At 44.9% G+C, this 144,179-nt stretch overlaps 5 protein-coding genes across 8 annotated transcripts; 3 read left to right on the top strand and 2 right to left on the bottom strand.

The window, feature by feature from the left end:
• The first annotated feature begins 42,045 nt into the window (after positions 1 to 42,045).
• slc35f4 (solute carrier family 35 member F4) lies at positions 42,046 to 66,993 on the top strand. 2 transcript variants are annotated; one of them, XM_024430165.1, is made up of 7 exons: positions 42,046 to 42,398; positions 63,843 to 64,143; positions 64,654 to 64,873; positions 65,004 to 65,129; positions 65,242 to 65,434; positions 65,509 to 65,598; positions 66,215 to 66,993. In XM_024430165.1, exons 1-7 carry the CDS (start codon positions 42,176 to 42,178, stop codon positions 66,448 to 66,450), a joined length of 1,389 nt encoding a protein of 462 aa, XP_024285933.1. In that variant the 5' UTR covers positions 42,046 to 42,175; the 3' UTR covers positions 66,451 to 66,993. The 2 variants fall into 2 exon arrangements, with proteins under 2 accessions (XP_024285933.1, XP_024285934.1); XM_024430166.2 differs by lacking the exon at positions 42,046 to 42,398 and adding an exon at positions 58,569 to 59,319.
• Positions 66,994 to 67,081: 88 nt separating this feature from the next.
• On the top strand, positions 67,082 to 72,654 carry LOC112256719. Of its 2 annotated transcripts, XM_024430169.2 has the most exons (5): positions 67,082 to 69,122; positions 69,356 to 69,418; positions 69,557 to 69,640; positions 71,458 to 71,575; positions 71,797 to 72,654. In XM_024430169.2, exons 2-5 carry the CDS (start codon positions 69,410 to 69,412, stop codon positions 72,285 to 72,287), a joined length of 702 nt encoding a protein of 233 aa, XP_024285937.1. In that variant the 5' UTR covers positions 67,082 to 69,122; positions 69,356 to 69,409; the 3' UTR covers positions 72,288 to 72,654. The 2 variants fall into 2 exon arrangements, with proteins under 2 accessions (XP_024285937.1, XP_024285936.1); XM_024430168.2 differs by having other exon boundaries at positions 67,082 to 69,418.
• Positions 72,655 to 72,873: 219 nt separating this feature from the next.
• naa30 (N-alpha-acetyltransferase 30, NatC catalytic subunit) lies at positions 72,874 to 77,150 on the bottom strand. Its single transcript, XM_024430170.2, has 4 exons — positions 76,365 to 77,150; positions 75,833 to 75,953; positions 75,321 to 75,376; positions 72,874 to 74,046 (listed from the first exon to the last, which is right to left on the bottom strand). Exons 1-4 carry the CDS (start codon positions 76,716 to 76,718, stop codon positions 73,909 to 73,911), a joined length of 669 nt encoding a protein of 222 aa, XP_024285938.1. The 5' UTR covers positions 76,719 to 77,150; the 3' UTR covers positions 72,874 to 73,908.
• A 1,593-nt stretch (positions 77,151 to 78,743) lies between these two features.
• Positions 78,744 to 82,114, bottom strand: ap5m1 (adaptor related protein complex 5 subunit mu 1). The gene is made up of 8 exons (XM_024430173.2): positions 81,781 to 82,114; positions 80,986 to 81,646; positions 80,641 to 80,868; positions 80,400 to 80,539; positions 80,122 to 80,207; positions 79,883 to 79,995; positions 79,706 to 79,802; positions 78,744 to 79,607 (listed from the first exon to the last, which is right to left on the bottom strand). Exons 1-8 carry the CDS (start codon positions 81,846 to 81,848, stop codon positions 79,525 to 79,527), a joined length of 1,476 nt encoding a protein of 491 aa, XP_024285941.1. The 5' UTR covers positions 81,849 to 82,114; the 3' UTR covers positions 78,744 to 79,524.
• Positions 82,115 to 82,238: 124 nt separating this feature from the next.
• exoc5 (exocyst complex component 5) lies at positions 82,239 to 101,039 on the top strand. 2 transcript variants are annotated; one of them, XM_024430172.2, is made up of 18 exons: positions 82,239 to 82,618; positions 85,072 to 85,166; positions 87,044 to 87,191; positions 87,421 to 87,615; positions 88,989 to 89,053; positions 89,328 to 89,356; positions 89,458 to 89,567; positions 89,793 to 89,837; positions 89,965 to 90,105; positions 90,198 to 90,280; positions 90,769 to 90,978; positions 91,623 to 91,770; positions 95,010 to 95,118; positions 95,275 to 95,395; positions 98,153 to 98,239; positions 98,350 to 98,458; positions 98,627 to 98,842; positions 98,999 to 101,039. In XM_024430172.2, exons 1-18 carry the CDS (start codon positions 82,592 to 82,594, stop codon positions 99,185 to 99,187), a joined length of 2,127 nt encoding a protein of 708 aa, XP_024285940.1. In that variant the 5' UTR covers positions 82,239 to 82,591; the 3' UTR covers positions 99,188 to 101,039. The 2 variants fall into 2 exon arrangements, with proteins under 2 accessions (XP_024285940.1, XP_024285939.1); XM_024430171.2 differs by lacking the exon at positions 82,239 to 82,618 and adding an exon at positions 83,082 to 83,297.
• Positions 101,040 to 144,179: the final 43,140 nt, after the last annotated feature.

The following is a 144,179-nucleotide window of genomic DNA, read 5'->3' as shown; positions in this document are numbered from 1 at the left end:
TGACACTCCCTGCAGAGAGAGAGAGCGACAGGGCAACACTTGGGGCATGAGTGTGTGTTTTGGGGGCAGTCAGAGTTTTGTTGGGGGGGGGTGGTATTCTGGGGACCACAAGGGGAGTGGGCGGCATTGAATGGATGCAGGCTACAGCCCCCCACATCCCGCTGCCTCTGACTCTTCCGCGAGGAGTGTGTGAAAGAGTGAAAATAAGCCGTGCTAATCAGGGGAAAATAAACAGAGCAGCACCCCTGAGCATCGTGGTAACAGGAGAGGGCTGTGGCCAAGTCAGGCAGAGTCAATGTGTCACACATGTTGAACACTACATGTGGCCACCTACCATACCACACAATCAGCCCATTTATTAATCAATTCACTGACCTGGATTGTATCCAGGGATGCGTAGAGGAAGAGAATGCAAATAACTGCACAATTCACAGTGCAAAGACATGATAGAAGACCAATTCAATAATTAATGGTGTGAAATCTCTAAATCAAGCCACAAAACTGGTTTAGGAGTTGGAGTTAGGGTGTGAATAGCATAATAAGGCTTAAGTATGTCTGGCAGTGTTAAATTCAGGCAGCAGACAAAGCAATAAAGAGTATGCATCATGTTGCCACGGTGCCTGCTGTCACCAATATCTAACTCACAATAAGAGCTCACAATCAGCCAAGACCTCTACACATTATTCCTTTGTGTCATTGTCTCGCCCATACAGTATCTATCCCAGGGAGTGTGTCACTACAGTTCTGGCGAGGGTTCCGTTCATCCTGGCGGAGGGGGTCACAGTGGAACTGGGCCAACAAGGCCAGAGGGAGCTCGCTTACGATGTCAGAGCCTCCGAGGAGCCAGGCTGCTATATCTGAGGGACTCCAGCCAAATCTCCAGGATCAGGGGAATTTTCCCATCGAGATGAGAAACAGATGTGTGTGTGTCTCTCTCTCCCTCTCTCTCCTCACAGCCGGACCTACTCTATCCTCCTCTTCCATCCCCCCTCCATCCCCCTCTGTCCCCCTTCGTCCCTCCAGGCCCCAGGAGGGACATGGGAGGAACATGAGCACCATGGGAAGGATGGTTGTCCCCAGACCCCGGCACATGACGGAGGAGTCTTTCTGTGGGAGGCATGGACCTTAAGGTAGCTGTGAGCGCATGGAGCCGGGCCAAAAGCTTCCTACTTTCTCATGGAAAACGCAAACAAGGCTGTTATATTAAACGTCATGTTTTGCAGATTCCCACTTAAGATGAATAAATTCTGTCTGGTTCTAGGTAGACAGGGTTTCCAAAAATGCATCCCTGACTTCATTATTCAGTTTCCAGTATTGATCTAGCACGTGAACTCTGACCTCTGGGGTAGTGAGGATGTATGGAGATCAGAGGGCCAGTGGCTTGGCCGCTGCTGTACCAATCCCCTCACCCCCCTGACTGCCCATCCCCAGGGCCTGTACCACCCCCTACCACCCACTTCTAAAGTCTGTGGCCCATTCCTGCACCTGCAGCCCCCCATGGGTCGCGCCCCCTGCTCCCCTAGAGTTCATCCCCTAGGCTACAGCCTCTGTGTGACTCAGCAGTGACGTGCATGGCCTGGCTCACAGCGTAAACAGACAGAGAGAGGGGCTGCTGTGGAGCCGTCATATGTGCAGCGGTCACAGGGTGTTGGACCAGGGTTTGTAAACAGAGCTGGAGGAGGAACAGCATCTCCCTGTGGAGTACAGACTCTCAGACAGACAGAGAGACCGAAGTGATGGAGGGAAAACATAGGGATGAGATGCTCTATAAATCCTATAATCATAGCTGCTTAATCTCCAAATTACCCTCATGAAAATACTGCTTACAGATAACATGGGATTGTTTAAACAATAAGTATGGTTCATGTTGTGTACTGTACATGTCCTGAGAATATATAAAAAAGGAGTATCCATTTTTCAATGAATGATTCGTACCTATCATTACCACAACTCAATGTTATAGGGAACTGTTAGTTCTCATACAAGGCACAATAGAAGAGGTCAGAGGGTATTCTAGGGCATCTCAGTTAGTTTATATGGCCAGAGGTCTAACTGACGTATCAGGAAACAGATGTAACATCTGGCCCACATCTGCAACACAACCAAACTTTGGAACAACGAGAATGTACTGCAATCTGGAACAGGTGCTTTATGGTTGACTCCTAATGAAATACATGGACATAACTGCACTGTTTAAAACACCAGGAGAATCATATTCATTTCGATTCCAGACGCAAATATCTATTTCCAGACGCAAATATCAAATAATTTCATATTGACAAACATTCTTGAGCAGATTATTTGACAAATGAAAGTTCATAAATGCATCTGTTATACAAAAGGGCATAACTTAATCCACTGTTGATGTGAAATAACCACAATATTGATAGTGGGAATTAAACCAAATACAGTCAATACTCCAAGTAATATTGGCCAACTTTCTCCACTCCACTGGCTCCTCTTCTCAGAGCACCAGCTCCAAACAGAATGGGGTGGAGGGGGATAAACTCCAAGTCACGGTTGAGGGTTACTGAGGATTCCCATCTAAAGCCTTGCAGTGTGTTAATAAGGCTGTGCTGACACTGAGTCGCTCTGTGTTTAGGCAGAGTTGAATGGTCAGGATTAAGGAAGAGGCTGGTGGTGTTACAGTGCCCCCCTCCTCCTCCTCCTCCGATCTGCACTCATACTGGTGCCGATAAGATGAGGGTTTGAAAGCAAGAGCCCTGTTAGGCCAGCCTGCAGGAAGTGCTCAAATGGCTTTCATGTCAACGTAAAGTGCCAAGTCTAAATGGCACAATCAGTTACATAGTAGAGCTGTGATTAAATAGGGGCCTGACAGACACTTTACCACGCCCACTTACTCCAAGCCCCTGGCCCGTATGGATTATGGTCCTTTTAGCCAAGCCCACTGGCCAAACACTTACAAACAAGTTGCCGTGGATTTTTCATGGATCCTTTAATCAAATCAAAATCAAATCAAATTTTATTTGTCACATACACATGGTTAGCCTAGATTACACTGGATCAGTTCCGATGCAAACACTAATAACAAACAAAAAAAACTTGTCTTATACACAGTGTAAGGGGATTTTTACAGTGAATGATGATGGTACAGAGCAGCATAGGCAAGATACAGTAGATGATATCTGTGCTTAGGATCAGGTTTGTGGAGCTAATAGGGAACAGGTGAACTTGTGAGTACAAACGTCATCACACTGAAGCAAGGTAATTAGCAATCAAACCAACCAAGGAAGAACAAGACGCAAAGCAAGGATAACCATTTAATTTACTGGAATATCAGAAAAAAACCATATATCACGATTAGTTGACCCTGCTCCTTGCTGGCAGAGAGTGAATTTAAGTCATCTGAAACCTACACCTAAGGACTAATGACCACCTCCCAAAATCAGAGTTAACTGTGCCGACATCAAAACACGCTCTGACCATGTCAGATACTAATAGACAGTGTACATCTTTACCAAAGCTTCCCATGGTAACAATCTCCATCTCCCCACAAGTGATTGCTGGGTAAAGTAGTTCAGTGTAGTTCAGTGTAGTGTAGTAGCCTCCACACCAGGAGCATGCAGCAGCTGGAGATTGTCAGAGCCAGGCTGCGGCGTCCTTGAGGACCATGTTAACGGGGCCTTAATCACCTTTACAGATGGGTCATAGAGGGACTTCCTCTGGGTTAGCTCCACTCTCCAGCCTGTGGCCTCAGCACAAATGGTGGCACAGCACAGCTCTGAGAGAATCTACTACTGTACAGTATATATGGAGTTTCAATGTATTAGTACTGTAAAAAAAGCTTTAAATGTATGCGGGGTAGCAGGATGATGTTTACTATTCGTGCCATTCTTACCGGGGATCTTATCTTGCACATGTGTGTGATAGATAATGTCAATCACCGTTTGATCAGGCCCTTAGAGTTGACGATGGTGTTGTTGTTCTCTTACAGATAAAGACATTGCCCAAGATGATGATATCCAGATAAATGTCCAGCTGTGTTGAGTTACCGACAGAAATATGAAAAAAGGGGAAATGTAGTGTTTTCTTCATGTTTTTGGACCATACAGAGACATCAGTTGGGATCAGAGAGGCACTTCTTTCATATAGCTCCTTGTACCTGATACTGTATCCATATCTCCAGCCAACAAAAGAGGGACATTTTACACAGGACTCATCCATCATTGTGACATATTTTGGAACAAGAAAATTGCCACTTTGATCTAATGTTTGGCTGGCCAACACTCTGGGGTCTTTCTGGTCCCAGCCTCACTCCTCTACACCTGGAACCCTGGTCTACTGGTGCCTCACTCCTCTACACCTGGAACCCTGGTCTACTGGTGCCTCACTCCTCTACACCTGGAACCCTGGTCTACTGGTGCCTCACTCCTCTACACCTGGAATCCTGATCTACTGGTGCCTCACTCCTCTACACCTGGAATCCTGGTCTACTGGTGCCTCACTCCTATACACCTGGAACCCTGGTCTACTTGTGCCTCACTCCTCTACACCTGGAATCCTGGTCTACTGGTGCCTCACTCCTCCACACCTGGAACCCTAGTCTACTGGTGCCTCACTCCTCTACACCTGGAATCCTGGTATTCTGGTGCCTCACTCCTCTACACCTGCAACCCTAGTCTACTGGTGCCTCACTCCTCTACACCTGGAATCCTGGTCTACTGGTGCCTCACTCCTTTACACCTGGAACCCTAGTCTACTGGTGCCTCACTCCTCTGCACCTGGCTGTAAAGGAACCCTCGTCTACTGGTGCCTCACTCCTCTACACCTGGAACCCTATTCTACTGGTGCCTCACTCCTCTACACCTGGAACCCTAGTTTACTGGTGCCTCACTCCTCTACACCTGGCTGTAAAGGAACCCTAGTCTACTGGTGCCTCACTCCTCTACACTTGGCTGCAAAGGAACCCTAGTCTACTGGTGCCTCACTCCTCTACACCTGGCTGTAAAGGAACCCTAGTCTACTGGTGCCTCACTCCTCTACACCTGGCTGTAAAGGAACCCTAGTCTACTGGTGCCTCACTCGTCTACAGCTGGCTGTAAAGGAACCCTAGTCTACTGGTGCCTCACTCCTCTACACCTAGCTGTAAAGGAACCCTAGTCTACTGGTGCCTCACTCATCTACAGCTGGCTGTAAAGGAACCCTAGTCTACTGGTGCCTCTCTCCTCTACACCTGGCTGTAAAGGACTCTAGTCTACTGGTACCTGTACCGTCAGGACAGCTCCAGAAGGAGAGATTAATCATAGAGAGAATGAATGGGTGATTAATGGGAAACAGTGACAGCATGGTCATAACACACTGACATACATGTGGGATGGCCCTGGAGAGGACTAAATGGGCCATTATTTGAAATTCAACTCCAGGGACACCAACTAAGGGGTTCCCTCTTCATGTGGAGGGACGGCGGGATGAGGAAGTGAAGTTGTCCCACATCTTCTCCTTTGGTAGTGCAGTACAGTAAGAAAAAGTAGTTTGTCCATCCCTCTTCCTCCTTCTCCATATACATGTACGTCTATTATTTACAATGACGACCTGTCAAACACATCAATAAACAACAATGCCGATATGATTAATGCATCCAATGGCTTCAACACAGTGGCAGCGGCATTCATATACAGTGTACAGTACTGTATTCCCAAAGTGAGACTTAGGCTCTGGGCCCTCTCTGTTGTGACTATGTCCACTTCCACCCCAGAGATAACCCAATGGGTTTATGACGCTGTAACGGCTGAGGAGGAAGGGACCCCCTGTCCCGCTCCTCACCTCTCTTCTGCATGCCACATTCTAATAGATAAGCCGTAACAAATTACTTCTGGGAAGTGCATTTGCACACTCACGTGACACATTCTCGGGCACTCACCCATTTTGCATCCCCTAGGTGCCTTCTGGGATGCCTCTTATCAATGTGGGAGAAGGCACAGGAGGAAATGCCTCCTTAACTGGAGGATCTGCACACTGCTGTTTGTGTTCTGGGTTTAGTCCTCCCTCTGTCCACAGTGACAGAGGATGATGGGGGGTAGATGATGTCTCGTAACTATTAGGCAGCGTGCTTGGTGGCACTCTACTCCACTCCAGGATCTGCATAGTGGGGTCCATTATCTCCAATTGAAGGATCAGATTACAGCGCTCTGGGCTCTAGGAGAGGGGGAGAGGAGAGGTGTACTAGGGTACATAACAGGGAAGCAACAGGATCCTGCTAAGCACGCGATCATGGGATCGACAGGCTCTTTTACTCGGGGCAGGAAACACATATCTGCAGATGTTCAACATCTGGGACACATCACTAACTATACCATGGGAACTAAATCAAATACACTACACTGTCCGTCTATATGCATCACTCTAATCTTTGTTCACTTTTTCATATACTTTAGTCATGGAGATGAATAATTTCATGAAGTGGACTAGTACATTAAACAGATGCAAATAAATATAGATCTATGTACTGTACTGCTGATTTCATTTTTGTTTACCCACATGGTACAGTAATTGTTTTATTGATTTAATGATTCATTCATTATTAATTCATTATTAATGTATTCACCAGGTAGTGTTGATTTTCAAGAGTTTTGATTGAAAAAGGCTCTATTGCGTTTTGGTCGAGTAATATGCACATTTGAGCAATGCTTTAAAAAAAGAGAAGGTTTGGTGCAATGTAAAGCAGAGTTCATCTGAATCTGTCTTAGTGGACATGAGATGAAAGCTGGGGAAAGTGGAGCAGAGGACGAGATGAGAACACTACATAACCACCCAAATGCAGAGAGATAGTAACTGGCACACTGCACTCATTGTCCTGTCCAATGCTGATGGTATCAAAAACAATATACATACCAGCCAAAGGGAAGTCCCCTGAGGAAAGAGTGAAAAAGTTCAAATAAAGCTGGACATTCCCATGGACAGGCTGGAGAGAGACGAGAGGATTTTATGCAATGCTGTGTTTTTTTCCTGGCAGTTCTTGTCTCTAGCCATCACTCACAGCAACAAGCCTTCTCCATGAATGCAAGTACGTTTGAAGAGATTCCTGGCATCTATAAACTCGGTCAATACTTCCTTTATGAACGGAGTCAATTCATTTCTGTCACAGCATTGCAACAACAATCAATACCACTCGGTGAAAAGTTGTGCCAGGTTATCTTAAAGAGATGACATCCTATAAGGAGAGCTTGTCAGTAAAGGTAAACTTTATTGGATGACAATGACTTGTAAAATGGAGTTTAACTGACCCTGTCTCACTTGTTCAACTTACACCACTTTCATTCTTCACATGAATCAAAAGACTTTTCATGGCCGATAAACATCTGAGATTTTGTTCTCCCTCTCGGCTAAATGGTTAGAACTTGCTATCAATTCTGCTGAACTGGAGCAGGGGTTCTCATGGAGTCTGACTGGGTTCTAGGACACTGTTCGTGCACATCGGAGACAATCTGTTTTGGCTTCCAATGTTAAAGTCTACTTGCCCTGTCTGTGGCCAGTTAACGAATACTTGTTTCCCTGGCTCTGCAACACAATTGGACCTATTCTATAAATTTCATTTAGATTTTTGTCATTTAGCAGACATTCTTATCCAAAGCAACTTACAGTATGAGTGCATACATTTCTGTACTGATTTACTACTTGATTTTTATTTACAGTGCGTTCGGAAAATATTCAGACCCCTTCAACATTTGGTTATGTTACAGCATTATTCTAAAATTGATTAAATGAATGTTTTTCTTCATCAATGTACACACCAATACCCCATAACGACAAAGCGAAAACAGGTTTATGGAAATGTTTGCTAATTTATTAAAAATAAAAAACAGAAATACCTTATTTACATAAGTATTCAGACCCTTTGCTATGAAACTCGAAATTGAGCTCAGGTGCATCCTGTTTCCATTGATCATCCTTGAGTCCACCTATGGTAAATTCAATTGAATGGACATGATCTGGAAAGGCACACACCTGTCTATATAAAGTCTAACAGTTGACAGTGCATGTCAGAGCAAAAACCAAGCCATAATGTCTGTCACGACTTCCGCCGAAGTCGGCTCCTCTACTTGTTCGGGCGGCGTTCGGTGATCGACGTCACCGGCTTTCTAGCCATTGCCGCTCCATTTTTCATATTTCCATTTGTTTTGTTTTGTTCCATTCACACATGGTTTTCATTCCCTAATCACACTGCATGTATTTTGTCCTCTGTTCCCCTCTATGTCTTTGTGTGAAATTGTTTTATTGTTATGTGGGTATTGTCACGCGCCAGACTTTTGTTCATGTTCCGTGTTTTGGGCTTATGTGCTTTTACTTGGACCGGAATAAAAAGTGCACCTGTTAACTACACTCTGCTCTCCTGCACCTGACTTCGCCTCCAGTACACACCCGTAACAAGGTCGAAGGAATTGTCAGTAGAGCTCCGAAACAGGATTGTGTCTAGACACAGATCTGGGGAAGGGTACCAAAACATTTCTGCAGCATTGAAGATCCTCAAGAACACAGTGGCCTCCATCATTCATAAATGAAAAAAGTTTGGAACCACTAAGACTCTTCCTAGAGCTGGCCGCCCGGCCAAACTGAGCAATCGAGGGAGAAGGGCCTTGGTCAGTTAAGTGACCAAGAACCTGATGGTCACTCTGAAAGAATTCCAGAGTTCCTCTGTGGAGATGGGAGAAACTTCCAGAAGGACAACCATCTCTGCAGCACTCCACCAGTAAGGCCTTTATGGTAGGGTGGCCAGACGGAAGCCACTCCTCAGTAAAAGTCACATGACATCCCGCTTGGAGTTTGCAAGGCCATGAGAAACAAGGTTCTTTGGTCTGATGAAACCAAGATTTGAACTCTTTGGCCTGAATGCCAAGCGTCAAACCTGGCACCATCCCTACGGGGAAGTATGGTGGTGGCAGCATCATGCTGTGGGAATGTTTTTTAGCGGCAAGGACTGGGAGACTAGTCAGGATCGATGGAACGATGAACAGAGCAAAGTACAGAGAGATCCTTGATAAAAACCTGCTCCAGAGTGCCCACCTTCCAACATGACAACAACCCTAAGCACACAACCAAGACAATGTAAGAGTTGCTTTGGGACAAGTCTCAGAATGTCCTTGAGTGGCCCAGCCAAGGCCTGGACTTGAACCCGATTGAACATCTCTGGAAAGACCTGAAAGTAACTGTGCTGTGATGCTCCCCATCTAACCTGACAGAGCTTGAGAGGATCTGCAGAGGAGAATGGGAGAAACTCCCCAAATACAGGTGTGCCAAGCTTGTAGCGTCATACCCAAGAAGACTCGAGTGTCACGTTCGTCGTAAGAGTGAGACCAAGGCGCAGCGTGGTATACGTACATTGTCATTTATTGAATGAAACACTTAACAAAAACAATAAAACCAACAAACGAAACGTGACAGGCAACTAAACATAGTCAAGATCTCACAACATAAATGAGGAAATAGCTACCTAAATATGATCCCCAATCAGAGACAACGATAAACAGCTGTCTCTGATTGGGAACCACATCAGGCCAACATAGACATACAAAAAACCCTAGACATACAAAAACCCTAGACATACAAGAACTAGAGTACCCACCCTAGTCACACCCTGACCTAACCAAAATATATAGAAAAACAGAGATATCTAAGGTCAGGGCGTGACAGTACCTCCCCTCCCCCCAAGGTGTGGACTCCCGGCCGCAAACCTGAACCTATAGGGGAGGGTCTGGGTGGGCATCTACCCTCGGTGGCAGCTCCGGTCCTGGACGCAGCCCCCTCCCCCCTACGCTGATCCCTCCGCTTTTTTGGAACCGGACCGTGGATCATCGCCGGAGGCTCTGGACTGCAGCTCGTCACTAGAGGCCCCGGACTGGGGACTGTCACTGGAGACCCCGGACTGGGGACCGTCGCTGGAGACCCCGGACTGGGGACCGTCAGGCACCAGTGACTCCTGTGGCGGGCCGGGTGCAGTGCGCGCTAACCAAGGTTGCCAGGTGCACGGTGTGTCCTCTGACACATTGGTGCTTCTGGGTTGGATGGCGCTGTGTTAAGAAGCAGTACGGCTTGGTTGGGTTGTGTATCGGAGGACGCATGACTTTCAACCTTTGTCTCTCCCGAGCCTGTATGGGAGTTGTAGCAATGAGACAAGATAGTAGCTACTAAAAAACAATTGGATACCACGAAATTGGGGGGAAAATAAAAAAAACACACAAAAGAAATACATGCCATTTCTAATTTTTTCAATGCAAAGATAAAATAGATTGTAGCTGTTCTCACTAACGGCAAATAATTGCATCTTGTTATTATATTCAGCTACCTGTTTTATTGTTATGAATAGGAGTGTCATCATACAGGACATTCCCCATTTCCACAAGGCTACTAGGGTCTACTAGGCTTTAGCTTTCTTGCAATGCAATACTTCAACCACTAGAAACAGTGCGTACGTGGTCTGAAGTTTGCGGGAGGATCAGCACATTATCATGTCAAGTTCAGTTTTTATGAATGCCATCTTTTGGTTGAAAACTGACTGCATGAATACATTTTGTGTAACAATTCAGTAGTTATTTTTCATAAGGGATATGACCCTGACACTTTCCATTCAGATAACTGATGAGGTTAGGAGACGTGTAATGCTGGAAGCCACACTCTGCCAAAAGATAAAATGGCCTGTAATGAAAGACAATCACATTGAGTCCCCGAGAATAGGATGGTTTAAATGGTTAAATGTTAATTATCCCTTAAGTGAACTTAAAAATATGTTTTAAAAGACTCTCCGGATTGTAATCTTAATTTTAAATGGTTTTAAATAGAGAGACAATAGAAGGTGTTCCTAACATTATCCACTTCTCCATCACATTTCAAAAACATTTTTGAAAACGATCTTGAGATAGAAGCCATCCTTAAAGTCAAGCGTAATATAAACGTTGGGTTTATATTGGCAGCCTGCTGCAGTATGCAAACCTGTTGCTGGCAAATCTGAACTAAAATGTATGGAGTTAAATGGGAGCAAGACCCAAACTACAACCTTTTGTTCCCACTGTTGAAGCCAGTTCAAGACCAGCAGTGCATAAAGTTGATATCTGCCTGTTTGATGCTGTTTCCACCATCCTAGGATACTTCCAAGATATGCTATCCAGTCATAATTGTTTTTTAATAATCCATGTGAGCTGTGGGCAAGCGTTTAGAGTATAGAGTGCAGAATCAGCACTTACAATTTTGCCATTTCATCTTTTGATGTTTTGAATGTCATACTAAGTGTATATGATATCAGAGTTGGCAATCTCCAGACCACGACCCATTTGTATATTACTGAAATCTTCTAATGGGAGCTAAACTGAGGTCAATTAGACCTGTAGTTACGCTTAGTACAATCTATCCCCAAAGTACACAATTCATAACCTAACAGGCCATTTTTTGCCAACTGCATATTGCGTTGTACGGTCAGAACTGATATTGATCATTCAGTACAGATTAGTCTCTCCAAGTAAGGCCAAGTAACGGCCATGGTGAAGTGACCTTATCTATGCGATTGACTTGGCTAGGCCTCGGACCTGACAGATTTGAGCTTTGAGAGAGCTGGCAGTGGGTTGTGTTCTACAAACTACTCACAATTTCCGGAAAACGATTGTGAAATATTATAATCTTATAGTAACTGAGTTCCCAGTCAGTGTCATCATTAGGTCATTCTTCCACAGAATGAAGTTTGTCTTTTATAAGATGCCAATGCATAACTTTTGACAAAGTCTATTCTGGTCTGTTCTGACTGAGCTCAGAGAGTAACACTGAGTGAGAGTGTCAGTGTTCATCATGTCTCTCTGCACTGACATTGATAATATATACCATACCAGCAGCAGGCCGGACTACCGCATTTGGGGCCCCGGGACACATACCTCCAGGGGAAAACAGCTAACTTTTTTAGGAAAACAGCGAACTTCCTGCATTTCAATACATTTTGACATGGGGCAGAGAGAAAAATGTGCAGTTTTATAATGCTATTCTACACATTTTGTCATGAGGCTGAGATATTTAAAAAAAATAGTTTTGAAGGTAATTTCCTGCTCTTCTACACATTTTGCTATGAGAATGAGAGTAAATGGTGTAGTTTTACCTTCTTAAGGATCGGTGTCCGGTGAAACTGGACTGTGCAATTAAAATAAATAATCATAAATATTATGGATTTGAAACATTTATGTACATATACAGTGGGGCAAAAAAGTATTTAGTCAGCCACCAATTGTGCAAGTTCTCCCACTTAAAAAGATGAGAGAGGCCTATAATTTTCATCATAGGTACACTTCAACTATGACAGACAAAATGAGAAAAAAAAATCCAGAAAATCACATTGTAGGATTTTTTAATGAATTTATTTGCAAATTATGGTGGAAAATAAGTATTTGGTCAATAACAAAAGTTTATCTCAATACTTTGTTATATACCCTTTGTTGGCAATGACAGAGGTCAAACCTTTTCTGTAAGTCTTCACAAGGTTTTCACACACTGTTGCTGGTATTTTGGCCCATTCCTCCATGCAGATCTCCCCTAGAGCAGTGATGTTTTGGGGCTGTTGCTGGGCAACACAGACTTTCAACTTTTTAAGTGGGAGAACTTGCACAATTGGTGGCTGACTAAATTCTTTTTTGCCCCACTGTAAGTGTCTTATATCGGTTGAAAGCTTAAATTCTTGTTAATCTAACTGCACTGTCTGATTTACAGTAGCTATTACAGCGAAAACATACCATGCGTTTGATTGAGGACAGGTTTCATAAATTCACATACAGATGAAATATTCACTTACTTTTTGAAAATCTTCCCCTGATTTGTCCCCTGATTTTTTTATTTACGCCTCAGATACCCTAAAATGTAATAAACTATAATATTTCATTCAGAAAGAACTATGTTCAATAGGAAACCGATTTTAACAGGTGCATAATGTCTTCATGGCGCGCGCAAACACAAATTTCCAAGACTGTGTCCCTCTACTAAAACTGTTACTTCTTCTTTGTTTTTGAAGTTACAAGCCTGAAACCTTGAACATAGACTGCTGACACCCCGTGGAAGCCATAGGAATGGCATCCAAGGAGCTAATTTTCCATATGAAAATTCTTTCTCTTGCATTTCTAAGAGAATGTTTTCTCCCAAAACATTATTTCCGGTTGGTTTTTCTTTGGATTTTCTCCAACCATATCTATTGTGTTATATTCTCCATCTCCTGATTTTCTTTCCAATGGTACCAATTACAGTTGAAGTCGGAAGTTTACATGCACTTTAGCCAAATACATTTAAACTCAGTTTCTCACAATTCCTGACATTTAATCCTAGTAAAAATCTTAGGTCAATTAGGATCACCACTTTATTTTAATAATGTGAAACGTCAGAATAATAGAAGAGAGAATGATTTACTTCAGCTTTTATTTCTTTCATCACATTCCCAGTGGGTCAGAGGTTTACATACTCTCAATTAGTATTTGGTAGCATTGCCTTTATATTGTTTAACTTGGGTCAAATGTTTCGAGTAGCCTTCCACAAGCTTCCCACAATAAGTTGGGTGAATTTTGGCCCATTACTCTTGACAGAGCTGGTGTAACTGAGTCAGGTTTGTAGGCATCCTTGCTCGCACACGCTTTTTCAGTTCTGTCCACACATTTTCTATAGGATTGAGGTCAGGGCTCTGTGATGGCCACTCCAATACCTTGACTTTGTTGTCCTTAAGCCCCTTTGCCACAACTTTGGAAGCATGCTTGGGGTCATTGGCAATTTGGAAGACCATTTACGACCAAGCTTTAACTTCCTGACTGATGTCTTGAGATGTTGCTTGAGCGTTGGACTAGTAACCGAAAGGTTGCAAGATCGAGTCCCTGAGCTGACAAGGTAAAAATCTGTCGTTCTGCTCCTGAAAAAGGCAGTTAACCCAGTGTTCCCAGGACGTCATTGAAAATAAGAATTTGTTCATAACTGACTTGCCTAGTTAAATAAAGGTAAAATTTTAAAAAATTAAAATGCTCCTTCAATATATCCACATAATTTTCCCTCCTCTTCATGCCATCTATTTTGTGAAGTGCACCAGTCCCTCCTGCAGCAAAGCACCCCCACAACATGATGCTGCCACCCCCGTGCTTCACGGTTGGGATGCTGTTCTTCGGCTTGCAAGCCTCCCCATTTTTCTTCCAAACATAACAATGGTCATTATGGCCAAACAGTTTCATCAGACCAGAGGACATTTCTCCAAAAAGTACAGTCTTTGTCTCCATGTGCAGTTGCAAACCGTAGTCTGGCTTTTTTATGGTGGTTTTGGAGCAGTGGCTTTTTCCTTGCTGAGCGGCCTTTTAGGTTATGTCGAGATAGGACTCGTTTTACTGTGGATATAGATACGTTTGTACCTGTTTCCTCCAGCATCTTCACAAGGTCCTTTGCTGTTGTTCTGGGATTGATTTGCTCTTTTCGCACCAAAGTATGTTCATCTCTAGGAAACAGAACGCGTCTCCTTCCTGCGTGGCATTACGGCTGTGTGGTCCCATGGTGTTTATACTTGCTCACTATTGTTTGTACAGATAAACGTGGTACCTTCAGGCGTTTGGAAATTGCACCCAAGGATGAACCAGACTTGTGAAGGTCTACAATTTATTTTCTGAGGTCTTGGCTGATTTATTTTGATTTTCCCATGATGTCAAGCAAATAGGCACTGAGTTTGAAGGTAGTCCTTGAAATACATCCACAGGTACACTTCCAATTGACTCAAATGTTGTCAATTAGGAATCAGAAGCTTCTAAAGCCATGACATAATTTTCTGGAATTTTCCAAGCTGTTTAAAGGCACAGTCAACTTAGTGTATGTAAACTTCTGACCAGCTGGAATTGTGATACAGTGAATTATAAGTGAAATATTCTGTCTGTAAACAATTGCTGGAATAATTACTTGTGTCATGCACAAAGTAGATGTCCTAACCGACTTGCCAAAACTATAGTTTGTTAACAAGATATTTGTGGAGTGGTTGAAAAACGGGATTTAATGACTCCGATGTAAGTGTATGTAAACTTCCGACTTCAACTGTATATGCATATCCTGGCTTCAGGGCCTAAACTACAGGCAGTTTTCTTTGGGCATGTAATTAAGGCAGGAAGTGGAGAAAAAAGGGCAGAGCCCTAAGAAGTCCTGCACTTCTACACAGTTTGCAATTGTTTATGATGTGTTTATATGCTATCTGGGGGCCCCCTGGTGGTTGGGGATCCCAGGGTACATGCCTTGCTTGCCGGTTCAGTAAGCCAACCCTGACCAGCAGGTCATAAAATGCTATAGTATACTCAGGTGCTTTTGTAGAGGAGCCAAACATAAACATAAGGCTATAAGGCAGTATGATTGTAAGTTATCATGGCTCAGGATAAGACCCAGATGCAGACACTTCAAATAACAGACGTCTATTTATAAAACAGGGGGCAGGCAAGTGACAGGTCAAGGGCAGGCAGAGGTCGGTAGTCCAGGGCAGAGTCCGTAAGGTACAGAGCGGCAGGCAGGCTCCGGGTCGGGGGCAGGCAGAGGTCAGTAATCCAGGGCAGTGTCAAAAGGTAGAGAATGGCATGCAGGCAGGCTGAGGGTCAGTGCAGGCAGAATGATCAAAACTGTGATAACTATAAAACAGGGGCTCAAGAAAACAGGAGTATGAAAAACACGCTGGTAGGCTTGACGAGACAAGATGAACTGGCAACAGACAAACAGAGAACACAGGTATACATGCACAGGGGATGATGGGGAAGATGGGTGACATCTGGAAGGTGGTGGATACAAGCACAATGACAGGTGAAACAGATCAGGGTGTGACAGTATGTAATCATTAGGCAAGGATGGAGTGAGACATGATATTGATTTATTGTTGTTCCTGGAAATAAAGTACCAAAGATTAAATTGAACAAATAAAAAAACTTCCAAAGAAGTATAGGGAATGATATATGACCTAGATCTATGGACATCTAGGTCATACTGGCTGTCTTTAGCACACAACCACCTGCTTAGATACAGGAACTAGCTAGGTTACGCAGAGTGCACAGTTTACACAGAGAATTTCCTATCTAGACTTATGCTTCCTTTTCAATTGTTCATGGTGGAAACTGTAACATGTTTAAATGCACAGTATGAAATTGTATCATGATGTAATCAGCTGTGTGATCAGCTGTATAATAAAGCTGTGATTGACCATCCTTGCTTGGAACTGGTTTCGACAGTATTATTATGTGTGGCAAAGGGACACCATTACATTATTGATCTAAAACGGAATGATTTCACACAGGTTTCAAAGTGATTTACCCTTTCCACATACTATGCCCATTTTTAGGGACAGAGTCAAAACTGAAGTCGGAGGCCTGTGATGCCTGTCCAGATTGAATATAGTCTTAATGCTGACCACTGCATGAATTCAACAGGACCAGAGTCTTTTGCACTTCCCAACACCATGGCAACCCTGTGGAAATTGGGAGATAAGTGTTGTGCCTCTGAAACGGGTGCCATCTGGCCTGGTGTGGCGGCTGGGCTTTGCCCATTGACTCGAGTGCCTTAACACACAACCCAAGAGGGTTTGGTTAATGCTTTGTGCTCCCATGGCTCTTGAGGAAAGGTCTTTGTAGGAAAGAAGAGGCTTTTGGGAATTATTGAGAGCATACACAGACTTAAGGTAACCTCAGAACTTAATCCTACTGGAACACTTAATCCTACTGGAAAATTGCAGCTCATTCCTAACTCCATCAATCTATTTGTATTATGCAGCTCTATCTACACTGCAATTTACTATAATTATTGAACTGTCTACACAGTTCTTAAAAGAGGGGTAATGATGATTACAGAATAAGGTATTGACACAAGGCCTTGTAGCCAATTGCTGTTTTACTAGCACCAGTTTAAGGAAATACGCAATAAGGCCAATCTACTCAACATGCCCACACCATAGACACAATTGTGTCCCCTAGTGCACTTACTTTGTATTACCTCAATAAACAATTACCTCTGTCCTCATTACTGTCTTGTTCATGCCTTTATTAAATATATCTAACTTGATTGTTGAAATATTTGATAAAGTAATTGCACCTGTAAATAAAAAATACTGTAGATCTAATGGATAAATGCAAAAACCTAACCTAATGCAAGTTTGTGCTGCACAGATACTGACATCATGAATGCTGTTAGGCTACATTGGTCCGGGGCAGATAATCAGACTGACCTAATTCTCTACATCCTGAGAGTGATCATTCCCAGTGGTGTAAAGTACTTAAGTAGAAATACTTTAAAGTACTACTTAAGTCGTTTTTTGAGGGCATTTGTACTTTACTTTACTATTTTTTTTTGACAACTTTGACTTTTACTTCACCACATTTCTCAATAAAATAATGTACTTTTTGCTCCCTAAATTTTCCTTGACACCCAAAAATACTTGTTACATTTTATATGCTTAGCGGGACAGGAAAATGGTCCAATTCACACACTTTTCAAGAGAATAAGTGGTCATCCCTACTGCCTCTGATCTGGCGGACTCACTAAATACAAATGCATAAGTTGTAAATTATGTCTGAGTGTTAGAGTGTGCCCCTGGCTATGGTGCCGTCTGCTTTGCTTAATATAAGGAATTTGAAATGATTAATACTTTTACTTTCGATACTTAAGAATATTTTATCAATTACATTTAGTTTTGAAACTTAAGTACATTTAGAACCAAATACTTTCAGACTTTTACTCAAGTAGTATTTTACTCTGTGACTTTCACTTTTACTTGAGTAATGTTCTATTAAGGTATCTAAACTTTTACTCAAGTATGATAATTGGGTACTTTTTTCCACCACTGATCATTCTACTGGATTCTGTGAACTGTTTCTTTCCAGGAGGACATTCACTAGAACCACACCACCCAATAGAGAACACATCAAGATAAATCTTCACCCATATAGTGTCAGTCCAAGTTAGGGGTGTGGTCGAAACTGTGGTTTATCCATTCTTTTTCTATGCTCTGGATACAGCATAACCTGTTATATGAAATAAAGACAACTCAATTCTATCTGTAGTCAGCAAAACCACACATATGGGCACCCTATTATATTTGTCAGAATATAAGTCCTTCTAACCATTGTTGCAATAGAGATTGCCATTTTGGTGGGCATATCAATCTTGTCAGTTGTCAGGAATGAAGATTATGTTTGAATTGAGTTGACATACTGCATACAGGGAAAAAATAATTCCGAAAAAACATTATGAGCTTGACTGAAATGACTGAATTTCACATTGATGAACAGAAGAAAGTCTTCTGAAAATATATTCTGAGCTTGACTGAAATGACTGAATCTCACTTTGATATATGTTCTCCGCTACCTATCCTACTGACGAGGCAGCCGCCATGGAAAATTAAATCTCCAGAAGACCCGAGATCACAGATTCATCCAAAGATATTCATAGTTCTCCTGAGTCCCAAGCCCAACATATAGGGTGTAAACACAGACCAGGAGAGCAAATGAATGCTATTAAGAGAAACAACACATTAGCAAGAAGCATAATATCATTTGATGATCCACATAAACCACTAAGCACCATTCCCAACAGAGATGGTATGCATCCTGACGAACAGGTACTTTCATGAATAGCTGCAAATAGGGCAATTGCACAACAAACAGCGTAAACTCTCACAGTGTATCAAACAATCACTTGTTTGTGAAGGAAATGGTCTTTTCCCCATCTTCCCTCTGTAAGAACAAACTGTTGAAATTGTCCACATTGTGTTGTATACTGGTTGTCCACAGGGTGGCAGTCTAGTCATATCCCTAAAATCGATGTCAATAGGCAAGTAAAATAACCCAAAAGATCAGTGTAGGCTACTATATACTCTCTACCTTAGAAAGTTTACATACCCCTTGACTTATTCTTCATTTTGTTGTGTTATAGCGTGATTTCAAAATGGATTAAATTTGAGGGGTTTTTCTCACGCATCTACACACAATACCTAATAATGAGAATGTGAAAACATGTTTTTAGAAAATGTTACAAATGTACTGAAAATTAAATACAGAAATATCTCATTTACATAAGTATTCACACCCCTGAGTCAATACATGTTAGAATAACCTTTGGTGGTGATTACAGATGTGAGTCTTTCTGGGTATGTCTCTAAGAGATTTGCACACCTGGATTGTGCAACATTTGCCCATTTCTTAAAACAATTAAGGGCCTTCAAGGGCCTCCTGAGTGGAGCAGTGGTCTAAGGCACTGCCTCGCAGTGCTTGAGGTGTCACTACAGAACCGGGTTCGTTCCCAAGCTGTGGTAGGTGTCACAGGTGTCACAAGGAGCCCTAGCAACTCCTTGTGGCGGGCCAAGCACCTGCAGGCTGACTTCAGTATTCAGTTGAAAGGTGTTTCCTCCAACACATTGGTGTAGCTGGCTTCCAAGTTAAGAAGCGCGGTTTGACGGGTTTGACGAGGACGCATGACTTGACCTTTGCCTCTCCAGAGCCCATTGGGGAGTTGCAGCGATGAGTCAAGATCGCAATTGGATATCACGAAATTGGGGAGAAAAGGGAGTAAAATGTAATAATATTTGTACATGTTAATAAAATCAGACTTAATTTGTCACATGCGCCTAGTACAACAGGTGTAGTAGACCTTATCGTGAAATGCGCACTTATAAGCCCTTAACCAACAATGCAGTTTAAGAAAGAGTTAAGAAAATATTTACCAAATAAACTAAAGTAAAAACTAATAAAAAGTAACACAATAAAATAACAATAACGAGGCTGAATAAACGGGGTACAGGTATAGAGTCAATGTGCGGGGAACAGGTTAGTTGAGGTAATTTGTTCATGTAGGTATTGTAGGGGTAAAGTGACAATGCATAGATAATAAACAGTGAGTAGGGGGGATATAGACAGTCCGGGTGGCCTCTAGATTGGTTGTTCAGCAGTCTTATGGCTTGTCCGGGTGGCCTCTAGATTGGTTGTTCAGCAGTCTTATGGCTTGTCCGGGTGGCCTCTAGATTGGTTGTTCAGCAGTCTTATGGCTTGTCCGGGTGGCCTCTAGATTGGTTGGTCAGCAGTCTTATGGCTTGTCCGGGTGGCCTCTAGATTGGTTGTTCAGCAGTCTTATGGCTTGTCCGGGTGGCCTCTAGATTGGTTGTTCAGCAGTCTTATGGCTTGTCCGGGTGGCCTCTAGATTGGTTGTTCAGCAGTCTTATGGCTTGGGGATAGACACTGTTACAGAGCCTTTTTGTCTTTGACTTGACGCTCCTGTACCACTTGCTGTGCGGTAGCAGAGAGAACAGTCTATGACTTGGGTGACTGGAGTCTTTGACAATTTTCCTCTGACACGCCTAGTATATAAGTCCTGGATGTCAGGAAGCTTGGCCCCAGTGATGTACTGAGCCGTACACACTACCCTCTGTAGCACCTTACGGTCAGATGCTCTCAATGGTGCAGCTCTAGAACTTTTTGGGGATCCGGGGACCCATGCCAAATCTTTTCAGTCTCCTGAGGGATTAAAGGTGTTGTCGCGCCCTCTTCACGACTTTCTTGGTGTGTTTGGACGATGATAGTTTGTTGGTGATGTGGACACCAAGGAATTTGAAACTCTCGACCCACTCCACCACAGCCCCGTCAATGTTAATGGGGCCCGTTCGGCCCGCCTTTTCCTGTAGTCCACGATCAGCTCCTTTGTCTTACTCACATTGAGGGAGAGGTTGTCGTCCTGGCATCACACTGCCAGGTCTCTGACCACCTCCCTATAGGCTGTCTCATCATTGTCGGTAATCAGGTATACCACTGTTGTGTCGTCAGGCAAACTTAATGATGGTGTTGGAGTTGTGTTTGACCACGCAGTCATGGGTGAACAGGGGATTAAGGGGATTAAGCATGCACCCCTGAGGGGCCCCAGTGTTGAGGATCAGCGTGGCAGATGTGTTGTTATCGCCCCTGATCATTGCTAGACAACCATTTTCAAGTCTTGCCATAGATTTTCAAGCAGATTTAAGTCAAAACTGTCACTCTGCCACTCAGGAACATTCACTGTTTTCTTGGTAAGCAATTCCACTGTAGATTTTGCCTTGTATTTTAGGTTATTATCCTGCTGAAAGGTGAATTCATCTCCCAGTGTCTGGTAGAAAGCAGACTGAACCAGGTTTTCCTTTAGGATTTCGCCTGTGCTCAGCTCCATTCCATTTATATTTTATCCTGAAAAATTCCCCAGTCCTTAATGATTACAAGAGTACCCATAACATGATGCAGCCACCACTATGCTTGAAAATATGAAGAGTGGTACTCAGTATTGTGTTGTAATGGATTTTCCCCAAACATAACACTTTTTATTCTGGACAATAAGTTAATTGATTTGCCACATTTTTTGCAGTATTTCTTTAGTCCCTTGTTGCAAATAGGATGCATGTTTTGGAATATTTTTATTCTGTACAGGTTTCCTTCTTTTCACTTTTTATGTTAGCATTGTGGAGTAACTACAATGTTGTTGATCCATCCTCAGTTTTTCCTGTCACAACCATTAAACTGTAACTGTTTTAAAGTCACCATTAGCTTCATGGTGAATTCGCTGAGCGGTTTCCCTTCTCTCCAGCAACTGAGTTAGGAAGGATGCCTGTATCTTTGTAGTGACTGTGTGTATTGATACACCATCCAAAGTGTAATTAATAACTTCACCATGCTCTAAGGGATATTCAATGCCCTTCTTAGCGAGGCATTGGAAATCCTCCCTGATCTTTGTGGTTGAATCTGTGTTTGAAATTCACTGCTCGACTGAGGGAGCTTACAGATAATTGTATGTGTGGAGTACAGAAATGAGGTAGTTCAAAAATCATGTTAAACACTATTATTGCACATGGAGTGAGTCCAAGCAACTTATTACGTGACTTGAGAAGCACATTATTAGTCCTGAACATATTTAGGCCATAACAAAGGGGTTGAATACTTATTGACTCAAGACATGTCAGCATTTCATTTGTTATTCATTTGTATAAAAATCTGAAAACATACTTCCACGTTGACATAATGGGGTATTTTGTGTATGCTAGTGACAACAAACCCAAATGTAACACATTTTAAATTCAGGTTGTAACACAACAAAATACTTTCTGAAGGCACTATATTACTATTTCAACAATATGTGAAATATACTACAGCCTAAGACAGAGCATTTCTGTCAAATACAGGAGGCTGATGAGTGCTCAGTAATAGTTCAGCTCACTCAGATCAACAATAACAGTCAGATCTTGTTGTCGCAGGCAGCAGTAGTGTTGAGAGTGGTTCTGCTATAGAAGAAGCCACCTCAAGGTCATGAAACTCATGTTTCTCCCATGAATAACCCAGAGTCTGTCTTAGGTGTCTCTGACTGTACTGGAGTAGAGAGTAGACAGAGATCAGCCTGACTGCAACCAAACCTCAACAACAACAGGGCCGTCAAAGTTTTTATTTACTGTAACTCCACAGATGCAAATCAATCCTATCATCCCATCCATTCATACACCATAATACAGATTCCTTAGCTAATTAATGAATAATAAACAGAGGGTGATGCCATCGTTAACCAGTCATGGTCAGGTCATGTCACATGTATGGTCTGGTAAGTAATGCCTACTGGGTTGAGTTACAGAAATATCACTGTCCAATTACTCATACTAGAACCCAGAGGAGATCTTATGAATGATCCATCAAAGATCCTATCTGGCTGCCAATACCAGGCAGGATTGGTCAGTTTTTGGCCACAGAGGAAATTCTCTGGGCCAGTTCAAGCCGAGGGAACAACCTTGGGGTCGGGGAGGCATTTATCAGAGGGCATTGATTCCCTGTTAAGTTGCCCTTGGGTAGACAAGGGGAGAGAAAGCTCAACCTTGTGCCTTAAATGTCAGATTGGACAAATTGTTTGGTTATGCTTGCCCTCTCGGGAGGAGAGAGGGGCATTGTGGGTTATGTGGATGCATGCGCTGTGTCTTTTGTGGTAAGGCAAATCAATATGTGAAACAGGTCAGACTGAGATGGAGGGTGAGCATGGTGCAGCAAGCAAGAGATGGCTGACAGGATACATCAATGGAGTGCTTAACAGTTATCTGGCATGTTAGTGGATAAACACTAAGCACAAGAATCTTTGTTCGAATCAAAATCAAATCACATTTTATTGGTTGAGTTCACATATTTTGCAGATGTTATCGCAGGTGTAGTGCAATACTTACACTGTATGTTCCTAGCTCCAACGGTACAGTAATACCTAACAATACACGCAAATTCCAAAACTAATATGGGGTGAATATGGGGTGTTACAGCACAGAACATAATGATTAAACAAGTGAGAGATATAAGTTGAATTGTAACCCATGGAAATCTCTGCAGGTATTAGGTAATCCCAGTAGTGGTCCAGTATTATAGGGGCCAGTATGGCAACCCTAAAGATGAGGACTTATGGACATGGATACCCTTACAAAAAAACTTTGAAATACGCAGTTTCACATATGAAAAACAAGCGTGAAAAGATCCATATAAAACTTTGCACGTGTTCGAAATCCACCTGTGTGACTCATGAATGTGACATTTTTCATGTGATTTGTTTTACAAGTCAAAAATCCATGTAAAACTTCTGTCCGAAAACCAGGTATTTTTTATTTTTTATGTGACATTTTGTTACATCTCCTGCTCCTCCCCTCCGACGTACGATGTCGCCGGAATACTAACCACCAGTACTAGCCACATGGAATTGTCTCGTTCTTGGTTTTGTTGTTTTATTAAACGTTTCACCTGCTCCATTATTAATCAATCAATCACATTTATTTATGTAGCCCTTCTTACATCAGCTGATGTCACAAAGTGCTGTACAGAAACCCAGCGTTAAACCACAAACAGCAAGCAATGCAGGTGTAGAAGCACGGTGGCTAGGATAAACTCCCTAGAAAGGCCAGAACCTAGGAAGAAACCTAGAGAGGAACCAGGCTATGAGGGGTGGCCAGTCCTCTTCTGGCTGTGCCGGGTGGAGATTATAACAGAACATGGCCAAGATGTTCTATTGTTCATAGATGACCAGCAGGGTCAAATAATAATATTCACAGTGGTTGTCGAGGGTGCAACAGGTCAGCACCTCAGGAGTAAATGTCAGTTGGCTTTTCATAGCTGATCTGATATTACTAGCCGATATTACAGAATACCAACTCAAACCATGGAAGCAGCAGGAAAATCTTATATCTCTCAGACGGTCGACGAACAAGGGTACCTTCTACGTCAACACCATGACCAGCTGGCTCAACTGGGGATGGCCATGGAAGAGGTTCTCAGTTCTATTTTTCACACCAGTTGGGAGCCCCCACCACCGAGAGGTCTAAGGTTGCCACGGTTATTTCTCTGCTGACCGGGTGGGCATTGGAATGGGCTATGGCCATCTGGGAGAGAGGAGAGAAGGAACTAGATTCTTATGAGGGGTTCATGGCTCTGTTCAAATGCATTTTCGATCATCCCGCGGAAAGCAGAGAGGGAGGTGAACGTCTGCTTCAACTACAGCAGGGGAATCAGACAGCTGCTGAGCATGCGCTCACCTTCCGGACATTAGCAGCTTCCAGTGGATAGAATGAGCCGGCGCTTCACACGTTATTTAGAAGAGGGCTGCGCGAGGAGGTCCAGACAGAACTGGCCTGTCGGGATGACAACCTCACCCTGGATGCACTCATTGCGATGGCCATCCGTCTGGATAACCTTCTCCTGGGAGCGTTGGAATTCTCTTCGCTTCTCTCCCTCCTTTGGCGAGTACTCGGGATCAGGGCCCGAACCAATGGAGGTAGGAGTCACATGCCTTTCTGCTGCAGAATGACTCAAACGGATACAGCTGGGGCTTTGTCTGTACTATGGGCAAGGAGGGCACAAGCTCCAGCGGTGTCTGGTACTTCAGAATCTGGGATTCACTAGAGCAGACGGTCACGGGATGTTTCATCCCCTGGACCAGGAGTGAGTATTCCAGATTCAGCTCTTCCTGCTAGATTCTTTTTGGTGTTCATCACTCTGGCAGACTGTTCCTCATGTACTTTGTCTACAGCTTTAGTGGATTCTGGCACCGCAGGGAACTTTATGGATCAGACCCTTGCCTCCTCCCTCAACATTACCATCTGCTCTCCTCTCCTTTTCCGGGTTCAAGGTCTTGACTGTCGGCCATTAGGATCTGGAACCATCACACACATCACTCAACCTCACCATGGAGTCCAATCACCAGGAGAACATCCCCTTATTCATTACCAGTGCTCGGGTTCACAAAAACATCCTCGGCCTCCCATGGCTCCAGCGCCATGACCCTACCATCTCATGGTTGTGGATGAGAATCACAGACTGGTCACCTGAATGCCGGAAGACCTGCATCCCTGTCCCCTGTGGTTCCACGTCGGTTGAGAGTCCTGTGGTTGCCCTTCAGCCCAACATCCCGGAGGAATACCAGGACCTAAGGGAGGTATTCTCCAAGACCTGCGCTACCTGTCTCCCTCCTCATCGCACCGGGCACTGTGCCATCGACCTGTTTTCTGGTGCCATACCTCCATGCAGACACAAATACCCTCTGTCTGTGACTGAGACCCAGGCCATGGAGGATTACATTCAAGAGGCGCTCCAACCGGGTTTCAGCCGCACATCCACGTCTCCTGCGTCGGCTGGTTTCTTTTTTGTGGCCAAGAAGGAGGGAGGATTACACCCATGTATAGATTACCGAGGACTCAATGACATCACCACAAAGTATTGTTACCCTCTCCCATTGATGCCGTCAGCCATCGACCAGCTCTGCGGGGACCAGTTCTTCACCAAACTGGACTTGCGGAGTGCCTACAATCGCATCCACATCCACGAGGGGGGGATGAGTGGTGTTTGGTCACTACACGTACTTGGTTATGCCCTTTGGCTTAGCCAATGTCCGTCAGTGTTCCAGGCATTCGTAAACGAGGTGTTCAGGGACATGCTTGGACGTCAGGTGACTGTATACATCGATGACATCCTGATATTCTCGACCAACCTGGAGGATCACATCACCCACGTTCGAGCAGTACTGGAATGCCTCTTGGTCAGTCACCTGTTCGTCAAGGCGGAGAAGTGCCAATTCCATCAGAGGGCTGTATCCTTCTTGGATTACTAAATCAGCCCGCAGGGAGGGAAGATGGAGGACAAGAAGGTAGATGTGGTAATGTCATGGCCAGTCCCAACCACCATCAAGGGGTTACAATGGTTTTGGGGTTTGCCAACTTCTACCGCCACCTCATCAGGAACTTCAGCGCCGTCGCTGCCCCTCTCACCTCCCTACTCAAGGGTGGGCCTCGTAGGTTGGTGTGGTCTCTTTCACCTCCGCCCCCTTGCTAAAACACCCAGATCCCACGCTACTTTTTGTGGTTGAGGTAGAAGTGTCTGAGGTGGGCGTGGGGACAGTTTTATCACAAAGACAGGGAAACCCATTGAAATTGTATAATTGTGCTTTTTTCTCTAAGTCTGCGATCGGGAGCTCCAGGCGGTGAAGTTGGCATTAGAGGAGTAGAGACACTGGCTGGAGGGCGCCAAGGAACCATTTGTCATCGGAACCGACCATCGGAACCTAGAATGCATACGGACAGTGAGGAGGCTGAATCCGCGCCAAGCCAGGTGGGCACTTTTCTTCACCAGGGTTGACTTCACGCTGATCTATCGCCCAGGTTCTAAGAACATCAAGGCCGATGCCCTGTCTCGTATCCACGATTCGGGACAGGTTCCTGTCCAGAGGCCACCCATAATCCCATCCTCCCGAGTCGTAGGTCCAGTGGTTTGGGACGTAGATGTGGACATCTGTCAGGCTCTAGAGAGGGAGCCCACACCCCGGAATTGTCCTCCCGAGCGCATCTACATTCCCACAGGGATAAGGGATTGGCTGCTGACCTGGGCACACACAGCTGTCGTTGCCGGGCATCCAGGTATTTCTCGCACCATCCATTCCATCGCTGAGAAGTACTGGTGGCCCACCTTGGTGCAGGATGTTACGCGCTATGTCAACTCCTGTTCCGTATGTGCTCAAACAAAGTCCCCCCAGAATGTTCCAGCATGGAAGCTCCTGCCGCTTCCCGTGCCTCAGCGACCTTGGTCACATCTATCCATTGACTTTGTAACCGATCTCCCCCCTGTGATAGTTTCACCACCATTCTGGTGGTAGTGGATAGTTTTTGATGTTGATTACTCCCGCTTCCTTGTCTCCCTACTGCTCTCCAGGTCACTGAGGCACTCTTCCATCAGGTCTTCCAGCATTATGGCCTTCCGGAGTACATTGTCTCCGACCGTGGCCCCCAATTCACATCATGAGTATGGAGGGCCTTCTTGGATAAGTTCGGGGTCATGGTCAGCCTCACTTCCAGGTATCGGCCTCAGTCCAACGGGCAGGTGGAGAGGATGAACCAGGAGCTGGGGAGGTTCCTGAGGAGTCACTGTCAGGAATGGCAGGGTGAGTGGACACGATTCCTTCCATGGGCAGAGTACGCCCAGAACTCCCTACATCACTTCTCCACTGGGTTGACCCCCCTTCCAGTGTGTTTTGGGTTTCCAGCCGGCCCTGGCCCCGTGGACCCGGGCCAGACCGTGGCTCCTGCAGTAGATGAGTGGTTCTAGGGTGCGGAGGAGGTGTGGAGCGACGTGCACGTGAGACTCCAATGCGCCATCCATTGTCAGAAGGAACAGGCAGACCGCCACTGCAGGGAAACCCCTGTGTTCCATCCTTGGGACCGCATCTGTCTCTCTACCAGGAACCTCCCACTCTGCCTGCCCTGCAAGAAACTGAGCCCCCGGTTCATGGGGTACTGTCACAACTGCTCCTCCCCTCCGGCATACGACATCACTGGAATACTAACCACCAGTCCTGTGATTCATCATTACGCACACCTGGCACTCATCATTACGCGCACCTGTTAATCATTATGCTTCACACCTGGACTTCATTACCTTCATAATTTCCTCCCCTTTATATGTTACTCTCTTATGTTCAATCACCAGTAAGTATTATTCTTGTGTACTGGCGTGTAACCACAAGGAATTGTCTCCTTCCTGGTTTTGTTGTTTTATTAAACATTTCACCTGGTTTGCGACTCATAGCTCCATTATTACACATTTTTCATGTGATTTGTTCATATGTGTGCTCAAACATCTGAAAACCATGTGATTTTTGTTGTTGTTGTAAGGGCACTCTCAGGAGTCACGGTCATAATGCTAAATCAGGCTTACTTCCATCGTAAAAACAAGAGACCATACCACACTATAACCTTTCTATTACACAACAACACAGACACTTCAGTATGTTCACTTTGAAAAGCAGGCCAGAGGAGAGTCATCAACGGCAATGTGGAAACCATCCCTCTACGTGTCTCATCTACCATGTGATGTTTGTTATAGTTTGTTATATCTGGAGTACTTCTCCTGTCCTATTCGGTGTCCTGTGTGAATCTAAGTGTGCGTTCTCTAATTCTCTCCTTCTCTCTTTCTTTCTCTCTCTCGGAGGACCTGAGTCCTAGGACCTGAGCTCCAGGACTACCTGACATGATGACTCCTTGCTGTCCCCAGTCCACCTGGCCATGCTGCTGTTCCAGTTTCAACTGACCTGAGCCCTAGGACTATGCCCCAGGACTACCTGACATGATGACTCCTTGCTGTCCCCAGTCCACCTGGCCATGCTGCTGCTCTAGTTTCAACTTCCACCTGACTGTGCTGCTGCTCCAGTTTCAACTGTTCTGCCTTATTATTATTCGACCATGCTGGTCATTTATGAACATTTGAACATCTTGGCCATGTTCTGTTATAATCTCCACCCGGCACAGCCAGAAGAGGACTGGCCACCCCACATAGCCTGGTTCCTCTCTAGGTTTCTTCCTAGGTTTTGGCCTTTCTAGGGAGTTTTTCCTAGCCACCGTGCTTCTACACCTGCATTGCTTGCTGTTTGGGGTTTTAGGCTGGGTTTCTGTACAGCACTTTGAGATATCAGCTGATGTACGAAGGGCTATATAAATAAATTTGATTTGATTTGATTTGATTTTGATGTTAACTGTTCTCTCTCTCTAATTTCTCATTATGAACAAATGACAGAGGCTGGTACAGAGGGCTCTTTTGAGACTTCCCAAATCCCTTCACCGGTCTCTCCCTCTCTGGTGACGTCGACCTTGAATCCCCAGAGTTAGTGGTGCCTCTTCTACCATCAGGGTTCAATGGGTTTTGGTCTGAGGAATGAACTCTCTTAATGACCGATGGGGAGAGTGGCTATAGGCTGCGTGGTCAATGTTAGGGTCATACATCTAGCCAGGGAGTAGAGTGGAGTGGAGACACCCACCACTACACTGACTCCACGGTAACGTAGGCTTATCTCATAGTGCTGGTGCATTTCAGGAAGGAAACTAGAGCGTAACCATAAACTTCCAAAATGACTGTCAACAGATAATTAATAGTCGATTGTGGATAATTAATAGTTGATTGAGTGTCTAGGTCTTCATCGATTGGTATTTTTATCAGAGCTGCAGTAGTAAGGTTGGGTTGATTAAGTGGCAGAACTCCCATGGGACCTGGTCATAAACATGTGTTTTATAGAAGACACCTGATAGAATTCCATATCCATTCACCTATATTCATCTCTTCTTTCAATCAATGAGATTTGTATCTGGTAGCTGATAAAGAGAAAAGGTGGTTCTAGGAATTTCATCTCATAGGTCTCCGTTTTTAGAGTGAAGCTTTATGGTGGAGGTGGTCAGTGAAGAATGGCTTGATCATTCTATGTTTTTCTATTTTGGACACTCGCCTGCATTTTACACTCGCCTTACTCTTGCTTTCTTCAGAGACTTTTCCCCTCATAATTGTCTTAATCTCTGAGAGTTATGTAAATCAAAACTATGAAATAACAGATATGGAATCATGTAGTGTTAATCAAATCCAAATACATTTTAGATTCTTCAAAGTAGCCACCCTTTGTCTTGACAGCTTGGCACACTCTTGGCATTCTCTCAACCAGCTTCACCTGGAATGCTTTTCCAACAGTCTAGAAGGAGTTCCCACATATGCTGAGCACTTGTTGGCTGCTTTTCCTTCACTCTGCGGTCCAACTCATCCCAAACCATCTCAATTGGGTTGAGGCTGGGTTATTCTGCAGGCCAGGTCATCTGATGCAGCACTCCTTCACTCTCCTTCTTGGTCAAATAGCCCTTACACAGCCTGGAGGTGTGTTTTGGGTCATTGTCCTGTTGAAAAACAAATGATAGTCCCACTAAGTGCAAACCAGATGGGATGGTGTATCGCTGCAGAATGCTGTGGTGGCCATGCTGGTTAAGTGTGCCTTGAATTCTAAATAAATCACTGACAGTGTAATCAGAAAAGCACCATCACACCTCGTCCTCTATACTTCACAGTGGGAACCACACAATGCAGAGATCATCCTTTCACCTACTCTGCGTCTCACAAAGACACAGCAGTTGGAACCAAAATTCTCAAATTTGGACTCATCAGACCAAAGGACAGATTTCCACCGGTCTAATATCCATTGCTCCTGTTTCTTGGCCCAGGCAAGTCTCTTCTTCCTATTGGTGTCCTTTAGTAGTGGCTTATTTGCAGCAATTCGACCATGAAGGCCTGATTCACACAGTCTCCTCTGAACAGTTCATGTTGAGATGTTTCTATTACTTGAACTCTATGAAGCCTTTATTTGAGCTGCAATTTCTGAGGCTGGTAACTCTAATGAACTTATCCTCTGCAGCAGAGGTAACTCTGGGTCTTCCTTTCCTGTGGCGGTCCTCATGAGAGACCATTTCATAATAGCGCTTGATGGTTTTTGCGACTGCACTTGAAGAAACTTTCAAAATTCTTGACATTTTCCTTATTGACTGACCTTCATGTCTTAAAGTAATGATGGACTGTTGTTTCTCTTTGCTTATTTGAACTGTTCTTGCCATAATATGAACTTGATCTTTTTCAAAATAGGGCTGTCTTCTATATACCACCACTACCTTATCACAACACAACTGATTGGCTCAAACGCAATAAGAAGGAAAGAAATTCCACAAATTAACTTTTAACAAGGCACACCTGTTAACTGAAATGCATTCCAGGTGACTACCTCATGAAGCCAGTTGAGAGAATGCCAAGAGTGTGCATAGCTGTCATCAAGGCAAAGGGTGGCTACTTTGAAGAATCTCAAATATAAAATATATTTGGATTTGTTTAACACTTTTTTGGTTACTACATAATTCCATGTGTTATTTCATAGTTTTGAGTAGTAAAAATAAAGAAAAACCCTGGAATGAGTAGGTGTGCCCAAACTTTCGACTGGTACTGTATATATCTTTGTTTGTTTCCAAATGTGACTTCCTTTTTTTTCTTCCCCCGGACAGGGACAACCAGGCAGGATATAACCTCACCCACTTTAGCAAAGCACAACCCCAACACCACTAAAGGGATATCAATAGGCAACTAACTTACTACCCTGAGACAAGGCCCGAGTATAGCCCACGAATGTCTCCCCACCGCACGAGCCCAAAGACAGGAAGAATGGAAGAGCGTGAGGAAGCCAGTGACTCAGCCCCCATAATAGTGTCAGAATCAGAGAATCCCAGTGGAGATAGGGGAGCCGGCCAGGCAGAGAAAGCAAGGGTGGTTTGTCACTTCAGTGTCTTGCCATACACCTTCACACCCATACACTCAATCATAGGACCTACTGAAGAGATGAGACTTCAGTAAAGACTTAAAGAGTCTGCGACTCTGTCCATCCACGTGACAGGAGTGGCATATCAAGAAGGTCATTAAACAGCATGATCATTACACAGGTGCACCTTGTGCTGGGAACAATACTTCAATAGAAGACTTGAAATCACCGGTCACTTTAATAATAAACATTGATCTGTAACACCCGTCGGAAGAAGTGGACCAAGGTGCAGCGCGGTACGTGTTCATGATTCTTTATTTAATCTGAACACCAAACAAAAGAACAACGAATGTCACATTCTGAAGGCTACACAAAGCTAACAAAAAAACCAACATCCCACAACCTAAGGTGGTGAAACACGCTGCCTAAGTATGATTCCCAATCAGAGACAACGATAGACAGCTGTCCCTGATTGAGAACCATACCCGGCCAAAACATAGAAATACAAAAACATAGAAAACAAAACATAGAATGCCCACCCAAATCACACCCTGACCAAACCAAATAGATACGTAAAAAGGCTATCTAAGGTCAGGGCGTGACATGCTCGTCCAAATATTTATATATTCTTAATTCCATTCCTGTGTGTGTATTGTTGTGAAATTGTTAGATACTTGTTAGATATTACTGCACTGTTGGAGCTAGAAACACAAGCATTTTGCTACACCTGCAATAACACCTGCTAAACGTGTATGTGACCAATAAAATTTGATTTTGATTTGAATATAAGGCCACTTTAAAATGCACAGTTTTGTCACCCAACACAATACCACAGATGTCTCAAGTTGAGGGAGCGTGAAATTTAAATGCTGACTGTAAATATGTCTACCAGAGCTGTGGCCAGAGAATTTAATGTTAATTTCTATACCATAAGCCGCCTCCAATGTTGTTTTAGAGAATTTGGCAGTAAGTCCAAATGGCCTCACAACTGCAGACCACGTGTATGGCGTCGTGTGGGTGAGCGGTTTGCTGGTGTCAACATTATGAACAGAGTGTCCCATGGTGTCAGTGGGATTATGGTATGGGCAGGCATAAGCTATGGACATCACCTCATGTTACAGCATGATAATGCACAGCCTCATGTCACAAGGATCTGGACACAATTCCTGGAAGCTGAAAATGTCCCAGTTCTTCCATGGCCTGCATACTCACCATACATGTCCCCCATTGAGCGTGTTTGGTATGCTCTGGATTGACGTGTACGACAGCGTGTTCCAGTTCCCGCCAATATCCAGCAACGTCGCACAGCCATTGGAACAACATTCCACAGGCCACAAACAACAGCCTGATTAACTCATGCGAACATTGACAAAAAATGCATACTGACATTGTAAAGTAAATAAAACGGAGTGAAAAATAATATTTCATGCTGAAACCCTCATATTCACATTTTAGCAGAGGCTCTTATCCAGAATGAATTACAGATGCAATTAGGGTTAAGGGCCTTGCTCAAGGGCAACATTTTCACCTCGTCCACTCAGGGATTCAAACCAGCAATCTTTGTCTTACTGGCCCAACGCTTTTAAACTCCACCTATCATACACTGCAAATTTAATGTTCCAGGAATTCGTTCTTCTCCACTGTTATTGACATGGTTGTGCAGTGTTACTTGTCAGGCTACTCTGCTGCATTCATGTTACCACTCTGGAGACCTTGACCACTTCGGGAATTTTATGGAAAAGTGAACGATTGGCTCTTTTTAAGAATAGGGAAGAAAGCCAGTTTAGAGGGTACTAGAGCGCAGCCCCAAGGTTGATGTCACATGGTTTCTGTGTGGTGGCAACGTGATGGAATGAGAGAGGACAACACCTTCACCACCACAGACTTCCTCGAGTACTTGTCTCTGTAGTGGCACATCTGACTGTCTCTCGCTAAAAGCGTGTTCAAACATGTATGAAACCAAACAGGGCGGAACTTGGCATGTTAGAGTAGCCCAGCGCTGTTCATCTTCTATTTTTAAAAATGCAGTCTGTTTACTATATGTTTTATTCATATAGAGACTGGCTTAGGACTACTCACAGCAATTACATTTTCTAGAGGCAAAACCAACCTTTGAATGTCAGAGGAAGAGGAAGAAGAAATGTCATGGGCCGACCAATTCACAGCAAGACCAAGTTACAAAAAAAAGCTGACTGTACTGTATGTGTGTGCTGCAGATCAAAACAACAAAGAAAGGTCATCATCAAATGGCATCTTGATATTTCATCTGGAGTGCATTGTCCATGGAGGTGGAGGCAATATTATTCCATAGAGAGGCATTTTGTTTCAATGATGAAGCAAAGCTCATACAGCATATGACACACATGTAAGAATGGCCCTAAGTATTATATTACTGTATGTTATATTATATTAGGGCCTCAAAGAATACTCTGTACATTGGGGAATAATTCAGTGATCAGGCTCAGACTGCATGCACAGTTCATTCTGTATTGGCTTTTGATTATACATAACTCCTGAAATGCTATCTGGCGACTGCATGGCCAACATCAAAGGTGTTTGATCACACATATTATCTCCTCTCTGATTTGGCTGAGGCTGCTATAGTTTGCTTCCATCCATCTCAGTAGGTACTGACTCTATACTTTCCCGACAGTGTTCTCAGTCCTGCCCCACCTCTACCCCCTTTGATTAAAATTACAGCGATCCACTGATCAAAGACATCAAATATTTAGCAGCCTTTTAAACCTTTAAGCAGGTCAACACGGCATGCAGCCACAGCTGGCCTTGCTATATTCTAATGAGAAAACATTTTCTACAACAGACCTCTTTCTCCACCACCACGGCACGAGCCATGCAGGTTAGCTTTAGTGCACATTGAATAATTATATGGGCAAGAGGCTGGGAGCACCGCCACTGATCTCTAAGGTGACTTGGGTACTTTTGGATACTTCAGATTATCTATAATCTGTGTGTCTGTAATTATCTCTGGCCCTTTGTGTGGCCTTATCACATGTAGAATATATGAAATAATTAAACAAGATGATTTTAAAATAAAAAATAGAATGAGAAAGCTTTAAAACATTATCCTAAATAGTAACCATAAACCAATGAATACCATTGGTGATTAATACAAGACAGCAGCTAGCCTAGCTGTTAAGAGTGTTGGGCCCGTAACCAAAAGGTTGCTGGTTCAAATCCCTGAGCTGACTAGGTAAACAATCTGTTAATGTGCCCTTGAGCAAGGCACTTAACCCTAAATGCTCTGGATAAGAGCCTCTGCTAAAATGTAAATATGAGAATTTCAGCATGAAATACTCTTTTCACAGTTTTATTTAATTATGTATTTTTTTGTCAATGTTTTGGCTTCAAACTGGTGGCAGTTTGAAGTAAATAGTCAGAAGAGTTGCAGAGTTCATTGAAAGTAATGCTAATGTTTGATAAGATGCTTTTTTAAATTAATTAAGAATCAATATTAATATTTTAAAAAGTCACTCAAGTATAAATTACCAAAGTTATGAAAGATTGCCATCGATTTTCTGTTATTTACCAAAATTACTAAAGATTACAGTAACATTGGTATGTTACCGGTAGTAGTAGGGGGCTGGAAGTGCTGGGGGAGGGGGCCTGGCTGTCAAAGAACGAACATCTGCACAGTGTCACATTGCACATCACTCTCTCATTTAATGACATGTGCCACTCATCCTGACAACCCATTCATCTGTAAAGCAGCACACTGTTGTAAACCATAACAACGTACAGTATGACGAACAGCACGTCGTACCATACATAACATTTCACGCCCCTTTCCAAAACCAGGGACTTGTACCATGTATAAAAATGTCCATAGGGCAAAAACCTAGAGTGATATCTGTAAGAAAGAAACATTAACCTTTAAATGGAAGAGGTAAATAACGACTCTCCGAACTAGCCAGTTCAATCCATTAACCTGGAGGCTGACTAAGATGCCTAACGGAGCCTAAGAATGAAAGGAGGTTAAGTAGTCCCCCAGATGAGCAGGGCAAGTTCGTGCCCTCATAGGCCGTTCTTCAGCCATCCCCGCATATGGCTCTGGACCTTGGGGAGCCCACAGAGGCTGGGGCTCAGGTGGTAGAAGTGGAGGAGGTCCATCAGGTGGCGTCTCTGGTCTGTAAGTCAGTTTTGTAGGCATTTGTGTTCCTTGAAGGGCAGGGACTTTTCCGAGGCGGCTGGCGTGCTAGCGTGATCCATTGCTCAGCATGAAGGTGGCGGGCCCCAGTTGTCGACTGACCTGCAAGGGGTCCGACCAGAATTAGGCCATTTTGTTGCACCGCTGAGGTCGTCAGGCTCGGACCCAGTCTGACACTTGGATGATTGGCTTCTTCACCCTGTGTGCGTTGTCAAAACGCTGTTTCATTGCTCTTTGGTGCCTGGTCACTGCCTGCTTTTCTTGGGTGTGTCTAGTCGCTGGTTCTGCTATTCTCTGTGTTCTGAGTCTGTCCAGTGGCAGTTCCATCTCACAACCTAGCATGAGAGATGCCGGGGAGACCTGTTTTGTTGTGTGTTTTCTTGTTCTGTAGTGCATTAGCGTTTGGTTCAAAGCAGTTTGGATCGTGCACCGCTGGACCAGGTGCGCTCTGATGCTATTCTTCAGCGTTTGGTGAATCGTTCCACCCGTCTGTTAGCTTGTGGGCTGTAGTAGGCCGTGCGGATGGGTTGGATTCCCTTGTTGCTGAGATAGGAGGAGAACTCGACAGAGGTTAGCTGGGGCCCCTTGTCTGTGGTGAGGGTGAGGGGTAGGCCCCACCTTGTGAACAGGCTGTCTAGGATGTCAACGATAGCCTGTGTTGTGACAGTTCTGACAGGAGGTCATACGCCACCACCAGGAAGCTCTGATGGCGAGGGACTGCGTGCCCATGGATCTCGCCACAGATGTCCAGCTGGGTGTACTCCCGGGGGCGGGAAGGCCACGCGAGAGGCGGTGGGGTGGACGGGGTGGACGTTTTCCCACCGTTTTCCTGTTTTCCCACTGAGGAGGCATGATGCAGCACAATCCCTGACCAGGGCTTCAATGTCATGGTCGATGCTTGGCCACCACACAAGGTCTCGACATCGCTGCTTGACCTTCACTGTGCCCAAGTGACCCTCGTGCGCACGCAGGCCACTCGGGACCACAGTGCAAACCCTCGAGAGAGACAGACTTCTTCCCAGCAAGAAAGTTTGTGCTTCACCTGAAGAAAGTCACCAGCTCTTCCGACACACGTGCTGGCCATCCAGTGCGTATGTAGGTGCGCAGGGTAGACAGTGTGGGATCCTGTTCCGATGCTTGCTTCAGCTCCTCCAGTGAGACGGCTGGCTGATGGAGAGGGTAGAGCATTTGTATGAGCTCTGTTACATTGTCGTCTGGCAAAACGGTCGGAGTAGGAGCATCAAAGGAGCGTGAGAGGGGGTCTGCCACCACGTTATCCCTCCCCGGAATGAACTTCAGCGGATAGTCATACTGTCTGAGGCGGTCGGCCCATCAGTACAGTCGAAGTGGCTTGTGGCCAGTTCCTGATGCTGACAGTAGCATTGTGAGGGACTGGTGGTCAGTTCGGAGCGTGAACAGCCGGCCGTATAGATAGAGGTGCCACCTTTCACATGCCCAAACACAGGCCCGTGCTTCTCGTTCGCCCACAGAGTACCGTTATTCAGTGGGGCTCAGGGCCCTTGAGGCGAAGGCGCCGGGCCTCTCAATGTCATTCTGCAGCTGTAAGAGGACAGCTCCTATTGCTCTAGCTGAGGCGTCACAGGTGACAATGGTGGGGCAGACAGTGTCAAAGTGAGACAAAATTTGGGGCTGTGGTGAGCTGGCTCTTCAGTGAGCGGACTGTGTCTGAGCAGGCTGCCGTCCAGGCCCATGGCTCATCCTTCTTGAGGAGCTGGCACAGGGTCGCTGCGGTCTGAGAGAAGTGGGGCAGAAACTAGAGGTAGTAGGATGTCATGCCCAGGTACTAGGCCACTTGAGAGGCTGAGATTGGTTCCGGGATGCAGAGGACGGCTTCAATGTTCGACATGAGTGGGGCAACCCACAAGCTGTCCATGCAGCTATCGACGTGGGACGGCGTGTGCTGTGCTTGATCGTTGTAGTGCGCCTGCTCGGGCTGAATCTGCTGTGTGAGAATGGCTCGGGGCCAAGTGTATGCTGCAGAGCTGTCTGTTAGCACAGTAGAGCATTCCGAAGCCGCTTCAACCTGGAGTGCTATTTTAATAGCTCCATCAAGTTGTAAATGATCCAGTTCCAAAATCAGTTTCTCCCTTGTCTTTTCACATGACGTCCCCTCTATCAGCTGATCCCTGATGATCTAGTCCTGAAGTGTCCCATAGTTACAAGAGCTAGCCAAATTCCTCAGATTAGCCACATAGCTTTGAATGGACTCACCTGGGCGTTGGTGTCTTTTCCATAACCGGTAGCGTCGGAGGAGCTAGAGGCTGACTGCAGCGGTGAATGTAGGAGCAGATCCAAGCGCTCTGAAAATCTTCTGTACCAAGGCAGTGATGGAGCAGTGCTGTCCTTGGCTTGTTGGAGATTGAAGAAAATCTGTAGCTTTGAGATAAGTGTTAAAACTTTCAAGACAGTTAATCCACAGGACTGGAGGTTCGCCAGGCACAGCGAGGAATTATGCTGCCAGTGGTAAACTGAGTTCAGCCATCTTCATCACCAATGTTATATCTAGCTTCGCTGATGTGAGGCAGAGTGGTAGGCCCCGTCACACAGTGACTCACATTCTGTCATCCAGACCCAGCATTAGGAAAGCAATCATGCTGTGGGCTACAGAACATGTTAGCTGTGATAGTGTGTCTGTCTACGGGTGGAGTGACGTTATCTCTCCTGTACCTTGATACATTTGGGAGAGAATTGCACTGGATGTATATTCATGTACTTATTGGGGGGTTGAAAATAAATGTTATTTGTTCAATTAAATATACCCTACACATATATTGAGAGAGTGAGATATATGGTATTTCTGTCTAAACTGTATACACTGAGTGCACAAAACATTAGGAACACCTGAGCTGTTTTCAAATACTCATACTAACCACACTAACCCTACTATTTGTGACGTGAATTTATTATATAGTATGCTTTTTGGTCATAGTATGGATATAGTTAGTATGCCAAAAATTCCCAGATGTAGTACTAAATTCACCAAAATAGGAAGTATACATGCAGTGGACACTATTTCCGAGCTTTTAGGGACCATAACGCAATTCTTCCCGAAAATGGCCGTGGCTTCACAACGTTTTCAGATTTGAAGAAAATGGAGGAAAATATGCAGCCGAAGTCCGACGAGAGAGGATACTATTTCATTGCTTTAATTTTATGACAAATGTTAAGAAAATGTTGAACAATGTAATAAAGTAATGACTTTTCAAAGAAGTTACGTTACATGTTATGTTGGCTGACAATTTGTTAGCTACGCTATCCTTACGAACCGCATAGATTTACAACAGTATGTACGGGTATGTTAGCTAGTTACCTAACGTTAGTTGGCTACTAATACATTGAACTAGGCAGGCAGTATTATTAACTATCTGCTATCTAACTAACTACCCAACGTTTATTGACTTGATTATTCACATCATTCCTAGCTAAGTGGTATAGTCGCTGTGCGTTTGTTCATTCTAGCTATCTACTCTGAATTTACGAACGGACAATCTGACAATGTTTTGGATTTACGAACACCCAGAGCGCACTCTGGCAATCCAGATTCAATTCACGAACACACCTGAAATCGTCAAATATTTGTTATGCTAACAAGCTAGCAAGAGGTAGCATAGCAACAGCATCAACTTCCGGTAGACAGGCGAAAGTCTAGTATGCTCAACTGAAACGATACCATTTGTTTACAGTATACTAAAATGAACTAATGTATATAGTATGTAGTATATACACATTAAGTATGTAGTACACAGTATGTTAGTGTGAGTATTCCATCACAGCACTGCTCTTTCCATGACCTAGACTGATCAGGTGAACCCAGGTAAAAGCTATGATCCCTTATTGATGTCACTTGTTAAATCCACTTCAATCAGTGTAGCTGAAGGGGAGGAGACAGGTTAAAGAAGGAATTTTAAGTGTTGAGACAATTGAGACATGGATTGTGTATGTGTGCCATTCAGAGGGTGTATGGGCAAGACACAATATTTAAGTGCCTTTGAACAGAGTATGGCAGTATGTGCCAGGTGCATTGGTTTGAGTATGTCAACATCCAAAAGGCCGCTTGGTTTTTTATGCTCAACAGTTTCCCATGTGTATCAAGAATGGTCCACCACCAAAGGACATCCAGCTAACTTGACACAACTGTGGGAAGCATTGGAGTCAACATGGGCCAGCATCCCTGTGGAACACTTTCGACATCTTGTAGAGTCCATGCCCCGACGAGGGCAAAAGGGGGTGCAACTCAATAATAGGAAGATGTTCCTAATGTTTTGTACATTCAGGCTATGTCAATCTAAACTTTGATTATACAGCCGGTCTGACTGCCCTATCAAATCCAGCCTCTCTTTTAATTCCACATCTAAAACCAGAAGCTATAAATAGAAGCTTAACAGAGTAATTGGTCTATTTATAGGCATTAGCTGTCCAACTGCCTGAAAAACATGTAACTGATAATAAGCATCAACTAACACTGCTGTCATGTAACCCCCACTGATAATGTCGTAGGGCTAGAAGAGTAGGCCCTATGACACAGAGTTCAGCTTCATTGACAAGACTAGTAAGACCAGACCCACATGGGTTAGCTGTGCCTGAGAAACATTAACCACCGTCATCTTCACAGAGACAAGATGACAGGCTGAGAATGCTAAGAATACTGAGCAGGAGGATGTAGAAGTGTCAGAATGCATCTTCATCCCTACATCCTCATGTTCTCCTTATTACTCAGGGTATGTCACATAACAGATTCGGAAATGTATTTATTATGAATAAATAATATTATGAATAAACCAGTCCCCATCCAACCTTGTGAAGACTGGACTCCGGTAGCCAATAAAAGAATCACAGAAACAAAGCTTATAAAGCCTTTGAGGGAAAACACTTCTGGGCACTGGCATCTCTATGTCGTTGCAGCCATTAAGCTTTCATGTCCCTGCCAGGTAGTGGAGAGATAACTGTTCTGGAGAAAAACAACCAGAGAGAATGGAACATGAGGTGGAGATTGGTTTAGTAAGTAAGAGAGGGAGATGAAAAACTGCTGGCACCCAGGGGCATCACCACAACTCAGCGAGTGTCTGCACAACAATGCCAACAGGGGTGCAAATTCTCCACACTCTAGAAATCAATTACACACAAAGTGCCGAGGACTTGGACAAAGGCGAATCAGAAATGCATTGAAATACTGCAGCTTGTGTCCTTGAATTTGGAGCCGAATAGTAATCACTTTTTGGGCAGCATCTAAAAACTAGGGGATCCTGTCAAGATGAGCTCCCCTTCTTTCCAACGTCAGCCCTGGAACCTCTGGCACCACCTCAGCCAGCAGGAGAAAATAAATTGTTTGGCTTTACCTCACATTTAAAGTTATGTCCTCATATTTTAATTCAAAACGTTTTGGTTGCTTATAGTTATACTAGAGAGTATGACTACTAATTCTGTAAGCTACTCTATTGTAAAGTGCATGCTTTAACTATCCCTGACCTATGTTTATGTAAAATACCTTCTCCTGATGTAGGCCTAATACCCTGACAACTACCTTTGTCCTGCCACAAATCAACAACAAGATACCCCCTTTCCCTTCAATAAACTGTATTTGCAGAATCAAAAGGTAGTTGAGAGTATTAGGCCTACATTATGAGAAGGTATTTTACATGAACATAAGCCAGGGATAGTTAAAGAAAATATGAGAAAAATACCAGGAATTCAGCTAAAAATGACTTAAATTTAGGAAGTCTGTTTTCAAATACAATCTCTTTTTGGGCTGAGGCAAAATGCGGTCAATTTGCAGTATACAAATTATTATAATTAATTTTCTTCCCCCCAAATCATTTGACCATTTATACCCCAACCATAACGCCAACCTTATACCTAAACCTAACCTTAATTACAAACGAAAACATAATTTTTGTTTTCATTAATATTTACGATATAGCCCTAGTTAATTTAGACTTTGTGGCTGTGCTATCTAATGGAAATCTTGTAAAAGAGAGAGTTATCGAGATCCAAACCCACATCGACCCTTTTAGGTCCTATAGCTATGCACATGTGGAGATCTGAGCTGATTTAATTTGTAGGCTATAAGAAATATGGTTAAACTACCATGTAGGCTATTAAAGGGCACAGCATGGCGCTATTACCATATTGATTGCACCTGTCAAACACTCTCAGATTTCCAAAAGGGTTTTGGGTCCATTTGGGATCGGGCCAGAGACGAGCATACTACACATGAATTTAGAAGCGATAGTGACACGCCCCCTGGTGTACGATGTCTGTCATGCTCACCAAGTTCCAATAACCTTGCGCACAGTGTGGTGGAATGTGAAATGTGAATGTCCTTTCATAGCTGTTGATTGATGCCATTGATACTATCGTTCACATGGTGAGCGCGGAACACCCGAATTCTTTCCCTCTGACTGCCCGTTTTGACTTACGATGATCAGTACCGAAGGTGCTGAAAGTGGAGGGGACCAGCCCTGCTTTCGGCTGGAACCGTTGAACACGCACCTACCCGGCAAAGCGGGTGACAGCCACCTTCTCTTCGGGGACATGGACACCACTTCCAAAGTGACGGCCAACGGTGTGCAAGACATTGAGGATAGAATTCTGCGGATCACTGGTTATTACGGCTATTACCCGGGCTACTCCAGTCACAGAAGTAAGTCATGAAAACGACATTTATACATATTTTTTTTTTTACGGAAAAGAAAGTAGCCTACAGTAGCCAGCCTAAAAGTCAACTAAACGAACACGTAAAACGTAAAACTAAAGGGCTTTTTTCAGACAATGGCACCGATCATAGTAGACTATGTATGACCCGCATATTATAGAGGGAAAAAAGAGCTTCGCTTCCCCATATTACATTAATGTTAACCATTTATGGGGGGATGCAGGAATAGGCCAAAACATTATCTTCACTCACAAAATGAAATACAGTGATTGATGTTAATTATACTGGTTTCTACTGTTCTGTCAATCACTGAGTTGTGTTTAATGTCAGAAGTGGGCATTTGTTTTTCATTCTAAGCTGACAGCGTTAGCTATGTCGACTAAGAGGAAGTAATGTTTCTCCTCACATCCCTATTGACTTTTGGTCTGAGACACAAACAATCAACAGCAGACAGACAGACAGTCAGCCGCAATGCAATATCGTAATGTGATGCATAGCCTCAGACATATTTATTACACATTGTATAGTGACTTGATGTCTATGCAAACCATTGTGCCTGTCACCATGACTGTAGTGTTTACTTAATCATTTAACAATCTAGATGACGAGGAGTCAAAATATGTTGAGGAGTGTATTAGATGTTGGGTGCCTATTGAATTGTTTGTTGCTGGTCATGTTAATGGTTGGCACTCTATTAAAATAGTACATATTTTTCACGTAAACCCCCACCATTGTGCATGCATTGCAGGATACATTGGATATAATATACTTTGTTTTTTTGCCACCTCAGAGTACTAGAAGAAGCTGCAAGCAGTATGCCTGGGCCACCCTTAATTGGATTGATCTTGATTTGCCATAAATCTATGTTTGCTGTGGTGAACCCATGGTTTGAGATGAACCTAGATTTAATTATATGGGTTGTTCATGGGATCTCTGTCTAGGAGTTCTGTAAAGTGGCAAAATCACCATATACATCCCCTTTACCAATGACAGCAGGAAGAAATAAAACCCTTTGGCACTCCACAATACAATTACTTCCAGCAATAGATATTACGTATAGCATATAGAGAATCTATATGAGATTAAGGCCAGTATTCTTCACGTAAAATGCTACAGTGGTCAGAATTCCTATATACTGTAATTGGTCCATTCATTGTGGTATATGTGGGTGTAAATGTAAGGAAGATCTGATACTCTTGTTGAAGATGTCAGAGGAAAAATATCAATGATTCAGTGTCCCTGAGCCTGTTGCGTTTCAAACTCTGAAAAATATCCTACTGAATTTAATTTGTCGTGTCACACAAGCTCCTTTGCATTTCCTAGACGTTATATGAAAGTTCATCTACATGAATTAGTTGTGAAGTTACTCAGACCTAAAGAGCAGTATAAGTCAGTGACACACAGTATCACTCAGGGTGGATAACAAGTCTTTACCAGGATTTAGTGCATCATACAAGAGGATTTGAGATCTTATTCAGTTATACAAGGTAATCAGCTTTCCAGGTAGACGGGGAAATAACTTTCAGCATAGCTAGGGAATGTCTGAATTGATAAGCTATTTTCTCTCACACTGTTAAAGCCACTCTGGAAGATGAGCATACCATGATTTCTGTGGTATATCTGCTCAAGGATTGACATTCCATGAGTGCACCATAACCTATTGTGTTGGATACCTCACTGACTCTCTGGATTCCTCTGCTGTAGCAGTAGCTGCATCTGGGGAGGAACATGTATATCTCTCTCTTATTACATGGCTTTATTATCTTTGCTTCTTGGCATCACTTACTATAGTCTAACTAGGAAAGTAATAAACCATGTTTAAATGGACATTCCCACCTGTCTCATCTAATAAGATGGAAGAGAGCCTTCTCTAAACCAACAGTGGCATAACGAACTCTTGGTAATATAGCCAAGGATAATGAATGGATAGGATACCATCTGTGATGAAATTACAGGTGTAAGGAGCAGGTGTTTTCAGTTCGGAGGGCACCCGCAGTCACGTTCTTATTACACTTCTTATGACAAACCAGATGTGGGTCTCACAGAGAAGCTTTATTTGACATCTAGTCTCTATGATGTTGATGTCTGAGGGCTGCCTACCACTTGTTCGTAAGTATTTGTTTCAATTTTGAATTCAGAATTTAGATGTTTCTTGAAATGTTGCATATCATTTACAAAGAGGTTGATGTTGGGATGAAGCAAAAATAGCACAGATATAGAACATTCATTTAATCTTGCCAACGCCATTGGGTAATTATATTTTTGGCCTTTTTCTGTTGACATTTTGCTTTTGTTGCCATCGGCAGTGAATTAATATTATGCCTCCAAGGAGGATCATGGACTACATTTTCAGAAAGGTCGTTGGCTAAAGTTCACATGGTGGCTGTGATGACAGTGATATGACCAAAAATGTAACTGTTTTGCTGACATTAAGTGATAAGATAACTGGCTGAAGTTGGAGTGTTGCTTTGAAATGGTAAAAATGATATAGCTTGCTCTTACCCCAGCACCAGTTCTCAGATCGATTCTGGGGACTCCTCATTGGCCCTGCTCAGCCAAATTGCCCAACAGTGTCCCTTGAACAAGCATTTTTAATATTTGTTTATAATTCGTGGTGTATAGTATCATGCCTGTGAAGTGCTGAGATGGCTTGTTCAGTGATCCAGAGGAGCTGTCTGGCTGGCACTGGCATCCCACTAGGCAGACTGGCAGAGGAGAGAGGAAGTGAAATGAAAGGCCTTGGCAATGTCTCTCAGCACCGGGCTAGGCTGGCAGCTCACATTAACATTGACATTGGAATAAGAACTCTGTTTGGAAACTCCAGAGACTGGAGTGTTCTCAGAACAAATATGACAAGGTACACTATGATACTTATAGCACTAAAAGTATCCCCAGACACACAGACAACACATTCACATTTCTATTGAATCATTTAAGATGTTCCCATCCCTAAACAATGCTCCATATCAGTGCTTGTTGACATCAAAATACAGTTGAAGTCGGAAGTTTACATATACATAGGTTGGCGTCATTAAAATTCATTTTTCAACCACTCCACAAATTTCTTGTTAACAAACTATAGTTTTGGCAAGTCGGTTAGGACATCTACTTTGTGCATGACACAAGTAATTTTCCAAACAAGACAGATTATTTCACTTATAATTCACTGTATCACAATTCCAGTGGGTCAGAAGTTTACATACACTAAGTTGACTGTGTCTTTAAACAGCTTGGAAAATTCCAGAAAATGATGTCATGGCTTTAGAAGCTTCTGATAGGCTAATTGACATCATTTGAGTCAATTGGAGGTGTACCTGTGGATGTATTTCAAGGCCTACCTTCAAACTCAGTGCCTCTTTGCTTGACATAATGGGAAAATGAAAATAAATCAGCCAAGACCTCAGAAAAAATTGTAGACCTCCACAAGTCTGGTTCATCTTTGGGAGCAATTTCCAAACGCCTGAAGGTACCACGTTCATCTGTACAAACAATAGTACGCAAGTATAAACACCATGGGACCATGCAGCCGTCATACGGCTCAGGAAGAAGATGTGTTCTGTCTCGTAGAGATGAACATACTTTGGTGCGAGAAATGAAAATCAATCCCAGAACTACAGCAAAGGACATTGTGAAGATGCTGGAGGAAACAGGTACAAACGTATTTGTAACCACCATAAAAACGAGTCATATCTCGACATGACCTGAAAGGCCACTCAGCAAGGAAGAAGCCACTGCTCCAAAACCACCATAAAAAAGCCAGACTACGGTTTGCAACTGCACATGGGGACAAAGATCGTACTTTTTGGAGAAATGTCCTCTGGTCTGATGAAACAAAATTAGAACTGTTTGGCCATAATGACCATCGTTATGTTTGGAGTAAAAATAAGGAGGCTTGCAAGCCGAAGAACACCATCCCAACTGTGAAGCACAGGGGTGGCAGCATCATGTTGTGGGGGTGCTTTGCTGCAGGAGGGACTGGTGCACTTCACAAAATAGATGGCATCATGAGGGGGGAAATTATGTGGATTTATTGAAGCAACATCTCAAGACATTAGTCAGGAAGTTAAACTTGGTCGCAAATGGGTCTTCCAAATGAACATTGACCCAAGCATACTTCCAAAGTTGTGGCAAAATGGCTTAAGGACAACAAAGTCAAGGTGTTGGAGTGGCCATCACAAAGCCCTGACCTCAATCCCATAGAAATGTTGTGGGCAGAACTGAAAAAGCGTGTGCGAGCAAGGAGGCCTACAAACCTGACTCAGTTACACCAGCTCTGTCAGGGGGGATGGGCCAAAATTCATCCAACATATTGTGGGAAGCTTGTGGAAGGCTACCCGAAACATTTGACCCAAGTTAAACAATTTAAAGGCAATGATACCAAATACTAATTGAGTGTATGTAAACTTCTGACCCACTGGGAATGTAATGAAAGAAACAGAAGCTGAAATGAATAATTCTCTCTACTATTATTCGGACATTTCACATTCTTAAAATAAAGTGGTGATCCAAACTGACCTAAGACAGGGAATTTTTACTTAGAGTAAATGTCAGGAATTGTGAAAAACTGAGTTTAAATGTATTTGGCTAAGGTGTATGTAAACTTCTGACGTCAAATGTATGATAGAACAACCTGCTATGTTGAACATATTTGTATTGGCTGGTAGTCAACCTACAAGCAGCAGGTGAATTGAATTACATTTTCACTCAGACATTCTTCATGTAGGCCAATGTCTGCACTCACTTTCCCCTTGTCCCTCTCTCAGCCTGCTATTTTTAACTAATGTCTAATGGGTTGTGAGCTTTCTCTTGAACCACTAGCCCTCAGCTCTCTTGAGAATGGATAAAAAACAATGATTTATACAGTACCAGTCAAAGGTTTGACACACCTACTCATTCAAGGGTTTTTCTTTATTTTCTACATTATAGAATAATAGTGAAGACATCAAAACTATGAAATAACACAAAAAAAGTTTTAAACAAATCAAAATAAAGTTTTAAACAAATCACTACCCTCTGTAGCGCCTTGCAATCGGAGGCCGGGCAGTTGCCATATCAGGCGATGTTGCAACTAGTCAGGATGCTCTCAATGGTGAAGCTGTAGAACCTTTTGAGGATCTGAGGACCAATACCAAATCTTTTCAGTATCCTGAGGGGATATAGGCGTTGTGGTGCCCTCTTCATAATTGTCTTGGTATGTTTGGACCATGATAGTTTGTTGGTGATGTGGACACCAAGGAACTTGAAGCTCTCAACCTGCTCCACTAAGAACTTGAAGCTCTCAACCTGCTCCACTACAGCCCCCTTGATGAGAATGAGGGCATGCTCGGCCCTCATTTTCCTGTAGTCCACAATGATCTCCTTTGTCTTGATCACGTTGAGGGAGAGGTTGCTGTCCTGGCACCACACTTCCAGGTCTCCGACCTCCTCCCTATATGCTGGAAACTATGCAGTATTTTTTATTTATGTACTATTTCTTACATTGTTACCCCAGGAAATGTTAAGTCTTATTACATACATCAGGGAAGAACTATTGGATATAAGAGCAACGTGAACTTACCAACATTACGACCAGGAATACGACTTTCTCGAAGCGGATCCTCTGTTTGGACCACCACCCAGGACAATGGATCGGATCCCAGTAGGCAACCCAAAACAATGGCACCGCAGAAGGGGCAGACAGAGCGGTCTTCTGGTCAGGCTCGCTCACCGCTCCTGAGTATACCACTCGCCAATGTCCAGTCTCTTGACAACAAGGTACACGAAATTCCAGCAAGGGTTGTCTTCCAGAGAGACATCAGAGATTGTAACATTCTCTCTTTCACAGAAACATGGCTCACTCGGGACACGTTATCAGAGTCGGTACAGCCACCCGGTTTATTCACGCATCTCGCATCTACCAAGAGAATTCTCTTCGATTATTATCACATCCGTGTATACTGTATCCCCCAAGCAGACACCTTGATGCCCTGAAAGAACATCATTGGACTCTATGTAAACTGGAAACCTCATATCCTGAGGCTGCATTTATTGTAGCATGGAATTTTAACAAGGCTAATCTGAAAACAAGGCACCCTAAATTTTATCAGCATATATGGACTGCGCGACCCGGGCTGGCAAAATTCTGGATCATTGCTACTCTAAATTCCGTGACGCATACAAAGCCCTCCCTCGCCCTCCTTTCAGCAAATCTGACCACGACTCCATTTTGTTGCTCTCAGCCTATAGACAGAAACTAAAACAGGAAACACCCATGCTCAGGTCTGTTCAACACTGGTCCGACCAACCTGATTCCATGCTTCAAGATAGCTTTGATTACGTGGACTGGGATATGTTCCGGATAGCCTCAGACAACAACATTGATGTATACGCTGATTCTGTGAGCAAGTTTATTAGCAAGTGCATCGGCGATGTTGTACCCACGGTGACTATTAAAAAACCTTCCCCAACCAGAAACCGTGGATTGATGGCAGCATTCTCGCAAGACTGAAAGTACGAACCACTGCTTTTAATCATGGAAAGGCGACCGGAAACATGACCGAATACAAACAGTGTATCTATTCCGTCCGCAAGGCATTCAAACAAGCTAAGCGTCAGTATAGAGACAAAGTAGAGTCGCAATTCAACGGCTCAGACACGAGACATATGTGGCAGTCAATCACGGATTTCAAAAAGAAACCAACCCTGTCGCAGACACTGATGTCTTGCTCCCAGACAAACTAAACAACTTTTTTGCTAACTTTGAGGACAATACAGTGCCACTGACACGGCCGCTACCAAAACCTGCGGGCTCTCCTTCACCGCAGCCAACATGAGTAAAACATTTAAATGTGTTAACCCTCGCAAGGCTGCCAGCCCAGACTGCATCCCTAACCGCATCCTCAGAGCATGCGCAGACCAGCTGACTAGTGTGCTTACGGACATAATCAAATCAATCCCTATCCTAGTCTGCTGTTCCCACTTGCTTCAAGAAGGCCACCATTGTTCCTGTTCCCAAGAAAGCTAAGGTAACTGAGCTAAACGACTATCGCCCCATAGCACTCACTTCCATCATCATGAAAGTGCTTTGAGTGACAAGTCAAGGATCATATCACCTCCACCCTACCTGACACCCTAGACCCACTCCAATTTGCTTACCGCTGCAATATGTCCACAGACGACGCAATCACAATCACACTGCATACTGCCCTAACCCATCTGGACAAGAGGAGTGTTGATTACAGCTCAGCATTTAACACCATAGTACCCTCCAAACTCGCCATTAAGCTCAAGACACTGGGTCTCGAACCCACCCTGTGCAACTGGGTCCTGGACTTTCTGACGGGCCGCCCCCAGGTGGTGAGTGTAGGAAACAACATCTCCACCACGCTGATCCTCCACACTGGGACCCCACAAGGGTGCGTTCTCAGCCCTCTCCTGTACTCCCTGTTCACCCATGAGTCTCCAACTCAATCATCAAGTTTGCAGACGACACTACAGTGGTAGGCTTGCTTACCAACAATGACGAGACGGCCTACAGGGAAGAGGTGAGGGCCCTCGGAGTGTGGTTTCAGGAAATAACCTCACACTCAACGGAAACAAAACAAAGGAGATGATCGTGAACTTCAGGAAACAGCAGAGGGACCAACCCCCTATCCATATTGACAGGACAGTAGTGGAGAAGGTGGAAAGTTTTAAGTTCCTCAGCGTACACATCACGGACAAACTGAAATGGTCCACCCACACAGACAGCGTGATGAAGAAGGCGCAACAGTGCCTCTTCAACCTCAGGAAGCTGACGAAATTTGGCTTGTCACCAAAAACACTCACAAACTTTTACAGATGCACAATCGAGAGCATCCTGTGGGCTGTATCCCCGCCTGGTACGGCAACTTCTCCGCCCTCAACTGTGAGGCACTCCAGAGGGTAGTGAGGTCTGCATAACGCATCACCGGGGGCAAACTACCTGCCCTCCAGGACACCCACACCACCCGATGTCACATGATGGCCAAAAAGATCATCAAGGACAACAACCACCCGAGCCACTGCCTGTTCACCCCGCTATCACCCAGAAGGCGAGGTCAGTACAGGTGCATCACAGCTGGGGCCAAGAGACTGAAAAACAGCTTCTATCTCAAGGCCATCAGACTGTTAAACAGCCATCATTGAGTGGCTGCTGCCAATATACTGACTCAATCTCTAGCCACTTTAATAATTAAGAATTGGATGCAATAAATGTATCACTAGTCACTTTAAACAATGCCACTTTATATAATGTTTACATACCCTACATTACTCATCTCATATGGATATACTGTACTCTATACCATCTACTACATCTTGCCTATGGCGTTCGGCCATCGCTCATCCATATATTTATATATACATATTCTTGTTCATTCCTTTACACTTGTGTGTATAAGGTAATTGTTGTGAAATTGTTAGATTTACTTGTTAGATATTACTGCACGGTCGGAACTAGAAGCACAAGCATTTCGCTACACTCACATTAACATCTGCTAACCATGTGTATGTGACCAATACAATTTGATTTAATTTGTACGCCTATGTAGATATTCCATAAAAAATCTGCCATTTCCAGCTACAATAGTCATTTACATCATTAACAATGTCTACCCTGTATTTCTGATCAATCTGATTTTATTTTAATGGACAAAATATGTGCTTTTCTTTCAAAAATGACATTTCTAAGTGACCCCAAACTTTTGAACGGTAGTGTGTATATATATACAGTATGAATCAGTTTTCCTCTTGTCATGTCAGTCATTGCATTTCCTCGAGAGCATAACTTGTCAGAAATGTCCAGATCAACTAGCCCATGTCAGCTCACATTTTTTAGCTAGGTTTCTTGGCCCATTGATTTTGTTGTAATGTTTCAGCCACTCAAATATCACAGGAATACACATTTGACATGACAAAATGTATAGAATTGCATTTTCTTTATAACTACAAAATGTTCTCTGCACCCCATGACAACATGTGTAGAATTGTAGGAAATAAACTTTAAACTTGCAAAATGTTCTCTCCCCCACAAGAGGTGTGAATAGTTTGTGTCACGAACAGTACTTGTGCGCGCGGGAGCCTTAGTGAAAAGGTTTGGGAACCGCTGCACTAGATGACTGATGGGGGGGGTTGTTTTGGAGCGCCTCCATCTTGGCACTACCCCACCATTGTAAAATAAAGTTATGCATTTATTAATGCCATGTTTATTCTATTACATACTTTTAAATGATATTATGTGAGCTAAACTTAACGCTGCCTTAGGAAGTCTCTGCTAGTCGAAACACGTTGCAATTGTGCATCCTGATGTTCTATGCTAACTGCTTCTATATGTATTATTTTGTCATTAGTTCACTAAAGTTAATTGCAACATACTGGCTGCCTACTTGTCTTCTTTCTTGGATTACCCACCATTTAGGGGCCTACCTTCCCACTGCCCTCATTTCACCTGTGAGCTAAACATAAAAATACAAAATTACTTCTTAAAGTAACATATTTTGAAAGTCCTAATGTTACTGTCCCCACTACATCAACACCAATACATCAGAAATACTGTAGAATTCCACTCATTCCTATTGAGGAGTGCCAATCTGACCGAACGGTGGCTTCAAAGCCTCCCACTGGCCAATACATAGCATCAGCAATACAGGATGTACATGCATCATTGGTAAAAGCCCTACAAAGTCATTGGTGTAATATTTCTTTAAAATGGTTTAATAAGGAATCCTGTGTGTTTGCCAATGTAGCAAACATACAAACATGGGAGGCAAATTAGGAATCTAGGTGCTTAGGATAGGTGATTAAGGCTAACTCAGCATACACTTCTTAAAAGTGTGCTTGAACACATATTCTCAGTGTTTGTGAGACTTTAGCAACAGTATAGCACAGTATAAAACAGGTGGAGGAAATGCATATACCTGCAATACCACACAGATCTCTACTCCATTAATGGATTGACTGTTAGAGGTGGGGGTTTCCATGCATTGTCCCCTCTCTCCTCTGGTCATTATTTTCCTTAGTTTACGCCTAACAGCAGCATAGTACCTTTTCAGTATATCCAGTGCTCCAGCAGTCTCATAGTGCCCTCTTGTGGTCTATTATCTAAACCTCAGCGTCAAGTCTCCTTCAGTCCTCCAATGAAATTACAGCTAGTAAAAGGGGAGCTGTGACTGGAAGTCTACTTAGCCTTATTACTACCTGTGTGTATAAATCAACATGGAGAGCTCCTTAAATCACACCCACTCTGACATCCATTATCTCCCTAGAAGAACCACTGAATACACATAACATGGGCATATCTATGGCATATGGTGCTCCTTATTTGCATTAGTTAACAAATACTTAAGATGACCAAAGTCCTCTATTGGTACACAGTTACAGTTACATCATACAGAAAATAATGGGTAATGCTTCTAACTACTGCTCCTAGTCTGCTACTCTCCCTTATGCCCACTAGATGTCCCCCTCTTAAAACTTGTGATTTCTTCATCAACAGATGATGGGCATTGGTTTTAATCATCAATCTTAGCTTCACAACCTCACACTATTTTGTATAGTCCTGTAATTATTTAATATGTTTAAGAACAATGTAGATGAAAATTCTATGCTTTGTTATAATCATATGGGTAGTCAGAATACTATTATACCACTGCCTACTCTAATACGTTATTTCAGGAACTCTCTCTCCTCTCTGTCCTCTCGTCCTTTTCCTGCTCATCTCTGAGACGTACTGATTAACAGAGAGATGCATAAAGACAAAGGGCTGTATGGTGGCAGAGGGACATGGGCTAATCTGAATGACAAAGGCCCTGAATGGGGCTACTGCGTCAGTCTACTGGGCCAGAGCACACCAGAACAACGCCGTTGCTATGGAGGAGTGCTGAGTTTTTTGGGGGGACCTGTGCCCTGGTCCAAGATGCAACAGCAGCACTGTGTTGGCCACGGATAAACCCTGGTCGGGGGTCTCTGGGGTTGTGATGAGAGGGGGAAGTGTTTGGTAGGTCTGAGGTGGAGATGTGTATCATTGGGATCATTGAGAGGGCTTGTCCCAGTCCTTATGGTCATCCCATCCCAACCCTAGGACTGAGAGTCACACCAGATGTTCCATCTCACCAGCTGCTGTTGTTGCTCTACTCTACCAACCTAACATGTGGCTGAAAGCAAACATCCCTCAGATGAATGAACATGTTTCAATAAGACGTTTAATAACAATGCTAGTTAGTTTAACTGTTTTGAACTCTAAACACAGATAGGACCCATGGAAATGCATTTGCTCAGGCATTAATCATGCAAACATAATTTTTTTTATTGTGGCACAGCATCAGTGGGATTTAAACCTATGCTCTTCTGTTCTCTATCTATGGAATTAGTCCACTGTGCCACCAGGATGGAGCTAGCATGCCATGTTTTTTATTTATTTATTCAAAGCTGTTAATTTAAGTCTATTCAAACAGACCCCATTTCAAAGGAAACAAACACTCATTAAGATCAGGTGTGGCCAATTAGTGGGCGCTGCAACACACCTGAGGAAGGAAGGGAGGTCAGAGTGACACTGATGTAGTGACAGAGAGAGGCAGGAGTACACATTTCCTGGTAACTGTAATCAATGGGAAGGTGCTGCAGCACTGGTTCACTGCACTGTTGTTCACATCTCTGGTGAAATACTGCTCACTTGAGCAATACATAACTCTCATCCCCAGCCGGCGTTGATTTTACTGGCTTGGGAGTATGCAGGGTGGGGGATTTATATTACAGGGTGCTGAACCTCTGCTCTGTGACTCAACACCTCAATGCTGTAGTATGCTATTGATGTATAGGCCGAAGTGACAGAAAGGCCCATTAGAACGTTTGATTGTGAAAACCGCTGAGAGAGGCAGGATGACCGGGAGAGATTGCACTGTTAGATGGAAACTCCTGACCACACTCACATGGGCCATGAGTATGCCCTGTGCTCACACCTCTGCTGGGGCATACTGGGATACCTACAGGTGGTGTGTCTCCTCTCCTGTGAAGGATGAGCTTAATAAAACAGTAAAGCAGTGGGCACTCTCCTCAATCACTCTCCTCAATCAAAAACAATAGCATGAACAGGGAGTAAAACATTTCATTTCTGATACCCTGTTTTCCCCTATGATAATACTTTGCAGCTACAGTTTTTGTATCTGGTCCCTGCTCTTTCCAGCCCTCCTTTCTGTGGGCATGACAGAGCACCATGAAGTGGGCTGAATGTGGGGGTGTTGGAGAGAGGATGTACAGCCAGACTCTCCTCATCTAGACTCTGGGAGATTGTACTGCAGCAGATCTCCCTGTCGTGAGGTGTATTGAGGCAGCCTGGTCACATAGACTATATGTAACATGGTAGGTAAATCCGGGACACTCAAATGAGTATGATGTTATGCTTGGTATTATCACATAAGACAGAATGTTATTTAAGGCAAAAACAAAAGTAGGAATTTGTGACATATCATACGTTTTGCAGATTCGTAACATATTGAATGAATTACAATAGAGCCCCACAGTGTGTCACAGTTTCTGTGTTATTTGATTGTTGTTTCCTTAGCTTACCGTTGGAGGGCACCCTTACACTGTTTTCTAGTTTCCAGGTTACCCTGATTATTACTTATGGGATTCACCTGTGTTTAAATACCTTCTCTGGTCACCTGGTTGCCTTGTTATTTAGATTCCTCAGTTGGCCTGTATCTTTGCTTGGGTCTCATGTTTTATTAGTGTGCTCTTGTGCGGTTGCCTTGTTTCTGTTAAGACGCCAAGGAAAAGTTCTGGATTTACCCTTACCTCTCCTTGCTGTGTTTCTCTGTGCCTGGGTTCGAGTTCATACTGGCATTATTATTAAGATAGACCTAAGACTGCTATGGACCCAGCAGAGATGTTTCAATCGTCCTAGGAACATTCCGAATTCCACCATTTACGGTCGCTCTCACCCACCATGGAACTGTGATTGGTCGCCATGAGGCGCGGCAGCAGACATTGCCGGATGATTTAAGAACTCTTGTGTACGCTCTGCAGACAGGACAGACGGGAGCAACGGCTGCTGCACCTGTGGCTGTTCCTGATACTCAACTCCCTACCAGCTCAGGGTCTTCCTCCCTTTGGGAAGCCTCATCTTCCGGCACCGGAGCGATATGAGGGGCATCCTGGGAGGTGTTGTGGATTCCTGCTCCAATGCTCGCTGGCCTTCGAGCTGCAGGCATCAACGTTTCCCACTGAGCGTTCCAGAGTGGCATACGTAATCTCCTTGCTCTCATTACGGGCTCTGGCCTGGGCTACGGCAATATGGGAGCAGCAATCAGATATTTGTTTTAATTGGCAAAGCTTCACCCAGGAGATGGGGTTTTTTGATCACCCAATCAGTGGCAGGAACACTGCTCAAAGACTCAATGCGTTTGGCAGGGCAGCCGGAACGTAGCTGATTACACCACTGACTTTCGGACGCTTGCCGCTGAGCGTGGTTGGAATACAAAGGCACTTCACTCAGCCTTTCTGAACGGACTCAGCGAGGTACTCAAGGATAAACTGGCTTCCTGGGACAACCCTGACACTCTGGATGAGCTTATCATTTTGGCCATCTGGATTGACAACCAGCTTCGGGAATGTCGTCGTGAGAGGACGGAGGGGTTCTGAGCTGTTTCCAGTATTTCCGCTCTGGAGAGAAGGTGCAGGATTAACAAGCAACGCTGTCTTTACTGTGGATAGTCTGGACATTTCCGTGCCTCCTGTCCCGAGCTGACGGGAAAGGGGTTGACTCGTCAGTAGATGGGAGAATACTGGGGAGTCAGATACAGTCTCCAGCTGCCGACACGGTACACACCTTGCTTCCAGCCAACCTGCGGTGGGACAATGGGCAGTTGGACATTCCTGCTTTCAATGACTCTGGGGCTACCGGCTGTTTTCTGGATTGCACATTAGCTCGCCAACAGGGACTGACTCTCACTAAGCTGGACATTCCATTGTCGGTCACTGCGCTGGATGGTCAACCCCTAGGGTCTGGGAAGGTGACGCAACTCACCATGCCTATTCAGCTGCGAGTTCTGGATTATCATGTGGAGTTTATCCAGTTGCATTTGGTGGACACTCCTGAGCTTCCCCTGGTTCTTGAACATCTGTGGCTTTCTATCCATAATCCTCAAATTGACTGGCCCTCGGGAAGTGTTCTGGGATGGAATCCTTCATGCGAGTCCACCTGCCAGCAACTCTTGCCACATCTTTCCGGCCCTGCTTGTCTGGAGGATTCCAATTCTCCTGTTTCCCCGGCTGGGGATGACAAGCCGGATCTTTCCCGCATACCTCGGGATTACTGGGATCTGGGTCAGGTCTTCAGCAAACGAAGGGCCAGTGAACTGCCTCCTCACAGGTCCTACGATTGTGCCATCAACCTCCTGCCCGGCACCACTCCTCCGAGAGGAGGGCTGTATTCTCTCTCAGGTTAAGAGACTGCAGTCAGGCGCTGGTGGCTGGTTTTATTCGGCCGTCCACTTCACCTGCAGGAGCGGGTTTTTCTTTGTTTGAAAGAGGAATGGGGGATCCCTGTATCGATTACCAGGGTTTAAATAACATTACCATCAAGAACCATTACTCTCTTCCTCTTATGTCGTCAGCCTTTGAGAGACTCCAGGGAGCTACAGTTCTCAAAATTGGATTTACAGAACACGTACAATCTGGTGCACATCAGACAGGGAGACGAGTGGAAGACAGCGTTCAACACCCCAAATGGACATTGTCTGTACCGTGTCATGCCGTTTGGACTTACAAATGTTCCGGCCATTTTCCAGGCCCTGGTTATTGATGTGCTGCACGACTTCCTTCACCAGTTCAGGTTGTCAACCTGGATGACATCCTCATCTTCTCCAGGTCCATGGTTGAACACATCCAACATGTTGACCAGGTTATTCAAAGCCTCCTATCTCACCACTTGTTTGTGAAGGCTGAGAAGTGTGAGTTTCACATTCCTCAGATCTCCTTCCTGGGGTACATCGTGTCTCAGGGCTGTTTTTGTATGGACTCCCAAAAGGTAGAAGCGGTGGTCAACTGGCCGCGGTCCAGCACTGTCAAGCAATTCCAGCATTTGAGGTTTTGCTCATTTCTACTGGAGATTTGTGAGACTTTAGTTCGGTGGCTGCGCCATTGACAGCGCTGACCAAGGGCTCGGCATGTAAGCTGGACCCCTGCTGCTGAGAAGGCGTTCCAGGACCCTTACCTCTGCTTGCTGTGTTTCTCTGCGCCTGGGTTCGAGTTCATACTAGCATTATTGTTACATAGTGGAGGTGTCATAATACCCATAAAACCTATCGGTCAAACAGGGAAATGATTCCAATAGTTTTTCCTCCATACATTTTTTCCCATTGGGGATTTTAGAAACACTTAAAATAAGGGTTTGGTGTAGGCTTACCCTGGCATGACGTTTTGATAACCATGTAAATCTCTCTAAGACAGGGTGGATTTTATCAATATATTCAGTTTTATTTTTTGAAAAATATGTAAAAATGCTAATTAGCATCAAAGTAGACATCTTCCAAGGCTATAAATCTATAACTTCCTGCACGTCCTCTCTAGCTGACACCTTTGCTAACAGGTATGGTGTCAATTTAAAACTTGCACAATCTAACACATTTATTCGTTGCTACATTTAGCTAACATTAGATAGTTAATCCAAAGATTCTTACTTTTGCCAAATCGAGGCAGTCTTGTCCAGATCATCTTTGCATTTTGTAGTTCTTTATGATAGACACATTAGCAGCCAATTAGCATTTCATTTTGGGGGGTAAATACAGGCAAATATATTGGTAAAAGTCACCTTGGCCTAGAGGGACTAATACGGTTATCAAAATGTCCTGCCAGTGTAAGCCTACATGGAGCACAGCCCTTATTTTAAGTGTTTCTAAAAACAAAATCCTATGGGGAAAATGAATGGTGGAAAAACAATTGGAACCATTTCCCTATTTAACCGCTAAGTTTTATGGGTATTATGAATCCCACTGTGGTACTCTATTTTTAACATATCATATGAAACGGATGATGGGCGTCCACAAATTAATACATAACATACGAAACATAACATATCATACTAATTGGAGTTTTACTATCTTACGTCTACCCCAGGTTGAGTGAGTCCAGGTTGAGTGAGGAATTAGGGGTGGTGGGGGGGACATAGGTAAGTCCTTTCCCATTCTCAGTTAAATTAATTTGTGTTACAGTGGCACAATCAACAGGACAGGACCTCTATAAATAATCTAAGACTGAAGGAGTAGTGAAGTAGGAGAGAAGTGCCATCAGAGGAGTGAGAGGGAGAGAGAGAAAGAGGGGGAGAAAGAGAGGGGGGATGCTTGGTTACCTTCCAAACAAAGCATCTGATTTGCACAGCAAACGAAGAGGAGGGGAAAGCAACGGAGGAGGAATGAAAGGAAAGAGATGAAGGGAGTGATTACACGGTGCCACACACTTGAGTCTACCTTGAAGACAGTGTAGCGTAGGATCACAGCATGACAGCTCAACAGTAGTCTTCACTCCACAGCACTTCTACTGAGCTCCACCACTGTCCAGAGAGAAAGACAACATCTAAGTAAGAAACAGTGAGGGAGTCAGCTCAACTGATTGTGAAGGAGGGAGAGACAGAACTAAAGAAGAAGATAGAAGATGCACATCAATAGACATTTAGAAAGAAGAAGCGGATAGAGAGCTAAAGCACGCTGCCTGTGGATGAGCAAGGAGCCCGGGGATGCAGAGGGATTGCAGGAGGAACGTAGCAGCAGCAGCCTAGCCAGGCGGACAGACAACATACACACATCCCAGAGAGGAACTGTTGGCTCTGCCCCCTAGTGGAGGATGAAGAAGCATTCAGCCAGAGTGGCTCCTCTCAGCTCCTACAGCTCCCAGGTCCTCACTTGCTCCATCTCCGAAGGTAAAAACTCCTGATTGGGGGTAGGGGACAGGGAAAAAGGGATGGAGTCTCACCCTAGGTGCCATGTCTCGGACATGTGTGTGTACATTTGTGTTTGCGTATGCGTGTGTGTCTAAGATGGGCAGCATTGGAAACTCATCAAACCCTTCTATAAGAGCAGAGATATGCGTGGTGATTACCATATATTTGTGCATTATTAATGTCTATAGCTAAACGACTCTGGCAGTTTTGCTGTTTTTACATATTAATACTTGTGTAATAGGGCTTGGTGTTAAGTGGTTGTTGCATGGCTCATTAAATCAACCCCAAAGGGCAGAGTATGAGAGAGAAAGAAAGAGAGAGGGAGGAAGGGAAGGAAGGAAGGAGGGAGAGTTAAGGTAGCTAAAACAAATTAGGATGTGTCCAGTCCTAGTATAATTGTGTGCTCTGGGCTTTCTTTGATTAAGTAAAGAGCACATGATGTGCCCTCCACAGAATAGTGCATGCTGGGCTTCTTGTTAAGTCTATTAAATGTCACAATGGCATGAACATTATATAAACAGTATAAATTATGTAAACAATATAAAGTTATCAAGTAGACTATTATCTTGTGATTATTCAAAATCATACACAATCAGATTAATGATTATATTACCAATCAACTGTTAGGATTATTTCAATATTTTCACTTGAATGACAATGTATTACAGAACTATGAGAAACTTCCATGCCTTTGCTCTTCCCCATTCTTTGGGAGGGGATACAGAACTTGATATCACAGTGTGTGTTTAGTTGTCATTTGTCACAATGTCACAATTGATATTGACAATCCAAACAGGCTGACGGCTTGGCTGTTCTCACATCTTTTCCTTCTTGCTTACCTGTCTTGTATGTGATTAGTTTTAGGCAAAACCCATTTAGATCTGGACATGGGTACCACATCCTTTAAATGGTACAGGCCTCTCCACAGCCATACACTGTTTCTAAGGATTTGAGTTCCATACCATTGCCTTTGTGTCTATTTTGCAGAGATGAACAAAATATACACTTTATCAATTAATCCATGTCTTTTCGTCTCTCCTGGGATGGAATAAATGCACTGCCTGACTCCTGTATACCACTGCATGCCATCTAGGAACATCAGTGTTTGCATTTCTCACCTTTGCTTATGAGTCAACTCAAAACATAGCTTTGGGCTTAATACAGGATGTATAGGTAGCTAGGTAAACACTTACTAAACAGCATTGCTTAGAGATATTCCTGTCCTTTGCAATACCTTAGCCAAATGATGCTGTCAAGTGTCCAGACTACAGCTTGTGAGATACTGTAGGTATCTATTATAGTTTTGCTAAGCTATTCTTTGCTGTGCCATACCATATTGTCTGTTACAGAATCGCAAATGTAGCCAATACTTCAGCATTAATGAGGTGGAATGTGGAATTATAGTTTTGTTTTAATATCCGCATCCTGGCAAAGGATCACGGTGTGGTGCTTTTGCCTGGGGAAACAGGATGCTAGCAAGCCTACAATGTGTTGCTCTCTACACCTAGCACCCATTACAGTACTGTACAGTGAATTATGTCCTCTCAGTATGGGCAAGATCTTTGAGTGGTTAATGAACCTCAGAGAGAGGAGGACAAAGAAATGTAGCTCAGCATACAACATCTACATCCAGACACGCTCCTAGAAATGATGTTACTTCTGGTTTTAAATCATGCCGTTCTGGATCGTCTCCCATACTCCCCTTAAGGTCTAGCTGTCTGTCCCCATCTGGGACAAAGTGAGATAAAAACTTTAAGAGAAAGCATAAAACTAAAACCTAAAACGTGCCAAGTCTTACATTTCCTGGATATATATTGGAGGGGACATTTTCATCCAAAAGTAAAACTCTGCAATATTAAACTCTGCACTGTACGCCAAGATCCCAAACCAAATTGACAGAGTTCCAATTGCCAGTGAAGGTTAGCTACTGTATCTAATTGGGTGGCAGGTAGTTTAGCAGTTAGAGCATTGAGCCAGTAATCAAAAGGTTTCTAGTTTGAATCCCGAGCTGACTAGGTAAAATATCTGTCATTCTGCCCTTAGTCCTAATTGCTCCCGGGTTGCCGTCAATCATGGCTGATCCAATACTGTGACCCCACTCTCAGTGGGAGTGGGATATGCAAAAAACACATTTCCATTTCACCACACACTTGTTAAGGTTACACATTGGTACGTGTGTGAAACAGGACAAATATAAGCACCCCCTATTTGACATTTTGAATTGTCACAGTAACCTCAGTTGCCACAGTAACCATGGAGCAAAGTGGGGCAGATATAAAGTTTCCCTATCAAAATTATATTTTAAAAAAAGAAGTCAAACATCACTGACTGGAACTGATTCTAATGCACTGTCTGTCTTCATCATCAGCATTGTCTGTTTGTCCAGCATTGTCTTTTCGTGTCTCTGGAAAGGCACTCTTTGGATAGATGCAATGCTCAACTAATATTATGTAGCAACTGTAGGTGTATGATTGCTGTTGAATAATGGTGTTACTGTTTGGTTTTGTCATCATGAAGTTTATGTAGGAAACTAGCAGCATTATTGTAACTTAGGGTCAGGCAGCATAAAGTGTCTTGGGTTTCAAGGACATTATCGTTCTGGATGTGCTGCCCGACGTCTTTCTTCCTACTTCTAAGGCTTTAAAGTCTAACAGAAACCAGCACACACACTCTTAAGCATCTATGACATGTTAAGCCAGCAATTAATGTTACCTTTGAAAGAGTTTAACCTCATGCATATTCCATTTCATTACACTCTGCTTTCTGTTTTAGAGAACCTAAAGGGAAGAGTCACGGTATGAATCGTAGTGGTACTTTTATAGTCTTGATTGGATTTTTTGGGGGGGGGGACGGAAGACTGCTCTGAACCAACAGTTTTCTCTCTGGGAGCAGAGGGTCGATACCTAGTGGTGCACATAGGGGTTTTATTGGATTACTTAGAGGCACTGATTGTACTCCTCTTGTTTCGAGCATTGCTAATGGCACTCCTCAAAGGTCCAAGTAGAGAGGAGCGAGAGAGCCTGCTGCTTCCTGCTATACTGTAATGTAATGTCTATAGCCATGGTAGAAATGGCTGGGCTGAACCCATAGTGCTGAACCAGCAGTCTGAGAGAGAGCAGCAAACACCCAGCACATGTCTATTTTATTCCTGCCCTGGTGTAGGTTGATCACGCTGTGGAGGCCTAGATAACGGATCCTGGATCTCCGGAAATGGACTCACATCCTCTCAGTGACACACACATAAAACACACACACGTGCACACACCATTCACACCCACAGTCCATTAAGGCAATGCACCAACTAACATTATCCTGCTTTGACTGCAAAATGACTGCTGCAAGGAATAACATTCAATATAAGTCCTTACATTTCTGTTCTCAATTCCTGTTTCTCTGTAGTAGTGGGTTTGATGTGCTCACAATTAGCTTTACGGTTCTCCTTGCTCCCAGTCTCCCTGCGCACAGTGCACCAGTCCAAAAACCACCCAGTCTGCTCTGAAGCCACTGAATGCAGAAGTGCACACTCAGAGCTTTGGTAATCTAATCTCTTTACAGTCGCAAGCAACAAAAAAAGGCAAATCTGCTAAACTTTCAACAATGTTTTCTTGCGGTTGTAAAGATGTCAGCAGTCTACCATAGTGGCCCATGTTATGTCCACTAGAAAGTGGAACATCTTGCTCAGTGCTCTAAAAGGAATTTTGAAAAGTCTTATTCTACAATAGCCAGACCTCTGAACAATCAATCCTGTCGTTTCTTTTAGAGCACAATATAAGGAATGGTAAGAAACAGTAGGCTGCCACAATTGACAAGGTTGTCATGTCTTTCTAGAGACGGATGCCACGGGATTGGGCGGACACATACATAATGTGGATCCTTTTTCGGGGTCAGGTTTCTGTGCATGTCTGAATACATGTCTATGTTAGGACCGTATCCCCTGCGTTGTATAATGACTCAATGGTGCTATTCCTGACATGGGCAACCAGCATCCAGAATGCTAAGAACACATATTTTGATCAAAGCTATGCCTTAGTGCCTTTACAGCAGGTCATTCAAACTGGAGGACTGACTCACTAAGGACGAATTATCAATACTTGTTTACATATCTCAGTGAGGCAGCCAGGATAGCATCATAGAATGGAGCTTGGAACCCATTGGTCTTTATGGAACAATCCACTCTAATTGTCTTTGTGAAAGCTGTTCCACATCAGCTTTATTTTCAAGTGCACTGTGTTTTATTGTGGAAATGGAACATTCAAATTAACCTGTTGCTATCAACCACACACTGGAAAAACAAATACTGAAAACACATGCTTATGGCTCTTTGTCGCTGTCCACTGTGCTGAATGGGGTGCCACTGTCCATGGTGCTGAAGGTAATGCCACTGTCCATGGTGCTGAAGCATCTTTTGTTCAGCCACACCTACACCAATGCCTCTTGTGATGCAACAAGCCTACAGTACATATCCCTCCATACTTTAACTACGGATGTGTTTACCCCCACAGGAGAGGAGGGTTCTGAGTCTCATGCGGACACACCAGGCAGTGAGGCCAGTGAAGAGGGGAAATCGTACCAGACGTGTGCTAACACAGTGCTGAAGGTGCTGGGGGGCCTCCTATTGGTCCTATGTGTCTCCTCCTCTTGGGTGGGCACCACTCAGCTGGTCCAGCTCACCTTCAAGTCCTTCTCCTGCCCCTTCTTCATCTCCTGGTTCAGCACCAACTGGACCATCCTCCTCTTCCCTCTCTACTACGGAGGCCACGTGGTCACCACCAGGGACAAGCAGACGCCTATACAGATATTCAGGTGATTGATCATGACAGTGGGGAAGGGCTTTTACAAGGTTGCACAGGCTAGGTACTGTAGCTCCTTGAGAAACCATAGACTCCATAGGCTATAATTCCAGGGTATTGAATCAGTTGTAACACCCAGAAGTGTTTATGGGAGCTGCAGTAGTAGCTGCAGCAGATTTGTAAAATGCTTTCTGTTCAGTATTCGGGAGGGGTTTGATCTCCTCCAGTGCTGTGAGACGTTGTTTATATGACACACCCCTCCTCTAATTACCATGGGCACAGGCACATGTGAAAGGGATATTAACTGCAACGATGAGAAATGGCCAGTATAATAATTTCAATGAAGCATTGCCTCTCAGCCGGAAGAACAGTTTTGACTTCCATCCAAAGTTTTGGAATTCCCATTTCCTCATGGGTATAGGACTAATCCCATTGATAAGTTCTCTTAACAACAAATTTGAGAAGTAAATAACCTCTTCCTTTTCTCTATCCACTATTCCCTCTCTATAATTCCATTCGTCAGAGAGTGCAGCAGGCTTTTTGGGGAGGATGGGATGACCCTCAAGCTGTTCCTGAAGAGGACAGCTCCCTTCTCCATCCTGTGGACCCTGACTAACTACCTGTACCTGCTGGCCCTGAGGAAGCTGACCGCCACTGATGTCTCAGCCCTCTACTGCTGCCACAAGGCCTTCGTCTTCCTACTGTCCTGGATCGTCCTAAAGGACCGCTTCATGGGTGTACGGGTCAGTACTCTACCACTACTATTACTTCATTGGGCTTGGTCACACAGCTATCCAATGAATCATACAGGGAAGGGAAGGTAGGCACAAGTATTAATGTTGATTGGTTTACTTCCCTCATTCCTACCTGCAGATTGTGGCGGCCATAATGGCCATCACAGGCATCGTCATGATGGCTTACGCAGATGGTTTCCATGGGGACTCCATCATAGGCGTGGCCTTGGCTGTAGGCTCCGCGTCCACATCGGCTCTCTACAAGGTTAGTTTACTAAGCAGGTGCCTGTTTATACTGAAATAATTAGAATTCTTAATTAGTTTTACATAGAGTTCCATCAGTATAACATATCTGGACATTGTTTCCTCTGCCGCAGGTGCTGTTTAAGATGTTCCTGGGCAGTGCCAACCTGGGTGAGGTGGCTCACTTCCTCTCTACCATGGGTGTCTTCAATCTCATCTTCATCTCCTTCATCCCCCTCATCCTCTACTTCACCAAAGTGGAGCACTGGGGCTCTCTGTCCTCGCTGCCCTGGGGATACCTGTGTGGCCTGGCTGGGCTCTGGCTGGGTGAGTGGAAACACACACACTATTTGATCTTACTAGAAACAATATTTGTGTTAACATTGTCATTTCTCTTCTAGTGTTCAATATCCTGGTTAATGTTGGCGTGGTGCTTACCTACCCCATCCTCATCTCTATAGGGACATTGCTCAGTGTGCCCGGCAATGCAGGTAAGTGTCTGTGTGTGCGCGTGTGTGTGCGTGCGTGTGTGTGTGTATCTCTGAAAAATGTGTAAAGGCCTCTTTATTCTAATGCATGCAGAGGTATTGTATTCAGACGTCAGCACTTGAGACCCCGGCAACAAACAGATTACACAGCAGGTCTCACTCTCTCACCTCGGAAACCCAATCATCATTGTGCCTTCAGACGCAGCAACTGCCCGTCACAAAGGGAGGATCAGGTTGCTAAGGCGACACTAAATGCCCACAGTTATTTTCCTTAACCACAGTGGCCTGTATGAAGGTCAGTGGGTTACTACAGCTTGGCGTGGTGCAGGGGTATAGACCTTTAGAGCAGAGAGGACATAGTGGCCCACTTGTGCTGATTGTAAGCTGCATTGTTAAGCTACATACTGTATATCCCCCCATGCAGTTCAGTTCACCCCCCCCACCTTTGACCTGCGGTTTCTGTTACTTTACGTAATCATTCAGAACATCTCTCTCTGTCTTTCTCCCTCTCTCTTCTATTACCTTACTTCTGCTTAATTAATCAAAACATCTCGCACCGTACCTCCCTCCCTCCCTCTCTCCCTCCGTCCCTCCGTCCCTCTCTCCCTCCCATCCATAGTGGTAGATGTGTTGAAACATGAGGTGATCTTCAGTGTGGTGCGTCTGGCTGCCACCTGCATCATCTGCCTTGGCTTCCTGCTGCTGCTGCTTCCTGAGGAGTGGGACTCTGTCACGCTGCGCTTCCTCGCTGCATTCAAGAAGTCTGAGGAGCATGGAGAGGAGCTGACTGATTCCAGCATCCACACACGCAGCCGCAGCCAAGCCAATGGCGCCGTCTCAATCCCTATGGCATGACCCCCGACCCTGTCAGCTCCCATGATCCTCCAAAGGCCCATCCCATCATCAACCCCTATCCTCGCACGGTTCTACATGTCCCATCCGGGAAGCATGGCGGGATGACTCCTGTGCTGACTACAGACCAGGAAGTCCAAAATCAGGAGAACAGGAAGTGTTTCTATGGCTGAGAGAAACTGTTGTGGAGTTGAATCTCCTCTGTCACTTTCCCCAGGAACTAATGGGGAGTTAAAAAGAGAACCTTACTGCTGATTTTGCTGAGCTTAAAGTTGGAAAGTCTTGAACTCCTTGCCACACCCAGTCTTGCCCCTAGACCACATAAGCCCAACCTTTAACCTGCTCCACGGACTGTATTCTGTGAATATAAATATTGACAGGGCCAGTTTGGCTCAATCTTATGTGCATATATTGAATTTACTCAGAGGTGTATCAATAGAGTATTTACATTTGACTTCTTATATAGTATTATATACAGGAATGGGTTGGGAAACATATGCTGAACATACAGGCTCTTTTTCTTTTTTAATAAAAGTCAAATAAAGACCAATAGCTTCTTGATCAGATCGTCTCATAAACACAACCTTTAAAAACATGCTATGTTCAAGACAGGAAAATGATTGAAATGGCTGTAAATGGATATTTCAGTTATCAATAGCCACTGAAGTGGATCAGGTCCACATTCGACAAAGCAGAGCTTCTGAGGACTCTCTCCATAAAGCCAGAGCCTTCATATCATCCTATTACATCACCTCTGCATAGGCCACGTACGTGGCACACAGACAGCAGGTTCATGTTTATATGTATAACTAACTGCTCAGTAGATCTGCTCACATGTCACTACCATGTCTTCGGACCTGATTCATCTTAGTCCCAAACATATCCAGCAGCATGGAGTGTGATTCATCCAGTCTTAGTAATGATGTATTTAAGTAATTCTGCAGGGATGACAGACTCTCCTCTGTCATCCATTCCTCTCTCTACTCCCCCTGCTCACTTACACAGAGATCTCTGGTAATTAGGTGATGAATGCTTTTATGGCCCAGCAGCAGCCTAGCACTGATTCAGCTGCAGGTAGCACACAGCTCCTCCTCAGCCAGTCCGTGACAGCTACCAGGCAAAACAGCCTTTCAGTGGGATAGAAATAGAATGAAACTAAAATGAAAGATGGAATAACTAAATTCATTAAAGGGGAATAGAATTACTTTATTCCTGGAGACAAAGTGGAGTGTGTTTGTTGGAAGTAATCTGTTCTCCTCTGAGGCTGTGAGACAGAGCTCAGTCCCCAGTCAGTGCTGTGATGACTGGTGTGTTGTCAGTGAGACATGACCTCTAATGAAGCGTTTGCTGAACTGACAGATTCAGACACTCTGTTGTGGATGCTGCCTCATTAAACCAAATGAGCGAGAAAAGAGGAGGTGAACGAATGTAGGGAGGGGTTTAAATCCTCATTACTGATGATTTTCACATCCACACACTGAGACAGAACAAAGTACAGCATCTCCATGTTATGCTGGTAGTCCGAACTCTCTTCATCATTTGAAAAGTAATTCTCAAAACTTTTACCTTTATTTCTATGTCCTGCTGTGAATTACTTCCTTGTTGGAAACTGAAAGTGTAGTGTATGTTGTCGAGGCAGATTCTGTAAATGATCTATTATTATGCCTGAACAGTTTGGAGCGTGGAGGGGAAGAGGTATGGGGCTAGAAAAAAAGCAGGGTCTTTCAAGCATTAACTTGGAGTTACAAAGTAACCTGTAGGGAGAGTTGTCATAGAAACAGCTCATTATAATGAAAAATGAAAAGTATAAAGACAGGGATGGGGGCACAGACCTTCCATTTTAACCACAACTAAAACTGTTACCTCACTTGTACAGCTGCAACATACAGAATGGAGACCTGAGATGTATGCCACCACAACTGACTAGGGGAGTTATTGTGTAACTAAGGGTGTCATACCAACGGGCTATGCTAATTTATCAAGAAAGAAAAGTAAACTACAGTACATCAAGAACCGTAGCAGCTGGTGGCGGAGCGGTAAACACCACATACAACCAAACGAATGAGAGAACATGAGCGGAGGACTCAAAACAAGTGAGGTGAGACAAGTTCTTCTGATTTCAACACTGAAAGTAACTTAGACTGCCCTCATAATATTAACAAACCCAAATTAGAGTGTGATTGCTTGGCTCATCAACAGACTTTCGCTAAAAGCATAGCATAGCAGCCTAACGGCCATAGCAGAGGGCTAGTGGTGGACTATGGGCTCTACAGGATCCAGGTCCAGGCTGAGTCAGGTGGCCCCATGTCACAGTCAGCCAGAGGGAGACCTGGACCAGCAGGCCAGTCATCCCACCTCACAATGGACCATCTCTGCTGTGCCAACCCCACTGGAGCCACAACATGGGCCCCTAGGACATAGTAGGACTATCCTGCTGCCCCCACTGAAACTGGAAAACTCTGCAAGCTTCCCCCCACCATCTACAGGTCAGTAGACAGATTATTTTGTCTCCAAATGTGGTTGTCATCATCACGAAGGCTTAACTGACTTGTGTGTCTATGTGTGTATATGCATGTGTGTAAGAATCATCATATGTAGCAAGCAGCCTTCCACAGAGTCAAAGCAACATTTGGGGACCAAGCATCATTCATTCTCATCCACCACGAAGACTACAGGTCAGAACAGTATAGCTTTCGCTACCATTTTACTACAAACTGTCACAAACATTCTTGTTCAAGTGTTCCTAAATTCCTACTTTATTTTCCTATCTCTGTGAAATAAATTGTATTTCAATTTAGTGTCTCAGACTTCACATTGGGGGAAGAGTGGCTGTGTTATTGCATTGGATGTTGTTGTGATGTACTGTACTGTTTACCCATGCAGACCTCCCATCATTCTCTCTCCTCAGGCGTTGCAACCACTGGCCCCTCTTAGTGCAGGCCTCAAGGTTACTGCCAATCACATGGCCATGGTAAAAAAAAACATACATAAACATCAGTGCCATTTTGTCTCTGTATATGCTGTGTTGACATGTATACAAAGCCTTGGTCAATTTTGAAGCTGTTTTTATGACCTTATGCTTGTGTTTGTTCTTTTTCTCTTGTCACAGGGCAGAGACTGGAGAGATGGGGGTGTCCTCCACTTTTCTACCCCCAGCCAGGGTGCACACGATGGCACCGGCCGCCATCCGCAGGTGCAGATAGAGAATGTAATGGACTTACAGTGCCTTCAGAAAGTATTCACACCCCTCTACCTTTTCCACATTTTGTTGTGTTACAAAGTGGGATTATAATGGATTTCATTGTAATTCATTGTCCACAATCTACACAAAATACTCTGCAATGTCAAAGTGGAAGAAAAATTCAACAACAAAAAATATACTAAATGGAAAATAAAACATGAATATATCTTGATTAGATAAGTAATCACCTTTGGCAGTGATGATATGTGTCTTTCTGGGTATGTCTTGAAAAGCTTTGCAAACCTGGATTGTACAATATTTTCCATTTATTCTTTTAAAACAATTCTTCAAGCACTGTCAAGTTGGTTTGCTAGACAGCCATTTTCAAGTCTTGTCCTAGATTTTCATGCCGATTTAAGTCAAAACTAACTAGGCCACTCAGGGACATTCAATGTTGTCTTGGTAACTAACTCCAGTGTTTTAGGTTAAGAGGGATTTGTCTCCCAGTGTCTGTTGGAAAGCAGACTCAACCATGTTTTCCTCTAGGATTCTGCCTGTGCTTAGCTCTATTGATTTTCTTGCTATCCATAAAATCTTCCTAGTCTTTGCCGATGACCAGCATACCCATAACATAATGCAGCCACCACCGTGCTTGAAAATATGAAGAGGGGTCCCTGTAGTGACTGGGTGTATTGATACACCATCCAAAGTGTAATTAATAACTTCACCATGCTCAAAGGGATATTCAATGTCTGCTTTTTTATTTAAAATGTTTAAACCCATCTACCAGTATGTGCCCTTCTTTGCGAGGCATTGGAAAACCTCCCTGGTCTTTGTCTTTAAATCTGTGCTTGAAATTCACTGCTGGACATCACAGATAATTGTATTTGTGAGCTACAGAGCTAGGGTAGTTATTCACAAATCATGTTCAACACTATTATTGCACACAGTCCATGCAACTTATGTGACTTGTTAAGCACATTTTTACTCCTGAAGTTATTTAGGCTTGCCATAACAAAGGGATTGAATACTTACTGACTCAAGACATTTCAGCTTTTCATTTATTTGTTTTTACATAATTCCACTTTGACATTATGGGGTATTGTATGTAAATCAGAGACACATAAGTCGGAGCACAATTGGCCCAGCGTTGCCCAGGTTAGGGGAGGGTTTGGCCGGGGTAGGCCGTCATTGTAAAATTAAGAATTTGTTCTTAACTGACTTGCCTAGTTAAATAAAGTTTAAATTAAAAAAACACAAAATCGAAATGATCAATTTTAAGTTCAGGCTGTAATACAACAAAATGTGGAAAATGTCAAGGGGTATGAATACTTTTTGAATGCACTATACATGCTTATGTTCCTCAGTCTCCAAAACAATTACATGGGATTTGATTTAGTCAGGAATGTTGTTATGAGAGGTAATTTACCAGAGAGAGCGAGAGCAGCTGGTGAGCTGCGAGCCTGGGCCCCTTCTGTCCCGGTGGGCCTGATTAAAGCGCTGGTAGAGTGGAAAGTGGGGTGGTCTACAGCTCTGACTGGCCCTCAATGGGATGCGCTTTCAGGGTACAGGGAACATGAAAAACCCCACTACCAGGCAAACACACATGTGCGCGCACACACTCCCTCACAAACCGACATACTGTCTTTAACAGTTTGTACATTTTCATGTTTCATTGCATAGGGCAGGATCTAGGGATGACCATTTTATCTGTAGCATACCATTGATGCGTTGTGTATTCCATGACGTGTGACTATATTATATTTAAAACTACCATTTGGTGGTGACTCATGCATGGTCTCTCTGGCTGTGTGGGTTGGGTTGTGTAGGGAGGACTCCTGGAGGCACAGATGGTCCTCAGTCAACAGGCCCAGCGAAGAAGGAGAGCCCACCAGAGACGAGTCCGAGAGCAGCGGGTCCACGAGAGGACAATCTACATAGATAATGGTGAGACTGGAGACATTTTGTTAATCTGGCTGACACCAAACTCAAAGTCTTCCTGACTGCAGTGTCACAGCGCTCCCTCGCTGTGTACTACATGGGTCGCATCAGCCAGGCTAAAAAAATGTACCACCAACTTGAACATGTTCTAAGTGATGCGTACAATCCATAGTGCTGCAGTACTTAAATAGATTGTGTACTTTGTCTTGCTCCCTTGGCCTCTGTAGTTGAAGCACCAAGCAGCAAAGGGATACAGAGACTGCATCTGCTAAACAGGCCAACCCAAAGGGACATATTTTGGGATGAGATGACAGGAGAGAGTCTCGACCTCCAGGAGATCCTCCAAACAAGCCCCCTTCCCCTGGAGCAGGGAGAGAGACAGCAGTCCCAGCCTGGACCACCACAGTGCCTGTGTAGGGATGAAGAGCTGATCAACAGAGACTTGGCATGGGGAGGCCTCAGGAGTCCTCACCGGAAAACCAATACTCTCACAGACAGAGTAGAAGGGGAGACAGATGGTGGACTGACCATGAGGAAAACCTTACCTTCGATGCTGGACTGGAAGACAGAGAAACAAAGAGATACAATTCCCAAACACTTGAGCTCTTTCGAGGATAGTGAGAGGGCTAGTAGGAGGCCTCTGAGAGGCTGGCAGAGAGAGGGCATTAGAGGTCTATGTCATGGGGAGAGAGGGATTTGGGAACCTGACCTGGAGTAGGAGCTGTTTGAGAGGTTTACTCATCTGGATTAGATCGGATCTCCAATCTCAGTTTGCGAAATGCTAATGGTGTATAGGTGGTCACTTCATTTTGAAAATCAGAAATTGTAGCTCATTTATCTTTTAAACTGTTAGCATTTTTACTGTATGATGGCAAACTAAATACTGGTTTGTCATAACCAAAGTATTTCAGAGAATGTGTCCACCACCAGTGTTAAACTATCACCTGAATGTATTCATAGGATTGCTTAATTAAAATAGCAGCTGTGGTTAAAGTCTAGGATTGCTTCATTAGAATAGCAGATGTGGTTAAAAGTCTCATTGTGGGAACAAATCTGTTTTCCATAACAAATAAATGTGTTTATGAATGGGAATCAGTGTGTTTTTATTCCAGCCTGTTTGAAGGCAGTGTGTGGCGCCCTCTAGGGATGATAGTGATACTACAGGTGTGGAAAGGTCTAAAATTAGCTTGATGTAACACCAGCTTAATGTTCATAAGGTGAGAAAGCACATTAAAAAAAGAATACATTTGGCTTTTTGATCTTATTTCCATCATGATTAACAATACATGGTACTTGTATAGCGCTTTTCAAGGACCAAAAGTTACTTTAATTTTGTTACTCAATTTTAATCTCTAAAACAATGGAAAATGGACAGACAAAATACTACCACCAAAAAGTACAAAATCCCAGCAATGAATTTTCAAATACATTACTTTGTCCATCTTAAATTGAAAGGTGTCTTGCGATACACTTTTGAAAGAAGACCCATAAAAGATATCTGACCATATTGTTTCACGTCTTCAAGACCTCTAGACACAATGGTACAGAGACAAAAATGGGTACGTACAAATGGTACTAAATAATTTCCCTCAATGACCGTTTAATTTAGCTTCAAAGATAATGTATTTTCTAAATTATCTTTGGGGCTGAGTTTTTGTTTAATGAGAAGCACACTGAAGACCTCTTGTGCTCCCCAATTCCCTTCAACATTGAAAAGATATATTGCACTTCAGGGCTCCTTTTACCCTAACAGGAAATTGCTTATTGCAGCAATCCTCTCCACCTTTATGAAAATCCTGATGGAAGCTCTTAGCGGGATTAGAGAGAGAGTAGAACTGGCCAGCTACCACACACCTGGGGCTACAGTGAACACACAACAAGACAAGGGACAGCTGCATTTAGTTCTTGAATCAAGTGAGAGGTATCCTCTTTTCTTATGACGTCTGAAGCATTTAGGCTGTATAGCCCTTATAAATGGCTTTATGAAAACATTCAGTTTGCATAGTCTTACTCTTCTTCCCAACTTGTGTTTTCACCATGTTTTTAGTCCTCTAAATAAAAAAATAAAAGGACAGAGGCAAGCTGTTGCTTTGTTTGTAATTGATTTAGTTTGGTCGAGGTCAAGGGCTAGGGTGTGGTTACTTGCAGTTCATTTCCACTGGCCACTAAAATGCCACAAGTACTCCCAATTCAACAAAGAAAACTGTGGTACCGGTCTCCAATTTTCCTTCCTGATCTTTCTGGATTTTATGTCGCTTTGATGTTTCCCTCGTAGGGAGGACGTTTGTTCCTGAGACTGGGAGAAAGAGGTCTCAGAGCCAGAGACACTGACTGTATTGCTACCGGAGCCACAGTTTGAGCCGTAGAGCATCCACTCCATTTAAATAGTATTGGAAGAGCCTCTTGTCCCTTACAAAGCCCAGGTTCTCATACAGTTTCTGGGCTGATTGGTTGGTGATCTCAGTCTCCAGCACCACCTGTTTAAAGTTAACAAAACCAAGTAATTTGTAAGAGATTGTTACCTCTATCTCCATACTGAATACTATACAAAATGGTATTCAATGGCATTTTCAGTTTCAAATGTGCATTGGTGTAATGAGATTAGAATCAAGCTTAAACTTGACACTATTTATGGTAAGGAGTGTGGCCTGTTATCTTCTAGCTAAAATGTGGCCTAATGTAAGGTGACCAGAAATGATTTTGTTTTTGCGTGGGGAGGGTGGGGGGTACTGTTTGAAAATAAAAATGCCATGGAACTATATTTAACTATCAATTTTCGCTATTGTCCTTTAAAAATACTTCAAAACACAGAAATGGAATAACCCTCCACAGTTCTTAAAAGCCTAGCTAGTCATATTTTAATCACCCAGGTTTGGTAGCCTATGCTGTTGCATGTACTTTCTGGCCATGGTGTCTTCATGTTTTTTATTTTTTATTTAACCAGCCCATTGAAACCCAGTCTCTTTTTCAAGGGAAACCTGGCCAAGAAGACAGCAACATTCAATATATTACATAATTAAAACATACAATTCAACAACATGATCCAGCCTAAAAAAAGCATTTTACACTCCTCCGTAACAGAGTCTTCCACCAACATTTTAAATGAATTCAGTGGCACTAACATATCTAGATGAAGCGTGGATTGTAAACTATGCCATGCCTCTGGTGTACAAGACGAGAAAGGCAGTCTTGCCTAATATTGTAAATGTCCTGGGGACTTTAAGTAGCAACCACCGAGCAGACCGGGTATGGTAACTGCTGGTGGTGAGGGAGACCAGACTACAGAGGTAAAGAGGGAGTTTACCCAAAAGGGCCTTGCAGATGAACACATACACATGTACGTAGCTTCCTGCACATATAAAGTGAGGTCCAACCCACCATTTGGTTTAAGGTGCAATGGTGGGTGAGTGACTTGAAATTTGTAATAAAGTGCAAGGATGCATGATAAACAGAGTCCTGTCTCTGTATCACTGGTCAAACGTTCTCATAAAAAGCTCCATGGCAAAGCCTCGGGAGAAAACGAGTTTGGCAAAAGGGATTGATATATGCAAATCTGATCTGATGCATTTGATTATTTAACAATCAGCCCCAATTTAACTTCAATATTACCTTTTTCTTTCTAAATGGCTAATCAGGGACATTTTCGGGGACAGGCCACCAAAATCGGGGACTGTTCCTGGAAATTGGGGACATCTGGCCACTCTTGCCTAATGTCTTCCAGGGTAGATATGATTATGTAAAAGAAACATACCTCATCACAGTCCTCATCCACCATAGCATAGATAGCCTTTTTGACTAGATATGTACCTGAAATGACAGGAGTGATGACATGTTAGAAGTAAACATGAAACTTTATAACACAGTCTTGCAGGGGTGGGTATAATTTGTGGAATGTTCCAACAGGACTCTGTTCCAAAATCTTCGTCAAGTAAAAGGTTGCCAACAAACATTGCATACAAAGTAACATGATCAATACACCTAGCTAACTAGCTGCCGAATAGGCATCAACTCACCATGTAGCTTATTCTTAATGTTTGTCGATGGGCTACCAGTGTGAGGACAGACATTTTTCAGAATAAACATGGTGAGTAAAAACGTAATTAAATAGCCCACTCCCTACCTGGTACCTTATTCTGCCGCTATACAACTTTGTATGCTTTGTTTGATGGCAACCTTGTTATTTACAAAGTTTTTGGAACAGATACCTTTTGGAATGTTCCAATAATTTTACCCATCTTGGAGATCCTCCTAATGCCCACTTACCAATTCCTTTCCTCCTGTATCTGGAGTCCACAGCCAACATGGCAATGTAGCCACGGTGAATCTTCTTGTGCATATCCAGTTTGCACACAATGGCACCAACACAATCCTTGTCCACCATCGCCTGTGGCACAGAGAGGTAAAACATTTTATTATCTACTGGCTGGCAGGTGTGTAGGCTTTTTCTCCAGCCCGAACGCACCATATTCAGCCCTGAACATAGGCTGGTAGTGGCAAACTACAAAACATGATCAGTTCCTAAAATGCATACAACTTTATATCCGATTAAACGCAACTCCACGATTTACGATGGAGTTGAGTTTGCGACTACTGTGGGCGTACTGGAGATCCGACGCCACATATAAACGTCATTTTTTGTGTTTTTTACTCTCGATTTCAGCACCCAAAGTAAATAATTGCCGGCAATTACACACGACATTGTTATTTTATGTGATGTTGGAGCTCCAGTCCGCCCACACGCAACTCCACCATAAATCGTTGAGTTTAGTCAGCTAGCTAACAACTTTAGACGTACCAGGAAGCAGAGTTGAGGCCAGTTATGAATGAAATACCTATATGTATAAATCGAATAAGGCTCTGACAAGTCCTTGGTAATAAGCCTTTTGATGTCTGACATTTGCAGTTCAGACTCGTATGGTACGTATTCCACGTCTCCCTCTATGTTTGAACATAACCCAAGCCTTCTCAGTTCTTCCACAATAACTTGAGAGGTGATAGTGGCAGCAAGCGCGGATGCCACCAAATCTTCTTCAGCGCACAGCGTCCCGAGGTCTTCCCTGTCTCGGTCCATCACCACCACTTCTTTGCTGCATGTTAGCACCCCGTTGACACTGCTGGAATCTATTTCAGCCATTCCCATGGTTGGCATGTTGTTGTTAATTTCGTTATTGTTCGCATGCAGACAGTGCGTTTAATCAGCTAATGTTAGCTAAAACGGAAGAAAAAAAAAGTCGCTTGCACGGTTAAAGTTGCCACCAGTTGCGAATCTGTTTTTAAATTATATAATGTATTGTCTGTAGCAAACCCAACTAATGTACTGTAGCTAGCTAATAACTTCTAAAGTTTGTTGCTAGGCTAGCTTCTGCCTGTCAAAATTATTGCTACCGTAAAGCATTTACTGTGCGAAAAACAACTTTACGACACTCAAATTCGATTAAAATCTTAGGAACAGTGTTGTTGTAATGTCAAGAACAACAAGTTTTTAAAAAATGATGAAATAATTGAATGAAGAATATGACATCTATAAATCCAATTTAAGTTGTTTTTATAGTGCGACACACCGACAGAACTCAATAACATGTTCTCTAGCCCTACCACTGGATGTCGTAGTATGCTTGACAGTGTGAGGGAAAGGATATGTCGATCAGTCTTGGTCCCTGGGCCAATGATTATTCATGTATACATATTAATTATACCATTATATATTGGTCATTGATCACAAATTGATTTTTTTGTGGGGCTCCTTTTCTTGTGTTGTTTAGTATTATGTGGGTTCCACAGGTGAACACAGATGATCAAAAGACAAAAACCATGGGTGTTCAGAAACCTAGTAGGCTTACTATTTGATAAACAAGTCAATGTATCAAATCAATTGCTTCAAAATATCTCCCGAAATTCAGCATCTCAATTTAGTTGTATGATATGTGGGTTCAAGGCATTCTAGCAGAGGCTCGTTAAACGTGCCTATTCATTTAGCAAGCCTTATTTAACCAACAATGCCACGTCTGCCAGTACAAACCCAGTGACTGCACTGACTCCAGGAGCCAGGCTGACAACAGGTCGGGATGCTCAAGAGCTTTGGAGCAGTCTGCCCCTTCCAGTTCAGTACACACACACTAGGTCTTAAAACCAAATCAATGTGGAGGGTGGGTGTCTGTCACAGCATACTGCTACATAAAAAGGTGAAGGATGCCGTGTGAGCAATTGGTTCCAATTGACAGAGGATTGGTCATGGTCAGTCTTCTGGGTGGAAATCCACATGAGAACGATTGCACCAGCAAGGAGGGCAAGAGAGGCCAGTACTGGACAATAGAACACTCAGAAGAATCTGGCTGCAGTGGAACACACTCAAAGTGGATCACAATCTCTACCTGCTTTAACACTTCAACTACCAGATGTTCACATACTTAGCCGTGTATATATGACCAATATACTGTATTCCTTTCTTACTAAAGACAGGCTGTTGTATGTCTTGGGAAACACAGCTTGGTTAACGTGAGGACACTTAGAAATAGTCTAGGCTAGGGCTCTTAAAATGTGTTTTGTAGACACATGTATACCTATGCATTTTCTTTTAATTGACAGGACTTTCTTATCATGGTCATGTGTGGATGAGCTGTACTCTAACCAAATTGCAATTATTTGAATCTGACCCTTATGCTGAACCAATTTTTGTCATGCAATATTTAAGGTGGCCATCACACCCTGTTTCTCTTTACAAGTTTTTCTCCACTTAGCCAGTCATCTGGCCAGCTGGGGGTGGTGGAGGCCTCAACTTTTTAGAGGGTTGTTCAGTGCTCCATCTCAGGCTGGAGAGGCTGGGTATTTGAAGAGGCCACTGGCTGACAGGCAGTGGAGTCAGAGGGGGGGGACCAGGGAGACCTGCCAGTTCTCCTGAGAGGCTCTTTGTGGCACAGACGCTTCCCGGATCAGCCTACCCTTTCACATCCCAAGCCCCATCTCCCACAGGACCTCAGCTCCAGCCGACGACAAGGCCCCAGCTGCTAATTATCTGGCTGATGGAGAGGCACTGAAGTGGGACTGTCAGAGCTAGGGGTGGCCCCTCTCTCTAAAGAGATGTGGCCAGTGGAGTGGGATGTCCAAACATTTCCAAAATATAGGAACTGGCAGCATCAATAAATAAAAATGTACACAAATGCAGACATTATTGTTTTAACGTCAATATTTAATTGCAATAATTCAATATTTTCTCTTTCCAGTACTAATACTCTTTAGTAAGATTCAGTTGAATAACCATTATCTGTATTTAAAGCTAGAATCCTTAGTAGCTACATCCATTTTTGGACATACATTAAGGATATATACATTTATACCCATTGATTCTTGAAGAATATGACTTGTAAATGACTTCATTCAACAGTCATACCCCATTAGAACCTAAAATATAAGATTGTTTTACTACAATGTTTGTGAACAATGTAAAACAAAAAGCACTGTATAGCCTCAAAACATAGTTAAAACTATAATTTTGATATCATGGATAGTCAGTCCTTGCAACCATAGCTATGTCTATGATTTTGGGAGTGGTTACATTTCTAAAGACCCATCCCTCAGCTTTATACCAAAACAGAGGTGGGGTGGACACTTTGTTGTTGTTTTAATTAAGGATTCTAGCTTTAAGGCATATTCTTTCACTGAAAATTGATTGGTCTGTTCAGTACGGATGAGAAATTGCATTTTGCGTCTTAGATGAGACCAAGGATGTCAGAAGAACAGCATATACAAGCCATTCAGTTACAGCACTTTGACCATTGTGTTCATAATGTTGAATGCTGTTTGTTACACAGATTCCAACCTTGTCACCAGAATCGAAAGCAGTGTCTGTTGTCCAGCAATGATCTTATGCTCTGGAGATCCATCATGTGTTTGGCTCATCCCAGATATGGACGAAGTAGTAATTTCCTCGATGCTGGTCTATACTGTACAGTTCCATCCTACAGCATCATGTGTCCGGAGGACACTGGTGCAGTTCCAGTTGAGTTCCAGATAAAGTATTCTGAGGATAACAACTCCCGGGCTGCAGAGAGAAGAGAGAGTGCACATTCAGGCTTCACAAATACATATTTTTCATAGAAAATAATTAAACCAGCATTAGAACCCAAATCTCTCACTCACATGTGACTATACGAGGTTTTGCAGAGGAATAGACCTGCACTGAATGCTGGTCCACACAGCATCCAGACAGAGTCAAGTCTGGCACTCGGAAGTACAACTGAAAAACATGAAGGAATGGTTTTTCTGGTATGTTTAGTTTTAGATGAATCTCCAATGTCTAGAAAGAATCTGACTTACTTTGATGTAGGCTGTAAGGTCTGTGCAGAGAGGATCTGTAGGTCCTGGGAGCTCCCCTGAAAAACTCACACTGCCCTCTAGTGACACCTCACGGGACTTGGGGAACTTCTGGCCTAAAGAGTGGCAAGGCAGAATATGCACGTTGTTTTTCCATAAACAAAGGGTATTTGAAACTTAAATATGTGGTAAACTGGGTCATTGCACAGTGTAAATGTTGTCCCCAGACCAATGAGACGTACCGAGGACCCAGACCAGCAGGTTCTTCTCCTTGGACACTTCCAGCTGTCCTGAGCTCACTTTCACATCCACACTACCCATCTGGTCCCTGCAACAACACAGAGGTTCAGAGGTTAAACGTAACCTCAAGTCGAGATGTGTTTCTTTACAAGATTCCAGAAACACTGCATTTCAAGCAACACTAGAAGGGATGATTATGTGTAATAAGCTACTATATTGACATCAGGAAGTGCATCATCAATGTGAGATGTTATGTATCGTTTATATGTGCATAGGTTACCTGTTAAAGAACGGCAGATGTGCCTCGCAGTACTCGAAGCTGTTCCTCACACTCTCGTGAAGTTTCAGGCTCACAGTAATACACAACTGGTTGTCATCATCCTTCAGCTGATAGGTGCCTAGGATAGGAGGCACGGGAACCTGAGAAAATACATCATTCAATCTGACGAGATGAAGACAGCAATGTATGAAGGAGTGAATGCATGTATTTAGCTATTTTTACAAGCTCTGGACTTGTGTACCTGAGATGTGTAGCTGCAGAGCCTGAAAGGCTCAAAAGGAGGGGAGAAGGGGAACTTGTAGGGGCCAGAGAAGGCAGAGCTGTCACAGTCCTCAACACTCATGGCAGTCAGAACACTGGCATCCAGTGAAGACACACAAGGGTGGACCAGGACATCCATCAGTGGTGAGCCATTGGGTGGCAGTGTGAGAGTGACGGTCACATTGGGAAGGACCCCTTCCACTTCACACTGATGACACAAAGGGAAAAAGCACAAATGGGTTAGAGAGAATGAGTAGACAGCAGAAGGTAACAAGAAACTTCAGTATTACATTACCATAGACATAGACAGTATCACTGTGCTCACCTTGCAAGTCACTGTGCCATAGACATCCCAGAGGTCCTGCCTGTTTCGGTTTCCATACTGCATGGAGCGCACCATCTCCGTTAGAGCTACATTCACCACAGCCCGACCACGGTGCACCCCTGTTTTCCAGGCTGGCTGTTTCTGGGTCCCTGCAGGAGTGGGCATTGCTGATGCTGATGAGGCCCCTGGCTGAGGGATGTCCAGTGGGGTCCCGAGGGGGCAGATCTGCAGGAGGATAGAGGGCATCATGGCCAGGCGAGAGGTCAGCCCCTCTCTGTCAGGCTTACTCCCAGACCCACAGAGAAAAGCCTGCAGGCCCGCCAACAGTGTGAGGCCCTGGGAGACAGAGAACAAGCTAGCCAGAGGAGGCCGGGGATCAGCGGGGGCATCCACCACAGCCAGACAGGCCAGGATCAGAGGCCCCTGGGAGATGACCAACAGTGGCCAAAGGACCCCTCCACTGGGGCCTTCTACATGGAGCTCCAAGGCTGGTGAGCGCTGCTGGTGGAGACAGTCATCTCGTAGAGCCATGTAGGGTTTGTCAGAGTCAGAGAGGCCCAGCTCAGTGAGTAGGAGCTGGAGCACAGTGCCATCCTCTGGGACAGACACATACAATGAGCCGGCCATACACTTAGCACGCTGCTCCACTGTTGGGTATCGCCTGTGTGAGAAGCCAACACTTTTACCAACTATGCACATAGCCAAAACAGCAATACGGGACAGGTGTGAATTAACATACACACACATGATGGCATTACATTTTACACAAACAATGGAAGGAAAAACATTACAAACCTGGAAAAGCGCACTGCTACAGATTCTCCCCTCTCGTAAGATATAATCCACAATGCCCTCACACTCATTTTGTCCAGAAAAAAATGCCTGTGATTGACAGGTTATGCATACATATGATAACCACGTGTCTTCTGTGATAGATCTATGAGGGAAATCTTAAAGTAGTCCAACAAAGGGGGACATAACATTTTGCCTCATTTTAAACTTGCACGACTGAGTTTTCATCGATATTCTGTTCTGTTTTCGTTGCAAAATTAACTTCCTATTTTTACAATCATGTGACAGCCTGAACCAATCAGGATACTTTTGCGCATGTGTGTTTACGCAGTGTACCTTCCGGGGTGTCACTAGTTACCACAACCAGAAAGTCAAACATTATTTTTTATTTTGGTATTCATTTAAGGTTAGGCATAAGTTTAGCAGTGTGGTTAGGGTTAGGTTTAAAATCAAATTTTGACAAGAGAAATTGTAGGCGGGGTTTAGTCATACTAATGGACACGCTCGACATTGCAGCCGACTTTAAATGCGAGTCGAGACTGACTGATTTACAAATTCCCTTGCATCCTAAATAACTGCTTAATATTATTGATCGATTAAGTCAGTCAGTCACAATTAACCCATGATACACCACGGTTTTGACGCTCTCGAATACGGCCTAAGGCTATGGAAACTAGTGACGACCCGGAAGTAGAGCTGTTAAATGTGTCAACAAAGGGCAAAACATAAATCCAGCTGATCAATCAGTCGGCTGTCATACCCGAATGTTAGTTTGCCTAAACTGCAATTTGTACATTGCAGATATAAGTAGAACATGGCAACGACTCCTCAACTATTCGAGGTAAAATAAACTATGTTCCCTTGGCCTAGCTGACTGTTATCTTTAGTGGTAGCTTAATAGCTAGCTAGGAGGAGAAGTATGAGCTAGCCAACCCCCTGTTTAAACGTTAGATGAGTAGCGTTAGTTGAAATGTGAAATGTCTAAATTTAGGCTAACTAGCAAGCCAGATATAGCTATAAGGATTGGAAATTGTGCCTCAGCTAGGAAGTTGCCTTGCCAGCAGATCCGACCCGCTTGCTTACAGCTGCACTAGGGTCGGATAGGCTTCCTCTGTAGGTTAAGACACCACTGAGCCAGCGCGAGGTAAGGCTCGGAAAACGTACTTCAAAACAGGGATGAGAAATGCGGTGTACTCCGAATTGTCCCAACATCCCAACTGTTACACCGAAAAAAATCGGGAATACAACGCATTTCCCAGGATTGAGGTACGTTTTCCGAGCCATATCTTGCGCCGGCTCCGTGGTGTCTTAACCAACACAGGAATCCTATCCGAACCCAGGCCTAGCGCATCTGTAAGCAAGCGGGTCAGATCTGCTGGTTAGGAAGTTGCCCTGCTGTCCATTAGCTAGCTACGTTACCATTTGCTAGCTATTTTGCACTGACAGCTAGCTAACAAAGCTAATTACTGTAGTGTTTACCCAGGCAGATGTTGACGATGAGATCATTTGTCAATCATTGTGTAAGTTAACTAGAGGGTTATACCACAAAGTAGGTTCAGTGAGTTAGCCAGCTAACTTGATAAACAACCAGAAATAACCGATTTTTGTTGGTCAATTAAGAAAGCTAAACTCATGTGTTTTAAAATGTTGAGCCCATTTCAAGTTATTTTATAGCATTTAGACAAGTTAGCTGGTTAACTCATTGAACCTGATTTGTAGTATACCCCCCAGCTGTACCTTAACGATTTGTGATTGTTACCAAAGTTACCCCTAGCTTGGGGGGCAAAGTACGGCCCTCAGGCCGTATCCATCTCACTGGGCACTTCAATCTGGCCCGCAAGACTTATTACATTTATTATATATTTATTTTTTAAAACCATTTTTATCCCCAATTTCATGGTATACAATTGGTAGGTACAGTCTTGTCCCATCGCTGCAACTCCCGTAGGGACTTGGGAGAGGCGAAGGTCGAGAGCCATGCGTCCTCTGAAACACAACCCAGCCAAGCCACACTGCTTCTTGACACAATGCCTACTTAACCCGGAAGCCAGTCGCATCACTGTGTCGGAGGGAACACTGTACACCTGGCGACAGTGTCAGCGTGCATTCGCCCAGCCCGCCACAGGAGTCGCTAGACATGGAACTCTCGGCCTGTCAAACCTTCTCCTAACCCGGATGATGCTGGGCCAATTGTGCACCGCCTCATGGGTCTCCCAGTCACGGCCTGCTGTGACACAGCCTGGGATTGAACCCGGGTCTGTAGTGACGCCTTAAACCGCTGCGCCACTCGGGAGGCCTCCGCAAATTGTTTGCATTCCTCCGTTGAATTTCAAAATCCCGATGTGTTCCTCGAGCCAAAAAGTCTGCCCACCCCTGCTCTAGCTGCTCTATATTTTATGTTATTGCCTAAGTTACTGGTTTACAGTAGCATTGGCTAGGTAGCTTGTCACGCCCCTAGATATCAGTGTTGGGGAGTAGTGTACTAGCTACATTGTTCAACTAGTCATTTAATTACATTTTGCAATAGCTTGGTGGTGGGAAAGAATTCTTTATTTTTTGGCATCAAACCTAGCTAATTCTCACTTGAAACACGTTGTGTGCCTAATTCTAACTTTGTTAAATAGGCTAAATCATACATTCTGTTAACATCTGACTATAGGGATTTGTTCTTGCAATTTGTTGTATATGACATTTCAGATTTAGATGTTATTTTTTCACTAAGTAGTTTGGAAGAAGTAACTTTTTCTAAGTCACTTTAGTTAAGTAAACTATATTTTTTCTTAAGGGTAGCTTAACTTCAGTGTGAAGTAATTGGTAGCTTGGTAAACTGTGCAGCGGTCTAAGGCACTGCATCTCAGTGCAGTCCCATAGGGCGGCCCACAATTGGCCCAGCGTCGTCCAGGTTTGGCTGGGGTAGGCCATCAATTGTAAATAAGAATTGTTCTTAACTGACTTGCCTAGTTAAAAACAAAAAAACCTATATTTTCAGAGTAGCTTTTTGACACTAAGGGTTAATGTATGCCATGGTCTAGTCAACTAAACTCAACGATTTACGATAGAGTCGCGCAGCGACTAGTGTGGGCGGATTGGAACTCCGACATCACATAAAATGACGTTTTTATAAAAAACTACCGATTTCAGCACCCAAAGATTAGCCCACAATTATATAGTCGTTGAGTTTAGTCGGCTAGCCAGGTTCCAGTATTGCTCATTACACATCCCATGCTCACCATTTATCTAAGACAGTCTTGACAGGACAGAGATTGACACTGTCTGTGTGTGCTTGATCCACAGGAGCCCTTTGATGCAGATGAGTACATAGAGAGGTTGGCCTGGAGAACCCCTGGAGGAGGGTCCAAAGGCGGAGCTGAGGCATTCGACCCCAAAAGGTAGTCTTGTTCTAAAGACATGGCTTTATTGAAAGTTACCGTAATCATGACTCTTGACCTCTTTTCAAAAGACTAACTAACCCTAACACCTACCACCAGCCTAATCTTGATCAACCAGCAGCCTATCCCCTGTCTTATTGCAGGTCCTTGTGCTTCCCCTTTTAAGACCCTTACCTTTGTTTCAGCCTTATCCCCCTTTCTTAAAGCTCTAGTCCCAACCATACAACAAGTTCTATTTAAACCTCCATTGAAGATAACTCCGAGGCAGTGCGTAATGGGAGGCCACCGAGCTCTGAGTCATACAGTAACTGACACCAAGGAAATGAATGTGCATTGGAAAGGGATGGGAGATGTCCCTAAGCTGAAGCCACTGCTGCGGGAATTAGCTAAGAGATTAAATACTCATCATTTTGGGATGTTTCCTAGTCTGTTAAATATGGTGCTGACTTACAACATTTGCTCCACAGTACTCACTTTAAATGCAGCTGACGTAGCTCCCAGTTTGTAGAGCTTCGTAAATGTGGGGACCCAAGGATTAAGCCCTCAATACTATGTATAAATATTAACTGAATGAGTGTAAGGTTAGTACAGTGGTCACCAACCGGTCGATCTCAATCTGCGAGGCATTCCTAGTCGATCACCAAACATTTCTGAAGAAAAGTCAATGATAAAGCCTTGCACTCCTATATATATTTTTTTTTTAAATTTAGAAGGCATCTTGCTCTGTTGGCAGTAGGTTCATTTGATTCCGAAGTTCTGCACGCCCGGTAGGCAAAGTGTTCCCATTTTGAACTACATTTTATTTGTCTGGCTGGACAAACTCTGCCTACCCGGCAGACCAAGTTAAATCAAGTGTGCCTACTGCGCTGTCCAGTCTGTTAGCTAAAATCACTGTGCATACAGCTTCCACAACCCCACAGCAAAGTTTGATATTAGCCTAGGTGAGATTTCATAGCTTTTAAAACCTCGACCAGAGAGAGACTGTCAAAGAATATAGCAAAGAGCTGGTGTTTTTATGAGTGAGTTAATGTTTGTTTTTATTCAACCCTTTTTCAAAACATAAATGTGCTTTTCCCTACTTCCACTCACGCTGCAACTCCAAGGAATGAGTATCGATAGACCTGCGTCTTTTATTAATTGCTCATTGTGTCAAGGAATATTTCACTTTTTCTGGTCATATGCACAAATTCATGTTGTTCCTGAGGCAGAAACATGATGCCCCCTCTCTCTGGTCAGTCTCACCGGAGGAAAGGAGAGAGCAGGGACCATGAGAGGCAGACCCCTCTGCTGTGCTCTCCCTCTGCTGAGACTGACCATCGGATGCAGGTACCATCACTCTAGTAAAATAAAAAAGCCAATTATTTAAATGTATGCTCAGCTGTACCTCGCAAGTGATAGAACTTATCTATTTTGTTATCAAACCTCGAGTTTTGAAATACAATATGGTCTGAGAAGAACAATATTGGCAGGCCAGTCATATAGCCAAATGCTGTGATTATGTGATTATGTACTAGGCCTACGGCACAAACCTCATTCCTACAGAACTGTTTTTTTTTTTGATTGCATAGGCTTACACTTTTTAAGTCAGGTTTTTTTTTTTTTTATCTGAGTAGTAGATCTTGGCTTGCATTTTGACCCCGAACGTGATCTTGACTCAAAGGTTGGTGACGACTGAGTTAGTAGGACAAATCCAACCCTAAATGACTCACCCATGCTAGTATACTAAAGCATTTTGTCTACCCTTTGTTTGCTGTGAACTTATGGCTGTAGATCAAGTTGAAGGCCAGCTTGTAAGTGAACTCATGGCTATGGAGAGTCTAGACTAATGTGAGGTAGGCCTGCAGTCTTTTAAAGCCCTTGTCCTGCTTCCCTCCTAGGCTGCTGGAGGAGTTTGAGAACCACATAGAGGAGCTGAAGCAGCTAGATGAGAAGATCCAGCGGCGGGTGGAGAAGCTGGAGCACCAGTGTCACAGAGAGGCCAAGGAGTTTGCCCACAAAGTGCAGGACTTACAGAGGAGCAACCAGGTCAGTTTCACAACCCACTGGACCCACCACAACCTCAGATCCCCAGCCTTTTACCCTGTAGACAGGCACGTTTTGAAGAGAATGTCAGAATCCAGTGTAATATAAAAGCATTATGACCCTTGCTACTTTTGAAAGCCCTGCCATCATGCAAGATTATGTTTATCCCCATTCATTAATCATGTCACACAATGTGGGACTTCTTTTTGCACAACTTTCTGTCTCCATACAGGTAGCCTTCCAGCACTTCCAGGAGTTGGACGAGCACATCAGCTATGTGGCCACCAAGGTGTGTCACCTTGGCGACCAGCTGGAGGGTGTGAACACGCCCAGGCAGAGGGCGGTGGAGGCACAGCGTCTCATGACCTACTTCAATGAGTTCCTGGATGGGGACCTGCGCAGTGATGTCTTCAACAACCCAGAGAAGGTCATGATACACACATTACCATCCACCCTCGTGTTTTCTTAGAGATTGACCTTTTTTATGTTTTTCATAAATGAAAAAGATTGACCTTTGAAAATAACACCACTACAGCAGTGAAAGATGTTAAGAACTGAAATAAGTCAATGAACAGGATTGAGGTAACCACACATTGTAATTTGTGGAATTGATCCCTTTAGTTGGATCCCTGAGCTAATTTGAATTAATCAACTGGCCTTTACTTTTTGACAATAGCTAGAGGGTTGACTACCATGGATGTCAACATGCTCATGTCTGTCTTAATCACATTAATTGCAAGGTGTGAGAGAGAGCCTTTTTTTGTTGTTGCTGTTGACGGTCTTGGTCATCACCATTTTGTCCTACTACTGCTAAATGTGGCATGGAAAAGCACATCAAAATATATTTCTTATGGGAGAAAACTGGGCCTAATTAATCTACGTTTCCAATAAGAGTTCAAAGCCATTTGAGTGACCTCACTATCAACCCTCAAAAGTTTGATTGGGGATTCTCAAAACGGTTTAAGAGCGAGTGGGGAAACCGTAATCAAAGCGGGCGGAGAGTCTGGAGGTCAATCTCAGAGACGGGACCTGGAGATGGGATGGGAATGCTTCCAGAGAGGCATGGTGGGAATATCGGACGGATCCCTTTTCCTGAGCATACCTCCAGATGAGGGGGAAAGAGGAAAGCTGCGAGTGAATAGCTGAAGGGGGGATGGCTCTGCTAATCCTTCTGAAAGGGAGGGCTGGGCCGCCAGCGAGGAGACAAGTGCTGCTAAACCCTGACTGCAGAGAGACGGCTACATTACTTACATGGGATTTAGCTAATCTTAGCTGGGGGACAGATACTTAGAAAACCTTTGCCGCGCAGAAAGGCTGGATCCTCCTCATGGGAGCGGAGTAATGATGTTAGCTGAGGCAGGCATCTGCGGGAACAGAAGAGTTGCGGACGGCGGGCCTTTACTAGGTCTGGGGTTTTCAGCCAGCGTGTATGTCAGGGGGAGGGGAGTGGCGGGTTCTCGACAGGGCCCATTTTTTAAGAGATATCCCTGGCCGGACAGATTATTGAAGGCGATTTAGGCTGCAGTGGGATTAGAGCCCATTCAGAGGAGGCATGCCAATAAAGAGTTAGATATGCTGCTAACCCAGGGCTGCTGCTGCGGATGCTGTTAGCCAGGTGAGCGGCGGCTGCTTGTTTATCAGCTCCATGGTGTACAGGGAGGAGGAGGAGGAGGGCTGGTTTAACATGATCTCCTAAGTGGAGATGCTGCTACTGTTGGTGTGCTCTCTGTTTGGGTGTCCATTTCTTATGTTTCTCTCTCTCCCTCCCGACTCCTTCCCCCCTATTTCTCCCTTTCCCAGATTAAGGAAGCTGCTGATATCATTCAGAAGTTGCATCTCATAGCGCAGGAGCTGCCGTTTGACAGGTGAGTCGTCCTGCAGGCAGCTTTACACGAGCGCTGTGGTACAATGTAAACAGTATCGGTGCTGCTACTCTGTGCCTCCAGCCCAACCAGACTAGTTTTGTAAATGTTATGTTGCATTAACTAGTGTTTCTGAGTGAGAGAATACATTTCACTTCAAGTCAGAGGGACTACAAATGTCACACATGCAAGATTACATTGACATCATTTTGGGTTTGAGTCTTTTTAATCTCCGATATCCTCTTTGGTAAATGCCTCTATTCTTGTCCTCTTACAGGTTTGCAGATGTCAAGGCCAAGATTGCAAGTGAGTGGTTGCACTCAAAATGACCTTTGTTGCTGATTGATCAACAAATGATCGCACAGCCATGCTAAGAAAGGCAACTCAATCTGAATATGTCTCTCTAGGTAAATACCACGACCTGGAGCGGCAGCTGGTCCAGGAGTTCACGGCGGCCCAGCGTAGGGGCGAGATTGGCCGCATGCGGGAGGTCGCCGCAGTTCTCTTACATTTCAAGGTGACCCACAAACACTGGACTGTTTTGATACGTCTCCATATTAAAGAAAGATTAGTGTTATTGTTTGAGCGGTGTATGTGTAGTAGTAGTGCATATTGTAACTTACAAATATGCACTTGTATCTCATTTAGCGTCTATGCAACCATGCATCCAGTTTGTTCTTTGGAGATGTTGGATTGTGGTAGTGATGCAGGTGTGATTGTGACATGTCTTTGTTTCCTGCAGGGCTATGCGCACTGTGTAGATGTTTATATCAAGCAGTGTCAGGAGGTGAGTGTGCAGTGTTCAGTTGAACATGAACCCTTTCATAACAGTTTAGTATAGAGTACCTGTGCGCTTCTGTTGTAGTCTCACCACAAGTTGTAGTCCTGAGGTCTGTAATTAACTCTGTGTTCAGGGAGCGTACATGCGTAGTGATGTGTTTGAAGACACGGCCCTCCTCTGCCAGCGAGTCAACAAGCAGGTGGGCGAGGTCTTCCAGAGCCCCGAGACCGTCATGGCCAAACTCATCCAGAACATCTTTGAGAACAAACTACAGGTATAGTGAACAATATCTGCCACTAGATTTGCCAGACAATACCTTCTCTGACCCAGTTCTGTTGGACTGACTGAGCAGCTTTGTGTTTCCAGGCTCACGTGAAAGAGAAGCTGGACGAGACCCGCCGCTCTGACATAGAACAATACCTCAAAAACCTCTACGACCTCTACACCAGGTAATGTCTGTTCACCTTTGAACTCTCACTCTTAAAGGTCCAATGCAGGCTTCTTTTTTAAATTTTTTATCTCGATACCAAATCATTTCTGGCTAACAATATGTACCTTACTGTGATTGCTTTAAATTAAAGCAATTTCTCAATCAATAATTTTGCTAGGTCTGTCTGGGAGTGGACTGAGTGGGGAGGGGAAAACTAGCTGATATTGGCAGAGAGGTTTGGAACTCTAATTGGTCTATTAACTTATTTACCACCTGGTGATGTCAACAGGCAAAACTCTATCCCACCAAAACAGGTTGACATTTCAGTCAATCTTTTCAAACAGCTCTTACTAAAAGGGAATTTTCATTTTCACAGTATTTTTGCAACCTCCTAGTGTGGAAAAATATATAAAATACAGGAGATCAAGTTTTTGACTGCACTGGGCCTTTAATACCTCATACCCTCCAGTCTGACCATTGGTAATCTTGGCAACCCTGTGTCTCCAGGACGACAGCCTTGGCTGCCAAGCTAACAGAGTTCAACCTGGGCTCAGACAAACACACGTTCCTGTCCAAGCTCATCAAGAACATCTTCTCCACCTATCTGGAGAGCTACATTGAAATGGAGAAAGATTACCTCCGCACACGCAGTGCCATGATCCTGCAACGCTACTACGACTCCAAGAACCACCAGAAACGCCCACTGGGTGGGGGCAGGTAGGAAGTGACTGACCACCTCTACCCTAGAGCCCCCATGACCCTCCCCTCTCTCCTCAGTCTTCTCCCTTTACCCTGAACTTCCTTCTCCGCCTTGGTGTCAGACCTGAGTTGTATTAAATAGTTAAATGGCTTTAAATAGTACATCCCGCATCTCTCCACTCCTCATATCAAGGTCCTGTCTTTGAGTTCAGACTCCTCCCTTTTCCTTAATGGTGTAATGGTGAGGGAGTTCTGTTAATGACCCGGGTATGGTGAAGCCGGTTAGTGTTGAATGCATTTGTTTTAGAACCGTGCTGCCTCCCGGGTGTGAGCCAGGTGCCCTGTTTTGGCCGACGACATAGTCTGCTCAAAACAAAAGTGCCGTAGTTTAGGCACTTGGAGTAGTGAGTAGGATTCTGTGTTTTCACGTGCAAACATGATTGCTTTTGATGAAAAGGCTTTATCTGCCTTCCCAATGAACTTTTTTGAAAATTGAAGCATTTTATGGAGAAATAAGAAAGTGGTGTTTTTCTGAATGATGCACCATGCTGCTTTGTTGACGACATGACAGAGGTGCAGATTTCGATTTGATAAGGGCACTCCTCCGTTCACGTCACGGGCCATAGCCCGGTGCACTTAATCAAACCCCCCCCCCCCTTCAGTATCCAGGAGCTGAAGGAGCGGATCAGACAGCGCACCAACCTGCCATTGGGGCCCAGCATCGACACCCACGGGGAGACCTTCCTGTCCCAGGAGGTGGTGGTCAACCTGCTGCAGGAGACACGCCACGCCTTTGAGAGGTGCAACAGGGTGAGGCTGCTACGCTCCCCCCTACAGGAGAGACAATAACACTGACTGCAGTGATGTCACAGTCTGTACTGAATTATCATAACAGGATCCTTTGTCACAGTGATCATACAGTTGAAATCGGAAGTTTACATACACTTAGGTTGGAGTCATTAAAACTAGTTTTTCAACCACTCCATACATTTCTTGATAACAAATTGTAGTTTTGGCAAATTGTTTAGGACATCTACTTTGTGTATGACACAAGTCATTTTTACAACAATTGTTTACAGACAGATTATTTCACTTATAATTCACCAGTGGGTCATAAGTTTACATACACTAAGTTGACTGCCTTTAAACAGCTTGGAAAATTCCAGGAAATTATGTCATGGCTTTAGAAGCTTCTGATAGGCTAATTCATCTGTACAAACAATAGTACGCAAGTATAAACACCATGGGACCACTCCGCCGTCATACCGCTCAAGAAGAAGACGCATTCTGTCTCCTCGAGATGAACGTACTTTGGTGCGAAAAGTGCAAATCAATCCCAGAACAACAGAAAAGGACTTAGTGAAGATGCTGGAGGAAACGGGTACAAAGGTAACTATATCCACAGTAAAACGAGTCCTGTATTGACATAACCTGAAAGGCCGCTCAGCAAGGAAGAAGACACTGGTCCAAAACCACCATAAAAAAGCCGGACAACGGTTTGCAAATGCACATGGGGACAAAGATCGTACTTTTTGGAGAAAAAATCCTCTGGTCTGATGAAACAAAAATAGAACTGTTTGGCCATAATGACCATCATTATGTTTGGAGGAAAAAGGGGGATGCTTGCAAGACGAAGAACACCATCCCAACCGTGAAGCACGGGGGTGGCAGCATCATGTTGTGGGGGTGCTTTGCTGCAGGAGGGACTGGTACACTTCACAAAATAGATGGCTTCATGAGGCAGGAAAGTTATGTGGATATATTGAAGCAACGTCTCAAGACATCAGTCAGGAAGTCGCAAATGAGTCTTCCAAATGGACATTGACTCCAAGCATACTTCAAAAGTATGCTTGGAGTCAATGTCATCATCCGTCATCATGAAGTGCTTTGAGAGACTAGTCAAGGACCATATCACCTCCACCCTACCTGACACCCTAGACCCACTCCAATTTGCTTACTGCCCAAATAGGTCCACAGACGATGCAATCTCAACCACACTGCCCTAACCCATCTGGACAAGAGGAATACCTATGTGAGAATGCTGTTCATCGACTACAGCTCGGCATTCAACACCATAGTACCCTCCAAGCTCGTCATCAAGCTCGAGACCCTGGGTCTCGACCCCGCCCTGTGCAACTGGGTACTGGACTTCCTGACGGGCCGCCCCCAGGTGGTGAGGGTAGGCAACAACATCTCCTCCCCGCTGATCCTCAACACTGGGGCCCCACAAGGGTGCGTTCTGAGCCCTCTCCTGTACTCCCTGTTCACCCACGACTGCGTGGCCACGCACGCCTCCAACTCAATCATCAAGTTTGCGGACGACACAACAGTGGTAGGCTTGATTACCAACAACGACGAGACGGCCTACAGGGAGGAGGTGAGGGCTCTCGGAGTGTGGTGTCAGGAAAATAACCTCACACTCAACGTCAACAAAACTAAGGAGATGATTGTGGACTTTAGGAAACAGCAGAGGGAACACCCCCCTATCCACATCGATGGAACAGTAGCGGAGAGGGTAGCAAGTTTTAAGTTCCTCGGCATACACATCACAGACAAACTGAATTGGTCCACTCACACAGACAGCATCGTGAAGAAGGCGCAGCAGCGCCTCTTCAACCTCAGGAGGCTGAAGAAATTCGGCTTGTCACCAAAAGCACTCACAAACTTCTACAGATGCACAATCGAGAGCATCCTGGCAGGCTGTATCACCGCCTGGTACGGCAACTGCTCCGCCCACAACCGTAAGGCTCTCCAGAGGGTAGTGAGGTCTGCACAACGCATCACCGGGGCAAACTACCTGCCCTCCAGGACACCTACACCACCCGATGTTACAGGAAGGCCATAAAGATCATCAAGGACATCAACCACCCGAGCCACTGCCTGTTCACCCCGCTATCATCCAGAAGGCGAGGTCAGTACAGGTGCATCAAAGCTGGGACCGAGAGACTGAAAAACAGCTTCCATCTCAAGGCCATCAGACTGTTAAACAGCCACCACTAACATTGAGTGGCTGCTGCCAACACACTGACACTGACTCAACTCCAGCCACTTTAATAATGGGAATTGATGGGAAATGTAAATATATCACTAGCCACTTTAAACAATGCTACCTTATATAATGTTACTTACCCTACATTATTCATCTCATATGCATACGTATATACTGTACTCTATCATCGACTGCATCCTTATGTAATACATGTATCACTAGCCACTTTAACTATGCCACTTTGTTTACATACTCATCTCATATGTATATACTGTACTCGATACCATCTACTGTATCTTGCCTATGCTCCTCTGTACCATCACTCATTCATATATCCTTATGTACATATTCTTTATCCCCTTACTCTGTGTATAAGACAGTAGTTTTGGAATTGTTAGTTAGATTACTTGTTGGTTATTACTGCATTGTCGGAACTAGAAGCACAAGCATTTCGCTACATTCGCATTAACATCTGCTAACCATGTGTATGTGACAAATAAAATTTGATTTGATTTGAAAAATGGCTTAAGGACAACCAATTCAAGGTATAGGAGTGGCCATCACAAAGCCCTGACCTCAATCCTATAGAAACTTTGTTGGCAGAACTGAAAAAGCGTGTGCGAGCAAAGAGGCCTACAAACCTGACTCAGTTACACCAGCTCTGTCAGGAGGAACGGGCCAAAATTCACCCAACTTATTGTGGGAAACTTGTGGAAGGCTACCTGAAACGTTTGACCCAAGTCAAACAATTTAAAGGCAATGCTACCAAATACTAATTGAGTGTATGTAAACTTCTGACACACTGGGAATGTGATGAAAGAAATAAAAAGCTGAAAGAAATAATTCTCTCTACTATTATTCGGACATTTCACATTCTTAAAATAAAATGATGATCCTAACTGACCTAAAACGGGGAATTTTTACTAGGATTAAATGTCAGGAATTGTGAAACTGAGTTTAAATATATTTGACTACTGTGTATGTAAATGAGGCCTTTGCAGTAGATCCCTGTAGAGTGCTGCGAGGAAATCAGGTCCTGTCTCTGTGTGTTGTGAACCAGCTCTCAGATCCCTCGGACCTGCCCAAGAATGCCTTCTCCATCTTCCTGCTGCTGGTGGAGCACCTGTGTGTGGACCACATTGACTACGCACTGGAGATCGGCCTTTCTGGTACACACAACTCTCACTAACTGTCACTAACACAGTAAAGGTCGAAAAACCTTTTAGAAACATTGAGTAAATCCTTTTTACGTGTGGGTGTAAAATGAATCTTCTCTTGTGCCTTTTTAAACGGAAAGTGTTTATTTCTCTCGCCTCTCTCTACAGCCATTCCATCAGCTGATGCCAAGAATGCCAACCTTTACTTCCTGGATGTAGTTCAGCAGGCCAACACCATCTTCCACCTGTTTGATAAGCAGTTCAATGACCACCTCATGCCTCTTATCAGGTTAGCATAGGGTGTGTCCTGTCAATCACACCTATCCCCCCTGTCCCACACTGCAGTCTATTGCTAGCACAGACTGGATAATTTTCTGAGATGTCTCCGATGGCGTTGAGGAGTACACCACATCAGTCATTGGCTTCATCAATAAGTGCATCGACGACATCGTCCCCACAGTGACCGTACGTACATACCCCAACCAGAAGCCATGGAGTACAGGCAACATCCGCTGTGGTGGAATTATTGTAATCAAAGGGAGACTTTTTGATTTCTTCAAAACAATCCAACTTTATTATTTAATTACTGCAGTAATGGAGCTGGTCGGTTATCACCCCTGGAGGTGATCACTGAGAACCCAATGAGCGGATTTGAGCCACAGCATTTTATAGCAAAGTCCATCCTCCTGGATGTTGATGACAAAAAACAGATGTATGGAATGGGTCACAAGGTTAAGATTTGTATGCTGTCTGCTGTTAATTATAAGTATCTAATTATGTAGAGACCAGGGTCTGGCTCTGGAGTCTTCTCTCCCTGGTACCTTATCGAGCAGAAACATTAACTCATGTTCTGGAATGCGGTATCCCCAAGGACATCCTATATCTCCTGACAGTGTTATCTCCCAGAGGCCCACTTTCAGTTCACACCGACACAATAGTTATAAGAACCCTCTATTTTGTTGCATAAAAACAACCGTTTGATGCAATAAAAGTATTATAACAATCTTGCAATTTTGCTCTCACACTGCACTGAGCTAAAGGTTAGAGCTGTCGCTTTCAAGGAGCGGGACTCTAACCTGGAAGCTTATGACATCCAGCTATGCCCTCTGACGAACCATCAAACAGGCAACGCGTAAATACAGGACTAAGATCGAATCGTACTACACCCGGTCTGACGCTGGTCGGATTTGGCAGGTTTGGCAAACCACTGTCTCCAAAGGGAAGCACAGCCGAGAGCTGCCCAGTGACACTGGCTAGTTTAGCTCGTCTAATAGGCTAATGTATGTAAAGTCTTTAAACAGGTCAACATTCACAAGGCCGCAGGGCTTACCAGGACGTGTACTGCGAACATGCGCTGACCAACTGGCAAGTGTCTTCACTGACACTTTCCACTTCTCCCTATCCGAGTCTGTAATACCAACGTGTTTTAAGCATACCACCATAATGCCTGTGCCCAAGAACACTAAGGTAACCTGCCTAAATGACTACCGACCCGTAGCACTCATGTCTGTAGACATGAAGTGCTTTGAAAGGCTGGTCATGGCTCACATCAACACCATTATCCCAGAAACCCTAGATCCACTCCAATTTGCATACCACCCCAACCCCAGGCAATCTCTAGTGCACTCCACACTGCCCTTTCCCACCTGGACAAAAGGAACACCTATGTGAGAATGCTATTCATTGACTACAGCTCAGCGTTCGACACCATAGAGCCCTCAAAGCTCATCACTAAGCTAAGGACCCTGGGAATAAACACCCCCCTCTGCAACTGGATCCTGGATTTCCTGACAGTCCATCCCCAGGTGGTAAGGGTAGGTAACAACACATCTGCCACGCTGATCCTCAACACAGGGGCCCCTCAGGGATGCGTGCTCAGTCCCCTCCTGTACTCCCTGTTCACTCATGACTGCACGACTCCAGCACATTCATTAAGTTTTCCGATGACACAACTGTGGGAGGCCTGATCACCGACAACGACGAGACAGCCTGTAGCGAGGAGGTCAGAGACCTGGCAGTGTGGTGCCAGGACAACAACCTCTCCCTCAACGTGATCAAGACAAAGGAGATGATTGTGGACTACAGGAAAAGAGGACCGAGCACGCCCCCATTCTCATCAACGGGGCTGTCCAGGCACACCAAGACGGATATGAAGAGGGCACAACAAAACCTATTCCCCCCCCAGGAGACTGAAAAGATTTGGCATGGGTTCTCAGATCCTCAAAAGGTTCTACAGCTGCACCATCGACAGCATCCTGACTGGTTGCGTCACGGCCTGGTATGGCAATTGCTCGGCCTCCGACCGCTAGGCACTATAGAGGGTAGTGCGAACGGCCCAGTACATCACTGGGGCCAAGCTTCCTGCCATCCAAGACCTCTATATCAAGTGGTGTGAAAGGAAGGCCCTAAAAATTGTCAAAGACTCCAGCCACCCTAGTCTTAGACTGTTCTCTCTGCTACCACACGGCAAGCAGTTCCAGAGTGCCAAGTCTAGGTCCAAGAGGCTTCTAAACAGCTTCTACCCCCAAGCCATAAGACTCCTGAACATCTAATCAAATGGCTACCCAGACTATTTGCATTGCCCCCCCACCCCTCTTTTACACCACTGCTACTCTCTGTTATTATCTATGCATAGTCACTTTAATAACTCTACCTACATGTACATATTACCTCAACTAACCGGTGCCCCCGCACATTGTACTGGTACCCCCTGTATATAGTCTCGCTATTGTTATTTTACTGCTGCTATTTAATTACTTGTTACTTTTATTTCTTATTCATATTTTTTTAAACTGCATTGTTGGTTAGGGGCTCGTAAGTAAGCATTTCACTGTAAGGTCTACCTGTTGTATTCAGCTCGTGACAAATAAGATTTGATTTGTACTGTACACTATTACTGCCTCTTACGGTTTGATAGCCTCCCGTTGTTGTTGTTGTTATTCACTAACAGGTAGTGACTCTGTAGCAAGCTTCATGTTTTCCAGATAGTTGTTCTGTGCTACTTTGTATTACCGTTGACCTTTTATGGACGTTCTCTCTCCACCAGCTCTTCTCCCAAACTGACAGAGTGCCTGCACAAGAAGAAGGAGGTGATTGAACAGATGGAGGTGAAACTGGACACCGGCATAGACAGGTCAGTAAACCACCGTTTTTTTTAATGTTATCAACAACATCATGGGAAATTAGTGACTGTATTATATTAGTGTGTGAGGGGTGGTTGTCATGGTGTTGTCCTCTCTGCAGAACGCTGAACTGCATGGTGGGACAGATGAAGCACATCCTGGCTACGGAACAGAAGAAGACCGACTTCAGGCCTGAAGACGAGAACAACGTTATGATCCAGTGCACCGCAGTAAGGCGTGAACTGCACCCAGCCTCCACCCTTTGTCTCATATGCAAAGCAAAGAGAAACTGTAGTCGGATAAGTTTTAAAAAGTAAAAAACAAATCAGTGCCATTTCACTCGACCTGTGACTCCCAACCAGACGGTCTGATGTCCCCTTCCTGCCTGTGCTCCCCAGGCCTGCTCCAAGGTGTGTGTGTACGTAAGTCGGCAGGTGGAGCGTGTGCGCAAGTCCATGGACGGTAAGAACGTGGACACAGTGCTGACGGAGCTGGGTGTGCGTTTCCACCACCTCATCCACGAGCATCTACAGCAGTACAGCTACAGCTCCATGGGAGGCATGCTGGCCATCTGCGACGTGGCCGAGTACCGCAAAAGTGCCAAGGACTTCCGGGTGAGAGGTCACACCAGAGTTAGCATTACAGCTGTATCAACAATTTACATCATAATATTAAGCGCTAGTAATGCTACTGAGTTAATGCTAGCTAGCATACTGGCTTGGGTTGTATGTTGTAAAAGTTCTGTGTATGGTTGACTGTCTGTCCCTCAGGTTCCTTTGGTGCTGCAGCTCTTTGACACGCTCCACGCCTTGTGTAACCTCCTGGTGGTCGCCCCCGACAACCTCAAACAGGTTTGCTTCGGTGAGCAGCTTACCAACCTGGACCGGAACCTTCTGCACGCCTTCGTCCAGCTGAGAGTGGACTACCGCCAGGCCAGACTGGGACGCCACTTCAGCTAATGGCCCCGGTCTATGGGTCACTGTCCAGCCCTCTGTCTGTCCGTCCATCCATCCAATCACCAGGCCCTATGATTTCACAAGATTCACCATGGAAACAGAATTCAGCCAACCTGGATGTTAGTCTTTCATTCTCATCTGCAGTAGCACCTTTTGCTTGTTTGTCTGTCTTAGAGGCCAAGAAAGACCCCCGCCATTCACAGTTGGGCTACCTGCATTTTTCCCTTGATTTCTGCAATGCAAAGATATATTGACTGAGCTCTCTTGTTTCTAAATACTAACCACCGTAGAAGATTTTGTCATATTGCCGGTAATATGGACCTTGATATCCAAGATTTCTACTTTAAAATAAAGAGACGTTTTGATTGTGCCAAATATATGTTCTGTGGCTGCACTTGTCCACAGGAACAAACTCTAAAGCTGCAGTATAGGGAAGGTTGAACTCTGCATAGCTCAGGCATGTCATGGCAATGAGTGACTGGAAACAGCCACCCCTCAGAGAACTCCCAGAGGAATCTACTTTACTCTCACCACCACTACCATCTCTCTCATATCGCTCTCCCTTATCTCTCTCTTGCTCTCTCATACACTATATGTACCAAAGTAAGTGGACACCCCTTCAAATTAGTGAATTCGGCCATTTCAGCCACACCCGTTGCTGACAGGTGTATAATGTTGAGCACACAGCCATGCAATCTCCATAGACAAACATTGGCAGTAGAATGGTCTTATTGACAAGCTCATTGACATTCAACGTGGCACTGTCATAGGATGCCACCTTTCCAACAAGTCAGTTTATAAAATCTCTGCCCTGCTAGAGCTACCCTAGTCAACTGTAAGCGCTTTTAGTGGGAAGTGGAAATGCCTAGGAGCAATAACGGCTCAGCCGTGAAGTGGTAGGCCTCTAGACTATTCTGTGCTTCCAACTTTGTGGCAACAGTTTGAGGAAGGCCCTTTCCTGTTTCAGTATGACAATGCCCCCGTGCACAAAGCGAACTCCACACAAAAATGGTTTCTTGATATCGGTGTGGAAGAACTTGACTGACTTGCACAGAGCCCTGACCTTAACCCTAGCGAACACCTTTGGGATGAATTGGAACGCCGACTACCAGCCAGGCCTAATCGCCCAACATCAGTGCCTGACCTCACTATTGCTATTTTGGCTGAATGAAAGCAAGTCCCCGCAGCAATGTTCCAACATCTAGTGGAAAGCCTTCCCAGAAGAGTGGAGGCTGTTATAGCAGCAAAGGGGGGATAAACTCCATTTTCATGCCCTTGATTTTGTAATGAGATGTTTGATAAGCAGGTGTCCACATACTTTTGGTAATTTAGTGTATCTCTCCATATCTATATCTAACCAAGCCTGGTATAGAGCTCCGCTGTGCCTGGCAGTCACATGACCACCTCTCTCTGACCCCTGACCTCAGGGCAGAGGTGAGGGGTCATCACACTGCGCTGTGATCCCAGCCGTAAGCATGTCTGAGAACCACTCAGAGGTCCTGGGTGGTCTGTCTGTGGCTGGGATGATGGGTAATTGCCTAGATCGACACCTGTTCATCCACAGGGGCTTACGATCCATCCTTTGTGGCCTGGATCAGTCCTGAATCAGGGTCAGGACACAGTGAAATGTTGCTCTTCAGTGCTTAAGGAGATAATGAGTGAAAGTTAAGTGGACTTCACAGGGAATACGGGAGGCCAGGGAGGGTCAAGATCATTGTGCCTCGGCTCTCACATGGTGGTCATTGACTGTCAGTGTCAGTTAAGATCAAACCTGAAGTTCTATTGTCTTATGATGCTGTTCCCAGTGTACTGCTCTTGACCTTAATCAATGATTCATAAAAAATGTTTTGTTTAATTAGCGTCTTTACTTCTAGCACAACCTTACTGGTTCATTTTCATAAACAGTCAGTTGAGTTTGAGATGTTAGTACTGTTATTTATTTGTACCATTTTCTACATTGTAGAATAATAGTGAAGACATCAGAACTATGAAATAACACATATGGAACCAAAAAAAGTGTTAAACAAATCAAAATATATTTTATATTCTTCAACGTACCAATCTTTTACTTTGATAGCTTTGCACACTCTTGGCATTCTCTCAACCAGCTTCACCTGGAATGCTTTTCCAACTGTCTTGAAATATACATATGCTGAGCACTTGTTGGCTGCGTTTCCTTCATTCTACAGTCCAACTCATCTCAAACCATCTCAATTGGGTTGAGGTAGGGTGATTGTGGAGGCCAGGTCATCTGATGCAGCACTCCATCACTCGCCTTCCTGGTCACATACCCACCTCCAGGCTGTGTAAGGTCTATGGGTCATTGTCCTGTTGAAAAACAAAAGATTGTCCCACTAAGCGCAAAGCAGATGGGCTGGCGTATTGCTGCAGAATGCTGTGTTAGCCTTGCTGGTTAAGTGTGCCTTGAATTGAAATCACACCTCCTCCATGCTTCACGGTGGGAACCACACATGCGGAGATCATCTGTTCACCTACTCTGAGTCTCACAAAGACACAGTGGTTGGAACCAAAAATCTCACATTTGTACTCATCAGACCAAAGGACAGATTTCCACCAGTCTAATCTCCATTGCTTGTGTTTCTTGGCCCAAGCAAGTCTCTTCTTATTATTGGTGTCCTTTAGTAGTGGTTTCTTTGCAGAAATTCCACCAGGAAGGCCTGATTCACCCAGTCGCCTCTGAACAGTTGATGTTGAGATGTGTCTTCCTTGAACTCTGTGAAGCATTTATTCCGGCTGTAATTTGAGGTGCAGTTAACTCGAATGAACTTATCCTCTGTGGCAGAGGTAACTCTGGGTCTTCCTTTCCTGTGGCGGTCCTCATAAGAGACAGTTTCATCATAGTGCTTGATGGTTTTTACGGCTGCACTTGAAGAAACTCTTGAAATTTTCCAGATTGACTGACCTTCATGTCTTAAAGTAATAATGGACTGTAGTTTCTCTTTGTTTATTTGAGCTGTTCTTGCCATAATATGGACTTGGGTCTTTTACCAAATAGGGCTGTCTTCTATATACCCCCCCCTACCTTGACACAACACAACTGATTGGCTCAAACGCATTAAGGAAAGAAATTCCACAAATTAACAAGGCACACCTGTTAATTAAAATGCATTCCTAGGTGACTACCTCATGAAGCTGGTTGAGAGAATGCCAAGAGTGTCCAAAGCTGTCAAGGAAAAGGGTGGCGGCTTTGAAGAATCTCAAATATAAAATATATTTTGATTTGTTTAGCAAGTTTTTGGTTACTACATGATTCTATGTGTTATTTCATAGTTTGTCTTCACTATTATTATACAATGTAGAAAATGGTTTCAAAAAAAAGAATGAAGAAAAACCCTTGAATGAGTAGGTTTGTCCAAACGTTTGACTGGTACTGTACCTCTATGAGTCATTGGGTATTCTTAACATGCCAGACTTTCTTCCTGAAAGAGTACAGTTCTCCTCTAGTCTACAGGAACAGAATTTGTTCGAGGGATTAGACATCTAGCGGTTCATGAAATGTGTGCAGTTGTCATGGACTGGAGAGACAGGGCGAGATAGAGATGGTTGAGAGCTCAGCCACAGCTCCAGCTGGCTAGTGTTGTGTAGAAGGTACACAGGGTGCTGAGTAAAGTCAAACAACACAATTAATTAGGCTAATATTAATATTATCAATGTCACTGAAATTCAATTCTCCCAGCCCTAATCACAACTACGTAGCTTGTAAAAATGATTTTGTTAGGCCATGGCGCAAACACTGGGCCTTTTCCAAACATTTGAAAACTATTTGTTTTTGTGGCGATTAATACATGCTGCCTGGGGAAGGGTTGGGGTAATGGGCCCCAGCCGGGGACGATAACTGGAGAGGAGTTGAAGGGAGAGGCACAGGCTGCCCCCAGGGATGCCCCGCCTGGGCAGATGGGAGGGAGGGATGTTGTTTTGGGGGAGTGTTTGAGCAGGTGGAGGGGATTAGTAACACTGTCAATACTGGAGAGCTGGATAAGACTGTTCCCTCTTACTCATCAGCTGCCACAGTTTGAGCAGTTCCTGCATAGACACACACATCCAGACATGTTTACACACACATGCACACACACAGGGTTATCTGTCTGGAGAGGGAGACAAAACACGCTTATTCTTGTTCTACGTTGTCAAACCTCTGGTTGAGGAAAATATATTTCCTGCTGCTTTTTCTTGTGCCTATTACAAGGCAGTCCAGGATCTGGATGTAGAGAACCGTATGTAACTTCTGAAGACCTAACACTGCCCATCTTACCTTCCAACAAGGAAATCCAAAATATTTATCCAAACCCATTCACTTTCCCTCCACACTCTTTCCACCTCTCTCCCTCTCCTCTCCTCCCCCTTGAGCTAGATGCTCACCCAGCAGGCTCAGGTAGAGCTCAGCCAGCTAGTACACCTGTATTAATGCCCTGATACGGAGTGCCCCACTACCAAACCTTCCAACCTGCAGTGTCACCAGGATAATTATCTGTCACACCCTCAGGAAGGGGGATGTCTCCTTGTCAGTCAATTTGTTTGCGGAGTGTGTTATTGTATTCAAATTCTGTTTCAGACTCTAGACTCTCGAGTGCTCCACTTTCTATGTACAACTGCAACTACTCTTAAAACTCCTTTCATTGTCTGTTCTGTTAAGAGGAAGTTTGATTCCTCCAGTCCTCTGCTCTGTCCGTCAATATCATCCTTCTCTCCCCAAGTCATATTCTCCCCCCTCATCCACACTTAAGCACCAGTCTTCCAGCCACCCCCTTCTCCACCCTCAGATGTCATAGCACTTTCAGTTTTGTCCGCTCTGTCTACGCTACGAGCCCAACTAGTCCTCCAGCATCCCACAAATCCCTGATTTCGGCATCTCCGTAACACGCCGGTCCTCCCTCTGCCTCCTGGAGCACTGACAATAAAGCATTACAGCAGTCAATCCATGTCAACAACAGCTTCGCTTAATTCCTGCTAAACACAATTTAAGCTAAATCTTCAGCTAATGATCCATAGTGATTAGCACTTGCTCTTTCGTCTGCCGGCAGCTTGTATCAATTTCACTTATTTGATTTTCCTGCCATCATCAGAGAGATGACTCAGGTGTGGGAGTTGTAGCAACCAGGCTTGGGAGGGGGTTAAGGATTCCCCTTCAAATTAGTCACCAAGTAATTAACACTTTGTGTTCATGCAACACCCCTCATCAGAATATTTTACGTGGGAATCAGAGTAATGATGCCAGAGCCAGCAATAACTGGGGCTATTCAACTGCCTGTTGTCACCAACTACATTTCATATCAGACATTTGTCACTTGGCATTTAAGGCTTAGAAGGAGGGAGTGGAGATCTACAAAAGGAGTCCTAGTGGATAGTAGTCAAACGGGAGGTTGGACACAGCTATGATAGGGGTTGTAAATAGGGTGCTATGATAGGGGTTGTAAATAGGGTGCTATGATAGGGGTTGTAAATAGGGTGCTTTCCATTTGAAAGAATGGGTTGTTGTTCATGTGCTCACCCTTCCAAAAGCTATTCTCTAGGATGTCACTATGTGAGGGGCTTAGAACAGGAGTCAGGAGGTGGGCATCGTGCCATACCCCCACTTACCCGCCAGGCTCTCTTGATGTGCTGCAGATGTTGCCCCGGCCTTGACCTGCTGCCCAGAGTGTACCAGCCAGGCCCAACATGGCACAGGTTTCATGCCACCTTCAGTCTTGGGCAGCCTGGAGCAGCACTAGGCATGGTGCCATTGGTCTCCTCCTTCCCTCTGTCTTGTTATACCAAAGGCTGAGTCCACTGTGGCCCAATTGAGCCCTCCCTTAAATCATTTAGTCATACCATCCTTTTGATAATATTAAACCAATGTGCCATAGTGTGCTTCGTTCTCCCTGCTCCTTCCCTCTATTCCATAAAAACTCTATTAATACTATGTTATTGTGGAGGGTTTTCTGGAGCTGCTGCCTGGCTTGGTGCCTGGGCTGTGCACGCTCTTGGCTGGACTCGTCTGTTTGACTGCTCCACAGGAACAGACTGGCGCTCTGACTGAGGGCTCTGTCTCCTAGGCCTGCACACACAATCAGCTAAGCATGGCTCTGTCTCTGTCTGTGATAAACATGGTTGTCTTCTTACAAGAAATCCCAATATGAATTGTCTCATTGCAAAGGGCTTGCGCTTGTCAATAGATAAGAGTTTTCGTAGCTAATCTGCGTCCCTTAGAGACACGCGCACACACACACAAAGCAATAGCTAGGTTTAATAGCGCTCATCCTACCCAGGGATGTGAGCAGTTAGGTGTCTGGATCATGGGATTGGGTTGTTTTCAAATAGAAACATCTGCAGCATGCTCCTGAATGTGGCGCAGTGGTGTCACTACAGTCCCTGGTTCAAATCCAGCCTGTATCACATCTGGCCGTGATTGGGAATCCCATGGGGCGGCGCACGATTGGCCCGTGTCGTCTGGGTTTGGCCGGGTTAGGCCGTCATTGTAAATAAGAATTTGGTCTTAACTGACTTGCCTAGTTAAATAAAGGTTCAATAAATCTGTGTGGCCTGTGGTGTGCCAGCACACTTGGCAGAGAGAAACAATTGAGCTACATCTCATCAACTGAGGATGAAACACTACGTCAACACATGCTTTTGTTTCATTAAACATTTGCCTCCAGGGTAGATCAAATGTAAATGAATGTGTTCTGTGCTCACCTCGTATTTTTCTATGTGGAATGAGTATCCGTGCTGCTGTAGTAAAATGGTTCAGTACCTCTAAAAGACAAGCAGGGGGCAGTAGTGCACCAGTATTACTCTCCTCCCTTGACAAACCCTCTCTTTCTCAGAGCTACTCACAATGGGGATCTGCCTGAGGAGGGAAATGTTGCTTTTTTAGGTCTGTAAGCCCATATCCCTTAATCCTCAACCATGATTGACAATCATGATTTAGGGTATATGGTATCCCATTCTAATCCACGAGCAATGATTTCATTTGCATACCTTCTGTGCGTGGCCTCATTTTGGAGGAGGAATCCGTTGCCTTTGTAAGTGATACAGAGAGAGAGAGAGAGAGAGAGAGAAAGCGGAGGAGACAGTGTATGAGAGAGAGAGAATATGAAGAAGAGAGCATGGATGGGGGAATGTTTGTGATTTTTGCCAGAAGGGGAGATGATAGCAGTCTCCATGCCTAACAATACCTTCCCTTTGCCCGTCTTCCTCTCCAGTAGCATGTTCCTCTGACACAAGCATACACACACAGGCAGACAGAAACACGCACAACGCGGAGACACACCACAAACATAACAGAAACAAACAGACACCAGAGCATAGAGACATATAGAGACACAAGGGGACACAGAGGAACACACAGAGATGCTCCCTCACACGTTGCAAAACTAAATTGGTATTTGCTCATTTTATATCCAAGTCAGGCTTAATTATAATCATGGGAGTTTGGGAGTTACCGTATAATCTCTGGAAGGTATTAAGAATTACCCAGAACACACCACAGCAAAAAATAAACAAATACAAATACTTACAGTTATTTTCCAGTTATAATACCAGAGGGACTCGACATCAAGTAACACACTCTGTTTGGCATACCTTCAGAGAGTAGTCATCCACACTGTATCAATGAGGGTGTTGTACAGAGGGGGATTACCTGATCAAGGGGTTGAGGGTCAATGCCTAGGCTTACTGTTACTACATGTGTATCAAAATGACTTGCACAACAATTGGTTTGTTTATCTAAATATCCCGTGAATGTATAGGATGCAATGAGGAATACATGTTTTTAATGTTAAAATGAGAATATCTCACTGTCTCATATGAAACACCGACTGTTGTATCATGTTCGTGATGTATGGATAAGGATGCTTTTGATATACACTGATTGAAGTGGATTAAACAAGTGACATCAATAAGGGGCGACAGCGTTCATCTGGATTCACCAGGTTGGTCTATGTCATGGGAAGAGCAGGTGTTCCTACTGTTTTGTTTTATTTCATAATCTATAGTTGTGTAATTACAGCATTAGAGCACGTTCAATATTCTACCATTATAGTAATTATTGTAATTGTAGATAAATTAACATAAGATATGCCTATGTGGAAGCAATATTTGTTTGCGATGTTAGTGCTACACATGCAACTACTTACACATAACACACTTAGACATGGAGAAATTACAGTAGAAATATCTATATTCTAAAATACTTATTCATGTTATTATCATATTGTATTAGTAGATGTCTTATAGTGCATACGAGGCAAGCTTTATCTTATGGGATATTTTCCACTGCAGTTCAAACATCTTTCAATACCACTCATATTACAGCAGAGGAGGCTGGCGGGAGGAGGGATATTAGGATGGGCTCATTGTAATGACTGGAATTGAATAAATGAAGTCAAAACACATCAAACCCATGTTTGACTATGTTCCACGAATGCCATTGCAGGCACACAATAAGCCTGTCCTCCTATAACTCCCCCCACCAGCCTCCTCTGTATTACCGTATACATTTATTTTGAAAAGAAACCTGTAAAGTGACCTTGAACATATCACCCATTTTGAGAAATTATACTCTTGTACTTGATCCAGCTATTCTCACACTTTCATAATGGTTTATTAATCTTTGACACAATCCCTGAGAGACCCAAGTTATCTAGGTTATCAAGTCTCAATAGGCTGGAATAGATGTTCAGGTATCTCTTCCCCTAATGAATCGACCTTAGCGAGACCACCACATTTTGCTATTAACTTCCTTACACTCTTGACTGACTGAGCCTGGCCAAGCCTTTGTGACAGACTACTTCCCTTTGAGATGGTAACTGTGTGATAATCGTCTCTTATCTCCAGTAGTATAATGTCTGTCTGGTTAACAGGCTGTCTGTCGACAGGTGTAGATGTTTCCATACTGTAGCGTCAGTGTTAGTACTAGCCTGGAGAAGACGGGACATAGTGAGACACACTGACTACAGCAGATAATCTGGACACGACAGTTCACACAAATACAGGAACATATTGTTTAAATACAAGGATGAACATATTGTTTATCTTTTCAGACTTGGCATTATAAGTGGCTTAAAATGATCCTATTTTTATTTGTAAAAATAACCAAAAATAAATGCAGTAACATAAAGTAATTAAAAATATTCCATATTAAATTATCAACTTCCCTTCCATAGACTGGCTCATTGCAGTGAACAGCAGCAAACATACCTGACAGTCCTGGTCAGTGCTACTTACTGTATCCACCATTGGTGCCTGCTGGCTACCCAGCCCCAGCCTCACCCCAAACCCAGCCCCACCTCATCCTCAACCTTAGCCTGACCTAGACTGTCAATGTGGGAGGTGCAGTGTGATTAGCACGCCTGCAGCAGGGCTGTGTGTATTTTAACACAGTGCCCCCATCCCACCTCCTTGTGCCATCCTAACATCCCAACCCCTCTGCAATCAACACTGTTTACTGGCTTAATTGATTCCTTTGCTTTATCTCTGTACCTCGTTAATGTTGTGAGTGAGTGAGTGAGTGAGTGAGTGAGTGGGAAAAGCTCCTCTTTTACCCCATTTTGAGAAATTATACTCTTGTACTTGATCCAGCTAACAGGATTTTCTTAAATTACTTTATAAAAGACCATCTTTTAACTTCTCTTTCTCGCTCTATCCATTCATTAGCAGGTCTGCCTCAAGGCCTGCTCACATCAATTGGTTGGGTTAAAGTTACAAAGTTAGGCAGCTCAGCTCAGCGCTCACGGTGGTTTGTGGATGAGAGGGGGTGGTTGGGGTGGGGTAGAATTAATAATTTCTGAAGTATAAAAAAAATAAAGAGATTGAATTAAGAGTATTGGCCCTCTGTTATCCAGCACGGGGAGCCTCAGGGACCTAATGTGGTGGAGGACATTATGCTAATGCTCTCTCCCTTTCCCTGCTATCTCTCTCTCTTTCCATTTCTCTCTCTCTCCTCTCCCACACCCTCTCTCAGTCAATCTCTTCTCCCTCTCTCTATAATCTCTTCCTCTGCCCCCCTGTCCTGTCCCCGTCTCTCCCATCTCTCTCACTTTATAATCTTCATCAGTCTGCAGAGGCAGAGAGTCTGGGGAAAAGACAAGCTGTCAGAGTCTCCTGTCATTACACTTCCCTCTCTTTCCCTCTCGCTCGTTAAGTGCTGATTGCGTTACAAAGATTTCCAAGAGCAAACCAGAGGGGTGCTGTCTCTCTGTCGCGACAGCAATGTCTCTTTATTCCCTCATTGTGATGTGTATGATAGTAGTAGTCAGAAGATGGAGATCTTTATTCAAGGGGATCTTTGCTCATTTACAGACACTGTTCACACTCCGGTGATCCTCCTGCCCAGATCATTCCTCCTATCAGGTCATCATATACTGCAACTGCAGAAACTATACATAAACAGCAGTTATCCCCGAGCCTTCACTGTTTCCTTTTCAGTGGCCAAACATTGCTATGCCACACTGATGAGCCCTGGTCCAGTTAATTAAGACTCCATTAGGAGATGATGGAACGGTGTGGGTGATAAGGCGAGGATGGCCAAGGGGGAGGAGAGTAGGAGGGGGAGGGAGAGTAGGAGGAGGAGGAGGAGGGCAGGGAGACGAGGAGTCAGTAACAGTGCCAGTAATCTTACAGCAGGAGGAGAGAGACTCCCAGCAGCACCAGTGACACGGGAGCTACAATAGACAGGTTTGAGGTTTGCAAATATTAGCTTTGTGCAAGATGTATGGGTTTCTCTTCCTTTAAAAACTCATTACATATTCAGAAGCAGATGTTGAAACGGCAGTAGAGAGGATGAGGATGAGGAGGGCGGGTGGCCAAATGAAAGGCTGGGACGGCAGAGTTGCTGTCGGAGAAGCAAGTAATTGGCCCCTTGGCGATGGCGGTGGCAGAGAGGCACTTGCACACACACACACACACACACACACACACACCCCCCCCTGCTCTCTCATCTCCTTTTCCTCTCCCCAGATCTGATAAAGGTAAACGTGGAGCAAATGTGTCATTTGATGAGGGAGGATTTCTACAAACAGAGCTGACATGATGAGCCTGTGATCTGCCTGTATGAGTGTCAGCAGGGGCCCAGGCAGAGATCTCAATCCTCCCTCCTCTCTTGCTGCCTCTCACACACACACAGCTCTGTGTGCATGGAGCCTCAGTAATTGCTGCCTGCCATCCATATCTTGCTCTCTCTCTCTCTCGCTATCTCTGGCTCTCTCTGGCTCTTGTTCACTCTCTTTCCTCCTCAGAGATTTCCTCTCCTTCTCTACTCCTCTTTTCCCATCAAATAAAAACCTTGGCAGTCACTTCTGCACCTCATTCAATGTCTGACTCTCACACTAATCTCTAGTCTCCATGTCTTGAACAGAAAACTGTATGTGAAATCTGTAGCATGCACCTTTCTCACATTTAAGCATATCATCTTGGAATATTCCAGGCTCACAAGACCACAGACACACAGGACAGACCAGAAAGATCAAGTTAAAACAATTCAAATGATAAATACCAACTTTAAAGAACAACATGGGTGTGTATCTGAAGCCCAGGACCAGAATGATCCAAGACCAGCTAAACATATGGGGACTATACCAATTTTGGGGGATTTAAACCTGCACTTCTCTGGTCAACAGTTCATTTATCTCACCATCAAATCCAAAAGAGATCATCTTCTAAAGAGTTCATCAATGACCCTTCAAAAACCGATCATGAGTCTCTCAGACCAGCAAAAATACATCTTCCTCATTCTGCTCCACTTACAGTAATTTGTTCATCTGTTCAACTGCTGCAGGCTTCATTCTATCAGGCAGTCTTTTCCTTTCCACCTGAGAGAGACTGAGTCCTTCGGTTTGAGCTCCTTTACTCAGGGGTAATGGTCCTGCCTGGTCCCATGACTGGTCCCATGAATAAAAATAAATTCATGAACTTCTTTGAGGAAAAGATCATGATTATTAGAAAGCAAATTACAGACTCCTCTTTAAATCTGTGTATTCCTTCAAAGCTCAGTTGTCCTGAGTCTGCACAACTCTGCCAGAACCTAGGATCAAGAGAGACACTCAAGTGTTTTAGTACTATATCTCTTGACACAATGATGAAAATAATCATGGCCTCTAAACCTTCAAGCTGCATACTGGACCCTATTCCAACTAAACTACTGAAAGAGCTGCTTCCTGTGCTTGGCACTCCTACGTTGAACATAATAAACGGCTCTCTATCCACCTGATGTGTACCAAACTCACTAAAAGTGACAGTAATAAAGCCTCTCTTGAAAAAGCCAAACCTTGACCCAGAAAATATAAAAAACTATCGGCCTACATCGAATCTTCCATTCCTCTCAAAAAAATTAGAAAAGGCCGTTGCGCAGCAACTCACTGCCTTCCTGAAGACAAACAATGTTTACGAAATGCTTCAGTCTGGTTTTAGACCCCATAATAGCACTGAAACTGTACTTGTGAAGGTGGTAAAGGACCTTTTAATGGCATCAGACCGAGGCTCTGCATCTGTCCTCGTGCTCCTAGACCTTAGTGCTGCTTTTGATACCATCGATCACCACATTCTTTTGGAGAGATTGGAAACCCAAATTGATCTACAGGGACAAGTTCTGGCCTGGTTTAGATCTTATCTGTCGGAAAGATATCAGTTTGTCTCTGTGAATGGTTTGTCCTCTGACAAATCAACTGTAAATTTCGGTGTTCCTCAAGGTTTCCTTTTAGGACCACTATTGTTTTCACTAGATGTTTTACCTCTTGGGGATGTCATATGAAAACATAATGTTAACTTTCACTGCTATGCGGATGACACACAGCTGTACATTTCAATGAAACATGGCGAAGCCCCAAAATTGCCCTCGCTAGAAGCCTGTGTTTCAGACATAAGGAAGTGGATGGCTGCAAACTTTCTACTTTTAAACTCGGACAAAAACAGAGATGCTTGTTCTAGGTCCCAAGAAACAAAGAGATATTCTGTTGAATCTGACAATTAATCCTAATGGTTGTACAGTCGTCTCAAATATAACTGTGAAGGACCTAGGTGTTACTCTGGACCCTGATCTCTCTTTTGACGAACATATCAAGACTGTTTCAAGGACAGCTTTTTTCCATCTACGTAACATTGCAAAAATCAGAAACTTGATGCAGAAAAAGAAATCCATGCTTTTGTTACTTCTAGGTTAGACTACTGCAATGCTCTACTTTCCGGCTACCCGGATAAAGCACTAAATAAACTTCAGTTAGTGCTAAATACGGCTACTAGAACCCCAAAATTGGATCATATTACTCCAGTGCTAGCCTCCCTACACTGGCTTCCTGTCAAGGCAAGGGCTGATTTCAAGGTTTTACTGCTAACCTACAAAGCATTACATGGGGTTGCTCCTACCTATCTCTCTGATTTGGTCCTGCCGTACATACCTACACGTACGCTACGGTCACAAGACACAGGCCTCCTAATTGTCCCTAGAATTTCTAAGAAAACAGCTGGAGGCATGGCTTTCCATTTTTATGGAATGGTCTGCTTACCCATGTGAGAGACGCAAACTCGGTCTCAACCTTTAAGTCTTTACTGAAGACTCATCTCTTCAGAGGGTTATATGATTGAGTGTAGTCTGGCCCAGGAGTGTGAAGGTGAATGGAAAGGCTCTGGAGCAACGAACCGCCCTTGCTGTCTCTGCCTGGCCAGTTCCCCTCTTTCCACTGGGATTCTCTGCCTCTAACCCTATTACAGGGTCTGAGTCACTGGCTTACTGGTGCTCTTTCATGCCGTCCCTAGGAGGGGTGCGTCACTTGAGTGGGTTGAGTCACTGATGTGATCTTCCTGTCTGGGTTGGCGCCCCCCCTTGGGTTGTGCCGTGGCGGAGATCTTTGTGGGCTATACTTTGCCTTGTCTCAGGATGGTAAATTGGTGGTTGAAGATATCCCTCTAGTGGTGTGGGGGCTGTGCTTTGGCAAAGTGGGTGGGGTTATATCCTTCCTGTTTGGCACTGTCTGGGTTATCATCGGAAGGGGGCACAGTGACCCCCACCCCTCCTCTCTCAGCCTCCAGTATTTATGCTGCAGTAGTTTATGTGTCATGGGGCTAGGGTCAGTTTGTTATATCTGGAGTACTTCTCCTGTCTTATCCGGTGTTCTGTGTGAATTTAAGTATGCTCTCTCTAATTCTCTCTTTCTCTCTCGGAGGACCTGAGCCCTAGGACCATGCCTCAGGACTACCTGGCATGATGACTCCTTGCTGTCCCCAGTCCACCTGACCGTGCTGCTGCTCCAGCTTCAACTGTTCTGCCTGCGGCTATGGAATCCTGACCTGTTCACCGGACGTGCTACCTGTCCCAGACCTACTATTTGACCATGCTGGTCATTTATGAACATTTGAACATCTTGGCCATGTTCTGTTATAATCTCGACCCGGCACAGCCAGAAGAGGACTGACCACCCCACATAGCCTGGTTCTTCTCTAGGTTTCTTCCTAGGTTTTGGCCTTTCTAGGGAGTTTTTCCTAGCCAACGTGCTTCAACACCTGCATTGCTTGCTGTTTGGGGTTTTAGGCTGCGTTTCTTACAGCACTTTGAGATATCAGCTGATGTACGAAGGGCTATATAAATACATTTGACTTGATGACTCTCTAATCCAGGGAAACAGTGGCCGAGCTACTGCTCTGTGCTGCTCAGTACCCTCTGTGTATGGGCAATGGTCTCTCTCCCCCTTTCAACCTATAATCAACCCCTGGAACTATTGTTTTGATTGCAACACCTGAAAATCCCCCCCCCCCTGTAATAAAGCACCTTATTTAAGCCAATGCAAATGCTTTACTGAATCAGTAGTCATCATAGTCAGGACTGTAACTCTGGCCCTATATTCACCACACTCAGATTCTGCTCTACTGGGAACAGGTCCCCAGCCTGTTTGTCAAAGCACAGCTCCCTGGGACGTCATTAGAAAGAGATGGCCTGCCTCTTATGAGAAGGCTGGTGTGGAGGGAGAGGAGGTTGGTGTGAGTGAGGAGGGAGGGAGGCGGGCACTGAGGAGACCTGAACCTTTGTTAATGGACTGTTTCTGTGTGCGAGTCACCCAGCTTTGAAAGCCAAGCCCCCTGGGTGAGGGCTCTGAAGCGCCAGAATCAAACATGCACAATCAGTTCCACTCTTTAAATCTCCTTTAGAAGCATATCTATTTGAACAGCCTTCCCTTAATTTGTTTCTCTATCAGTTAGTGGGTTGTGATCTGGCGGAATGCTTCGGCAATATGAGGCACGGTTGAATGGTGAATATGGAGATGGTTCTCTCTAACCTCTCTTTTTTTCTGCTGTCTCTCGTTTCCTCTCTCACCAAACGTCTGACAGAAGGATGCTGATACGTGTCGTATTAAGTGTGTTTGTGTGTAGCACATGGGGATGTGTGAAATTACTCTGTTAAATAGCTAGCCTTTCGCGTGGTGCTGATGGTAAGATGCTTCAGGAGGGTGGTCAAGTGTGCTAGCAAGGCAGAGTTCCTGGGTTCGAGCCTCATGTGAGCTGAATCAGGAGGAATTGGTGATAAGCAAGCAGCGTTGCATCCTGTACATATGTGCGTGCCTTTTCAAGACCATTAATCATCTGTTTAGTTTGTCCAACCCAGAGCAATAGATGTCATTAGGTGGAAATAGTGAAAGGTACTTTGAAAAATGTCTTCCAAAACACACCTTTGGCATCCAGAAAATATTAGGCATCCTATGGACTAGGACCCTGGGATAACTAACTAAGCTTGGCCTTGGGGCCATGGACTGTGCCTTGGCTAGCATGGCTGTGGGTGTGTGGGTGCCGCGTGCATGCATCCACGTGGCCTAGCTGGAAGCGGAGCGGGAGCATTGAGTCGACAGCTCTGGCCGTCCAGTGGCCCACTCCGGAGGTCACCCTGTTTGACTTTTCCGACAATCCCCTGGAACAAAGGCATCATTGACATGAGGAATGTGCTAGGCCACCATGGCTGCCCCCCGTACCCCTCCATCCCCCACAAAACCTCCACCCACACTGGACTCACCAAGTGATTAGTTAGGGATTAAAATATTTGCTGTGCAAATATCTGCCTTGGCTGTCTGACCCAACACCGTAGTTCAAAGACATGGGCTTAACCATCACTTCTCCTAACTTCACAAACATCACAGGCAACCCTAGACACCACCCTTAACATCTTCAAACTCACTCTCCTTATTAGCAGGCAGAGTTGACTTGCTTGAAAGCTTAGGGGAGAAGAGATGTTGGTAACGGCCTCGTACAACATTGTGAGCAAATGAATGTCAGGGCCTATATGTGCATGTGGTGAGATGGCTTGTTATAAGTGTATCATGTGAGGTGCTGACATGCTGAACCTCCTGTTAGCGATATGGCCCACTGACACTGGGGTCAGACATGGGAACCAGGGCCTCTTCAGGGTGAAGGGCAAAAATGCTCCAAAAATGGAAGAATATTGACTGACAAATGAAGAGGACTCATGGAGGACCCATGCTCACTGTTAGAGGTCCATTCTGTGTCCAGCATCTTAATTATTATTTATTTAAGGCTGGCTAATTTAGCATCAAATCTGGTTTATAATTTCCTTGGGGAATGGCTCTGGACATGCTTCTCTTGAACGAAAAACCATAAAAGGTTTTTATTAAGAGTACTGTATATTGTGTATATTTCTTTTCAATGTTTTTACGAAAGATTTAAAGTGCTGAGTAGAGTGGAGGAGAGGAGAGGAGAGGCTGCCAAGTGCATTATTGCCCCTCCGGGCCAGAACAACATGCATCCCTGACGCCTTACACCCCTCAGCAAATTAAGAGCTGGGCTTGTGGCTGGGGCCTTCCACCTTAACAGCCTCCACCTCGCCACGGAACAATGAGACCCGGTGGCCGCCACAGTGCATTCATCTCAGCTCTCTGCCTGGTCTTGTTATTCCTTTATTATGAGCCCGGTGACTCAGGGGGCTATTATTGTTTTGCTTCCGACAGTCATTTGGCACAGAGTGTTCTTAATTTCTTGCGCCCCCGTCTCCATCGTACCTTTCCTTTGTGGTGCGTGGGGGTGGGGGCAGAAAAGGCACGTTGGTGGAAAGCAAAGGTTTAATTACTTTCTATTGAATTAATTAAGGGGAAAAACTTGTGGGTCCCTGGAACAAAAGTGAGGCTGGTTGCAGGCGGTGGTCTGGGATGGACGCAGGGCGGGGGGAAAGCATCATAGCTGGCTGCCAGATTCTGGGGATTTAAATTAAAGTGGGTGCCCCGGCGGGCCCGTCTCCCAGGGCCCCATATGGACCTCTATATGGACCTCTCAGAGGGCCTTATTGGTACCAGGCTCACAGCCATCCATCACTGTCAGGCCACCCTGCATGTCCCAGCCGACAGGGCCTGGAGCTGGGGCGAACCACACCAACACTAGTGAGTTGTGAAAATTATATGAAGCACCACTGCTTCTCTAAACAAATGAAAAAAGGAGCTTTGTGGTATTTGTCTGTATTTGTCTGAAGGGTTGGAGGGGAAACAATGTTGCCAGTGGTAATAGGAGAAGGGGACTGGAGTGGAGGTAGGGGGACAGGGAGGTTGAGTCATAAGCAGTGCCTGAAATGGGGCCACTGCGTAATGCCTATTTATGGTCCTGGTCCAAACATTTCAGGACTGCTATTACCCTTTCTCTCTAATCTAGATCCATCAGTGCTCTGTTATGCTGCTCCACTGTGTCCCTCACTCTCATTCATTCCCAATCTGCAATTGCTTTGTTTGATGGTTTTGTTGTGCCTTTTAGTCCCCCTGGTCTTTTTGTCCCTCACCATGCCTTCATCACATAGGATGTGTTAGTCTTGAGGACCAGAACTGCTCATCCAAACATGTCAAATATGATCAGGAGTGGTGTTAAGGTTCACTAGTGGAGTGCTGTATGTGTTTGTGGCGCTGTGATGGGGGGAAGGGAATGTTGGTTGAATACAACATTAAAGTGTGCATGACGGTGATATCACCAAATTAGATGTCCCTAATCCCCCAGGAATTTGAATTAGACAGGAATGAATCAGTTCTGGAATGAGTAGGTGTTTTCAGAGGGGAAACATTGCTGTGATATGAGCTCTAGCTAGTAAAATACTATTCACAATGAAAATACAAAAATTAAGGAAAGTACTTATAGTGGAACTGACAGCATTTTAACTACTTTGCAGATATGAAACAAACAGACAATCATAATAATCATTCCAAAAAAATCAAATTCCAGGTTTATGCTACAAAACTAACTTTGGGTCTGTTCGTAAATTCAATCTGGAGTGCCAGAGTTCGCTCACAGTGTGCTCTGGGCATTGGTAAATTCAGAGGTTGTCAGATTGTCCATTCATAAATTCAGAACGTTTCACTCTCGGAGCACACACTGGATGAGGAGTAGGGTTGATCAGAGCATTCGGACCAAACAACGGCAGTCAAGCACCCAAGCTATCTGGCTAACGTTGGCTAGCTTGCCAATTGCTAATTCGTTGGCTAATTCACCAATACTTTTCTTGGTAGTCCAAAAAATATTGCTATCAGGTTGTAAATCACAGCTGGCCTGGTAAATTGTTTTCTGCCTCCACCCATATGGGATGCAATGTTTCAGTTTTAATGACTCAATATTTTGAACAAAAACTGACAACTAAAAGCTAAGGCTGGGAATGTCAATACAATCAAAATAGCATGGGCAATGATCACAAGTCAGTCATAACGTGGCTAATAGGCTAGCGTTTCTATTCATGTAGCTCTTTATTTAGCAAACTAAAAACACAGAGCCTAACATTAGCTAGCTAGCTGCTGGGAGGATGTCATGTCATTGGAGGAGTGTGTGAGTGATCTACTTTTTCCCCTCATATCGTTTTTCGGTGGCTACAGCTAGATGCAGGTGTAATTTGGTTAGCTAGCAAAAATAATGTAGTCGCTTTGCAAGCTATACTGAACTTGATCAACTGTTATCCAGTTAGCATATTTCTTGTGTTCATAAATTCACCCTGGCTATCTACTCTGATTCAGAGCATACTCTGACTGTGCCAGAGTGCAGAATAACTGATGAATTTACGAACGCGCAACACCCGCTGAATATGACTGGTGTCAGTGAACATAGGCCAAAAAAGTAACAGTAAGTCAGGAATGCTCTAGATAACATGTAAACAGCCTAGCTAACCAGCTCTGCTAGGGTGAGTAAAATGGTCAGAGTGAAATGTTCTCTCATTTGTGTCTGGATGTATCTAGCTAGCAAGCTAGCCAACTTTAGCCAGTTAGCTTGGGTGCTTGACTGCCGCTGTGAGGAATGCTTGGATCAACCCTACTCCTTGGCCAGAGCATCCAGCGTCAATCATGCAGTGTGTGCTCTGAATTTACTAACGACCCAGAGTGCACTCTGACACACTGGAGTCAATTTATGAACGTACCCATAGCTAGTTGTCAATCAAATGTATTTGGCATTGATCAAATGGGCGGGCAGGTAGGCAAGTTCCCATTCATTGTCAAAACATGGGTTGGGATGCATTGGCAGGCAAGCTGCCGATGGACGAGCTGGCTACTATTCCCCATCGTTTATCAGTTCAACGTTGACGGCCAACTAGCTGAAAAAGTTTGAGGGTTTATTTAATGTTCCCTCGTTAGATCATCTCACCTCACTCTGGCATTAGTTGTGATCTTGTTTTTGTTGATGCACATAACTAAGGGAGAGAGAACCTACCTCAATAGGACTGTAAAGTTCACAAATGTAAGAGGACTCTAGTGGTGTTTATATATTTGCAGAAATCCATTCAGACGTATTTTGTGGCTTTTGACGAATGTGTTCTAATGATCTAAAGCCACGCTGTTGCTACTGCCTGTAAACACACAGTCCAGTTCAAAGTGAATGATGACAGGCCCTACTGCCTGTAAACACACAGTCCAGTTCAAAGTGAATGATGACAGGCCCTACTGCCTGTAAACACACAGTCAGTTCAAAGTGAATGATGGCAGGCTTTACAAACACACAGTCCAGTTCAAAGTGAATGATGACAGGCCCTACTGCCTGTAAACACACAGTCCAGTTCAAAGTGAATGATGACAGGCACTACTGCCTGTAAACACACAGTCCAGTTCAAAGTGAATGATGACAGGCCCTACTGCCTGTAAACACACAGTCCAGTTCAAAGTGAATGATGACAGGCCCTACTGCCTGTAAACACACAGTCCAGTTCAAAGTGTATGATGACAGGCCCTACTGCCTGTAAACACACAGTCCAGTTCAAAGTGAATGATGACAGGCCCTACTGCCTGTAAACACACAGTCCAGTTCAAAGTGAATGATGACAGGCCCTACTGCCTGTAAACACACAGTCCAGTTCAAAGTGAATGATGACAGGCCCTACTGCCTGTAAACACACAGTCCAGTTCAATGGGAATGATGCAGGCCCTACTGCCTGTAAACACACAGTCCAGTTCAAAGTGAATGATGACAGGCCCTACTGCCTGTAAACACACAGTCCAGTTCAAAGTGTATGATGACAGGCCCTACTGCCTGTAAACACACAGTCCAGTTCAAAGTGAATGATGACAGGCCCTACTGCCTGTAAACACACAGTCCAGTTCAAAGTGAATGATGACAGGCCCTACTGCCTGTAAACACACAGTCCAGTTCAAAGTGAATGATGACAGGCCCTACTGCCTGTAAACACACAGTCCAGTTCAATGGGAATGATGCCAGGCCCTACTGCCTGTAAACACACAGTCCAGTTCAAAGTGAATGATGACAGGCCCTACTGCCTGTAAACACACAGTCCAGTTCAAAGTGTATGATGACAGGCCCTACTGCCTGTAAACACACAGTCCAGTTCAAAGTGAATGATGACAGGCCCTACTGCCTGTAAACACACAGTCCAGTTCAAAGTGAATGATGACAGGCCCTACTGCCTGTAAACACACAGTCCAGTTCAAAGTGAATGATGACAGGCCCTACTGCCTGTAAACACACAGTCCAGTTCAATGGGAATGATGCCAGGCCCTACTGCCTGTAAACACACAGTCCAGTTCAAAGTGAATGATGACAGGCCCTACTGCCTGTAAACACACAGTCCAGTTCAAAGGGAATGATGCCAGGCCCTACTGCCTGTAGACACACAGTCCAGTTCAAAGTGTATGATGACAGGCCTTACTGCCTGTAAACACACAGTCCAGTTCAAAGTGAATGATGACAGGCCCTACTGCCTGTAAACACACAGTCCAGTTCAAAGTGAATGATGACAGGCCCTACTGCCTGTAAACACACAGTCCAGTTCAAAGGGAATGATGACAGGCCCTACTGCCTGTAAACACACAGTCCAGTTCAAAGGGAATGATGACAGGCCCTACTGCCTGTAAACACACAGTCCAGTTCAAAGGGAATGATGACAGGCTGTGTGGCAAATGGGTTCTTCTTCTTCTGTGGGTTTTATGACAATCCAAAAAGGTGTATTTCTGCCTGGACGGATTGAAACCAAAACAAGGTAAAAAAGAAAATCCATGTGATAGGGAAACTAACTTAATTCACCCAAATAAAAATAGTACATTGACAAAACAAAACTCCCACTCTTTCAATTCTCCATATCTCCCTTCTTGGGCTCTAGGACCTGAGAGGGTGGTACGGCTTGTGACAATATTCCATGTAACTCCTTGGCAGAGAAATCTTTCAGCCCCAGGAACCGCTCTGCCGTTTCCACAATTATTTCTATCTACCTGGACCTTCTCTCCTCCTTGGCTATGCCATTTATCACCATAGCTATAAAGGCCACAAAGTCCACCTTCTTAACATTTACAATGTCAGGATCCTGCTTCTGAAAGGCAACCCCTGCAGCCTGCGGTCAAGGCCAATCTACTAGTGATGGGTCGTTCACGAACAAGTCGGCTCTAAGAGCTGGCTCTTGTAGGTGAACGTTGGGAGCCGGCTCACATATCAGAAGAGCCAAATCTATTTATAAAAATCTAAAAAAGTTAAAATCAAGATTTAAATGAATAGAATTAATTAAATCAAAGAACAAAAAAATAAATAAAATAATATAGGCCTAAATGACGTTCGTTCTGACTCTCTGTCACACACTTAGCAGCAGAGGAGAGAGAGGAAGGACAGCTGGAAAATGAGTCGGAAGCACAGTAGCATTTGGATGCATTTTAATAATGTAGAGCACAGTGTCGAATTTTCCAAAACAAAATCTCATATTAAGCCGGTTCTATGCACAACCTACACCGGCATATGCGACTTTGCACCCAACTGTGAAGCTAGCTGTAGCGGAGCTTCGAAGAAACTAGCGGGCCTGCTAGTGATAGTGGTGGAGCCAGCACCTCCACACGTGGAGATGTTACCACTCAGTCAAGTAGGCCTACTCCGCAACCCACAGCAACACAGTCTTCTATGGACCAGTTTAAAACAAGGCCAAATTGATATTGCATTGGCTAAAATGATTGCCACCGATTTCCAGCCATTTTCGATCGTGGAGGACAGAGGTTTTCAAAATTATAGCAATAGTCTAAATCCAATGGACACAATTCCAAGCAGGAAAACCCTTTCAAAATCACTTATTTCACAATAATACGAGAGCACACAGGCTTCAGTGCGGGAAGAGTCCATAAAGCTACTGCAGTTTGCCTTACCACTGACTGCTGGACATTAAGGGTAACCACTTCTTACATGTCACTTCATTGAAGATTTATCGATGTCTAGCTGTCTCCTAGACTGCTTTGAGTTCAGCGACAGACACACCTCAGAGAACTTGACAGAGGAGCTGTTGACAGTGGCCAGAAAATGGCAAGTAGATGGAAACGTGGTCGGTTGTGTTAGCGACAATGCAGCTAATATAACCAAAGCCATGAAAATGTTTAAATGAACCCATCATCCATGTCTTGCCCACACAATCAACCTGATTGTAGGAGATAATCTGAAGGTGATGAAGCCCACTGTGGACAAAGTAAAAGCAGCTGTGGAATACTTCCACAGGAGCACAGTAGGTGCTGAAAAACTAAAGTCTACACATGCCAGATGGGGATGCCTGAGCTGAGGCCTAAACAAGACTGCACTACAAGGTGGAATTCAACATTTATATGTTGAAGCGGTTTCTTGAGTCAAAGGATGCCATCATCTCTACCCTGACCATTGTCAATGCACCTGTTGATGCTCTGACCCAAGAGGAATGGGAGGTGGAGGAGGAGGTGTGCAGAGTCCTGGAACCCTTTGAGCAGGTCACTGTGGAGATCAGTGGAGAGGTACAGTAAGCAGTTATTACTACATTTAATCCAGTATTATATATGTATATGAGCAGTAGATGAGAATGTAGTATCAGAAGATAAAACATGAAGCTGAACTAATAAGTTACTGTTCTCTCTTTTCAGCTGTGACAGCCTCAAAAATGATACTCCTGTGTAAGGGTCTGCAGCGAATCACAGCCAGCCGCCAGAGAGGAGCAAATGTAATCACAGGACATGTGACAGAGTTGATGGACACCCTATATTCATCAATGGACGAAAGTTCCACAGAATGGAATATAATCACATGCTATCAGAAACCGCTGCACTTGACCCCAGGTTTAAGAAGTTAGCCTTCAGTGATGCCAGAGCATTTGATGTGGCTCTTCAAAGAATAACCTCAGCAGCAGGATGGGACAGCCCCAGCAGTCAGCTGGCTCAGACACCAGGGCAACAGGAAGAAGAGGGATCAAATGGAGCAGAAGCACCAGCAGTAGTGCCACAAACGTCTGCTGTTTGGATGCTGTTTGACGAGAGCTCATTGCCTTTCACCCTTGTGGGGCATTAGGAAGACGTGGCTTCATGCTACCCACCACAATTGCAACATGTCATATTTTAATCACTTTCACAACACATAATAATGATATTTTCCACAACATGGACATCTCGGCTTCTCCCTTCTGCAAAAACTTGAAACATGACCAAAAGCTTTACAATGATCACACTCCGTTGGTATCGAAATAAGTGCTCTGTAGTTAATATACCCTAAATGCACATGAGTAGGGAGACACTCCACATCAAAAAACTAAAGAACAGATAGACTCTTCACTTCTTCTTCATTCACCACACGATTCATCCAACGTGCATCAATCACTCCAGGAATATTTTTCATCTCTTCAACATCTACTTCCCACGAGATTCCAGATATAACCCCCTTGTTCCTAAGAGACACACACAACACTTCAAACTTATCAAATCGGGTGAGACGCAATACACGTTTCATCTGATCCGCAGAAGCACAAAAAAAAATCCAAATCAGCCTGCCTCTCGTGATCCTTATAGCCTTCATTCTACCCAGCACTCTCTCCACCAGTTTGGATATCTCAAATGGATTCCTCAAGATTGGTAATTCGATCAGCTGCACCTCATTTACAAACCATACTCCTACTTGATACGAAGTGACATTTTCATTACTGTACTCTACTTTGCTCCGTTTTCCTTTCTTTTGGACAATATTCCAATTCTCATTGATTCTACCGCCATTAGATTCAGAATCCACTTAATCATCCGCTTCTGCCATCTTTTTTTCACAAACTCAGCCTCCCAATGGCAAATGGGTTATTTGCATAAAGGTCTACTGTAGCTCTGATTGGCTATGGCACACCGGTCTGTGTAGACTCCGGTCCTGGACATGACATGTTTTTATTCTATTTTATTTACTGCTGTGTCTATTAATTGTCCAAACGCACAGCTGCTTTCCCACTCTCTATTGCTGTAAGAATATTCACAAATGCCTTAGTATACCTCATTCCCAGACATTCTAAGAATTTATGAACCTGAAAATGACCGTATCTAAACGCTCGCCTATCAGAAAAAAAGTGTCATATTCTTCCTGAGAGTGTATATGAACAGATTTGAATAAGATTTCATATTGCATAAACGCAGTTCCACTTTAAGCAAGGCAAAACTACAAGCCACCATGATCTGAGAGACATAACGTAGGGTAAAATGTATTGTGACAAACTGGGGACTGAAAAGACATTTTCTCATTTCTACTTACCTGTGGGTTTGTGTGAGAAACATTCTTTACTTGCATGTGAACTCAAAAACATCACACTGATTAGGCACAAAAGCAGAAACACTGTCACACCAATGCAAATTATTTCCTCATCAAAGCTTTCAACTACAGCAGCCTATGGCTTTACCTCTGTCAGTAGAGCTGTGTCTGAACTAATGACTACCTTTCACTGGAGTGTGAAGTAACAGCTACTGGGTGGCCAACCGTCCTACTGCTCTGTCTCTGCCTCATGCCCACCCACGGTACAGAGGTGTTCAAATCAGCATAGGGAGGAATCTGCAATTCTACATCTCTCTGCCCCACGGCACACACACGTACTGTACGCTCTGCTCTGATTCACTCCAGCGCTACGCCTGCTAACGGTGGCGGCAGCAGCAGCATTATAACGCGCTGTGCTACCTTTACAGATGATCCTTTTCATGAGCAATTAAACACTTCTTGGGGAAAGCACAACACTGAGAGGCTTACCATACACACAGGCACACACATGCACAGACACACACACAGCATCAAAACATAGAGTGCTGAGGAGTGGAGACTGACTCCCTGCCAAGACTCTGCAGCCACGCTAATGGATTCCCAATAAAAAAAAATCACTGTAGCGTGGCCTGTATCTGTAAGTGTACTATCTAGTTGAGAGATCAATAATGCTTAGTGATTAAGCTGCGTTTTATTTTCGGGGGGGAATGGACGCAGTGTACTCTGTAAATGTTCTTATTGGCACATGTGAATTTCTTTGCACTCAAATTAAGCAGGATTAAGGCTTGGGGGGGACAGAGGGGGAGCAGTGGCCTCTCCAGGCCCCAGCTCATGTGACAAAAGCTGAGTGGGGCTCAGTGTGGCCAGCTAGACTGTGTGTCCAGATTCAGTAGCAGATCCAGGGGCAGCCAGGCCTGAGAGAAAGGCTGCCTAGCCCTCCCTCTGTCAGCCCGTTGGGCTCCCCTCTCACTCCACTAGGGGTTTCACATGGTCTTCAATACCTTTCCTATTGGGGATTCCCTGTTTTCTTGATACCCACCAGTTATTTGAGATAAGATGGTAATCCTTCCTTTCTTATTGAGGATTCACAGTATAATAAGAAAAGTAATATAATATAATATCATTGATAATATCATTGGTCTCTCTCGCTCTCAATTCTGTCACACTCGCACACGCGCACACAAACTTTTCTTGATCACGTTAACTGAAGGCGAATGAAAGCAGTGAGGCCCAGAGAATAGATGAGGCCACGGCCATCCTTAGTGTGAGGAGGGAAAGGGCCCCAGCAAGCTGAAATAGCTTAGGCTCCCAAAGAAATTAAATCCAGGCACTTATTTGTCAGGCTGTCTGCCTGCTCTTTCCCCGTCTCTGCACTGTGTGAATATGCATGAGGATTTGAGAGGTATAAATAGCGGAGGTGTCCATATTGCCACTGCGTTTTCCATCAGCACAGAGAAAGGCTTTAATGGGCTTATTATGAACAGCATTACATCACCAACGGCCAAGTAAAAATTCCTTAAGGGAGAAGGAAAAGGGGAAGCTTACACTTGCACAAAGTTTATACAGCTGACAAGTCACCGTCTGAGGGTGAGAATACTGCACTGCTCTATAGGGCCATACTCATTCCCTGGTTCTGAGGCAGGAGGTCAGGTTTGTTACTTCCTATCACATTGTATTATTGGTGAATAGGATGCCACTGTCTATTTCTGAGTAGTGTCTTTGCTTTCAGTGTCTACAATATATTTCTCTAGCAGCACGCACCCTGTCTTCTCTTCCTCCCAGTCAGTGTTCTGTCCCATTCCTCCCATGGTCCCCAGTGGGACCTCTTCCTCCCAGTCAGTGTTCTGTCCCATTCCTCCCATGGTCCCCAGTGGGACCTCTTCCTCCCAGTCAGTGTTCTGTCCCATTCCTCCCATGGTCCCCAGTGGGACCTCTTCCTCCCAGTCAGTGTTCTGTCCCATTCCTCCCATGGTCCCCAGTGGGACCTCTTCCTCCCAGTCAGTGTTCTGTCCCATTCCTCCCATGGTCCCCAGTGGGACCTCTTCCTCCCAGTCAGTGTTCTGTCCCATTCCTCCCATGGTCCCCAGTGGGACCTCTTCCTCCCAGTCAGTGTTCTGTTCCAGTTTCTCCTCCTCCAGATCTGACCCAGTTATATTTACTTCACAAGGCTGTTATGTTATGTTATGTTAATATGTTATGTTATTGTCTACAAAAGGGACGAAGGATGGAACAGTTATGTTAAGATAGAAACCAATGGGTAACACTGTACAATTTATATACTGGGTCAAATGACATGGTAAGAGGTTAATTGTTAGGGGCACTCAGGGAGAGCAAAGAGGGGAATAACTGGGGTACCCCCTGTATGGCTAAAGAGAATGACTACAGCTGTGGGAGATTGACAAGGTAGATAAGACCAGGCTGACTGACTGTAGAAGAGAGGGAGACAGAAAGATAGAGCAGGGAGGATGGAGGGAGGGAGGGAGGAAGGGAGGGAGCTGAAGCAGTGATCTCATGATAAGCCTGATAGAGAGAGAGAGAGAAGGCTCAGAGCACTCACAGAGAGCATTAGACAGAGGGAGGCAGAGACAGCAGGCAGCACACTGGACACCCCCTCCATCAGCAGGACCCCGCTCTAACAGGGGCCCAAGGCTGGGTAGGTGCCAGTGCAGATGCAGACGGGCAGAGCTGAGGAGAGAAACAATTGGGCAGGGGGCATCAGGCTGGGCGTAAGGGGAGGGAGATAGAGGGAGTGAGTACCATCCCCGCCGCTCTTTATCGCAGCCATTGATCATGGCGTGTGTGCATTGATCCAAGTCGACCATCTGCTAGCGTTAGATAAGCATGCGAGGGCCTGGGCATTGTGCTGTCACTCACTGAGTGTGCACTGAGACAGAGACAGAGACACAGAGAGCAGGAGAGAACGAGAGAGAGAAGGGGGAGTGGTGATGTTGAGGAAGGAGGGGTGCGTTTGGCTGCAGGGAATTATGGGGGTAGGATTAGCCTCTTCACTTGCAGGAAACAGAATTTTAAACGGCTGTCTCCTGGCTCTCCCTCACACAGACACACGCACCACCCCCTTTCCATGTCTCCTCTACACCCAACCCAACCCAACCCAACCCCGCCCTGTCTCACCCTAGCCCCTCTCACACAATTACAGGTTGACTTCATCATATCCATAACAGTGTACGGTGGCGTGCGTACCCCGGACGCCACAGCGTGGAGAGTCATTACTCTGGTCTTAAGGCTCTGCCTCGATGCTTAACCTCCTCTTTTTTCTCTGTTCACTCTCCTCTCACCTCTATTAGTCTCCAAATCCCTATTCTGTCAACTCTCTCTCTCTTTCCCTCTCCTCCAATATTCTCTCTTTAGATGCATAGCAGAACACCAGAACCAAGGAGAAATGCAGGCCCAACTTTCAGTATCCCTCTACTGTTCATACTATAATTATAAACGGGGTAGTTTGGGTCCTGGATGCTGAAAATATACCAAAGGTTTGACGCAAAAACACTTGTTTACTGTTATTTGTATGTTGGTAACCTGTTTCTAATAGCAATAAGGCACCTCAGGGGGTTGTGGTATATGGCCAATAGAGCACTACTAAGGGCTGTATCCAGGTCCTCCACCTGTATCCAGGTCAGCCTTACTCTCTGTTGAGCTTGGAATCATCATCATTATCATCATCGTTATTATAGTTGTCATCATGTATTCTATGCAAAGTCCAAATTCCTTTATTTTTGCCCAAATAGTTCTAATTTATCAAAGAACGTAATAAAATGAGACATGGGACCTCACATTTTGATTTGCGTGCATTACATGATTAACAAAAGTATGTATCCTCAATTAGACATAGAGCTTTGGTAGATGATCCAGTCTCTGAAATGAGAAAGGAAAACCAAAGCAGCCGTGTAACAGTCTGTTAAGTCTGTTAACATCTGTTAATCACAGTGCGAGAGGATGGCATGGCGACGTTTGTGTCCTTACCAGTTGATGTAGAGTTGGCAGAGGAAACCGTCCTGTCCCCTTTTCCTGTTTTGTGGGTTTAAATCAGAAAAATTGATACAGAAGATCTGGGGAATATTTTGGTTACCAGGGAGACCCACAAAAGAGCAACAGCAACAGGGGCTTGGTCTGAGGGGGTGAGTGGCAGGAGAGAGAGGGTGTGTTGAGGGGCCAGAGAACCTGCCATTCCCCCACCTCACCCTCGCCACAAAGCTCTCCCTATCTTCTGTACAACTGTCTTTATGTCCATTCTACTCTGTTGTTGCAACTTTTTCTTTGCTCCATTTTCCTTTTTAGAATGTGCACATTGAGGTCCAAGTCTGGGGCCTGCTGCATTGTGGGAAGGTGGGGTGTTTTAGATGTGGAGGCGAGTGGGTGTGGGTGGATTAGTGGGCCGGTTGGATCATTTTACAGCCGCCGACCCCCCTAGACTCCTGGACAATGGGGATTAAACTTCTCTTATTCTTTACCCAGAAACGGCAGGATGACAAAGACAGTATTCCTCTGGGTCTTTTAACACTGGGCTTCACAGCTGAAGATGTGGACAAGGTGGGGGGTGGGGCATGAGCAGCCTTCTTACACAAAATTAATCCTATGGAATTTTCTCCTCATTGCAAACAGAGATTTGCAGCTTTTGCCTTGCTATCTTTTCCAATCCACACAAAACACATCAATGTCAGTCAATCGAGGATAACAGTGGTGGCCAGTGTTAGTGTTTACATCTGAGGAACCCAGGGGCTGCGTGGAAGACAGCGTTCATTCAGAGAGCTGATACTGATCTACACAACAGTGCTGCGGCTGCCTGCATCAAAGGCAATGTGTCAGTAGCTCATTTGGAATTGATGTGATAGATTCATTATATTTCATTTACACCGGCCTCCCGCTGGACATCCTCTCTGCCAGTTTTAAGGCCCAGGCAGCCAACATATCAGCACCACCACATTCATCACTTCCCCACAATTTCACCTAACAGTGGAGGAGGAGTAATTGTTAAATCTACAGTGGACTTTGAGTGGGTGTTCTCATCCGAAATGGATTGTGTGATTTGTTAATAGCATTGTTGTGATCATTTCAGTACACATAACATTTTTCCTATTTATGCCTATAAGTGTTTTTGTAATGCATCTTAGAAGGGGACATATGTTCAATCATTTCATAATCCTCAGTATAGAACACTTTGAACACAATGGTTTGTTTATTCCTACAGACACCAACTACTGTACATGCATGTGTTCCTCCTAATCTTGAAGAACATTGTTTAAACCATGTTTAAGCCATCTGAGAAGCTCTCTGTTTACATTGCTGTGTAGTGTACCACTGGATAAGAGTGTATAGCGCTAATGCAGGCCTGACCCTGTAAATGAGGCTGTATGGTGTTTGTGTAGCCGTTATTGTTATTTGTATCCTAATTGAGCAGGTGGACTATCCGTCTAACTATCCTTATTATTGACCAGCGACCTCATTCAAAAAAAAATGTAAATGTGTGTTATTATTTGTTATTGTTGTCCCATTATTGAGAGGGAACCTGCAAGTCAGCATTTCATTGCAATGTGTACACCACGTGTATCGTGTGCATTTCACAAACAAACTTGGCTTGACTATAAGTGTAACAACTTCAGTAATGACCCATCTCTCAACCTCACACCTGTACCCGATCACGTCATCAAAAATACAAGTATAGAATCTCCATTGAAAGGCTGGATCCAGCTTGCAGCAACCTGCCACTACTCCAGCATACACTACTGCTCTCAGGAGACAGAGGTTGTCTTCAGACACTATTATTGGGTTTCTAACACATCACTCTGTGTTGTGTAGTTGTTGTTGGTTTTATCCCACCAGAGGAACTTCACAATGTCATTCCGTTCTCTTTCAGATATAAATTAAATGAGAAATGCAGTGTTGTCTTTGGTGGTTGGCGCTGAGCAATCTCCAACAACAAATGATCCCCTCATCATCCTCCTCTCGAGTCTGTAGCTAAATTATTTCCCTAATAAAAATGCATCTTTCGATTGGGAGGGTGGGGATATTTTAAATATATGCATATTATCTTTCTCTCTTTCCCCCTACCCTCGCTCAACCCCTCCCTCCTATCACTCTTCCTCCTTCCCCCTCACTCACCCTTTTCCTCTCTGTCTCTTGCTCTCCCTCTCTCTGCAGTAAATAAATATGAAATGAGTGTTCTAAAAACACAGACTGGTCACCAGAAGATAAATGTTTCAGCTGTGTTTACTGTGCGTGAGTGTTCTCTCTTTTTAGTCCTTATTTCTTTTCATTGTGTCCATAATTAAAATTCCTTTATTTTCAAAGTAGTTCTAAAAGAGGGAGCTAAATTCCTTTTCCGTGTTTATATGTTTTCATTAGCCCACTGTTGTATTTCAGGAAGAGGAGAGCAGGGGGAGGGAGACAGCACCAATGTCCTTGGGCTGGATGGGAAGATCAACTTTGTTGTGTGTGTTTGTGTTTGCGCATGTGTCTGCGTGCATGCATTCCCTGCAAAAATGTTGAAATAAAATCATATTCTCTATGGAATACAAAGTAAATCAAGTTTGTAAATAAATATGAATTTGTTGGCTGTTGGACTAATCCAATATGTCCAAATGTATCATTATTTACAAATTAGGTGTTGATAGATCTAAACAACACAAAATATGTAAATTAAAATTAAAAGACCTATTCTGACACCTTATAATGAACACCACATATTTTTCGAAACACAACCACACAAACACAGAACTGAAACATGCTTATCTAGCAGCACAACAGAAACACATTTCCGGGGAGCGTGGCTCTTCATGCACATTGATGAAGTCAGCCCACATTGATACCCACATTGCAACCCCCACCACCTCCCCACTCAACCCCAAAGTCTACACGTCTTCATGGGGCAAAATCAGAACTGAGAACAGATCTGATGATCAGGGACCTCATTAGAAAAAAGGTGACAATGAGGTTTTATAACTCAGAATTTCTACCAGCCAATCTTCCACATCTGCCTTTGCTACTCAGAGCACGACCAGGGAGGCTGACATGGGTGGGTCCTGAATTGACACGAGGACGCAGAGAGACAGAGTGTGGAGATCCTTTGCCCCCTCTGCCTGTCGATGGGGTTCAGGGCCCTATGGCCATCCCATAAGCTTTCCTATAATTAATCTGCTGGACTGAGACCATCTCATGTCCAGCTATGCTCATATTCATGCACGCACGCACACACAAGCACACACACACTCCTCTCTCCACAGCATACGATGCTATCCCCCTTCTGCTTAGCCAGGCGCCCATAATTGAATCTCAGGTTGGGATTAATTCTAGGAGCTGCACTTGACTCGGTCAAAACAACTATTACAGGGAGGCAATGTTGTTGTTTTTTTACACAGCACTTCACATTGATTAGTCAATGTGCAGCGAGGAGAAATGCATTGGATTCTAGATGACTGTCATTTGCATTAAATGAGGAGTTTGCCACTTCCAGGGGAAGGAGACCACCTGCCTGACAGCCATCAAGCGGAACAGAACAAATATCACTTTTTATATTGTACTGAGAGAATGAACACACACAAACACACAATACAAGCACATACTGATAAAACACAGGACAAATGTATGATGAGTTTCCTCGCAAGTTGTTGCCGTGTTCAAATCAAAGACGGGAACAGTCTATCAATGTGAAAATTGGCAACAGCGGGCATTACAAACACACAGTAAAGAAGTCAACAATCATTTGAAGAGAGACCAATGTTCTATGACATAATAATCACTCAAGGTCAAGGAGAGGATCATCCAGGACTCAATCACATGATGTGAGCTCTGGAGATGGAGAGGGATGGGAAGAGAGAGAGAGAGAAAGAGATGGTCATAAACACTGAAGTGGACGGTAAGTATGCTTCAGGTTTGGTGCTTTAGTAGAGTGATGTCAAGAGCATTTAACCTGCTGGCTGCTCAAGGATGGGCTCAATCTGAGACCCAACTAAAATGGGGATATTCTTTTCGTGGATAAGGAGAGAGAACGACAGAAAGACTGACAGAGTAATGTTGAGAGATGTACAGATGTGAAAGAGCAGGAGAACACGAGAGGGATACAGAGAGGAGAACGAGAAATATGGAGGGAGAGTAAAGGTCCTTTGCCCCAGTCTACTCTCAAGGGAGATGGTCCAGGGAAAGCATGGGCCTATTTAATTTCAGGGTGAAAAGAGGAGAGGCAGGAAGGAGGAGGGGTGGAGGGATGGGGTAAAGGAGGGGGCTGAAAATGGCCCTCTTTCAGTTTTGAATGAAAGAAATAAAACGTTTTTCTTGCCTCCTCCCGACGCGCTGTCAAACTCGATCAACGCTGAGTGCCGGTGACGCTGCTCGCCTCCCAGACTCCCCCTTTGCACAATGGACTCTGTGAGGAACCACCATGCATTTCACATTCAATTTAGCCCTCCCCAGGACATGGCTGTCAGGGTCATCACTGGCTGGATAAGACTGGGGGTGATGTCCTGGACTGAGGTAGGTTCTGGAAGAGGGGGCTATTGTTGACAGGTTTGGGCAAGCAGGTCGGAAAGGGGGTGCTGCTGGTTTGGTAAGGTGTGGGGGGTCAGCGGGTACTGGGATTTGGGGGAGAATGGAGAGAAGATTTGGGGTGAAAACAGGGGTGATGGAGGGTGGCCTCTTCCCCATAATAAAAAAAGTCTGGCTGAAAGGTCTGGCTGGAGCCTTTCTTCCACAGAGCTTATGCTGTTTTCCATGGGGTCCTCAAAAGGAGCTAGGAGACCATTACCCCACTGAAGCCCATTAGCCAGCATTAGGAGCGTCCACACACACACCCGCACAAGGAGATTTGAGACAAGCCCCAAACAGCCCACAATAACCGCGAGGTACAAGCCCTGAGCCTTAAGACCTCGAATCGCCCCAAAAGAGCCCTGAATAGACGCGCCCCAAATCATGTTGTTGAACAAATCAGGTATTAAGGAGAGAGGAGTTTGTCCGAATATACTTTCCCTAAAGACTTTAGTTAAGCTAGTTACTGCGGGGCTTTAGTTAGGCATGGACCGCATGTGTGTGGAAGCGTGTGTTAGCTTGTATGAGTGCGTGTGTATGAGTGTGTGTCGAGGGGGCCATCATTCTCCGGACATCTACACTGTGCCCCCCTCGAACATAAACCCCTCCATCCCTCACCACTTCACACAGAAACACACACACCCAGCCTGAAGTCTGTGTTTAAAACCTCCATCCCTCACCCCCTCACACAGAAACACACACACCCAGCCTGAAGTCTGTGTTTACCCCTCCATCCCTCACCCCCTCACACAGAAACACACACACCCAGCCTGAAGTCTGTGTTTACACCTCCATCCCTCACCCCCTCACACAGAAACACACACTCCCAGCCTGAAGTCTGTGTTTACCCCTCCCTCCCGCACCCCCTCACACAGAAACACACACACCCAGCCTGAAGTCTGTGTTTACCCCTCCCTCCCTCACACAGAAACACACACACCCAGCCTGAAGTCTGTGTTTACCCCTCCATCCCTCACCCCCTCACACAGAAACACACACTCCCAGCCTGAAGTTGGTGTTTACCCCTCCATCCCTCACCCCCTCACACAGAAACACACCCCGCCTGAAGTCTGTGTTTACCCCTCCATCCCTCACCCCCTCACACAGAAACACACCCCGCCTGAAGTCTGTGTTTACCCCTCCAAACAATAGGCTGCTATTGGCAATTAAATTAAATTTGGTGATCCGGGGTGCAAGTTAATGGTATTACTGTTGCAATTCATCTCCTGAATGGTGGAAAGGATTTGCTCGTCACCAATAAAACACTACTCACCATCTTACCAGCATTACATAGCTTACCTTGGTCTTATGATTCACGGCTCGTCGATTACCATTTGAATATTTATTTTTCACGAGGACGACACGGATGTAGTTCAGGATTGGCGGGATCCATTTATTTCCTGGTGCTGGGCCCACAGCTCTCTGTGAATCAGCAGCCTGGACCTCCCCTAGCCTATAGACTCCATCACTTGACAATCATACAGGTAGCTAGGCTACACTCTCTCTGCTCCCACTGTTGTAAAACATTTGTCACTCAAAGTCAACAGAACATTGAGCCATTAAGCCAAAATTTCAAGCGTGAATCGGGCGGTCTATAGATTGCCCAGCCTGGCCTCAAAGGCGTAACATAGTAAATATAAATCTGTGCGCCTCAAATTAGTATGATATGTTACGTTTGGTATGGTTACATTAAATCAAATATGAAATCTAATTTCATTTGTCACATGCTTCGTAAACAAAAGGTTGACTAAAATGCTGACCAGACCAACCGCGTTGCATGTGCAAGCGTTGCAAAATAAATGTACATTTTATAATTTATCATTTCATCCCAATTGCTCGCGGGCGTCTGCGTAGCCAGGCGCAAACATTTTAGATGCTTAACGATCTGAAAGTCCCACCTCTCCCATCTACTCAATGGTTTTTACGAGCATATACCCATGTGGATGATTGAAAGATGAACGCGGCCCACACTCCAGTCCAGTTGGTGGTGGTAATGCACCTTAAACTTGGTTGCCAACCACCATATAAAGTCCAAAGAAGAAGAAGATAGGAGAGATTAATCAAAGAAAACAAACAAAAACTAACTTTTATCTGTTTTCTGATTTTGTGATAACTAGATAGTCCATGTTTCAGCTGCATTGCCTTTCTTGCAAACAAAAAACAACAATGCTTATTTATCGGTCTTATTGCTTGAGGATAGAAGCTGTTCAAGAGCCTGTTGGTGACAGACTTGATGCACCGGCCTCGCATGTCGTGTGGAAGCAGAGAAAATAGTCTTTGGCTTGGGTGGTTGGAGTCTTTAACGATGATGTCAGGGAGCTCGGCCCCAGTGACACGTTGGGCTGTCTGCACCAACCTCTATACTGCCATGCGATCGAAAGTGGTGCCTTTGCCATATCAGGCAGTGATGCAGCCAGTCAAGATGTTCTCAATTGTACAGCTGTAGAATGTTTTGAGGATTTGAGGGCCCATTTTTAAACCTTTTGAAGGGGTAGAAGCGCTGTCACGCCTTTTTCACGACTGTGCGCATGTGTTTGACCCATTTTAAGTCTTTAGTGATTTGGATACCGAGGAACTTGAAGCTCTCGATCTGCTCGACTGCAGCTCCGTTGATGTGGATAGGGGCATGCTCGGCCCCTCCTGTTTTCTGTAATCCACGGTCAGCTCCTTGGTCTTATTGACGTTGAGGGAGAGGCTGTTGTTCTGGCACCACACTGCCAGATCACTGACCTCCTCCCTTTAGGCTGAATCATCGTCACTGGTGATCAGACCTACCACCGTCGTGTCGTCAGCAAACTTGATGATGGTGTTGGAGTCGTACGTGGCCACTCAATCGTTGATGAACAGGGAATACAGGAGGCACTAAGCACACATAAGGAGGTGTTCAGACCCAGAGTCCTAAGCTTGATGACAAGCTTGGAGGGGATAATGGGATTGAACACTGATCTGTAGTCAGTGAACAGCATTCTCACATAGGTATTCCTCTTATCTAGGTGGGTGAGGGCAGTGTGGAGAGCAATTGAGATTGTGTCATCTATGGATCTGTTGGGGCGGTATGCAAATTGGAGTGGGTCTAGTGTATCTGGGATGGTGGAGTTAGTGTGTGCTACAACCAGCCTCTTAAAGCACTTCATGATTACATATCTGAATGCTACAGGGTGGTAGTCATTGTGGCATGAAGCCTTAGAGTTCTAGGGACAAGAATGATGGTGGTCATCTTAAAACATGGAGATTACAGACTGGGACAAGGAGAGGTTGAAAATTACCATGAATATGCCTTCCAGCTGTTCTGCGCAGGCTCTGATAACGCACCCTGGAATACCGTTGGTGTCCCACAGCCTTACGTTGCTGACCTGATTAAAGACCGTTCTCAAGTCCACCTCTGAGAGCGAGATCACCCAATCCTCTGGGTCGGTGATGGCCCTCACACCCAGATGATGTTGTTGTTGTCAAAGCGTGCATAAAATGCATTGAGTTTTTCTGGTAGAGAGGCATCATTGGGCAGATCACAGGTTGGGTCTTCCTTTGTAATCCGTAATGGATTGTAGCCCTGTTAGATGCAGCAGTCGTCGACGCCTGTGCGGTATGATTCCACCTTTTTCCTATATTGTCCTTTTGCTCGTTTGATGACAGCGAAGGTCATAGCGAGGCTTCTTGTACTTATTGTTGTCCTTGGCCGTAGCCTCAGGATTGTCTACTATAGCTCTTTGTGGGGTAGCCCTGTCCTTTAGTTTAGCTCCAACCTCGGTGTTAATCTCAATGTTTATCTCCCAGGACAAATTAGCTAGCAACAGCAAGCTAGCTACATGTCCATGAATGTTTCATATGAGTTTCGACCTGTCCCCAAATTAAATCACAGTTGGTTTTGGTATTTTAACCTGCGTGTCATGAATGCGTCTGATAGACAAAATCAACATGCACGACATACACACAGCTGGTTTGGTCATCATACAACAGTGAACTGCTTACTTACCGGTCCTTTTTCAACAATATTAAAGATTTTTTTAAATTGATTAGCTATTTAGCAGTCTTGTTTAGCAGTCTTATGGCTTGGTGTAGAAGCTGTTCAGGGTTCTGCTGGGTCCAGACTTGGTGCACTGCTACCGCTTGCCATACAGTAACAGAGAGAGCAGTCTATGGCTTGGATGGCTGGAGTCTTAGAAAAAATGTTGGGCCTTCCTCTGGCACTGCCTGGTATAGAGTTCCTGGATAGCAGGGACCTTGCCCCCAGTGATGTACTGAGCCAAACTCACCACCCTCTGTATCCCCTTGCGGTCGGGTGCCTTGCAGTTGCCGCGTACCAATCGGTGAAGCAACTGGTCAAGATGCACTCAATTGTGCAGGTGTAGTACCATTTGAGGATCTGAGGGCCCACGCCAAATCTTTTCAGCCTCCCGAGGGGGTTGAGTGTCACACCCTGATCTGTTTCACCTGTCTTTGTGATTGTCTCCACCCCCCTCCATCTTCCCCGTTATCCCCTGTGTGTTTAGACCTGTGTTTTCTGTTTGTCTGTTGCCAGTTTGTCTTGTTTGTTCAAGTCAACCAGCGTTTTCTCTCAGTTCTTGCTTCTCCAGTCTCTCTTTTCTCGCCCTCCTGGTTTTAACCCTTGCCTGTCCTGACTCCGAGCCCAGCTGCCTGACCACGCTGCCTGCCCCTGACCCTGCCTGCCGCCCGGTACCGTTGCCCCACCTCTGGTTTACTGACCCCTGCCTGCCTTAACCTGTCTATTGCCTGCCCCTGTTGGAATATTAAACTATTGTTTATTCGACGTGGTCTACATATGAGTCTTCCCTTCATACCTGATAGTACAAACTGGCCATGACTGACCCAGCAGACCCGGACAAGCTGTCCAATGCCATCTCATCCCAAGGAGCCTCCATTGGTAGGCACGAGGAATTGCTTCGTGGGCTGATGGAGGGGGTCCAAACGTTGGCTGAGTGCCATGACCGGGCGTTGGACATACTGCTGGAGCAATTCTGCATGTTGTCTGGGGAGCAGCCTGCCACGGTGGTAACCCCACCTCCCCTTGGCAACTCGGCAGTTACCAGTGCCGCCCCACCGGCCACTCCACCTTCCCGGGAGTCCCAGTTACCTCCTCCGGAAAGCTTTAATGGAGAGCCGAGCACCTGTCGGGCGTTTATAGCTCAGTGTGCCCTCATTTTCGAGCTTCAGCCCTGCTCCTTCCCCTCAGATCGCTCCAAAATAGCCTACATCATGCTGATGTCTGTAAGGGCTCTCACCTGGGCTACCGCCATATGGGAACAGCAGCCGGCCATATGCGCAAGCCTGGAGGGGTTCGTGGGAGAGGTGAGGAAGGTCTTTGATGCCCTGTTCTCTGAGAGAGAAGCTACCAGGAGGCCAATCCAGCTACGGCACGATGCCTGCACTGTGGCCGACTATGCAGTGAATTTCTGTACGTTGGCAGCGGAGAATGCATGGAACCCAGAAACACTGTTCGACATGTTCCTGCATGGCGTCTTGGAGTAGGTTAAGGATGAGCTTGCGGCTTGGGAGTTACCTACAGATTTTGACTCCCTCATCGCTTTGACCATCCGCATCGATGGGTGATTGCGGGAATGACGGATGGAGAGGAAATTCGATTTCACTTTCACGTCCAGGGATTCCACCTCGCCTTCGAGTCATCCCGGAAGTCCCTGATGGTACCGTAGCCGAGAGCACCCAAGTTTTTCCGACCTTCCTAGAAGAGTCACAGAGGAGGGCCGAGGCACTGTTTTCTGAGCCCATGCAACTAGGCAGGGCTGGGATGTCGCCAGCGGAAAGGCAACACCGGATCAGCACAAGGAGTGTGTCTGTATTGCGGGAATTTTGGTCATTTTGTGTCCTCGTGCCAGGTAAAAGACCAGGCTCACCGGTAGGAGCGAGTACTCTGGAGGGCCATATGGGGATCTTTCTGCTTCCCTTACTCGCACAACTTTTCATGTCATTCTGCTGTGGGGAATCCAGTCCAAATTTCTTTGGGTCCTCATTGGCTTTGGGGCCGATGAGAGCTTTTTGGACGCCACACTGGCTTCTGAACTGAACATTCCCACTCCGCCCCTCTCCATTCCCATGAATGTTAGAGCATTGGACGGGCACTCTATAGGTCAGGTCACCGTTAACATCACTCCCATCAACCTTACGTGTGTCAGGGAATCACAGAGAGACAATTCAGTTCCTGCTCATGAAGTCCCGCCAGATCCCCATGGTTTTGGGATTCTCCCGGCTCCAGCTACACAACCCACTCATCAGCTGGTCTACAGGTGCCATCATGGGCTGGAGTCCGTTCTGCGACACCCATTGTCTGAAGTCGGTGCAACCTGCCCCGGGACATCTTCCTGTGTCCTCGGAGGTGGTCCCAGATCTCTCTGCCATTCCCGCGGAGTACCAGGATCTCCGGGGTGTTCAGCATATCCCGGGCCACTTCCCTTCCGCCACACCGCCCCTATGACTGCGGGATTGACCTTGTCCCTAGCACCACGCCGCCCCGGGGGCGTCTGTCTTCGCTGTCGGGACCTGAAACCTAGGCTATGGAGGACTACATTGGGGACTCTCTAGCTACTGGATTTATCCATCCCTCTTCCTCTCTCACGGCGCAGGGTTCTTTGTGGAGAAGAAAGACAAGACCCTGCGCCCGTGCATTGACTACCGGAGACTCAATGACATCACTGTAAAGAGCCATTATCGGCTACCACACATTTCCTCTGCCTTCGAGCCGCTCCAGGGGTCCACTGTGTTCTCCAAGCTGGATCTACGTAAAGCCTACCACCTGGTGCGGATACGAGAGGGGGACGAGTGGAAGACCGCCTTTCAACATGGCCAGCGGCCACTACGAATATCTGGTCATGCCCTTTGGCCTCACCAACATCCCTGCCGTGTTCCAGGTTCTGGTGAATGACATTCCATGCGACATGCTGAACCGGTTTGTCTTCGTATACATTGATGACATCCTCGTCTTCTCCCACTCCCCCCAAGAACACATGCTCCATGTCCAGCAGTTTCTCCAGCGCCTTCTGCAGAACAAGTTGTTCGTTAAGTTGGAAAAGTGCGAGTTCCATCGCTCCACCATTCCCTTTCTGGCGGTGGTGGATTGGCCTCAGCCTAAGTCCAGGGTGCAACTGCAACGCTTCCTGGGGTTCGCCAACTTTTATCACCCCTTAATCTGGGGTTACAGTACCCTGGCCTCCCCCTTGTCTTCCCTCACCTCTACCAAGGTTCCGTTCACGTGGTCCATGGCCGCGGACCGGGCGTTCCGGGACATTACACACCGCTTCACCACGGCTCTGATCCTGGTTCATCCAGACCATTCCCGTCATTTCTTGGTGGAGGCCGATGCTTCAGATGTCGGAGTGGGGGCTGTTCTGCCCCAACATTCTGCCATGGACCTTAAGCTGCATCCCCGCGCCGCCTCCTCCCAACGCCTCACCGCCACGGAGAGGTATTACGATGTGGGGAATCGGGAGCTTCTCGCGGTGAAGATGGCATTGGAGGAACGGAGGCGCTGGCTCGACGGGGCGGAACATCCGTTCATTGTGTGGACCAACCACAAAAACCTGGAGTATCTCCGCACCACCAAGCGCCTCAACTCCAGGCAGGCGAGATGGGCCCTGCTGTTTACCCGGTTCAACTTTTCCATCTCCTACCGGCCGGGGTCCAAGAACGTCAAGTCGGATGCCCTGTCTCGCCGCTATAACCCCACAGATACCACCCCGGAGCCCGAGACCATCCTTCATCCTCATGCCTGGCGACAGCACTCAGCTGGGGTATCAGGAAACAGGTCCAGGAGGTGCAGCGGTCGCAGCTGAACCCTGGGGGTTTCTTGTATAATCAGATGTTTGTGCCTGATGCTGTCCGCTCCACGGTCCTGGAGTGGGCCCATTCCTCCAAGTTTGGAACGGAAATGGCGCCACACCAAACTGGAAGTCTTCCGACTAGCTTGGAAAGACAGTACCGTGCAGTATAGAAGAGCCCTTAATGCTGCTCGATCATCCTATTTTTCCAACTTAATTGAGGAAAATAAGAACAATCCGAAAGCACTGAAACTGAAACTGCACTTGTGAAGGTGGTAAATTATTATTATTATAAAAAAAAGGGAATTTTACCCCTTTTTCTCCCCAATTCCGTGATATCCAATTGTTTTTAGTAGCTACTATCTTGTCTCATCGCTACAACTCCCGTACGGGCTCGGGAGAGACAAAGGTTGAATGTCATGCGTCCTCCGATACACAACCCAACCAAGCCGCACTGCTTCTTAACACAGGGCGCATCCAACCCGGATGCCAGCTGCACCAATGTGTCGGAGGACACACTGTGCACCTGGCAACCTTGGTTAGCGCGAACTGCGTCCGGCCCGCCACAGGAGTCGCTGGTGCGCGATGAGACAAGTATATCCCTACCGGCCAAACCCTCCCGAACCCGGACAACGCTAGGCCAATTGTGCGTCGCCCCACGGACCTCCCGGTCGCGGCCGGTTACGACAGAGACTGGGCGCGAGTCTCTGGTGGCACAGCTGGTGCTGCAGTACAGCGCCCTTAACCACTGCGCCACCTGGGAGGCCCATGGTAAATTACCTTTTAATGGCATCAGACCGAGGCTCTGCATCTGTCCTCGTGCTCCTAGACCTTAGTGCTGCTTTTGATACAATCAATCACCACATTTTTTGGGGAGAGATTGGAAACCCAAATTGGTCTACACAGACAAGTTCTGGCCTGGTTTAGATCTTATCTGTCGGAAAGATATCAGTTTGTCTCTGTGAATGGTTTGTCCTGTGACAAATCAACTGTAAATTTCGGTGTTCCTCAAGGTTCCATTTTAGGACCACTATTGTTTTCACTAGATGTTTTACCTCTTAGGGATGTCATATGAAAACATAATGTTAACTTTCACTGCTATGCGGATGACACACAGCTGTGCATTTCAATGAAACATGGTGAAGCCCCAATATTGCCCTCGCTAGAAGCCTGTGTTTCAGACATAAGGAAGTGGATGGCTGCAAACTTTCTACTTTTAAACTCGGACAAAACAGAGATGCTTGTTCTAGGTCCCAAGAAACAAAGAGATATTCTGTTGAATCTGACAAGTAATCTTAATGATTGTGCAGTCGTCTCAAATAAAACTATGAAGGACCTCGGCGTTACTCTGAATCCTGATCTCTCTTTTGACGAACATATCAAGACTGTTTCAAGGACAGCTTTTTTCCATCTACGTAACATTGCAAAAATCAGAAACTTTCTGTCCAAAAATGATGCAGAAAAAGAAATCCATGCTTTTGTTACTTCTAGGTTAGACTACTGCAATGCTCTACTTTCCGGCTACCCAGATAAAGCACTAAATAAACTTCAGTTAGTGCTAAATACAGCTGCTAGAATCCTGACTAGAACCAAAAAAATGTGATCATATTACTCCAGTGCTAGCCTCCCTACACTGGCTTCCTGTCAAGGCAAGGGATGATTTCAAGGTTTTACTGCTAACCTACAAAACCTTACATGGGCTTGCTCCTACCTATCTCTCGGATTTGGTCCTGCCGTACATACCTACACGTACGCTACGGTCACAAGACGCAGGCCTCCTAATTGTCCCTAGATTTTCTAAGCAAACAGCTGGAGGCATGGCTTTCCATTTTTATGGAATGGTCTGCCTACCCCAGTGAGAGACACAAACTCGGTCTCAACCTTTAAGTCTTTACTGAAGACTCATCTCTTCAGTGGGTCATATGATTGAGTGTAGTCTGGCCCAGGAGTGTGAAGATGAACGGAAAGGCTCTGGAGCAACGAACCGCCCTTGCTGTCTCTGCCTGGCTGGTTCCCCTCTTCCCACTGGGATTCTTTGCCTCTAACCCTATTACAGGGGCTGAGTCACTGGCTTACTGGGGCTCTCTCATGCCGTCCCTGGAAGGGGTGCGTCACCTGAGTGGGTTGATTCACTGATGTGGTCATCCTGTCTGGGTTGGCGCCCCCCCTTGGGTTGTGCCATGGCGGAGATCTTTGTGGGCTATACTCAGCCTTGTCTCAGGATGGTAAGTTGGTGGTTGAAGATATCCCTCTAGTGGTGTGGGGGCTGTGCTTTGGCAAAGGGGGTGGGGTGATATCCTTCCTGTTTGGCCCTGTCCGGGGGTGTCCTCGGATGGGGCCACTGTGTCTCCTGACCCCTCCTGTCTCAGCCTCCAGTATTTATGCTGCAGTAGTTAATGTGTCGGGGGGCTAGGGTCAGTTTGTTATATCTGGAGTACCTCTCCTGTCCTATTCGGTGTCCTGTGTGAATCTAAGTGTGCGTTCTCTAATTCTCTCTTTCTCTCTCCCTCTCTCTCGGAGGACCTGAGCACTAGGACCATGCCCCAGGACTACCTGACATGATGACTCCTTGCTGTCCCCAGTCCACCTGGCCGTGCTGCTGCTCCAGTTTCAACTGTTCTGCCTTATTATTATTATTCGACCATGCTGGTCATTTATGAACATTTGAACATCTTGGCCATGTTCTGTTATAATCTCCACCCGGCACAGCCAGAAGAGGACTGGCCACCCCACATAGCCTGGTTCCTCTCTAGGTTTCTTCCTAGGTTTTGGCCTTTCTAGGGAGTTTTTCCTAGCCACCGTGCTTCTACACCTGCATTGCTTGCTGTTTGGGGTTTTAGGCTGGGTTTCTGTACAGTACTTTGAGATATCAGCTGATGTACGAAGGGCTATATAAATACATTTGATTTGATTTGACTGGACTGAGGGGCAGCTCGGGACAGAGGGGCGGCAGCTCGGGACAGAGGGGCGGCAGCTCGGGACAGAGGGGCGGCAGCTCGGGACAGAGGGGCGGCAGCTCGGGACAGAGGGGCGGAAGCTCTGGACAGAGGGGCGGAAGCTCGGGACAGAGGGGCGGCAGCTCGGGACAGAGGGGCGGCAGCTCGGGACAGAGGGGCGGCAGCTCGGGACAGAGGGGCGGCAGCTCGGGACAGAGGGGCAGCTCGGGACAGCTGCGGGACAGAGGGGCGCCTCTGGGCTGCTGGCGGGAGCTGGCGGCAGCTGACTGGCGGCAGAGGGGCTGACTGGCGCCCCTGGCTGGGCTGACTGGCGGGCTGACTGGCGGCCCCTGGCTGACTGGCGGCACTGGCGGCCCCTGGCTGACTGGCGGCCCCTGGCTGACTGGCGGCACTGGCGGCCCCTGGCTGACTGGCGGCCCCTGGCAGACTGGCGGCACTGGCGGCCCCTGGCTGACTGGCGGCCCCTGGCAGACTGGCGGCACTGGCGGCCCCTGGCAGACTGGCGGCCCCTGGCAGACTGGCGGCACTGGCGGCCCCTGGCTGAGTGGCGGCACTGGCGGCCCCTGGCTGACTGGCGGCACTGGCGGCCCCTGGCTGACTGGCGGCACTGGACTGGCGGCCCCTGGCTGACTGGCAGCACTGACTGGCGGCCCCTGGCTGACTGGCGGCCCCTGGCTGACTGGCGGCACTGGCGGCCCCTGGCTGACTGGCGGCACTGGCGGCCCCTGGCTGACTGGCGGCACTGGCGGCCCCTGGCTGACTGGCGGCACTGGCGGCCCCTGG

Source organism: Oncorhynchus tshawytscha, linkage group LG08 (genome assembly GCF_018296145.1).
Source record: "Oncorhynchus tshawytscha isolate Ot180627B linkage group LG08, Otsh_v2.0, whole genome shotgun sequence".
Taxonomy (NCBI): Eukaryota; Metazoa; Chordata; class Actinopteri; order Salmoniformes; family Salmonidae; genus Oncorhynchus; species Oncorhynchus tshawytscha.
The sequence above is the reverse complement of the archived record's forward strand: the minus strand, read 5'-3'. Positions and strand labels throughout refer to the sequence as shown.

Bases quoted from the DNA above. Each gene is read 5' to 3' on its own strand.
- slc35f4 (XM_024430165.1), top strand. From the start codon at position 42,176: ATGATCAGTACCGAAGGTGCTGAAAGTGGAGGGGACCAGCCCTGCTTT. The intron at 65,435-65,508 runs GTGAGTGGAAAC...TTTCTCTTCTAG, and splicing joins CCTGGCTGGGCTCTGGCTGG to TGTTCAATATCCTGGTTAAT. The intron at 65,599-66,214 runs GTAAGTGTCTGT...TCCCATCCATAG, and splicing joins CAGTGTGCCCGGCAATGCAG to TGGTAGATGTGTTGAAACAT.
- LOC112256719 (XM_024430168.2), top strand. From the start codon at position 69,305: ATGTACTGTACTGTTTACCCATGCAGACCTCCCATCATTCTCTCTCCT. The intron at 69,419-69,556 runs GTAAAAAAAAAC...CTCTTGTCACAG, and splicing joins CTGCCAATCACATGGCCATG to GGCAGAGACTGGAGAGATGG. The intron at 71,576-71,796 runs GTGAGACTGGAG...TGGCCTCTGTAG, and splicing joins GACAATCTACATAGATAATG to TTGAAGCACCAAGCAGCAAA.
- naa30 (XM_024430170.2), bottom strand. From the start codon at position 76,718: ATGCCAACCATGGGAATGGCTGAAATAGATTCCAGCAGTGTCAACGGG. The intron at 75,377-75,832 runs GTAAGTGGGCAT...CTGTCATTTCAG, and splicing joins ATACAGGAGGAAAGGAATTG to GTACATATCTAGTCAAAAAG. The intron at 74,047-75,320 runs GTATGTTTCTTT...AACTTTAAACAG, and splicing joins TGGATGAGGACTGTGATGAG to GTGGTGCTGGAGACTGAGAT.
- ap5m1 (XM_024430173.2), bottom strand. From the start codon at position 81,848: ATGAGTGTGAGGGCATTGTGGATTATATCTTACGAGAGGGGAGAATCT. The intron at 80,208-80,399 runs GTAACCTATGCA...GTGTTGTTGCAG, and splicing joins CATCTGCCGTTCTTTAACAG to GGACCAGATGGGTAGTGTGG. The intron at 79,803-79,882 runs GTAAGTCAGATT...CATGTTTTTCAG, and splicing joins ACCTTACAGCCTACATCAAA to TTGTACTTCCGAGTGCCAGA.
- exoc5 (XM_024430171.2), top strand. From the start codon at position 83,265: ATGTTGACGATGAGATCATTTGTCAATCATTGT. The intron at 91,771-95,009 runs GTGAGGCTGCTA...GTTGTGAACCAG, and splicing joins CCTTTGAGAGGTGCAACAGG to CTCTCAGATCCCTCGGACCT. The intron at 95,119-95,274 runs GTACACACAACT...CTCTCTCTACAG, and splicing joins ACTGGAGATCGGCCTTTCTG to CCATTCCATCAGCTGATGCC.